This window comes from Dermacentor andersoni, chromosome 3, assembly GCF_023375885.2.
Source record: "Dermacentor andersoni chromosome 3, qqDerAnde1_hic_scaffold, whole genome shotgun sequence".
NCBI classification, from domain to species: domain Eukaryota; kingdom Metazoa; phylum Arthropoda; class Arachnida; order Ixodida; family Ixodidae; genus Dermacentor; species Dermacentor andersoni.
In genome coordinates, this window is record NC_092816.1 from 171,564,536 (window position 1) to 171,689,171 (window position 124,636).

General features: G+C 48.6%; 2 protein-coding genes across 5 annotated transcripts; both read left to right on the forward strand.

Annotated features, from left to right (window-relative positions):
• The first annotated feature begins 6,854 nt into the window (after positions 1-6,854).
• LOC129382842 (uncharacterized) lies at positions 6,855-39,174 on the forward strand. 3 transcript variants are annotated; one of them, XM_055067050.2, is made up of 5 exons: positions 6,855-7,413; positions 17,412-17,553; positions 33,032-33,064; positions 37,179-37,288; positions 38,423-39,174. In XM_055067050.2, exons 1-5 carry the CDS (start codon positions 7,328-7,330, stop codon positions 38,448-38,450), a joined length of 399 nt encoding a protein of 132 aa, XP_054923025.2. In that variant the 5' UTR covers positions 6,855-7,327; the 3' UTR covers positions 38,451-39,174. The 3 variants fall into 3 exon arrangements, with proteins under 3 accessions (XP_054923025.2, XP_054923026.2, XP_054923024.2); XM_055067049.2 differs by having other exon boundaries at positions 6,856-7,413; positions 39,009-39,174; XM_055067051.2 differs by lacking the exon at positions 37,179-37,288 and having other exon boundaries at positions 39,009-39,174.
• An 18,784-nt stretch (positions 39,175-57,958) lies between these two features.
• Positions 57,959-97,098, forward strand: LOC126524049 (uncharacterized). Of its 2 annotated transcripts, none has more exons than XM_055067048.2 (5): positions 57,959-58,406; positions 77,814-77,955; positions 84,587-84,619; positions 95,116-95,225; positions 96,958-97,098. In XM_055067048.2, coding segments are annotated over exons 2-5 (246 nt in total). In that variant the 5' UTR covers positions 57,959-58,406; positions 77,814-77,854; the 3' UTR covers positions 96,960-97,098. The 2 variants fall into 2 exon arrangements, with proteins under 2 accessions (XP_054923023.2, XP_072142904.1); XM_072286803.1 differs by lacking the exon at positions 96,958-97,098 and adding an exon at positions 96,369-96,949.
• The last annotated feature ends 27,538 nt before the right edge of the window (positions 97,099-124,636 follow it).

Sequence of the window (124,636 nt, forward strand, 5' to 3'; positions counted from 1 at the left end):
ACAGAAGAAAATCCAACGTCGTATGGACAGGATGGAGGAACAACGGTGCTTCGAAGACGTTCTGCGAATCACTTGACCCCCACAAGCCACTGTCTATCATATGGAGGACGGTGCGCGGCCTTGGCTTGTCTCCACAGCAACGACACCCATTCTCAGCCCTATAGCCCTCCATCAAGGCCGCTCACAGGTCGATATAGCCGAAGATTTCTGTGTGAAGATTGCGGGCAGTGTGGTCACCATCAATAGTGAAATTCTGGGTGAGGTTCCTTCGACACGCTTCCCAGAATTGAATGTGTCCTTCTCACTTGAGGAATTGGACGCTGCTCTGGTCTCATGCAGGCGCTCATCGTCACCAGGACCAGATGGCGTGACCTAAGCTGCTTTATGCCACCTAGGTGAAGATGGCCGAAGCAGACTGATGGAATGTTATAACCAGTCATGGAATGATGGCGTCGTTCCTGAGCGGTGGAAGTCCAGCCGCTTGATACCACTCCTGAAGCCTGGAAAGTCGCCACTTGACCTAGCGTCCTACCGACCCATTGCGCTGTCCAGCTGTGTTGGGAAGGTCATGGAAAGAATGATTCTCACCGGCCTAGAATGGTACCTTGAGCGCCACAACGTATACCCCGATGCCATGGCTGGTTTTAGAAGAGGCCGTTCCTCTATTGACAACGTCATCGACCTAGTCTCGTCTGTACAACAGGAAAAACACCACAAGCGTATATCGGTTGCACTATTCCTCGACGTGAAAAGCGCCTATGATAATGTAACGCATGAAGCCATCCTTGATGCCCTGGAAAATAGTGGAATAGGTGGACGCATGTTTCGGTGGATTCGGAGCTATCTATCGGAGCTATCTATTCAAAAGATCCTTCTTTGTGCACAGTGCAGATGGCCGAACTGCTGACCATTACACTTACCGTGGCGTCCCTCAGGGTGGGGTTCTTAGCCCCACTTTGTTCAACCTTGCAATCCTTGGCCTTGCCGACGTTCTACCACATACAGTAAACCTTTCCATATATGCTGACGACATATGCATATGGGCCTCGGCAGTTACACGTCTCCAGGTGCGTGCACGGCTCCAAAAAGCAGTGACCCTAACATCATCGTATCTGCGTGCGCAAGGCCTCAGCATTTCGACCGAGAAGTGCGCCTTAGTCGCCTTTACCCACAAGCCCATGACCTGGTACCCCATTTCTATTGACCACCAACCAATTTCCTACGCAAAAACTCACCGATCCCTAGGCGTTATTATAGACAGAGACCTTTCATGGAGCCCCCACATCACATATTTGAAGAAGAGGCTTACTTCTATCTCCCATATACTAAGGTTTCTTGCCGGTAAAACGTGGGGCACATCCGTGGCACCTATGCTTCAACTGTACAGGACGCTCTTCCTAGGATACTTGCGATACAGCACACCAGTGCTGTCCAATGCTAACAAAACTAACATACATGTCCTACAGAGCATTCAAGGCCAAGCCCTTCGAACATGTCTGGGGCTACCTCGAAATGCTTCAACCGTGGCAACAATTGCCACCGCGAGAGACCACCCAATAAGGACCTATATAGATATCGACGCACTCCGGGTGCATGTTCGCCATATATCCAGAGTCCCTGACCACCATCTCGCTCGCTTGCCTGAGAAAAGACCCAGGGCAGCGTTCTCCAGATCAATTGCGGCTAACCGGCACTCTTTGTCTTTGAGGCACTCACCCGCAACAAGAACGCCATCCCCTATGTGGTGCTTGAAGAAGCCTCCTGTGTACCTTGCTGTTCCAGGAATAGTGAAGAAAGCTAGCCTGACCACCGCGGCTCTCAAGCAGATCACATTGGAACTTCTGCATTGTTCATACGCTAACCGAATTCATGTTTACACGGATGGTTCCGTTTCGGAAAATTCTACGGGCGCCATTGTTCTACCATCTCAATCGGTCGTCATCAAGTTTAAGACATCACACGTAACGACATCCACAGGCTCTGAACTGGCCGCTCTTCGCGCTGCTGTCGAATACATTGAAAAAGAACCGCCCAACAAATGGGCAATATTTTGCGACTCGAAAGCAGCCCTCCAGAGCTTGCGAAGTTTACGACGTGGCAATTATGAACAGCTGGTGTCACAAATCAACGACACCTGCCATTGCGCTTCTGAAAGAGGACATGATATCATATTTCAGTGGCTGCCGGGACATTGTGGCATCGTTGGTAATCACCTCGCCGATGACGCTGCCCGACGTGCCCAGGCTGGCTCACCGACACTCCTTATACCTTTATCCAGAGTCGACGCTGCAAGAGAGCTTCGCAGTCTCGCTCGTACAATGACGTTAGGTTGCTGGCATACACCACAGAACTCTAAGTGTCGTTTACACAGCCTCGACCCATCACTGAAACTTACATTACCAGCGAACCTTCCACGACGTGACGCAACACTGCTGTGTCGGCTGTGTGTAGGAGTAGCATTCACCAACTCCTACAGCTATCGTATTGGGATGGCGGATTCACCAATGTGCGCTAAGTGCAAGTGTGAAGAGACCATCAGTCTCCTTCTGTGCCACTGTTCTCGCTTCGATAATCAACGCGAGAATCTCCAGTGTGCCTTAAATAGACTGGATGACAGGCCATTTACGGAAGCAAAGATCTTGGGAGCCTGGCCTCACAGTTCATTGGCCCAGAAACCAGTTCGAGCGCTTTTTCGCTACCTGAGGGTAACAGACTTCAGTGCCCGACTATAGACATCCTACACCTAAGTTCTCTCTCTCCCTCTTTCACTCCCCATTCCCCTCCCCACGTGTAGGGTAGCAAACTGGACTCAGTCTGGTTAACCTCCCTGCCTTTCCGTCTTCCCTTCTCTCTCTCTCTCACGTCGCAATGTAATGAACCACATGTCAGGAATTCCCGATTTTACTCCCTTGATCCGACATTAAGCCTTCAAGTCCCATCAAAGCTTTGCCGCGGACACGTCACGCTTTTGTGTCGACTGTGGTTGGGTGTTGCTTTTACCAAAGCCTATGCCGTCCGCATAGGGTGTCCGACACCGCAACCCGTGACCACTGCGGCCATGAAGAACCGGTTGGCCATATTTTGTGCGACTGCACGCAGTACAGTCCGCGGAGGGAATCCCTTCGCCGCGAACTCGACCAGCTGGACGACCGACCACTATCGGAAGAAGGAATCCTACACCATCGGCAGGACCTAACGTCACAGAAGAAAGCCGTGCAAGTGCTACTGCGCTTCTTGCGATCTACCGGCCTTTGTGAGAGTCTCTAACGAGAACGGCCTTTTGTGTGTGTCTCTGTGTGTGCATTTTTTTATATTTTTAACCCTTGCATCTCTGTCCTCTTTCTAACCCCTAGCTCCCAACCCCAGTGTAGGATAGCAAACCGGAGACTAATATCTGGTTAACCTCTCTGCCTTTCCTCTTCATCTCTCTCTCTCTCTGCTCTTCCTCTTTACCTAAAACGGGGACAGCTTATCGTACATCTACGGGGTTGCGTCCACGCATCCCGTTTCCATAGAGACGTTGATGCTCTGCTGGTCATGTGCCGCTGTTTCACGCCCACCCCGCCGCGCTTTTCCACGCGCCGCCTCGCTGGTGTGGCAGGGTGTTTCCTTTTCTCTGCAGAGGTAGTTTTGCTATTTCTTGCGTTAAGAACATTTCTAGCAAGACGTATGTTATGCTGGGTGAGAGTATTTTTGATGTGTCACAGATTATCGGAGCCGTGGCACTCTTTTACCGCGCAGCCACCCGTTTGTTTTTGCACCCATCTTTCGCGGGAAAGCATTTGCATTACTTCCAACGTGTAATTTTCCAAACTTCACTCCCAAGACGTTCGGTTTAAAGCACAGAACTCCTTATACTGGCTCACCCATACCATCCCACAGACGTTTCATGTGGCGCGGCTCGAGCAGTGTAATGCGCATTTGGGATGGTTTTGTGAAGGATGTCTACCTCACTTCCCGCCGCATGCGTCTGGTCCAGTTCGCAAGCGCCACTTTTACTTGACGCGTTGCTTGTCATTGCTAAAACATTCTTCTTGTAGTTGGCGTATTTATCAAGTGTGTGATTGAGTATTCTTTCTGTCTAATTCCCTATGCAAAGAATAAAAAAATATAACTTTTTTTTTTCGTTTGGAACCACTGCTTCCTATTGTGTGCAAATGAGAAAGAGCGGCTCAGCAACGGTAAAAGAATTTCAATAAAGATAGCCATGATCACATTATTTTTCAAATCTGCACGAGCTGATTCAACCTTGCACCTTCTTCTAGGAGCTTGGCGGCTTTGACAGTAATATGCTTGCGATCCGCGAGTTTATTAAACGTCCATTTGTACGACATGCTTAAAACTGAAATAAACCTCTTGCGCTCCACTAGATACGACGTATCGAACGTTTTTGCAGCCAAAGGTAAACCGGAATGGAAAGCATTGTTATCGAAACCAGACCCGAAACACTGCGGAAGCACGTGTCTAAAATCTCGGAAGACTAATTGAGCGGTCTGACCAGCCCCTCAGTGCGCTGGCGGCCGTGCAGTTCGTCGGCCGCAGGGCCCTACGGAAGTGTCCGCTCTTTACCAATATGTGTCTTTATAGTCTTCGACTGGCAGCCTGTCAAGGCAGAAATGTTGCGCTGCGCGTAACCTTTCTTTGACAATTCGACGACTTCTTCCCACTTATGCAAAGGCACTCGCGACATCGTTAGGCGCCGAAGCACAGATGACTACTAGGCCCGGACAGCCGTGGTCTATTTTATAGGCATATTCCCCGAAAACAAGAAACAAACAGGCGCACCATTGCTCAGCCAGCACCACCTAGATATAAGCAGAGTACTCTGATATAAGCAAATCCTGTATACCACGGCAGGCTACGTCGCGGCCGATCTCTCAGTAGTTACGCAGCCTGATGGGTCACTCTCTCAGTAGTTACGTAGCGTGATGGAGTTTTCCGGGAGGCAACGTACCTTGCACTGTTTTTTTTTTCTTTGAAAACACCACCAAATGCCGCTTATCAGGAATCGAGCTTTTCGGCTAAGCGCTGAAGCCACCGCACACGCAGTGCAAAACATCGTACACGAATTGAAATGAGTTGATTGGCCACAACAGGCAAGCGAAACGACGAGGAAGAGCGGGTCACAAGTGCATGGCAGAAGTGCTCTGGCCAACTTGCAGATCGGAATGATTTTTCTCATATACGGACTAAGTCAATATTTCACATAGGCGACGTCACATGCGCGATGCTGTTGGTCTCCCGACGAGGTATTCAGCTCGGCGCTAACTCCAACATTTCCCCATTCAAACATGTAAAATGCAGAAATGCTTTTAGTAAACAATCCTTACCCTGGTTGTAATGAAATCTGCTGAATTTAATAGAATTCAATGCTTACCAGTAAATGGATCCGTTCTCTTTTAATCCCAGCGCTTCTGGAGGGTGGACGTTCTCTACGGTTTTTGCTGGATGAATATACAGGGTGATCACGTTGAAGTTTAATGCGATTTTTAAATATAGGCTGTCGCAGATAACATAGTTACGCTCATTCAGCAGGAATATTCTGAGTGGCGGACATTGTTTTCACGAGAAATCGAAACACATATTCAACTAATTAGCAAAATACACTAATTATCTTCTGAATTAATTAATTTACGGCGCACATTGCAACTTACCCATTATAGTCGGTGAGTTTGCGAGGCCTACCCACTTGTAATGAATTTCCAGAATAACGCCAGTTTGGAGATATGCGCCATTAAACTTGCCCTAAAAATGTACTTTATTCAATTTTTTAAAACAGTTTTTGTGCATTGAAGCACGAAAATAACTGGAACTAGAACTTTGGGAAATGATATCTAAAAACTGGTATAATCCTGGAAATTCATTTCAAATGAATACTTCTTGCAAGCTCACCGGCTACAATTCGTAAACTGCATGAATTGCCGTAAACTAATTAATTAAAAGTATAGTTAATGTATTCTTGTTAATTAACTGGATGTGGGTTTCGAGTTCTCGAGCCAGTAATGCGCGCCTCTCTGAATAATTCAGCTCATGGGCAAGAATTGTGGTATCTGCCCACAGGCGATTTTTAAGAAATTCCGTAAAACTTAAAAAATGTCACCCTGTGTATGAATTCCACCCCCATGTGCTGAGCAGATACAGGCACCCTCACTTGGTGAGGTGAGGATCGGCTTCGGAATATTGGTGATGGTGAAGGAGGGTGAACGTTGTGAGGTGAGGGAGGCTGATGGTCACGATGGGAGGCTAAATCAGGAAGACGTGATACACATTGTTGTAGTGCAGAGTATTTAAAAATACTGTTTTGAAAGAAAAGGACGGTTTCATCGGAGACATCCCGTCAGTGCTGGTGACCTTGGAGTGACGGGTGATAAGTCGTTGATTGACTGAGTGGTGAGTGACTAACTATCATCAATTAATTCATTAAACTTTAAACCTTTAATTTCAGCGGGCTCATCGTAATCGGGAAATCGAAGCGAGCTCTCCGTAGAAGCCATACCAACTTCTGGATCTGGAAAACTGGGAGGACGCTTGACCTTCACCTTTTAAGATAGGAGCGCGACAGCGTTCAAAGATCCCTGTCCGCGTCTCACGCTTCCCGGCAACAACAGCTTATGTAAGGTTCCGTAATGTTTACTGGGAAACGCTGGCGGCAAATGCTGTGCACAAAGGCGAGCTTTCTGGTAGAAACGCGGCCTCTTGCGTGGGCCAATCCCGCAGGTAGGGCACAGCCGCCCCCCCCCCCCCCCCCCAAATACATCATTTTCAGCTTTCTTTTATTGTTTCACACTTTCAATAGTTAAGTCCGAGAATATTTAACATAAAAGGCATACGATGTCGGTGTTTTGTTTCTTGAAATTTGTTTGCGGGTTTTCGTTTTTAAAATCCCGAGAATAACTTTGTCAAGAATGTAAGCCAAGGTATGAGAAACCTTCGGTATTTCCGGTATTGCCGATTCCCGGTATTGAGTTTAGCCATATGCCACAAGGCAACAAGCTAAACCAAACCAAATCAACGTCCACTGCGAGAACCCGCCGATGTCGCACTAAAATAGGACAGCCTGCTTATTTTTACGCAACATGCAAGGGCTTCGAGTAAACAAAGGGCATCATTGAATTAAGTTACCGGGCGGCAGCGTATTGTGCAGATATTCGCGTGATTTTAATTACGCACTTATAGGTTCATTAAGTCACTTGTAAAAAAAAAAAATAACAGCCACGCGCTCTCTTGCAGTGAGCAAAGACGCAGAAGAAGAAGGCCGTTTGCGCGCCCAGCACGTATCACGGGCCACGGTCTGCGCCGCCCTGCATTCGAACCTCGGGAAGCACCGATGTGCGGCCTGGCTGCCCCGGGTACCGCACTGCTGGACAAAAGATCAGCGGCGCCAGAAGACTGTCTCGTGAGCCGTTGCCACAGGTAGGCTCACGCATCGCTGAGCCGTCAGCCATGCAGTGCCGCCCCTCTGCATAGCATCATCTTTGAATGAGCTCGTTAATGACCTAGTAGAAAGCGTACACAGCTAGTGATGGAGTGATGACGTGCCAAGTCAGCAGCTAGGTCAGCTTTTAAGGTTACTATTACGTAAGGTAATGTCAGCAAGCGCAGAACAATACGAGAAAAAACTGTTAGGGAGACAATGGTGCTAGAAGAGTGTCGGGACTAACAGACAAGTTCGTGGACACTGCGTCCCGCAAGACGACATGGAGCACGCGTGACAGCACTGCAAGATAAAAATTGACGCGTTTAGCTAGGTTGATTACCTTGAAATCAGTTGCAGTGCTGTCACCCGTTCTCGGTGTTGTCTTGCGGGACGTCGTCTCAAAGGAAGTCTGTTGCTGGTCGAGCATTGTTCCTGTTCTTTCGTGCGTCTCTTGGTCACGGTTTTCTTTCTGGTTGTCCTTTCTGCTTGCTGGCGTTCCCTTACGTGTACCATGTACCAGCACGCCCAACAAGCCACTCGCACGAGCTTGTAAGACGAATAACTTGTTGGAGGTACACTCTGGTGGATGGCAATTAAGCTGGTAGAATTGCCGAATTATTTTCATTTGTATCTGTAGTTAATCATTTTTATTAGGTGTAAATAAAGTGATCAGGAAAGTGAAGGCTCATTTTCGCTAGTGCGCTACTTCATTTTACACTTTGACATAGCGTATATGGAACCCCTAAATCTCTATATATGTGTATATGTTTAGGTTCACTAGATGTATTTATATTTCAACTGTATTCTTCCGTTGACTAGCATCCTACACCGCCTTCCTCTCTCAATGCTACACGCGTCAAGACCGCGCTTACTCAAATATTATTTAGATGACAACATTGCCTTGTATGTGCGAGTATTTTTTTTTTTTTTTTGAGAGTAGGTTGACAGGAGGACACGAGTAAGGTCATTGTAAATTGCTAAATATTTGGCGCTAATGTAGTTAAAAAGTTAAGCATTTCACCGCGAGTGCGTCTCACGGTCTAATTTTCGGAAATTACTCGCCGCAAGAACTGCCGTACCGGATTGTCCCTCTCCGACCGCAGTAATGCAGGCAGCCCTATTCTAGCAACGTGGTCTTTTGTAATAGTAATATGATAAGGCCATTTGTAAATATTTACTGCATAGAGCACCGGAAGCATTGTCACGAGGGGGTGTACTTTTTCACTAAAACATTTTTACAATAGCCCCCATGTGGCATGCATTCTTCTTTCTCTACAAGCGTGTGCTGAATTTCACGGGTTCCTCATTACAGCCTACAGTTGCACGTGTTTATCGTTGCATAGAGACGCGCTGTCTGATTTCTTTTATCTGGCAAATAATGCTAGATGAATCAGAAAAGTGTTTAGTTCAAGTGTTGAATCTTCGGTGTTCTAGCTTTATACTACAGCAACTCCTATGCAGGGTAAAAGATACGTGAGTCAGGCGATATCCCTTAGATTTAGGTTAACTTGTTTTGAGTTGGTGTTAGAAATGTCAGCAGCCAGTTTTAGCTGATGGCACGAATGCCTACGAAGCATGTGAGAAAGAGGAGAGAATCCACCGGCGTTTGGTATTCAAATGCTGCGGTCGTATCCTACTTGAGAGGGCACCACCGAGAGCAATTATGCCGCATTCAACTAAGCAATAATTGATTTTGAAATTACGCTCCGCCATCGCTTTGAGCGTTATCAAAATCGCTGAGCCAGTTTTCGGATGCTTCCGCATGGCACTTTTAGCCGAACAATGTTGCAGCTAGATTTTTATTTGCTAACTATTCTTCGAGTCTAAAAGAGAACGCGTTTCCGAGACTGGTACTTGGGATCGCTGGTTGATCTTCTGTTGAGCAATCCGCCTCTTTCACGTTCCTGTGCTGCCCTCTGACGCATGCCGCTGGAAACGTTTTGGAAGGGTGCTGGGGATTTCGCCGGTTGATTTGTGTACCTGCGCCCATGTTGAGTGCGCGTCGATTGTGCGTTTCGTGGATCGCGATTAATTATTAATGGTTTCTCCGGGGCAGCATGTCGTTCACCCATCGACTATAGTGGGTGAATAGGCCCGAGTGCGCTGTCGTGGTAACGGCGCGGCCGATAAAGGCGCGCCGAGTTCCGTCTGCCGACGCGGCTGCCTTAGAGTTGGTTGTCGCTGATGTCTGCGATTGCACATCGCTTTTTGTATTCCTTTTACACATTCACTAAACATTTCGCATATTCAAGAAGCGTTCGAGCGCAGCCTTTACGTGGGATTTGCCAAAGCGGTGGATTTGTTTACATCTATAGCTTCAGATCACTGTTAGCTTCGGACATTGTAGAAACGGCGCATCGCTGATGTGAAATAATCTCAAAACGCAGCAAAACATAGATATCTGCGCATATGAGCCGCGTTGTTCCTCCCTGGGACAAGTCAATATGAGCGGCTGAGTCACTTTAACAGCTGCAACTGTGATCCAGACATATATATATTGCGGGCTGTTACTACTTACTGATTCTCGCTCTTGTTTAACTTCATCATACTTACGGTTTGGGCGTGCCATAAAGAATTATTAGAGACAACTGTGCTCGGCATAAGCCCCCACTTACAGGCCGTGTAATTCTGTCACGAAAACGCGTTTGCCATCGCTGACACCGTTGGCAACTGAGCGAGTTTATGCTGCTGTACCGAATGCAGTGTCTCTTCTTTCCCGTTTGACGCACGGGTAAACAGTGCTACTGTGGAATTAAGAAATGTGTCAGCATAACAACACACACAGGCCCACCATCTACGGGATTGCGACCGGCGGCGTTCGGGACGGTGACCAAAGTACAAGATGCTGGCACAGCGCTGTGCCGCCGCTTGCCGCTTATTGTGTACGTGCCGTGCGAAGTGAGGAGTAGTTATCAAATCGCTGTAGCGCCACAACCTAACTATGAGAGCGGTTTCCTTCGTCCCCCTGACAGCTTATTTTTTCAAGTTCAGCTCCATCGGTAACGGGTGCACGAACTCGACGGGCTCAAGCCTAACCCAACTCTCGCTGAACAGGATAAACATTGACTCAAACTTCACGTGCACAGCTTGAGAGGACTGAAGCTCGTGCATTTCAACTTCGTAGGCATGGCGACGCATTTTGAGCGCGAATAATTATATTTTCAAGTGAATGAGCTGCAGCTATCACGTTGTCGGTTTGACGGCTGATCACGTAGTGTTCGGTCTAGCTATCACGGTCGGCAGACTGATTTTGTTGGTGCCGTCAACACGAAAGCCCGTCGCGCTATATGACAACGCGGACCCGTCGGTTGCGTCACTGTCGGCCTATTATGATCAAATGACCTCAGTGACAGATTGCTGAATTGTCGGCCAATCGTCGGCGTCAGCATCTTGTCAGTCTCATATCGACGCAGTGTTACCACGCCTTAAAATGGTTCATGAAGTCAGGCACGCGCTGCCGCCTCCAGCAGCAGTGGGCCGACGCTGCAAGAAGACTGCGTCAGCAGCGTGTTTTTGAAGTGTCGCTCAAGTGTAACGCAGAGGTTTATCGATAAATTTGACAGCCGTCAATGCAAGGCGGCTACTACGAAGCCCTGGCCCTTTTCTGTTTTAAAGTGGAGTTGGTCTTACGCACGTTTTCGGCACCGCACTGACGTTGAGCTACCAGTATAGTTTCAACGCGGTACACGGCACGAGTGTTCGCTGCTGTGAGCGTCCGCGCGCATTATTTTCCGGGGTAGCTTTCCCCAACATCTGTACGCGTAGCTGCGCTCGCCTCCCTTCCAAAACGTTTCGCGACTAATCCGCTAGGGCAGGGCGCATGCGCCGTCACGCCGTGAAAAAAAAAGGCGGATTGCAACCAGCCTCATACAGTAACAGCTATTAACTCGTAGGCAAATGTTCATAATGAAACGCTCGGCGTCTAACAGACGCGCGGAATCCGATTCGGCGGAAAGGTAACTACGCACCAACCAGACGTACGCGCTGGTACGCGGCCGCACGCGCTGCGCCGCGTCTGAACGCGTACGGCGCCAGGCGCGGAGGCTGCATCGCATGTTGACGCGCGGCGGCGTGGAAACCTTCCACTGCTAGGTTTCTTGCGCCCGCGCCGGAAGCTGCCGCTCGCGTCACCCGCCCGACGCGCCTCACGTGATGGCGGCGAACCAACGTGACTTCCGGAACGATTCTTCGTGGGGTGTGCAGGCAAGCCCGGGAAGCTGCCTGCGTTGTGATCGGAGCTCCGCGCGGGTTTTGGTATTTTTTGATGGCAGCCGCTGAAGTCTTCAGCCGCAAAGGGTGCATTATTAACGAAATGTTCATCGCCGACGTTCGGGACCTGACACAGCGTGCAGAACACGTTAAGGCACAAAGGCACAGAGCACGCGAGTGATGCTATGCCGACGCTGCAGCAGCTTTCACCGAGTTCACAATACTGACAGTTGAGCTGACTAACCCACTAGGAGTCCTGCAACATCATTTTTTTTAAATATAAAAACAAGTTTTAAGTTAAAACTTATCGCGTGCTAATGCCATCTTTAGCACATTGCTTAACTTGACCGTTAAGCATAGGCTGGGCTGCCTTTGAATCGCCGCGACGGAGCGCGTGGCGACGAGCGCGCGGCAATTCCTGCATCGTTTGGGTGCGCGCCCAAACCAGAGTTTGCAGAGTTTGCAAATCTTCCTGGCTATCTGCTAACAGTAAAATATTGTCCGCATGCATTAATCCCAGTAGTCGTTGCTCAACAACCTTTTCCCCTAATCTGTACGACAGATTATACCCTAGATTGCTTCGTTGTAACCTTCTTTCCATGCTTATCATACAAAGCATGAACAGCAGCGGTGATAACGGACAACCTTGCCTTAATCCTTTGTGTACCTCGACAGTTGTCGTGCTCTTAATTCCTTCCCATGTATTTCAACATTATTTTCTCGATATATTTCCTGTAGAAAATCAATTACCTCATGACCGATACCTTCATCCTTTAATGTGGTCCACAGGAGTTCCCTGTTCATGTTGTCGTATGCACCACTTATGTCCAGGAAGGCTAAATACTGAGGTCTATTTTCCGCCTTAGCTATTTCTATGCACTGGGTAAGCACGAACAGGCTATCATCTAAGCGCCTACCACTTCTCAACCCGTTCTGAAGTTCTCTGAGTATTGTATTACTTTCTACCCATGATTGCATTTTTAATTTCACCGCCTGCATCGCCAGCCCATATATAATTGATGTTATCGTAATTGGTCGGAAGGATATGTTCTTATCACCTTTCCCTTTATAAATCAAATTCATATAACTCTGTTTCCAGCTGTGCGGAATTTGCTTATTTGTTATGACTGCCTCCAGTGATTTTATCAGCGTTTCCTTGCTTCTAGGGCTAAGTTCATTAACTTGAATGGAATTTCGTCTATCCCCGCGGAGGTGCATTTTGGAACTTTTTCTTCCGCCTTTTTCCAGTTAAGATTGGTCAGTTCTAAGCTGTTTTCTATTATGCTATCCTGTATTTCTCCCTCATTTGGAGCGATTACCCTATCGTCTTTCCTAAATGACTCAGCTATAACTGAACCAATGTAGTTCACAGCGTCATCTCCCTCTAAACAATTTCCTTCAGCATCGTGAATCTGTTCCTGCTTTCAGTGATTCGCTTTACCCAGCCAGCTTATATGGTTCAAGAATTTTCTTGGCCCCCCTTTAGTTGCATCGCGAACTTCAGCCAGCCAGCGATCAGATGACTGCTTTATTTTAGCTTGGACGAGAACCTGCACTTGTTGTTTTTGTCGATAATATTCCCATTTTTGGTCTATTTACTTTTCAGATAACTGCGTCCTCTTTGCTTCTCTGTGTTCCATGATGCCCACCGTCGTTGTTCGATGGCCTCCCTAATTTCCTTATTCCACCAACTTCGTGGCTTCTTCTTTCCTCTCCAGCGGTTTATTCCTTTTACTTCTTTTATTTTTGTACTAATGAGTAGTTCTAACTGATTATAATCCCGCCTTTCCATGGGATGTTTCTCTACTGCTTCCTCTATGCCGGCCGCTGTTTGTGCTATTTGTCCGACATTTAATTTTGCGTACTCTTTTTGACTTCCCTGCATTTCTCTTTTGAGCAGGGCTTCCAATTGTAGACTAATACGCTTATGATCACTTCCGTGGCTGTACTTCCCCTCTTCGTCTATTTCCATTATTGCGAGCTTGCTATACAATCTCTGCGACATTAAGCAATAGTCAATGGTCGTTTGTCTGTTAGGGGACTCCCACATGATTTGTCCCTCACGCTTAGTTTCTCTATTTACTACAAATAGGTTGTGTCGCTCACAGAATTCTAGCATCAACTTCCCATTACAGTCTGCGTATCAATCCAGATCATCGATGTGGCCATTCATGTCACCCAGCAGACAAATATCGGCACCTTCTCCAAACTGCTTTATATCGTCATCGAGACACTTCACTAGATCCTTGTTCTCTTGCCTGCATTTGTCCGCTTTCCCTAAATAAACTACTCCTAGCCATGTAATTTTACCGGCAATTGTACCTAATACCCAGACATGTTCTTTGCAAGTTAACTTTATTCTTTGCCAATTTGTTCCTTGATGTATCAGCATACCTACTCCTCCTCTCATCCTCTCCGTTGTTGTTCTATTGCTCCCTTCCCAGACGTAGCCTTCAATAAACGGTGGGTCTTCTAGATCCCTGAGATTGTTTCCTCATAGCGGGTATACACCTACTTCTTCGTCCTTTACCTGCTGCTCTATTTCTAACCATTTCGCTCTCTTTCTAACGCCTTGCATGTTTATGTACCTGATCCTGGTGTTAAATTTCTTTGTAGTTACTTCCTTGACCTCCTAGTGTCCATTTTATTGGCGTCAGCCTCTATTGTTACTTTCTACACTGTTTCTACCTACCCCTACGCCCTGAGGCGCAGTGGACACCCTAAAAAAGCTACTGCCCGACCTGCCAGGCGCCAGCCGATCTCGGCTCCTAGCCTTCCATAAAAGTGTATGCCATCTTGTCTAAAGCCTCCGACGACCGCTTGCTCTGGCTCCCTGCCTCCCACTTCGCCTGTAGGGTCTACCCTACTTTCTGTGCTTTTGCCACCGGCTTGGTGCCCCGACCCATCATTCTCCGCTGCCCGCGTCTCAAGCGCATCGAGCCGCCTATCCAGTTCTGCTCTCCTTTCTCTCTCTTCTCCAAGCTCGGCCACGGTCCTTAATAATTGCGCGGCCTGGACCGCTTCCAGCTTCACCAACTCGGCGACTTTCGCCTGCAGTGCTACCCGCTTCTCCGACTCCTCCTTCAGGTCTGCTTTCAGGCCTTCGAACTTGGCTGCCCAATTTCCTTCCAGTTTTTGGACTGCTTCACTGCCCCCTTCGCACAGCCTGCACGTAAAGCTGGACCCCTTCGCGTCTGCTAAGCTCTGGAAACTGGTCTCGTCGAGGGAGCACTAGCGCAGGCACTCGTCGCACTGCACTTGCTCCGCGTCCCCCGCGGCCTTCCCTTTCTTTGGTTTCATCGCTAGGCCTACACCCTTAGGCTCAATGAGCAAGTCCGCCAAATCACTTCGAAGAGCTAGCTGAGATAGTTAAATAAGTCTATCAAATAGGCCTAGCACCTAGGCCTAACGAGGCAAACCGCCAGACCTAGACAAAGCCGGTACGTTGATCACGCTTACCACGAATTCAACATTTGCGCTCCTGCTCCATGCAAAAGAAACCACTTCAAAAACATCAGCAAACAAAAAGAAAAAACAGTACTTAGCTACGAACGAAGTCGCTGAAGCCTCGACACAGGAGCGTCCGCGGCATCCACCCAGCACACTTTTACTACTCTTCTCCGGTAGCGAATTGTGACCACCTGGGGTTCTTTACTGGGCACCAATATCTTAGTACACGGTTGTTTTTGCATTTCGACCCCATCTAGACGAGGTAGCAGTGGCAGAGATCTGATACCGGGATACCCCAATAAGAAACGTGCTCTGTGACAATGCCCAGACGCTCACCACATAAAGACACAATATATAAACGAGACACCCGCAACGATGCAGCCAAATTCATGAGGAGTGGATCGCTTCCAGACAAATTTCGTGCCACAGCTGTGAAAATCCTTGGTGGATTTCATCTTGGCAATTCTGAAGAATAAGAACCGAATGCTGAAGACCAAAATATTTGGCACCAATACTAAACGTGTATTTTCTCTCTCTTCACGGGTTCCGAACTGGCCGACGGGAAAGTGACATAGCGGAGAGTGGGTGTAGGCCAGTTGGTGATTCATGACTTGGGAAGCTACAGGAGGGAACGCACGAGACGATAAAAGGGACAACACGAAGTGGCGCTAGAAAATACTACTTGGCTCTCGCGTATGAGTACGCCATAGTTGTAAGAGGGGCGCCAGCACAATGCATACGGAAAACATAGTTCCGCAAGGAACCCCCTTCCGCAAGTATGCACGGCAAACCCATTCTTGGATAGTAACTGGGCTTAATTGGTCATATGTTTTTTGCTGAGCGTTCACGGTTTGTGCCGCTCATTTGGTGTACGTGACACTCTCTCTCACTATTTCTCTCACACACACAGCCGCTCAGCGCTAGCGCTGGCGAACGTGCGCACAGTGCTCACACCAGCAAAGCAACGCTGGCAACGCTCCACTACGATGCGGATTGAGTGGAAGCGTAAAGCTGCCTCAAATAACAAGCGGAGACATGCTTGCGCGACCTGAGGGACGCGGTGCTTCACTGCGCAACACCCGCACCGACCGGTACTACCACTGCTACTACGTGCGGGCATACGATGACACAAGCAGGCACGGTCTGCATAGCAGAAACTCCCGGTACGTCTTTCTGTTGCTCAACACGTGCTGCATAAAAGGATTTCTTTTTTTCGTGCGTGAAAGGAACCCGCAAACACACGCAAAGTTTCTCCAGCGTCCAGTTACGCGGCAATTTTTCGTGTATTCGCGGCCTTCTTTTACTCTCCGAAAAACACTTATGTAGCGCGCATTGAGCAACAGAAGGCAACGCAAAGGAGTTTTTCATGTTGCTCTAAAATTTTTTCGTGGACACTATTAATCTAAATGTATTAATTAAAAAGTTGATTCATTAAGGAAGACTATGTGATGAGGGCGAACGCAAAAAATAATCGGAGTACGCCATAGTTGTAAGAGGGGCGCCAGCACAATGCATACGGAAAACATAGTTCCGCAAGGAACCCCCTTCCGCAAGTATGCACGGCAAACCCATTCTTGGATAGTAACTGGGCTTAATTGGTCATATGTTTTTTGCTGAGCGTTCACGGTTTGTGCCGCTCATTTGGTGTACGTGTGCTTGCCGCCAAGGGGCGGCAAGCAACATTTCATTGGTTCGGTTCAGCTACGTGGGATTTGCTTATTTTTAACGTTTTACTGAAGTTACATGAGACACCCTGTATACACGCACAGTCCAACTGACGAAGGTCTGCTACGGACCAGCTTCCGTTCCCCTTCGCCCTCCTGGAAAAGGCAGATGTGTGTCGAGGGAGCTCCTGAACAGCACTTTGCAACTTTATGAACGTGGTTTAAATCATGCATCCGGGACCTCAAAGAGGTGCGACGTAACGCTAACGCATTTATCTCGCTTTTACCGTTTAATTCCTACTGAAGGTTTTTTTGTCGTTTCACGGTCAAAAGGCGAGATCGACGTTCAGCTAGAGCACCTATCCAGCGCACCTCAGCGAAAGTGACTTAGCTTTACTACTATACGACAATAGTCGTTTCGCGGATGATATCGTTAGCGTTGACTTTGCAGGTTTCTGTTTTTCATGTTATTATTTTTGCTGTGGCATTCTTGCACGATAGGGAGACGCTTGCATTTACAAAATGCGCGGCTTTCATCATTCGAAAGCCGTGGCCTTGTGCTACGACGTTACGGTTACGTAGCATATCAGTACCTACAGTAATATTCTCGCTCAGCTGCAAGCGACAATTTACCGCTCTCGTCCATGTCGCCTGGCTCTTCACTTGCGCAGGGGAGCCCTGACTGGGAAGGAAAGATTGCAAGATTCTCACCATGGCCGACTCGCCAGCGACCGCGGCGCCCGCCGCACCGACGGTCAGGTTCCCCATGTTGTCGACTTCCTCCAACGAAACCGTCAGCCGCAGCGCATACATGTGAGTGCCCTCCAGAGCCTTGCCGCTTCGGCTTCCGTTTGTCTTTGGTCGTGTATGCCCGCGCACTGTGAACACCTGTCACACGCGGCGTTAACTCGAGAAGGGTGAACTGGCTGAGATAAGTAAAGTATCCGTGTCGTTTTGTGCGCGAGAACTTAGCGCATGAGCTTGCGAACTGCGGCCTTTAAAACAAAACTCGAAGGTTCAACTTTATCTTTTCGCCTTCCCTTTTCAAGTTTAGTGGGTGCTCGTGCTGTTCCTCCTTTATTATAATTTTTTTCGCGTATGTTTCGTACTTCGAAAGAGCGTGACGTAGATTTAGTGTAATGCGAAACGCGGCTACCCGGACGTTGTAAACCGGAAAGTGAAGAAACACGAAACTAGGCTAGAACATCACCGTACGTGGACGGTGATGTCAAAACTATAAGTACCACTGCATCGGCGAAAGTTTCAAATTTGTTATGAAAGATATTTTGTTGGAACGCCCCCGCTTGGCTGTACCACTTTATTTCAGGCCTAATACGTAGGCATGGGAGATTTTATTACGGTAGGAATAATACCTATGCTCGAGGCAGATTTGCGCCGTCGCCGTAGGTTCCCCCGTCGTGCTGTCGCGATATCGACGCATATGCGCGTGACCCACACGTGGGGGCTTCGAAGGATCTCCATAGCTTCAGTACCTGCCGCGGCAAAAACGAGCAACCCAAGTGGAAGTACCCTCATGCTCCACTCAGTGGATTCTGCTGCGAAGCCAGCGGGCGGGGTGATATTCTGTAAGCATCCAGCTAGTGGACTGTTCATGTCGGCCACCGCCGATTGGTTGGAGCTGTACGAGCATGTAGGAGACAGTCTGTGCACGCTTGGCTCCTTCTCGCTCGTGCAGCTCCAGCCAATCAGCGTTTCAGTAGCATTCGAAATGAACAGTCCGCGAGGTCGACCCTTGGAGAATATCTCTCCGAGCCCACAGGCCAGCGTTATGCCTCTCACTGCTGTCATGAGTGTTGTGCGCAGAAGTTCTGCATTGCTGCTCAGATCTGTGCATAACACACCGTGGTGAATACACTGCTCCGAGCGGAACGCACAGCACGGAGTCGCGTCTGAGCTGCGTTCGGAGAAGGTCACGTTGCTCCTCGCTCTGACGACTTCGCCTCGATTGCCACCACGTGTTTCGGCGTCGCACATGTTTGCGCCCGCTTAGGAGCACGTTGCCGCGCTTTTCGCTGCTTTCGGCTTTCTTCCCGCACGCGAGAAGAGGCCTCGGCAGCACAATATGGAGTTTCGGCCACCCGGCGAGCCGCCGCCACGCGTCCGCCATCGACGCCATGCCAGCTTGAGCCGGTTGACACTCGGCCCCGCGACCCTCGATGAGCTCCGGGCAAGGGAGGACCTCGAGCGTCGCGCCACTCGCATGCTGGGCGAGTGGCTACGTGTACGGGCCCCCTCGTTGAAGATCCCTGCAGTTCCCCCCGTGCCTACGACCGCACCGGCAGCCCCAGCGGCAACTTCGGCGCCATCCGAGAACGGCCCTTGCGTGCAGGAAACCCACGCTGAGGCGCCGCTTCCCCTCTCGGAAGACGAAGAAATGGACTTGACCAGTTCTCGGAAACGCGCCCGCGAGAGCGAGGATGACGAACCTGCCGGGCCACGCAAGCAGCCGCCGAGCGTTCCCCCCTGCACCGTCTCCGAGCTCCAACTTCCATCCGACCCTGCCACCCGTGTAACAGCCGTCGTCTCTAATGCACCACTCCCCGTCGTTGCACCCCAACTGTCACAGACGCCAGCTGCCGCAGACGAAAACGCCGCCGCAGTGCTCTCTGAGCGTTCAGCCCCTACTAAGCCCGGCCGAAAAAGGAAGCGACGCTTCCGCCAGTTTGCCGAGCTCATCACGGATGCGTCGCAAAACGCACATGCCTCCCCTGACAATGCCGCCGACACTGTGCTCTTCCGTCCCATCGGCCGCAAAAACAACTTTTTGAAGCTGTCTAGTGACCTTATCGCCGCCCAACTTTGCCGCATTGATGGCGTCAAACGCGTGCGAGTCAACTTTCGCCGTAACGTGGTTGCGGCAGACTCTGTGCCCGGTGCGGACCTGTCCCGCTTGCTGGATGTACGGGCCATCGCGGACATACCAGTGAAGGCGAAAGCTCTTGGCAAGCACTCTTGCGTCGGCGTCCTTTTCGGCGTTGACAGCTCCTTTGACAACGACACACTGAGGGACAACATAGAGGCTCTCGTTCCCGTTCTCTCCTGTTCCCGCAACGGCGCAAACGTGAGCGTCACCTTTGCCGGCAACGTCGTCCCCACGGACGTACTTCTCTTCAAGCAACGACGGCTCGTTCGACCTCGTCTGCCACGCCCACTCCAGTGCGACCGCTGCGGTGTGTACGGCCATGCCGGCGCCACTTGCTCCTACGACGCCCGTTGCCTCCGCTGCGGAGGTGGTCAAGCGACTGCGCCGCGCAGCACCCCGCGTGCGTAAACTGCAAAGGCCGCCATGCAGCAACCGAGCCGCGCTGCCCACACTGGCTGCTCGAAAGGAAAGCAGCCATCCTGCTAGCCTCCTCCGAGCAGCCCATGACTCGGAAGAAGGCGCTCGAGCTGGCCAAAGCTCGCGTCGCGCAACCTGAGCATCGTCAGCATCAGCAGAACGTGCCCCGCCCTTCAGCGACGGTACAAGCTGGCGTGTCGTTCAGCGATGCTTTACGTGGCCGCAGCGTCAATCCCGCCGCGCCGGAAACCACGCCGCCTCCCGCAGTTGCCCCTGTTGGCGACCCGAGGGACGCCCTGATCGCGGCGCTCGCCGCAGCTCTGTGGGCGCTCATGGAGACCGCCCCGCACATGGACGACACGGTGCGACAGATGTGCACCGCGGCCCTGGCCGCACAGCAGTCCCTGCCTCGTCATGGCTAGCCGAGCAGCGAAACGTCGGCCGCGCATACTGCAGTGGAATGTCCGCTCGATGCGCCGTCGGCACCCGGAGCTTTGCCAGCTTCTTCTCCTGCACGAGTACGATGTGCTCGCGTTGCAGGAGACACACGTACGCGACGGGGAGTGCAACCTTCCGGGCTTCGTCGCCTACCACAGTGCCGTCACGTGCGAACTTCAGTCTTGTGCCGACGTTCCGTGCCGCGATCCACTCCACCCACCCGGCCGCTCTCGAGCGTCTGTTTATGTGCGTGCGCGCCTTGGTCAAGCCGCCGTCTCTGTGTCCGACATCGTTCCCACCTCCGTGGAGTGCGTGGCTGTGACTGTGCGCGTTGGGGGGGTCGACACTTGTGTCGCCAGCGTGTACGTCCAGCCCGTGCAGCGATGGGATACCTCTTTCGTGGAGAGCCTCGCCGCGCGCATCGACGGTGACTGTGTTGTGTGCGGCGACTTTAACTCTCACCACACGGCATGGGGCAGCAGCTGCTGTGAGCCTAACGGCAGGAACCTGCTGAACTCTATCAACTCCTCTGGTCTGCTGATCATCAACTCCGGCAGTCCCACTTTCGTGCGTCGGAATGTGCGCGGGAGTGTGATAGACTTATCGCCGGTGAGCGAACGGTGCCATTACGAGTGGGTACGCAGCCCTGACACGCAAGGATCGGATCATTATCCGATCTCGCTTGACCCTCTCGGCCTCTGCCGCGACCGGATCCGCACCTACCGCATCACGGACTGGTCTCTCTTCAGGACGCTGTGTGCCACGCCTCCTCCTGTCAACACTGACTTCCTTTCGCACATCTCAAGCTGCGTTGCCGCCGCGACCAAGTCATGTACGGTGCCCGCTGGAACGCCGGCGCCCGACATGAAACTTTTGAACTTACGCGCGGTACGTCGACGCGCCGAACGCCGCGCCATCAAAAGCGACAAGGTGGAGCACTGGACTCTTTACAACCGCCTTGACGCCGCGTGCCGTCGTCATGCCAGGCAGCGCCGCAATCAGAGCTGGCAAAGTCTCTGCCTCTCATTGGAGGACACTCGCGATAAAGCCCGCCCCTGGCGCATCCTCGCCGCCCTGCTCAGTCCCAAGATCTCCCGCCGCCCTGCACTCTCCATCGCAGTGGCTCAGGGCTTGAGTGCCGAGCAGTTGGCCGAACTGTTCGCGGATACGTTCGCCCCGCCGTCTGTGTGCCCTGTCGCAGCCGCCGTCGAACTTCCGCCGCACAACATGGTTGAACGCCTCGCTCCTATGCGCTACTTCCCAACGAGCGCAATTATGGAGCATGTAGAAGTGTTGTGTTCTGCTGAGTTCACGATCAGCGAGTTGCGCATCGTCTTGAACAAGCACAAACACCGCTCCGCTCCCGGTTCCGACGGCGTTACTCATCAAGTGCTCAGGAACATCGACGCAGCTCAACTTCCCTCACTTCTCGAGGTTTTCAACTCCGTCTGGCGCAGCGGCATCATCCCCGCCAACTGGAAAGAGGCGATCGTCGTTCCCATTCTCAAGCGCGGCAAACCAGCCTCGAACATCAGCTCCTATCGCCCAGTATCGCTGACCTCGGTACCCGGCAAAACGATGGAGTCGATGGCTTTGAACCGACTCGAATGGATCGCCTCCGCCCTCGACGCTCTTGCCCCGGAACAGAGTGGCTTCCGCCGACTCCGCTCGACAGCTGATTCCATCGCGGACGTTGTCGCCACTCTCGAGCACGCTGCAAGCCGCCACGAAGCCGCATACCTGGTGCTGCTCGATGTCGAACGCGCGTTTGACGGCCTCCCGCACGGCACCATCATCCAAGCGCTTCGCGAGCTGCGCATCACCGGCCGCCTACTGGACTATGTGTCGGCCTTTCTTAGCGACCGAACACTCAGAGTGCGTGTTGGCGACGCGCTTAGCACCCCCCGCAGCGTGACCGCTGGTGTTCCTCAGGGCAGTGTTCTTAGCCCCTTTCTATTCAACTTGGCGCTTGCAAGGCTCCCCGATTTCATCCCGAAGCTGACAGCCTTCGAAGTCCGCGTGGCGATTTACGCCGACGACATCGCTCTTTTCGCTTCCGGGCCCACGGACTATGGCTACCAAGTGCGGCAATCACTGCAGTCTGCTATCAACGCCGTGGACGAATACCTCACCAGCGTGGGGCTTCAGCTCTCGGCGTCTAAAACCGAGGCGCTAATGATCCACCCCCGTGCTAGCCGTGCTCGCTCCGAAGTGCCCACGCTCTCGCTGCGCGGAAGCCCCCTCCCGTGGCAGAGAAAAGTTCGCTACCTGGGCCTTCACATCGACTGCCGCCTGAACTTTAATGCGGCAACCACACAGCTCTGCAGGGACGCCAGGAAAGTTGCAGGCGCCGCACGCTCCCTGCTCGCCCGTGGCCGCGGCTGCACACCGCATCTTGCGCTCCGAGTTTATAACTCGATCGCTACTTCGCGAGCGCTCTACGCACTCCCGCTCACCAACGCCAGTGCAGCCAACTGGAGGGCCGTTGACGTCGAACACCGCACTGCAGTTCGCCAGATGTACGCGCTTCCCCGCTTCTCGCAAGTGGGGGCAACTCTCGCCGAAGCGGGAAACTGGCCGCCCTCACTTCGTGCGAGGAAACAGGCGCTTCACCACATCGAGCGCCTGCAACGGTCGCCACAGGGCCAGTCTCTCGTGTGCCGCCTCCACACCCTCGAGGGCTCGGGCATGGGTCAGCATGCCACCGACTTCAGCGCCCGCATCGCGTCTCTGCCGCAACTGCTCCCCTTGCCGCCATCGCCGCACGCCTCCCCGCTCCTTGACGTTAACACCAGCGTCCCGGGCGTCACGAGCAAGCGCCGAACAGCACTGTGTGCCATGCAACAGGAGACGGCTGCATTGCTTCACGAACACCTACGTGATCGCCTCCTGGTCTTCACTGACGGCTCTGTCTCCAGTGATGGTTCCGCTGCTGCCGCGTGCACGGCACCGGACATCCCTGCGTCGCGTCAGTGCCGCCTCCGTTTCCCTGCCTCATCAACAGTCGCCGAACTCGCGGCTATTGACCTCGCGGCTGACCTTCTTTAGGAGTGCGGTGCTTCGTCTGCTGCGATCCTCACGGACTCGCGCGCGGCTCTGTACATGCTGCGGAAAGGCTATGCCGGTCTCCCACTTGTGCAGCGCGTGGGATCGAAACTGCGCCATGTCGTTAATCAGGGCTGCGACTTGGTTTTGCAGTGGGTCCCCGCGCACATTGGCCTGCCCGGAAATGAAGCAGCTGACGCCCTCGCGAAGGAAGCTCTCGCAGCTCGCTTCCCCCTCGCCACCTCTGTCTCCCGCTTCGACGTGGCCAGGACGACTATCACGCGCACCCTCCGCGCGCATCACCCTGACCCACGTGTTGCGGCGGGGACACCCCCTCGCCTCCTCCCCCGCGCCGGCCTCTCCCGCTGGGACCGCTCCTTTCTTCTCCGTCTCCGCGTCGGCTGCTACAACACCGCCGCCCGAGCGCACAGACTGCGCGGAACTGGCAGCCCCGCATGTGCGGAATGCGGCGAGGATGAGACTCTCGCACATCTCCTGCTGCGATGCCCATCGTTCGACGCTGAGCGCACCGCGCTCTGTACATCCTATCGTCGTGTGGGTCTACCCTGCAACACGGAGACAGAACTACTATTTCCCGCAGCCCACGCCTCCATCGCCAAGAGAGCGTTTGCTGCCCTTCTCGACTTTTTTGTCGAAACTCAACTGAGAGCGCGGCTATAAGCCCCGCATTGCTTCTTCTTTTTCAACCCTCTTGCCTTTTTTTTTTCTTTTTTTTTCTCCGCTCTTTCATTCTCTCTTAATCTTTTCCTTCCCACTTCCCCTACCCTGTGCAGTGCTGTTGAGGTGTCCTCCTTTGAGAGACAGTTACGGCACTGCACTTCTCTCTTCCCTTCACCCTTATAATCACTACACACACACGCACAGCACGCTTTTAGCTGCAAACGCTCAAGGTTTCCTTTCGCTCTGATGTCTTGCCCCTTGGAGGTGCGACGCCGGCAACGCTGGTGGTACCACCGCTCATGTTGCCAGCCTCGCGAAAAGCCTAATTGCAGCCAGAACCCTTTTACTGCTGCGTCGCAGTCACCTTGCGTTCTGTGTCGCGTAAGCGCGTCGTCGCCGCGCATTCGTAGAGCCCCGACCGTGGAGCGTCAACGAAACGCTGAGCCTTCGTTTCAGTGCTCCTTAATTCGCGCGAAACTTCCCGGTCTTTATTTATTTATCGCATCATCTGTAGTCTCCTGGCTTTTGGTCGTGACCGCTTGAGAAAATGGAGTGTACTAGCATAGCGTTACTGCTACTGATACCGGCTGCCACGAATGCGCACGTGGTGAGTTTAGCGTGCTCTCTGGGTATTTGGCATCAGAGTTACGCATAGAATTACCGTCCTGCTCTCTACTCCTGCGCATGCGAAGAATTAACTGGACTTCGCTACGTTTCTCGAACTTGTAGCCCGACAAACGCTTCGGCAAACGCTTTCGGCTACGGTCCGACAAGTGATTGTTACTTGTGTATAATAATCTGGGAAAAGTATAAACATCTTTCTTTCTTTGTTTCTTACCGGGCGGCTCCCGCTATTTAGCGGGGCTGCTCGCATGACAGTCTCCAGGCATTCCGATCTAATTTTAATTCGCCCATGTACTTTGATCTTCACCGCCGCAGCAAGAAATGAATGGTAGAATCAGCCATACTTTATCCTGATCTCGCGCTGAGGAAAGGCACAAGTGCTGCTTTGTCGTTATTGTTGAGATCATACCGCTATTTCTTTTGACGCTTCTTGACCTAAAGGGACAGAATTGAGGTAAAGAAAATGTCGATTTTCACAAAGTAGGTGGCGCTAAAGCAGCCTGCCAGCTTGAAGTCCTGAGATAAATAGTTGAAATGTAGTGTCATTTTCGAGCAATAGCTTTTATTTTGCTAATTTCTCGACTTTGTCGTTTGCTATTATGTTGCCATTTCCCACCGACTTGGTATGCCAGATCTCACTAGTTGCTCTAGAAATAAATTGAGTAAATAATAATAATAAAAAGAGAATCCAGATCCAACGTACATCTTGGAATCGATATGAAGCGAAGTTTTCGTCAATTGTATAATGTATAGGAATTCTATAATTATATAATGAATTCTGTAATATATAATCAAACTACGTAAAGGAAATAGGCGTACGTACATGTGCTCTCGCGCAGCCCCCCTTGCCACGCAATGGGACACACGGGGCGATCATCTCACAGAGCTGGTTTGCGTTGGCACGTTGGAAGTGGGGATGCTGTGTTTAGGAGGTTGCTCTTACCTAGTGGTTAGAGCATCGGGCTCCTGCGCTGGGGGAACGGGGGGGGGGGCGAAGTTCCATCCCACCGTCGGGTATGTTATTCAGATTTTTTATAATGTGTAAGTTATAGGGCAAAACAGCAGCAGCATAGAGCAGCCATGGTCAGGAAAGTCCTGGACGATTAGCAAAGCCAGATGCGCTCTGGAATGTCCGATGGTCGGTTTGGAACCGTCGCCCCCAGCACAGAAACACCGCAGATCTCCCTGTGTGTGTTTGTCGTCTACACTGTGCGGCGTCGCTGCAGTCGCCGTCTGTACTGGGGGCAGGTTGACAAAAAATTGGAGGGCGCTTAAGCTTAGCCTTCAAGAGTGGAACGCGAGAGCGTTTCCGTCGACCCGCCAAGGGGTGTAAGACAATGCGCTACGGCGTAGCGATCGCTTACGAGGCGCCCCGCGTCGGACTTTGCACCCACCGATCAGGCGGTGAGCGCCGAGCAACGCTGCGTTCGGCGCGGCAACGAAACGTGCGCCTGAGCAAGCGGAACGAACCAAAGAACTCGGTGTCTCAGAGGGAGAAACGATCTACGCGAGCCAAACGTCGTGATCGGCACGGACAGCCGGGCCGCGACGCTCTTTGAAGGCGGACGCGATGATGGGGCTGACGCCTCGATGGGATCGTCCTCTATCTTGCTTGGGACCACCACGCAGACGCATGACTCCTCGCGAGAAGCACGGACACATCGCAGGGGACGCTTTCCCACCAGACACGCTACAGCGCAGCGATCACGTGAGAGGCGTCCCGCATCGGACGCTGTACCTAGGAATCGCGCTGTGAGTGGAAAGAGGAGCCGCGTCGCCTAAACACGAGGGTTCGAGTGACGCACGCTGGAAGTTGGAAGGCGAGAGAGCGAGAAAACTTATTAAACGCAAGGGTATTGGGGCATCCTTGCACCGGTACCCGCACTGCCCCAATGCTCTCAAACGAGACGAGGCGGAGAGGCTGGCGAGTGGCGCGCAACCAGTCGGGGCAGCGCCGCAAATTGCGAGGAGGGGGTCTTCTGTGTTTGCCGTAGGATGGCTCTGCGTGTGCGCCAAGCGCAGAAGAAATGTAGCGGAAACGAACTTCGCTACTCGTTGAACTGGGACTTCTGTAATTTGTGCTCATAATTACCGATATACACCGTAGTATAACTTTCTAGTGCACGTTTCTAAGGCAACACCGCATTCACTAAAGGCGCTCTGTCCCGCTTTGAACCCTCGACCTGATGGCTGGGTGGTAGCATCTTCATCTCACATTCCGGAGACCCTGGTTCGATTCCTACCCAGCCCATCTTGCAAGTTGTTTTTATTTATGAATTGCCTTCCGGGATTTTTCACTCACGGCCAACGCTGCCGATGACACCGGCTTTTCTGCGACACGAGCTCCTTAGCGCTGTCGCGTCAATACGCGGCCAGGCTAGGGGAGGAGGACACGCGCTTCTCCTCTGGGCAGGGTAGGGTCACGCGGGCTCTGCGACTTAACCTCTAAAATTGGGTGCGGCGGAAAACGGTGCGCATCGAGCCAATGTCCTTCCTTCTCGCCCTCGCCTGCCTCCCTTCGCACCCGCACGATGCCACGTGTCACCACTTCGGACTGTTCTTTGAGAGCCGTGGAGTAACCGCACGAATGTCGCTGACCGATCAAGCTCTGTAGCGCGAGCTACAAATCCGCTCAAGCCCACATGCTCTCTTGCTTGACGCGCGATAGACGAGTTCCAATAGTTGCTACAGCATTCCCAAACACTTCACAATGCGTCGTGGGTTTAGGGAATCGTTTGTCGCGATAAGCTAAAGTATTGCTTTCTTCGGCCTTGAGGATAGGTGATCAGCGGTTACCGAAATTTGTGACGAGAGCCGTGGCTGTTTTCGCAGCGTAGCTTTTAGTGCTGAAGGAAAATTTCGGTCATTGTGCCTGATGTGAAATAGGTGACAGACCTTCATTACCATAAGTATGTCAGAAATGCTTCGTTACTTAGGAGTAGATGTCAAAGGCACGCAGGCAGTGTTAATGAGAAGCATAGTAACATATCTTGTTGCAGCGCAAGAATGATTACGACGAAGGCGAGAAACACAGGACCAGCGCTGAATTTCAGCTGATTTTATTGGAAAACAACGTATATAGAAATAATTGGGAAACAACGTATATATATCGACGATTGAAAAACACCGCTACAAAAATTAATGGAACCCGCGACCAGCAATAATCAAGGCGGACAAAGCAAAAAGGCAGCAACAAAAAAGATACAACAAAGCCTCAACTGCAAAGAAACCTTCATGGGACGCAGGATGCGCCCACGGGCTACGTAAACACTCATATCCCTTGTCCGAAAGACAACACTCGTCCTGCGTTTGTCGTCTTCATCTGCGTGTTTTCTTTTTCACTTTCTTTCTTTTTGCGTTGCAGCATATATCACAGTTACCAAATCAACTCTGCCAACTCGTTCCTACCAACATTGATTGACCCCCAAAATGGCGTCAGCAGCTATCTTACTGAGCGAAAGTCATGTCTGCGCCGATTGTTGGCCTGTAAGAATTTATTGGTGCAGTAACGTTGATCGGCCCACGGATCTCTACTATGTTGTGCTGGGTACAGCATCCCCGCTCACCAAGCCGTGCGCAGAGAAGTCAGCGGAAGTGTGGTGTGGGGCAGCAGCTTGTCCCGGAAGTTGGGTGCATGCGGTCGGATAATATGGCGGCTGTAAAAGCACGTTCACATTAAAGGCGGAGTGGCCAAAGCGGCCAAGGTGAGAGCGGGTAAACCTCCTCGCCAGGTGGCTAAAAGCGGGCGGAAAAGGAGGCGGTGAGCCCAATCGCGTGCGGGCAGATTTCTTTCCGCGCGCCAGACCTCTCCGCTTTGCCGCAGCCAATCGCAACGCCAGAAGACGGTGGTGCGGTGACGACGCTGGCACGTGCGCGGTGAGGACGGTCGACGGGTGCCACGAGATGGCGACACATGCGCTACGAAAAGGCTAGATGCTCCGCCTCCTCGGTGGCGCGGCCAGCCAGGTAATCCGTCCGGTCTGAACAGGCCCGCGCGCTCACCGCCTCCCCGCGTTGAAAATCCGGTTGGCTGTTTAGACACTCGCTTTCGGAGTGAATGGGCCTTAACAGCCTTTTATTCGTGGTTTGCTGTAATTTTGGGGCTGTTGTCTCTTTCTGTCTGGTAAGAGCCTCTAGGATAATCAGAACCCGTACGTAATAGTTCTTTTCTTATTATTATTGCGTTTTCGCAATCACGTGTGTTTCCAGCGCGCATCGCTCATGTTAGCGACGCTGCATGCGCGTCGATTGCAAATCCTGGACGTTTCCCCAAAACACTTCACCGGCCGGCTTTGGCAGTTTAAGGCGCAACAGGCAGGTAATATAGGGGAAGAAAAGGAGAAAGGCTGAACTCTCGTGCATGCGAAGTGCTACTGCAAAATTGAGAAGCACTGACTTTCAGGATAACTAGCTTATGCTTCAGGTGCCTTCGTTAAAAGGCACTCAATGCGCTATCCAGCGGCAACATTGTACAGATCAGTGGGTCGGTTGCACCAATAAACGAGTCAGAAAAAAAAAAAACAGCACTCATGTAACGCCTCCGAGAAGAAAAAGCTTGCGGCTTTGACGTCGTTAAATTGAGCTGATGCTAGCACTGAAAACCAAAGCCTGAAGAAAAAAATATTGTGTATACGCACTGTTTACTGATTGTCGGTTTCCCGCTTTCATTTAAAATATACTGAACAAGGAAGTCTGTTTCCCCCGAAGGACGAAGCATCTCTTCCAATAACTAATTAGTAGACCGCCAAAGTAAGTAAAGACAGTAGTTTTATTTACCGTATAAACTTGTAAACACTCGCTTACTAAATGATTTAACGTGCATGGTATCAGCGCGCACAGTCAAAGAACACACTCGATGACCGCGGACTGTCGCTGTCGAAACGCCGGCGTGAGAAACGCGCAGCTACATCAGCGAGCGACGTGACCATCGGGCTGTCTATTGCGTTAACGCAAACTCAGCGGCGAGAACGCAGCACGCGCAAAGTTACGAGCCATCGGCCCACCTAGACTCTGCCTCTAAAGCAGATCGCTTTGAAAATAAAGCCCGCGTGGCCGCGCCATACATGTTGCTGCCCAAGTACAAGCCTTCCCCCATTGCGTCCCCTCCACCCGGTTCTTTGTGCGGGATTGAAGACGGCGCGCTTCCTGTCCACTTTCCTCCCATGAGCGTGCGAGATTCAGTTGCGATCGTGGGTTCACCATCGTACGCTTTCACTCGCACATGCAGCCTACGGCGTGCGACGATGGTGTATCGCCGTTGGACTTTATATAGTACATCACGGCGATGGCAACGACGGCAAAAATGCGCCTTGAGTGTAAATATAATTGTTATCGCAATATTAACTGAACTGACCGCTAGGTTAGTTCGCCGTGATTCATCAGTCAATCCGCTTCTTTCATGTTCCTGTGCTGCCCTCTGACGCACGCCGCTGGAAACGTTTTGGATGGGTGTCGGGGATTTGGACGGTTGATTTGTGTACCTGCGCCCATGTTGAGTGTACGTCGGTTGTGCGGTCCGTGGATCGCGATTAATTATTAATTGTTGCTCCGGGGCAGGATGTCGTTCACCCATCGAGTATAGTGGGTGAACAGGTCCCAGTGCGCTGTCGTGGTAACAGCGCGGCCGATAAAGGCACGCTGAGTTCCGTCTCCCGACGCGGCTGCCTTGAGTTCGTTGTCGCTTATGTCTGCGATTCCACATCGCTTTTTGTATTCCTTTTACACATTCACTAAACATTTCGCACATTCAAGAAGCGTTTGAACGCAGCCTTCCACGTGGGATTTGCCAAAGCGGAGCATTGGTTTATCTCTAGAGCTTCAGATCGCTGTAAGCTTCGGTTATTGTAGAAATGGCGCATCGCTCATGTTAAATAATCTGAAAGCGTAGCAAAACATACAGACGAGTCAGTATGAGCGGCCGAGTTCCTTAAACAACTGCAACTGTTATTCAGACACATATATATTACGGGCTGCTACTACTTATTCTCGCTTTTGTTTAACTTCATCATACTTACAGTTTGCGCGTGCTATAAATTATTATTAGAGACAACTGTGCTCGGCATAAGTCCCCAGTTATATGCCGTGTAGTTCTCTCGCAAAAAGGCGGATGCCATCGCTGACACCGTTGGCAACTGAGCGACTTTATGCTGCTGTATCGAATGCACTGTCCCTCCTTTCCTGTTTGACGCGAGGTAAACAATGCTTTTTGGAATTAAGAAATGTCAGCATAACACACAGAGACCCACCATCTACGGGAATGCGACCGGCAGCGTTCGGGTACGGTGACCAGACTACAAGATGTTGGCCCAGCGCTGTGTCGCCGCTTGCCGCTTATTGTGTCAAACTTATCAAATCGCTATAGGGCCGCAATCTAAATATAAGAGCGGTTTCCTTCGTCCTGACTGCTTATTTTTTAAGTTCAGCTCCATTGGTAGTGGGTGCACGAACTCGACAGGGTCAGGCCTAACCCAAACTTCGGCAAACAGGATCAACGTTGGCTCAAACTTCACGTGCACGGCTTGAGAGGACTGAAGCTCGCGCATTTCAACTTCGAAGGCATGTCGACGCATTTTGAGCGTGAATAATTATATTTACAAGTGAATGAGCTGCAGCTATCGCGTTGTCGCTTTGACGGCTGATCACGTAAAGTTCGGTCAAGCTATCACGGTGGTCACGCTGATTTTGTCGGTGCTCTCGACACGAAAGCCCGTCGCGCTATATGACAACTCGCACCCGTCAGTTGCGTCGTTGTCGGCCTAGTACGATCAATTTGTCTGTGACACAGTGCTGAATAGTGGCCCAATCGTCGGCGTCAGCGTCATGTCGGTCTCGTATAGACCAATTGTTACCATGCCTTAAAACAGCACATGTCAGGCACGCGCTGCCACCACCAGCAACAGTGGGCCGACGCTGCAAGAAGGCTGCGTCAGCAACGTGTTTTTGAAGTGTCGCCTTAGTGTAACGCGGAGGTTTAGTGATAAATTTGACAGCCGTCAATGCAAGGCGGCGACTACGTGGTTCACGGTGCAGTCCGGATGAAGCCCTGGAACTTTTATGTTTCAAATTGGAGTTGCAGTCTTACGCACGTTTTCAGCACCGCACCGACGTCAAGGTACCAGCAGAGTTTCAACGCGGTACATGACACGAGCGTTTGCAACAGCACGCGTCCAAGAGCTTTTTTTCTTTTCGGGGTACTTTCCCCGGATATCTGGCCCCGCGGCCGGGCGCCGCGTCCCTTCCAAAACGGTTCGCGACTAATCCGCTAGGGCAGGGCGCATCGCCGTCGCGCCGTGAAAGAGGCGGGTTGACTTCGCCATTGCAAGAAAAATGCCGACGACAAAGCACACGCAGACAGCGCTGACTATCAACTGAATATTCATTGAACACGACATAAACGCGGAAGCGGGTACGCATGCGTAGTAAAAACAACGATAGCAATAAAAAGAGAAAATTACAAAAGGTAACGCAAACACGCTTTTGCGTGTTTTCGAGGAATTAGGTCTTCTTATCGCTTAAGAAAATTGGCGGCTGGGTGATTGATGCACTTCGAACTGTTTTTGCTAATGCGATTATTCTTCAGAAAAATTAAGATACGGGATTTTACGTGCCATAACCACGATCTGATTATGAGGCACGCCCTTGTGTCTTAGTACACGGGTGTTTCCACCCCCATCTAAATGTGTCCGCCGTGGCCGGGATTCGAGCCCGCGACCTCGTGCTAAGCAGCTCAACACCACAGCCATCGCGGATGATTATTCTTTTGTTCAAGTCGCTCTGTATGTATAAGATCGCCGTGTTAAGACGGTCAGTTGTATTTTATGCGTATTCACATTCGCATTTACGTCGTGTTAATTAAATATTCAGTTTAGAGTCACCGCTCTCCGTGTGTGCTTCTGTGTCTTCCGCATTGTTTGTTACGCTGGACAAGTCAATCTATAGATGAATGCTGAACAAATACGGGTTTTCATTTCAGGTTCTCGCTCTTAGAACAGAATTAAAATGAAATCGCGGGGCTGACAGGGAAGCATATTATGCGTCTGGGGAACTTACGCAGCAGAACTTTGGTATCACGTTCTGAAGTCCCTATTGCTGACGAAGTGCGTCGTAATAACGTGGCTGACTCTGTGCTGGGAAAGCTTCAAGGTATTCATCCGGTATGTTCACTAAGCCATGCAACTTCCTTCCTTTTTTTTTTCTTTCCAGGAGGAACCTCGCCATCATTACGCGAGAGACCACGTGAGTGGATGGCGCGATCGTTAGTGTACAAGCCCCTTCTTTGCGGGGTTTCTCTCATTGTGACGCCTGACTTCGCGGTAGAGTTTGCGAAGATAACTTAGAAAAACGATGAGACAAAGTTGTGTGGAGCAAAATTCCGCTCTGGCATTTTCGAGTAAACAAAACGCGCCAATAATACCGCGAATACTTTGATAAGCTAGAAAATAACGATGCTAGAGTTTGAGATGAATACCAGCTTGGGTTATTTGCTTTGTTCGAGTGACACATTTCTCGCGGGGAAATTACCTTTTGGCTCGCGTCATCGCGTCCTTCTAGCAACGGTACACGGAATTGCAAGGAACACTTATTCGACGCATACGCATCGTCAACTAGATAGTCCCGAACAATGTACCGCTGGGTCACGTTGGATATGTGCCAAAGTCTGTTGTTTGCAATATTAGCGCCGACGCCGCAAGTCGGTCGTGAGCCATTAGACAATGAATGAGACAGGTTCTAACATGTTCGCCGTGTCGTATAAGAATCAATACCTGAATCTGAGTATGAAAACGTGGAGTAAACCACGGGCATTTTCCGGAGGCGGTGTAATCACGCGGCTGTGCATTTACGTGTGTCCTCACAAGAGCTTTCTTGCGGTTCGTATCACGTAACAAACCCGAAGGCTATGAATCGAAGGCATGGTGGTGGGATCGATCCTAATCCGATGAAAAATGTGTCTTCGCGAGGATATTGCGTGACCACCTGTGCTGTACGCGCGCAAATATGTACAGTTGAAGCGAAAAAAAAAAAAAAAGATAAGCGCAAGTGACTGGTGTCCGGAGCCGCCGGGGTGGCAAAATCGCGACACGCGGCGCTGTTGTTCCCGAACGTGCCCATAGCGACAGTGTCAGGCACATGCCATTTTCCAAAGCAGGGGTGGCCGGCAGAAACGGACCCATCTTAAATACCTCATTTATACCTTTCTGCCAAGCTATGCGCCAGCGTGGCTGATCACGTGAGCCCATTTATTAGTGGCACGAGCATCGAGTGACACTCTTGTTTCTTGGCCAGCACTTCCGTTTCGCCTCCTGAAACGACCGGGGCTGAAATTCCAAATAAACCAGAATAATACAGTACAATACTCATGGGTTTCATAATAGATGTCATATCACAGCATAAGTTTGGTCACAAGTTGAGTTACTAAAGTGTCTGGAATAATTAGAATTAGATGTCACGGATTACCGCACAGAATCGTAGACCAGCCACGTGAGCGCGACTTTAGCGAAATTCCTGTAAACCCGGAAGTAGAACGCAGAAGTAATGACGTCACTAATTAGTCGCACGCAAGAAGGGGGCATGATAGTTAACTGGCTAATAAACGTAAAACAGTTGCCTCCGAGTTCGGTTGGTGCTTTGCGTTCGGCTCACGTTAACCTACAGAACACCAACGCCAAGGTGCGAGTGCCGCTGAGAATCACGCAAGTCAAAGACTAGGGTCGCCTACCATTATTTTTTCGTTTTTGCTGCGCACCAGCGTTGATGCATAGCTTAGCCGTAAAGTGAGGCATACGATAGCTTTCGAAATGCAGGCTTTAAAACGGCTCGGTTTCTGCTAGGCACCCCTGCTGTGGAAAATGGAATGTGCCTGGCACTCTCGCTGTCGCCGCGCTCGGGAGCAACCGCGCCGCGTGCTGCGATTTTTCTGCTCCGGCCACCAGTCCCTTGCGCTAATCTTTTCCCGCTGCGACTGTATACCTTTTTTGTAGCAATAAGTACCCAAATCTTAAATACGGTTTGTAACGCGCGCTTGTGCAGGATACAGTGTAACCACGTGGGTGGGCTGGTCCTTCAGAATAAATGTCTATCGACGGGTTTTAATGCGATAGCTATGTTCCGATTTAAATGGGCTTCCGTGATAGCTGGGTCAGAGTCATTGTGCGGGGAAAGGTAAGCACTATATTGCCGTTTTAGGAACATTGTCGCTAGAATTAGCGACCCTATTGTCAGTTTAGTGGCACATTTTTTTATTTCGCGACCGGCGACCTTTTAAGCTACATGGCAGAACAATTGGCGACATTTTAGCGACCTTGAATTTCGGAATGTTGCTTCGAAAATGACCCTGTGGAGGGCACTTTGTTATTCAAGTCCAACATGTACGTGGCCGAAATGGGCTGTACGAGGCGTAGGCTCCGTTAACATGATGAAAGAATGGTCGGCTTCACTTTTGTGCTATTAATATGATTCACAGCGCGCTCGCGAAATGCTATTAAAAAAGAGCATTTACGAAACCAAAATAAATGGGTCCTAACGAACTTGTTCTGCACTTTCACAAGCTACGTACGAATGGCGGACACTTGCAAGAGTTACAGCAAATAAATTTACTATAATCTGTCGCACTCAATTTTGTGATGAGATTTTGAACGCAGCAGCTGAATAACAAGACAGATCGACTGCAGAAGGAGTAGATATTCGAGCAGGTGGGTCCGTTCACACGAATCTCTTGTGTTTTGGACAAATCAATACTGCGTGGAGCTTTCAAGTAGACAAAGAGGTGAAACCATGGCATCCGATCTGCATAAGGGTCACGTACTCAACGTCGTCGCGTTAACATGCTACCAAATGTGCGTCGCAGGACGTATTATATCCGTTGATGACCGCTTAGATGTAGAAAACGTGCGGCGATAATGTGAACCACGTGGCGTTGCGGTGCTAGGAAGATAAGAATACTCGTGTACTTTTGGATCGTGCCGCCTTTGCAACTTCGCATTATGAAGGAAAACGCTTAACCTTAGCTGTCATCGGCATTGTTATGCAAGCAGATTAGAAAAATAAATCTCTACTACACACTGCTGGCAAATTCGCTGTTTATACCTTACTGAAATAGACCCTAGACAAACCTAAGGCGTTTTGTTAAATGATATACGCTGCGTTAGTCTACATCATAGTATTCCAAAGCACCTACGTTACCAAAGATTGACTAAAAAGCTTTAGCGACAATGCAATAAATTTTAGCGATAATTCAGCGATTTTTTTTGTCTCTCTCTAAAAGAATCACGACAACAGTGGTCAGCCGAGGCATAGTGGATTGGGATAGCTGGTTGACATTCATTTTGTTGACCGCACAATTGTACCCAGTCTTGATCACGTCATGTCACGAGACGTACAGAGGCACATGAGAGGAGATACGGCATGTGTCTGGGTGTCCGGCAGGGAGGAACTGCATTCTGCTGTGCTTTGCATGGAAGTACATAATAGAAGGGGGCAAAAAACTAAACGTACATGCTAAATAACGTTTGGTGAGATAGTAGGAAAGAGAGAGGAATAACTACATGCCAAGAGAATCTAATTGTAAAAAAATAACTAGAAGTTACAGATTTTAGTGTCGGTGCTATGCAGACTTCGGCGTACACTTATCGCATAAATAGAAGGCATTAGCGATAATGTATTACAGTCGCTATTGTGTAGGATGAGCACCTGTCAGTCTTCGTTCTTCCGCGTAGCTTTTCTTTGTCTCCAAGACGCAGAGTCAGTGTCATTCTCTATATGATAAATCACTTCACTTGAGAAGCGATTTCTGGAATGGAATATGAACGCGTGTAAATAAAACGTTCTCCTAAGTCACTCGTGACTAATGGACCGCGGTGCATCTGTTTATGTACACTATGCTCCTTCTAGCTTATTATATACACCAGAAGTTTCTACGTGCCTCTTATTCTCCGTTACTTGAAGCTGCTAAGTGTATTCGCTGCGCAATCAAAACATGATAAGGAGAGTAAACATTGAAGTGGCTTACGCTGATCAATTATGATTTCAAAAGATAATTTCCGTTAATTTCACGGTAATACAGTGAATCTTAAACGAAAAATAACAGCCAAATTTCAGTTTGAATTTCCCACCGTCACCGGAGCATCGGTACGTCAGTGTGACGTCATGAATTTCTAATTACTCGTATTTGCTAGTATTTGTTCCACTGCGGCTCAGAAAAAGTGCTTTAAGCTTGCTAGGTTCACTCATTGGCTCTCTTGAAGTACAACATAGTCCACCATAGAAAATTGGCTAGGCTCAGGCAGATGCCGTTATTACGCGGCAGCGGTTCGCCGACTGGAGCCAAGCGTGCTTGTACTAATTTCTTTCGCAGCGTGATCGACCGGACCCGGGAGCGCTTCATTTTGCTCGCGATGACCACCATGCTCCTGCTCGTCAGTGTCACAATGTTCGGCATACTCGTCAGGCTGCTCACGCAGGACTGTGAGTGAAATATCTGCGTAGGTGTGCGTGTAGTGTAGCGTAGTGTATCATTCCGAGGGAGGGAGGGGGGGGGGCATCGGCATCGCTTAGGGTGACGCTGATGTAGCTAGAAAGAATGCTGATTAATACTTGCGAATTTGAATTTCTCGGGAGGACAGTGAACAATAGCGCGTCGCTCCAGCTTTATTTTCAATACTTCGTACACTTTCGCTGAAAAGCCTTGGAAGACAACGTGCACAACTGGCAAAATTGCATAACCAACAATACTACCTAAATTTTAGTTATATGGTTTGGACATATGCATATCAAGTTATTCTTTTTTACAGACCTCATGACCGACTTCCCTTGAAGTCGTAGATCATTATCACGTGCTTTGTTTTGACGCTTTCCACTCATTAAGTGACGTTTCTGAAGCTTTGTCATGGCAAACGTTACTTTGAATGTACGATTTGGCTACCTTCCCGCTTAGAGTTTCAATAGTATGACTTAGGGCCGGTATTTCATGACGAACTGGTAGATGTTCACCATAATGAACTCCATCACCAGTTATCCAGAACTAACTCGCGAACATACACTGACATCCATTTGGCCTCTAATATTTCTTCAAGGACTCCTGCTGTGCAGGCTTATCCGATCCCATCTTAGAGTTCTGGGAGGGCAGTAAAAGCGGGATAAAAATAGACTCACTCCACTCCGCGGAAGAGACTGCAGCCTGTGCCACGCTGTCAGAGCTATAATGCATTTCGAGTTCAGAAATCACTGCCGTATCTCGAATTGCTTAAATCGCCAAGTGAGGTCGCAAAAAGATAAAGAAAGCTACGCCCATGCGCCAAGTGCCTCAGAATTCACTACGACTGAACGCATTCGAGGAACTGCATAGCGTGTTGTTATATGTTGGTGTAACGGCAGTTAAAGATCGCGAGAACTAGCACAGGCGAACGCCACGGACGCCGAAGTTGTTCGCGTAGCGGTTGTTGAGCTGCGATTCATAAGGTCAAATGCAGTGTATCCTACACGCTTGACAGTTGTTTCGATAAATTTCTTAGTTTTCGTTGTCTATAGTTGCTTACCTAAGCGACAAGCAATTTGTCTTTATTAAGTGTCTCACACCATGTTCTTCTCTCTACCCAACAGTCGCGTCTTTCACGATGGTAGTAAGTAAGCGCACACATGGTTTCTTGTACTCGTTCAGTACACTACCTTGTGTGTGGTATCTTCCGTTTGTGCGTGAGTTACGCTTTTTTTTTTCTCGCGCCGTGAATGCAACTACGGAGGGCGTCGCTTAGTCGCAAGAACAGCAGCAGGGGTTCGGTACGAGCGCTTGCCGTGTTCTTGCCGTGGCGCCGGCTGAATACGTTCGGCAGATGCCCAGGAAATATTCGATTAGGTAGAGCGTCTCTACGTATTCCGCGCGTTTCGCCACCCTTTCTTTCTTTGGCGAAAGCGTCTGGTTGTGTGACGTCGCACATTAACCATGTACTGATCATTTTCCAGAAGCACGCGGCCCACCCAACACCCTGCGTGAGTGGACTCCAGGACGTTTAGCGAGGTTTACATGGCATTACCCAGCGCCCCGAAGCTCTGGAGAACGATCGCAAAGCTTACATTCCAGAGTTTTGGAACTGGGAGGACGCTCATTTCACGTCCTGGAGCCACACTTTGCCGCGCGCTGAGTAGGCCGCATATTTCTGACAAAAGGGTTGCTCGGCTCTCGTTCCAGGAATCTTCGCAGACGGATTCCAGGCAACAGTCCTGGGTGCCGGGCCTTAATTGTCTCTGCCAAGGGCTGTGAAGACAATCAGTCTTTCGACATAATTAGCAAATAAATACAAAAATTAACTAAAAGAAATGGCTGTAGAACAAACTGCGTATGAATAAACGCACAATGTAATCAAACAATGTTCTTATTGCTTTCTTTCTTTTTCGGTCCCTCTGCGTGCCGTTATGGTGTGGCCGTTGGGCCGCTCACAATTCATGGCAGACACACTGCTGAATTTAAACAGGCGTTCGATAAACCATGCGTCTTATCGAGGCTATAACGCGCTTTCCTTGCGTAAGACTCATTGGAACTCCGTTTCACAGCTTAGACAAATCTTTGAACAAGGCGACCCTTTTCTACTGCAACTGCTGAAATTCCCGTGCCACGACCGAGTGGGAGACACAAGGATTTCTCGCTGGCACGCTGCTTAGTAGGCACGCTGCTTATGGTGAAAGTGTTCTTCGCATTAGGGCAAACACATTGTGACCGAACGACACAAAAAAGGCCAACAGAAGCAACATTGTTCGTATCTCCCAGCAGTAGTAAGAGATTATGCTTCCGACGACTGGACGAGCTGACAGGAATCTGTTTGGTTTGGTTTGGTGCCAGTAGCTATAGCGCAACCCACTACGGGAGATCGGCCATGAATCGGGCGGCAGTGGGTCGAAAAAGAATAAATACCTAAATAGGATTTCCTTTTGCTGAAAATGAGATAATAAATTAATTCTAATCTGTAATAATTTTCATGCTATAGTATAGCAGACCAACCTGGATTTACTTACCAACGGCCGCCTCTGCCGCCAGTCTCCTAGGACGACCGGGTCGATACCCGCACGAGCGTCGCGCCTGATGCCATACAAATCTACCCCGGTCCCTATGTAATGCTCACGGGTGCCGCGCCGCTTAGTCACTGCTCCCTTGCGCCTCACCTTGTGCGCAACGATGCCGGCGTGCGTATGTGGGAACTAATTATGGAAAGTGAATCGGGATCGTCATCGTAAATGTCTAAGGGATTCATCGCGCGAAGCGCCGTGAAGAGCGAGCTCGGCGAGAGAAGCAGCGGGAGTCTACCGACGAAGGTGTGGACAAGCGATTGGGATTGCAGCAACGACGTAGACAGTTCGTGGCGTTGAAACATGCCAGCGAAACCGCTGAAGAACGACATAACGCACAAGCGTGCCAAGCAAGCTGCTGTAACAGATGAACAGCTGCGGACATTTCATACCAACGTCCCAGAGAAAAATGTGCTTTGAACGATACTCCGTTGTTGGCGCAATCAGTCTGTTCTTTCATTCTGTTAGCTTGAATGATAACGCGTAGAAACTGATTGGTATGACGCTTTAGAACGAGGCATTCTTCGTAGAGCGAGCTACAGCAACACACTTGACAGTGATTAGCAGCATATGCCCATTATGGCCGCGATGCACATTGCCCTCATGCTCGTGCAAGCGATCGTTTTGAAAGCTCCCTGTCTGTTCTATATACTGTCTGAAGCATGTCAGAGGAATAGAGTAGACCACGACACTGCAAAAGTTCACAAAACATTTCCTATGCTTGGTGGCGTTCACCTTTGACCTCAGTGTATTTACAAGCATTGGCTGCAGTTTCTAGAGGGTTACTCTAGAAACTGCAGCCAATGCTTGTAAATAGGTCAGGTGTGTGGCACATACACAACAGCTTTGATATTGATGCGATTAGCATTCTTTGCCTACTTCAGCCACTTTCAATCTATCTATCTATCTATCTATCTATCTATCTATCTATCTATCTATCTATCTATCTATCTATCTATCTATCTATCTATCTATCTATCTGTCTATCTATCTATCTATCTATCTATCTATCTATCTATCTATCTATCTATCTATCTATCTATCTATCTATCTATCTATCTATCTATCTATCTATCTATCTATCTATCTATCTATCTATCTATCTATCTATCTATCTATCTATCTATCTATCTAATTGTCTGTCTGTCTGTCTGTCTACTTATAACTTATTTACTTACTTGCCACCGACCTAGTGTCCCAAGTTGTCTCCCAGCTGGGGCCACTAGGTATGTGCTCGTGGTCGTGAAGACATCGTGGTCGTTCCATGTTCCATCGTCTTCTTTCCATCTTCGTGATCTGAGTCTCGTCAGGCCGTCGTCGTCACGCCTTCTAGGCAAACCCAGTGACAAAGCTAATTGCTTAGGTATGTATTCGTGGTGGTGATGCCGTCGCAGTCGTTGCATCATCATCATTCCGGTTTTATCATCTTTCATCATGCCATCGTCGTCGCGCTATCCGCGTCATACCGTCGTTATGCATTCGTCAGACCGACGTCATGAAGCCATCGTGGTCAATTCATCGTCGTCACTTCAGTTTCGTCATTCCACTCTGGTCAGGCCGTCGTATTCGCAACATCGTCGTCAAAACAGCTTCGCAAACAGTGGTTGTCCCTCCATTGTGGTCATATAATCTCCATCATCTTTTTGTCCTCATACCGTTGTCCAGGCATCGTCGTCATTGTGTCGTCATCATACAGTCTTCGTCATGGATTCGTTCCCATAACATTGTTATGATGCCTTCGCGGTCGTTTCATCATTGTCATTCTAACTTTCTTATCTAACTTTGGTGAAGCTGACGTCACCACTCTATTGTATTCCCGCAGTTATCATATCATTATCGTCATGCCATTGTCGTCACTTCGCCGTGTTACCATCGTTAAATTATGGGGTTTAACGGGCCAGAACCACTTTCTGATTATGAGGCACGCCGTAGTGGAGGACTCCGGAAATTTAGACCACCTGGGGTTCTGTAACGTGCACCTAAAGCTAAACACGAGTGTTTTCGCATTCCGCCCACATCTCTTACCATCGTAAATGCCTCAGTCGGGTCATCCCATTGTCGTTATGCATGCCTTCATCGTCATACCGCATTCGTCGCTCCATCGACGTCAATCCTTTGTCATTCCTTCGTGCTTATGCTATCGTCATTCGAACTTCATTATGCGGCCGTCATCACGCCATTATCGTCATTCCGCTGTCATGCATAGAATCGTTATAGCACATCCGTTTCCATGTCGTCGTCGTTATGCCATGGTGAAGTGCTATTGCTGTCATTCCAGCTACGTCATTCGACTCTCGTCATGCTGTCGTCGTCACGCCATCGTTGTCCCACAGGCTTTGTGGTGCAGCCATTGTCATGCCACTGTCGTCATAGACTCATCGTCAATTGATTATTCTCTACGGCTGTGATGCCATCGACGTCATTGTGTCGCCGCCATACAGTCGTCGTCATGCATTCTTTTTCTTACCATCATCATGATGCCATTAAGTTCGTACCATCGTCGTCACTCTAAATTCGACATCCGACTCCCGTCGTGTCGTTTTCGTCATGTCACGGTCGTTACACAGTCGCGTGATACGAATGTCATGTTGTCGTCCTCATACCACCGTTTCAGCATCGTGATCACTTCAGTAACGTCATCCATTTGTCGTCATATAACCTTCGTTTATCCATTGACGTCATTCCTTCTTCGTCCTTTTATCGTAATTGGGCCGTCCGCATCATTCCAGCTTCGTCAACCGATTTTCGTCATGCGGTCGTCTTCCCGCCATTATTGTCATGCACTCGTTGACATCGTATTGTTCTCATGTTCTCTGTGTCACGATGACACCGTTATAATACCGTCATAATGTAAGTATTGTTCTCATTGCACGGCAAGCCTTGAGAAGCTTGAGAAGCCTTTTGAGAAGCCTTGAGCATGGAGTCAAGTTAGAGGCGAGCACTGTGTGTCCTATAAACGGCCTCCGGTTTTCTCTTCCACTCATTCATTCATTGCAATTTGCTTTACCTTCAGAATCAGTATGTTATTTCTGTTGAAAATCAAGTTTGCCTTACAAGGTTGTCCGTAATGTAGAACAACGATGTTGGCGATGCCCGCAGCACAAAGGTTACAAAAATTTGTATCCACAATTTCTAACGCTCTTTGTGTCAGTGCATTCGACTTAAATCTATGCTGGCAAACTCGCTGCGGAAGTAACAATGCATCCACTCGGTTTCGTACATTAAATCCAGCGTTTTCTCTTCTTTCAGGAGACAGCTCGGTGTGATTACGTGATATACCACGTGACTAGATGGGATGATTCTCATTCTAAGCCTATTCTTTGCAGGATTTCTTTGGCAGAGGCACCAGACGTGGAATTAAAGCATAGGACGATATCTGGTAGAGACTTCAGGGTGGAAAGCTATGCGCAGATCAATGAATGCTCACAATTTAGAATAATAAAGCGCCACTGTTTCCGATACCAAAGAAATTGAGGCATCGACGCCTCCCTCAAGGCATCAATGCACTTCTTGATGAAGGCAGACTTATTGCGTTGTTCGAGCGACATATACTCCGCAGCAGGAAACTTCATTTTTTTTCTCGCATCACGACGTTCCTATGGAAAATAAATTGCGAAACACAAGGAAGAAACTTCACACACATCTTTGGCATGGGGGTCACCAAGAACCGTGCGACGTGTGCTCACATTGGTTGGGCGCAGGAGTCAATAATTGGCCAATATTTATGCTGATGCCGGGAGGGGCTTCCGAAGGGCGAGACAATGATTGCTGAGATGTTCTAATGGCACAAAAGTCTTTTCGGTGACAAAGCACAATCACTGTGGCTGTGCCAGTCATGAGGAATTTCCTTGGAAGAGATTTAACGTGGTTCTTATCGCAGGCCGATACCCGCAGTTATGCAAAGGCATGGCTCGATCGATCCTGATAAGGTGAACCTTGTGTGCTCGCATGGTTATTAATACAGTTTGTAACGTGGGCGCGATGGCAGCGCTATAGTGAAATCCACGCGCTTGAGCCGTTCCTGATAAACGTGTAGCGTAAATGTCACCGCGAGGGATTAGGGACATACAATTATAGAGAAATAAATGGTCTTAAGTTAAATGGTAATGCCAGCAAGCAGGCGTGGAATAACGTAGAATGGGACGTAATGAAACACGTAGAGGGCTATGGTAGCCAGTTGACGTAGATTTGAGGGGCGCGCGCTGAATTATGCGGTGTTCTAAAGCACGCTGCTCAGTATAGAAGTACATAGTAGAACGTTTTCGACCGACAAAAACACCCGGGAACTGAAAGTATCAGAAGAATGAAAGACCTTACGCTAGGGTTCATTATGAAGTGGAATAATTCCACGTTTGTCGTACAGTTTTGCATCGAAGCTGTCAATGGCTAGGATCTGGCGGATCACGTCCGGCGTAAACTGTTACGGCAAGTAGGTCATGGACTGTTAAGGCAAGGAGGCTATGATGACAAATATAGATCCCTGCAGGACAAAGAAGAAACCACGGATTGTGCCTTGGAACCACTGTTTACGTTTACGGCTCATTCATGCGTCGTGCCGGTGCAAACAAACACTAGCTTCAAATTCCTACGCTTACAGAAGCTGAGGAGTTTACGTGCATCCTTTTATCGGTACCTTGCGTCGCACAATCCCTTCAGGAGTAAAGCTGTCTTGGTAAAGTTGTAGGCTAAGACAGTTGTGCTCGACCCGTCATTGTTGCTTATGGCCTATTGATGCATGCTGTTCATATGCATCCTGTCTTGTCAGCATTCGGCAGCCGTAATTTTTTCGACACATGTCTGAGATCATCGAAATTCGCCAGGAGAAAGTTCATGAGCGCGCTGTCTTTCGATAAGCTATCGCGCTTTCTCTTGAAATCGTAAATAATAGTTGCCAAGACGTGTCTTCAACGGAACAAGTTGTGTAGATAATTCTGAGTATGCTCCACAAATTTTCTGTTGCATCATTTGAATATAATGGGATCATTATGAAGTTAGGCTGAAGTATAGTTCTTGTGGATGAGAACACTGAACGCTACTTTGCTGTCTACATTCGCGCATTGCGCACCTTCGTCTTGAAGGCATTGCACAAATTAACTGAATCAGCTTATACGGCAACCGGAACAGCTGTGTAAACGAACTGAACAAATGCGCCTAAATGTCTGTTTACCTTTAGCATGCAGATTTCCTTGTTTTGCCAGCGTTACTATAAACTATGTGTGGAATCCTACATCGCTGATGCCTTATGCTTTCCATCGCTGGCTGGTGATAGCTCACTTAGCACTTTCAACCACTCGTGCGTCCACGTTGACTAACTAATTGTTCTGCCTCTTTGGCTTTATCGTAGTGCATTCTGTTCGACAATGCATGATGACCTAGTAAATCTTCCCTGCTATGCAGTTATGAATCGGTAATCATTCTGAGCAAATTCGCGGTCGCGAACGCTTCTGCGCTCGAACCAATCACTACATTTTCGTCGACATTCTATATTTTAGGAAGAGGCCCGTTTTTGTAAGTGGGGTCTCGCCCTTTGCGCAGGCTTGCGCACCCTCATTCTACTTCTGCAGGCACGTGCACACCTGTATTTAGACATTATGAGACTAGTGAAGGTGTAGACGAAAATTGGCTGGATCCGTGCCACAGATCGAAGCTTGCGTTACGTGCCCAGAGCTACGAAGCTTTTTTTTTGGTTTCCAAGATCACCGCCGAAGGCAAAATCGTTTAGGTGGGCCGAGTACCCAACCCACACGGAGCTCTGTCCCCGTTCTCAGTGCGAACAATCATCCACGAGGGAACATGTTCTTGTTTAGAATGGCATAACGCAAGATAAGAGGCACGATAAGTAACGCAGTCAAACTTCGGTGACGGCGACGTTTTCTGTGTTGTGTTTGTCCTATTACAATTCATAAGCTCATATGCTGCCCCGCCTGTGACCATGGCATATATTTTGTAAATTCATTATTCGTTGACCCCACTATACGCAATCGAATTGAAAGTAAATCGCGTTTGTATTGAATGTTTCATAGTGTGTTGTTCTCTCCACCCAACAGTTGCGCTGTTCGCTATGGTAAGTAAGTATATTCGCGGTTTTTTCTCTTTGTTCAGTGTCCGCTGTTGATGCGCTGATTGTGCTTTCTCTCGGGCATAAAACTCAACTATGGACTGCGTCATTTAGTCGAAAGAAACGCCGCAATGGTTCGGTATGAGCTCTTGCCGTGTTCTTGCTGTGACGCCTGCCGAAGATGTTGGGCAGACGCCCAAGGTTTATTTTTTATTGATAGCGTCTCTACTCATCCTGCGTGTTCTGCATCTCCTTTGGATAGTGTGTCTACTTGTATGTCGCCGCAGTGAACCCCATTTTCTCACCCGTTCCAATTAATACGCGGCCCACTGGGCGTCTGGCGAGAGCTGACTCCAGGACGTCTAGCGTGGGTTTGTAAGGCATTACACAATTCTCCGAAGCTCTCGAGAATGATGAGAACGCTTCTTAGAGCTTCCCGAGTTTTGGATCTCTGAGGTAGCTTATTTCACGTCCTGGAGCCATGCTTAGTCACACGCTCGGTGGACCCCATGTTTCTGGCAAAGCGTCGCTGGGCTCTCGTTCCAGGAGTGCTCATGGGCGGATTCCAGGCAACAGCGTGGAACAGGGGTAGGCGCTGGGCCTCGTCTCTCAAAGGCTGTGAAGATAATCGCTGGCACTTGAAGCGAGCTCCATCGCATGAATATATATTAAAGAATATGGATAAACGTAGTTGCCAGGAAACGTGGATCACATCGGACGGTTGAATGCATATCATATTATTCGTGTTGCCGGTTCGTGTAATGACTCGAAGCGTATGCGTGTGCGTCGACCCTGGTAGGATCAATTAAGTGGGAGAAGTCAGAGGATAACATAGAAGCATTTCGATCTAAGCGGACAGAAACCAGGAAGTTTAGGGACTTACACCGCAAATTTAGGTGTCTGCGTATCCGTTTCCAGAGATCACGAAGGAATTTTCAGCTCACATGTTTCGGGCATTTCCTTTCAAGTGCACATGGTCTATGGATACGCCCGACCCTCCGCCAAGCCATTTCCGAAAGAATAAAATGTGAATCGATTGTACAAAAACAACTGTGTTGTCGTCGTCTTAGATCTTTATCGTTTATCTTTATTGTTCTGCACCATATACGTTCTCGCGTATAGACATGGCTTTCGTACTTTGCGCGCAAGTAGCCGCGGCGTCGGCCATCGCGTGCTGACAAATTGACGCAGTTTATGCTGCATGATTACGCTGCGATGACTCATACGGTGGGGAAAGAATGACAAAGAACTGAACGAGGAAGGGCGAACGCTTTGTCCATCTTAGTTTCTTTCTTGGTTATCATTTTGGCCAGCGTAAACTCTCTGGCGACACAGTCATGAACGTGCAACAACTAGCTCATTTCATTGCTTTACGGGTTACCGGTTTATCCCGACTACAAGCTAGTATTACCCGTTCCAAATAATAATTGGGCGTACAGTTTCCTGACGACAGGCGACAATGTCATTTACCATAGTGCAAACAACGGCGCCTATATTGAAATAAGCGCTGGCGTGTCGGCGGTACCTAGCCTATTATTCCATTTTAATCTAGTTGCGCAATTCTTACTATTTTATTCAGCGCGGGGAAATTAATATTGCGCTGTGCTGCTAGTGGCTGCTACCTCTATCTGTATAGCAAGCATTTGCATAGGAGCTGTCAGATATTTAGCCATATTAAGGTAGAGATGGGGTTGGCTTAGGACGATGATTTTACAAGCAGCAACGTTACTAATGTGGTTTGTCTCGCTTCTAATCGCGACGCTGGTATCATCGAGATACTTTATTTCTGCACGTTGCGTGTTTCGGCAATGTTACGCGTCTGCCACATGTTCTGTGTGTGCCACTTCATCTGTCATTGCATTCACCTGGAGTAACATTCTAGGTGCACCACCAGGCAGACCTCCCGAGTTTCCATTAAAATACAACTGCAACGAAATTACAGTTTGGCGAAATTGGCGGTAAATTACTAGTACATACCGCCGATGCAACTTTGGCAAAGCCTGCAGGGCAGGTAACTAATTTTCTTGTTGCCCGCCCTTCCTAAATAACTAAACAGACGACGCTTTAAGTGGATTGTTGGCGGATATGAGGTAAATATAAGCCCGTCGCCAAAGATACTTTTGAGCGCGCCGCGGGAGCAGCCGTGGCCGGTGCCTAATCTTGCGAGGTCCGGCCATGGAGCACCGTGTTTTGAATCGGGCGCTACTTGCTATAAGTGATGAAGGCGGCGTAGTATTTTCGTTCCGGTTTCAATACGCTGCACGTATGTGAACTTTTCGCTACGCGACCACTCGTATATAAAACTTTAGAGATTTGCCTGGACGCCGCTCTATACCCTGTGGGGTTACTAGGCTTTTTTACGGAGTTCAAGATTTCTCGTCCTTTTCCCTGCCGCTTCAACGAGTTTTCTTGCACACTTTAATTCCAGCACTAGATGAAATAATTTGAACGTCATGTGAACAATTTGAGTGCCAGAATATTTTTTCAAAGTGCCAAACATTTATTCGTAGCACCAACGTTTTCTAATCCCAGCGCCTGCGCACAAGGGCCGTGCGCTAGCGAATATAATCGAAGCACCAATATGTTTAATACAAGCTCCCGCAGCTTTAATCACAGTGTCAATCACTTTATTACAGGAGAGAAAAACAGCATGAGTGCGAGTGAAAGCGGTTGAAATTCACTTACCGAAAGATGACAGCGTTAGTTTTTTTGTCGCTGCTGGCATTCATCAAATAAATAACTGCTCTATCTTGAATCGAGAATAATGTCAGTTAGTAAAAGAACTTTGTGTTAGGATGCCCACATCAAAAAATTGTTATACGCCACGAGCCGGACTCCAAGAGATCACTGAACGCTTTCGACGTTCCAAGACACTGAGCAGTCATTCTCAAAACAAGAACGTAAAATGGTAATCGTGATTTGATGAACGTGGAGGGAGAAATCTTCTTCAAAACTAAAAAAATGCTCTAAGAATGTGTAAACTGGAATTGAAATCAGGCAGTGATTAAACTGCAGTTTTATGCGCCTTGCAGATTGTTGCGAAGTACAATCAACTAGGTGCTTTATGCTGACTGCGAAGCTTTTCTTAGGGAATAACTGATTTTTGGCTGGCGTTGCAGAATTTTTTGCGAAGCGCGTGCGCGTGCGGCGGGGGCACAGAAACAAGACGACAAGAGGACAAGTGCTTTCCTAGAGCTTCTACCTACGTTTTCTTAAAGGGCTCCAAACAGGATTCCATTCTATTTTTGGGATGTGAGCTGCCGCCACCATTTAATCACCAAATGAAATATATGTTGGAGCCGATTGTCAGGACTCGTAACGCAGCAAAAGTTTCAAGGAAACTACGAAAGACAGTGGAAAGACAGGCCAAGTTATCGTTTGCTGTATTTTCCTTGCTGCGCTAATTTAGAGGGTCCCTTCAGCTCCAGTAAGTTGTGCACTAGCACAAAGATGATCTTCAATGTCATCGATAGGCTTCTTGTGTGACCGACTGCACATCCATAGGCTTTGCCTGCATTAGCAGACGCACGAAGTGGCAATGGGACTGCGAAAGCGCGATGGCAGACTATACCACGACAAATTATAACTTGCAGCATCCTAGTTGAAACACGGCATTGTTGTAACGGTGGTGACCGTGTGGGGGCGGGTGATACGACGTAATTACTGGGTAATTGACGAAACTTCAATAAACATCTTTTAAACTTTAGGTTTCAGCTGACTCATTGTCATCGGGAAATGAAAGCGAGCACTCCGTACAAGCCATATTACATTTTGGATGAGGAAAAAATACGATTACCCGCGCTATTGTGGCTCGACGAGTTTCGCCGATCACAGTGCGCAGACGCGAAACATGGATGCTGCAGCGTGCGCGTAGCCCCGCCTCTCGAAGCAACGCTTTGCTTACGTCACCAAGCGGCAGGCAGCCCGCGCACTGGGTCAACGGGAAGTAAAAGGCCCCAACGCCCGGGCTGCCGCAAGTTATTGCGGAGACGAGCGCAAGTCGAGAACAGTATTCTAGATCGGCGTCAGTCATTTTAGAGGATTCAGTGGCTCAAAGAAAGGTTTCCAGTGATGTTGCTGCAATTTGTCCAGACGGCGCCGTATTTCCTTCTGTGGACGCCATGCCATTCTCAGGTCACCAAGTGCCTCTGTGCGCCTTTTTCTGTGTCCTGCATGTCGTCGAAGTGGAAGTGGCGTCTGCAATTCAACGTTGCAATCTGTGCGGTTTGCTCTCAGAGTGAGGGAGCAGTACTCATTGCCTCTTCGGTTTTATCTTTCAGGTTGTGGTCAAAGTTTTCCCGACATGCATCCTTCACATGTAGCCTAAATTTGGACCAGGGATTCGACGCAACCCAGTCGAAGAGATAGAACTGTTGTATCTATTGATCATTAAAGCCTGGGAACGTGCTCAATCCCATTCATCTCTACGTACGAAACCTACTACGCTTGCGAACTGAAGCATGGTGACACTGACTTAGGTCTAAGCAAACGCCATACGGAACGCTCTGCAGATACGTAGGGCTGACATCGTTCATAAAACAAAGATCGTGATCAGAGCTAAATAACACCATATTCTTGCCTCTGCAGTTTATCTTTCAAAGTAAAGGAGGCGTGTTGAAATCTGTAGTAATAATCTTTGGAACAGTGATTTCTAGTCACGTAACACTCAAGATGTCATGGTAAAGTTGCCCTGATGGGTATATATGCACGCCAATGAGTGAAAAATAATCAGATAATTGAGAACTCCGCAGAGTGTAACCAACCTCTCTATATAGCTCTGATATATTATGAAAATACATTTAATTCTGTATAGATACGAGCGGTCATGGAGACCTTGCGTAATCAAGGAGTACAGGAGCCACACGTGAATATTTTGGGGAATATTTAGACAGATTCAACAGCTACCTTGGTTCTCCACAAGAAAAGTTGAAAAAATACCTATCAAGAAAGGGGTCAGGCAAGGAGCCACAATATGTCAAATGCTATTTTCTGTATGCTTAGACGAACTACTCGATCTATTAGACTGGGAAGTCCTAAAAGTCAGGTGTAACAGCTAATATCTAAGCACTCTTCGGGTTTCAGATCACATTGTCCTGTTCAGCCTCACTGGAGGTAAACTGCACCAAGTGATTAACGACCTTAACCGAGAAAGTGCAATAGTGGGCTTGAGCATCAATATGCGGAAGACAAAATGAATGTTCAATAACCTGGCAAGGGTACAAGAGTTCAAAGTCGCCGTTCTGCCGCTAGAGTCTGTGGAGATGCATGTTCACGTAGGTCAATTACTCAAAGGGGACCCGGACTATGAGAAGGACATTCCAAGAAGAATAAAAATTCGTTGGGGTGTATAGAGCATGCATTACCAAATTCTGACTGGGCGTGTACGGTCATTGCATTCTACCGGTGCTTAAATATGAGGCGGAAACTTGGAGGTTAACAAAGAAGCCCTAGAAGAAGATAAAGACCACGCAAAGAGCGATGAAACGAAAAATGTCTGGAGTAACGTTAAGAGACAGGAAGAGAGTGGTGTGGAACACAGGGCAAACGGGGAAAGCTGATAGCGTAGTTGACATTAAGAGAAAAAAATGGAGCTATGTAGGCCATGTAATGCGTAGAGTAGATAACCGGTTCGCCATTAGAGTTACATTATAAGTGCTGAGGGAAGGGATGCGCAGTCGAGGACGGCAGCAAATTAGGTGGGATAATGAAGTGAGGAAATTTACAGGCGAGAGTTGGAATCAGCTAGGGCAAGGCATGGTAATTGGAGATCGCTAGCCGAATCCTTCGTTTTTCAGTGGGCATAAATAGGCTGGTGATGTTGATGATGATGATGATGATGAGCGTAAATAATACATTTTTATTCATGCACGCAGGCAGACATTAAGGATATTTAAAAAGAAAAAACTTCTTCGCAGGCATACTCATTCTGTTGATGTGGTTGTACTTCGTGGTTGTCATATGTAAAGTCCACGCGAATGTAAGCGCCAACTTTGGCGTGCTCTTCGCACGTGGATAATAGAAATTGTTCTTATCCTGACGCTTTGGTAGGAGTTGGTCTGTTCAGTTTGTGAATAACAAGTATGGTAATCCGACTTGTAAAGGTATTGGCGGAAGCACGAGATGCACGACTTCGGTCCTCTAGCATTGAAATGTAGAATTGAAGCATGCTTGACGTCAGTGCGACATGACGGTGTTGGGCGAGCCACGGAGTCTACTGAAGACTGGAGAAGCGTTCAGAACCTGTTGCATGCAGAACCTTTAATGTGCTGCGGTGTCTGTAGCTTGCCGGTTAGCATGCGAATGGCGTACATCAGCGATCGAAGCGCTGTATCACGTGCTCGTAAGCGGCTTATCGGCATTATGCTTAGCAATCGAGGTTGCCGATGTGTACTGTGAACTTACATGTGGATGTGGTTTGGCGACATTGGTTAAGCTGCAGCAGCATTGCTTTTTGCGGCGTCCTAGTTCATATGAGCAATGACCGGTCTGGGCTGCAGAGTTGGTCTGAAAGCAGGGTACATGACGCACGATGTAGAGGCACTGAGGTTTCTGCGATGAAGGAAGGTGGCAACATCGTCAGTTTCTCACAGTTTCTGCAGCCTTTCGATCAGGCAAGTTCTATCTCTCCGCTCGTTCGAACACAGGCCGGTGATTTTTGATGTTAGGGCAGTCCATCGAGAAAGCTTCATGGCATCCAGAACAATTTGAACATTTGAAAAGAGTGGCCGAACACTGGTAGCGTTAAGTGCGCTTCAGCGCTGCGGGAACACTCGAATTCTCACACACATTGCTCACGTGACCCAGTTTCGTACAGTTGAGACATTTTAGTGACTTCGGTACGAAAGTTTACACAGGGTTTCGAACATGGCCCACCTTTACATACAAAGGTAGACGGTCGCCTTGGAACGCAATCTTTAAGCAACGTGAATTGTCCAAACGGGCAACATTCGCGATGATGGCAGCTTCGCTGGCTCATTTGACAACAACTGCCTAATCGGCTCTAGACATGGCCTCGTCTATTCGCAAAAGACACCAGTAGTGATGTTCAAGACGAGTGGTATATATGGAATTGTTTTCATTCCATTCAGATTTGTGACGTTTTGCAGTGTGCTCAGCGAGGCAGCATGCGCAACATCAATCGCCCGGGTGTTGTTAGGAGTGTTTGCTCTGGTATCGATAATTTGTTTTGTCATGAAATCATCGACCAGTACTGAAACGAATTGCCGATTTAAGCATACTGTGTTGGCGTTGGCAACTGCTTTCTATTCCTGCATTTCTGTTGGTAGGGCGATTTGCAAGAATTTAATGTGTTAGTGCTGCTGCACTCTATTCTTTGTCATTATACAGAGTATACACAGCAACCGTACACTAGCTGTACGCAGGCAAATAAACCATCTCACATTCCTGCGGAAAATAATGAATGGTAAGCTTAATATGACCGCACCCCCATTCCTAAAGTTCATCAGCAGATAAACAACTGGCGAAACTTGTAAACACTCTTTACAACCAAGTATTGCGCAAATAGACGTATACATACAATTTTTTTCCACATACAGTTTTGAACTCGAACTGTCTGCCCGAATTTGTGTGCGAGGTTGCAAATTTTGATAAAGCTCCTGAACTGCATGTCGTGCTAACTTGTTTTTGTTAGCCAGGTTTTGTTTCAGAAACTGCTGTACGTTATGTCATACGAATAATGTTGCCAGCTATTTTTGCCTTTTCTCGCATTGCCTTTGTTTGTTGAAACTATGCTGTGTATTGCTATATGTTCTATGTCGCAACCCTACCTTGTATGTACCACATATTCAAAATCCAGGGAGCAGCCAGCGCCGTATTTGTGTGTGAACAACTTCTCATATCACGTTTACAAAAAAGTTTGCGGCACATTAATATTTTCATCTTTTTTCGGTATAATGCACTTTTTAAGCATTAGAAGGAGAATCCGCAGTAATGCTATTTAATCTGGGCTGTAGCCAATGTTTATTTCTTATGTGTTCCTTGGACAAATGTTCTGGTAAAATGGCCCGTTATGTGACCTTGGAATCTCGTGCACTAACAATGTATACAATGTAGGAGAGTCTGCTTGGGTAATCTGAGGTTAAATTTGTCTGGTATGCTTTCTTTGTGCCTTTGTTCTTTCTTTTGTTTTCCATCTGGTTTGGCCTTGACATTACTTAGTCGCTAGGATATAAGGCAGTCCATCGGTAATCTGCCTTGCCAGGAGCTTATTCTTTAACAAACAACTACGAGAACACTACAATGACGACAGCGACACTACGGAGACGGCCACAACAATAACGCTGCTAAATAGCGAAGACGACAGGATCATCACGCCTACAACGACATGGTGACAACTGTAGCATGATCATGACGACGGTGGCGGTGGATGACGGCATGGCAACTGGAATGGTGTGACTAAAGATGGCATAATAACGATGGCAACAGTATTGGCAATGATGCCACGTTGACTTCGACGACAATGACGGCGTAGCAATAGGGACACGACAATGATGCTACATGCTATTTCAATGGGGAATCACGCGTTCGTCGTCAATAAAGGAGCGTTCTTAAACGTTGATTATCATATTGCCATGGCCTGCATTTCTGTTAATCAGACTCACAATGCAGGCTTGCTGTATATTGTCGGGATCTACTGAGGTCGTATTCTCTGTCGATAGCGTTCGGGGATAGCTTCATTTTTGCACTGCGTAACGCCCAACTTGATGCCTCTCTACACCGGTGAACATGCAACCTTTCAATGTACGCAAAGATTGAGCTACATGGCAACTTAACGCTTACGAGAGAAGCGTCATTTATATCATCCCACCCGCTCCAATAAAAGATAAAGATATCGTGGCAACTGAGTGATCAAAAATACGGATCTGGCTTTGAAGCAGGCGGCGGGGTGGTGTCCCTTGCCTCAGAGCACACTGTCTCCACAAACTTGCTTTTTCGATAGTACTTCGTTGACACCGGATCAGTGAAGCCGATTTGTATCCTGGTATTGTGACACCACCTGACGGTGCACATAAATGCATCTTTTCGTCTCGCTGGCGGGTCTGAAACTGGTTTGCACGAAAAACGCAGCTGTCACATAACGTTCCTGCGTAACCGTGCGTATGATTTCCAACGAGATCCCAGATTCTCGGCTGGAAGCATTACGAGCACAGAGGAAATGGAGCTGCGCGCTTAATCTAAGAGACAGCAGCGCGTCCTCAGTTTCTACACGTAGCATTACGCCCCATACCACTTGCTTACGAGATTGCCCAATCTCGTGAGCAAGTGGTACAGTGCAATGAGCTCTCAGGAACAGAATGTTTCCGATGGGGTTCGGGATATACGGAAACATTTCCTTGCCATAAACAGCAATGACTCACCATGGTAGTTCCATCCGCTGAAAAACTCAATGCATAGTCACTAGCACCGTCGTAGAATCGACGTAGAACCGCCCAGCAATCGCTTATTAGTTAGTTGATGTGCACGGTCCACTACATACTTTTTTACCGGGTTTTACAGGTCGAAACCACTTTCTGATTATGAGGCGCGCCGTAGTGGAGAACTCCGGAAATATCGACCATAATGGGGTTCTTTAACGTGCATCTATATCTAAGTACACGGGCGTTGTCGCATTTCGCCTGCATCGAATCTCGGCCACCGTGGCCGAGATTCGATCCCGTGACCTCGTGCGCAGCAGCCCAACCCCAAAGCCACTGAGAAACCACGGTGGGTCACTAAATACTAGACTGAGATGATTGCGTAACTTGAAAATCTTAGTGGTAACACTGGCTTGCGGGCATTTACGGAGACGACTCCATAGAGAAATAGCTTATGTTTGTCTTCACAGGTCACGGGTGAACTGACGTGGTTAACAGGAAATGTTAAATCTCTGCATAACTCGAACAAGATCATGACGATCATTCAGTCGTATTGGGTAAGAAGCCAAGAAAGCCTTTGTTATAGTCGAGGAATGTTACCCATTTTAGTTGTATCAGCCATTCGCCGTCGCCGGTTGCTGAGTCATTTATGAACGAATGATACACTCATTTAAGCAGAGATATGACGGTGGCATTTATTTGGAACTGCTCCTACGGCACACTTCGCGAACCAGACAAGGGATGGACTACGATGGAACATTCACAGGTTGAATGAGGATGCTGGTCTGTGATAACGTCTAGGGTCTGGCAGCGTGAGAAACAGCCCGATTTAGAAAGCGGGCCTTAGGAGCCTTTGTATGAAGAACGTCCAAGCAGTGCTTTCTCCGCTGCATAGATGCTGACTAGAAGGCCTCGGTGGAGCCAACGCGGTCGTTGCCCCTGTCGAAGATGGTGTGGTAGCGGCCTATGAACATGTCTCCCAGTATCCAGAGTGGCCCCCTCTCCGGTGGGAAGTCCATGGGAATGAAGCCGCTCAGGCAAAAGGTGGTTCTTTCCTGCGTCACCTGCGTTAGTACAAAAGGCTATCGAAACTGTGGCTCCGGTCATGCATGTGTGCGCTGCAATTCGGATTATCTGTGACGGCTCCCATTATGTAATTATCCACTCAGTCAAAAGCACGAGTACGGAACAGCTCTGAAGATGCGCCGAACATCGATGGAGAGCAAGCCATGCTCCGGTCGGCCACCAACATGCCCAAATGATCAGGTCATTGCCGAAGTGAACGCTGTGGTGGTGCGGGACCGGCGTGTGACTATCCGAGAAATTGCGCAAGAGGTGGGCATCAGTACTTTTTCTGCACATTCCATTATGACCAAAGATTTGGCCATGGAGAGAGTTGCGGCGAAATTCGTGCCGAAGCTGCTCACGGTGGGAGCAAAAGCAACTTCGTGTTGAAGCCTCACAGGACTTGCTGGATTCCACAAACAGTGACCCCGACTTCATGAACACCACAATCACTCGTGACGAGTTTTGGGTGTACGGGTACGACCCAGAAACCAAATTCCAGTCATCACAGCGGAAGCATTTCACGTCACCAAGACCGAAGAAGGCCCGCCAAGTGCGCAGCAACGTCAAAGTGATGCTGACTGCTTTCTTTGACTCCCCGTGGTCTCACGAGTGCGCACCACAGGGTCAGACAATCACCAAAGAGTTCTACAGGGATGTCCTCCGTCACCTACGTGATGCTGTGCGGCGCAAGAGACCGGAGTTGTGGTCAACAGAAAATTGGCGCATCCATCATAACAATGCTCCTGGACATTCCTCGCACTTGATTAAGACTTCCTTGGCGAAAAACCAAACTCCTGTAGTTCATCAAGCTCCTTAAGCTCCTGATATGGTCCCCTGCGACATCTGGCGGTTTCCCAAAATCAAGAGGCCATTGAAAGGAGCGCGATTTCAGACGAGAGAGGACATTATGGCTGCAACGACAGCTGAGCTAAATTCCATTCCCAAATAGGTCTTCTCGGAATGTTTCCAACAACGGCAGCACCGGTGGGAGAAGTGTGTGGAGCCCCAATGAAACTACTTTAAGGGTGACTAGGATTCCAACGCTTTCTTAGCGTCTGTAGTCTGTAGCAGCGTCTGTAGTCTAACGGCGTCTGTAGTCTGTAGCAGCGCAACTGAACCCAAAATCCCATTGGCTGCGACACCACGTCACGAGGGCGCCTCGACGGAGCAGTGCGGGCGAAAGGGGACTGCTGTCGCAATAGCACGCCAGCTGTTGCGTGAGAGGAAAAGGAATGGCCGCGACGCCACGTCACCGTCACTCTAGCTCTCGGAAGTAGGCGCGCGGTGCCGGAGCCATCACCGCAGGCGGCTGCTGCTTGCCGGCTAGGACAGCACGTACCGCTGTGGTACATTACTAGCAGTGCAAAATTTGAAGGATCGCTCTGCCGCGTTCAAATGGAGACTAATGCTTTCGCACGCACAACTTCACAAATGCTTTTGCGTCCGCGGATGTTCTTTCTCCATTCAACATATTGTTAATTTGCGAATTTGATCTGTCAAAGGTCCCCCGTTTTTTTTTTTGTGCTATCGCCCAAATCATTGCCGATTCCTGGTATTGAGTTGAGCCATACGCCAAAAGGCAACAAGCTAAACCAAACCAAATCAACGTCGACTGCGAGAACACGCCGATGTCGCACTAAAAGAGTGCAGCCAGCTTATTTTTATCGTTCTACGCAACATGCAAGCGCGTCGAGATGTCCTCAGTAAACAAAGGCTTTCATTGAATTAAGTTGCCAAGTGGCAGCGTACTGTGTAGATATTCGCATGATTTTAAATACGCCCGTATAGGTTCACTAAGTATCTCCAGAAAAAAAAAAAAGAACAGCCACGCGCTATCTCGCCGTGCGCAAATGCGCAGAAGAAGAAGGCCGTGCGCGCGCACTGCACGTATCACGGGCCACGGTCTCCGCGGCCCTGCATTCGAACCTCCGGAAGCACCGATGTGCGGCCAGTCTGCCCCGGTTACCGCACTGCTGGACGAAGGATCAGCGGCGCCAGAAGACTGTCTCGTGAGCCGTTGCCACAGGTAGGCTCACGCATCGCTGAGCCGTCAGCCATGCAGTGCCGCCGCTCTGTATAGCATCCTCTTTGAATGAGCTCGTTAATGACCTAGTAGAAAGCGTACACAGCTAGTGATGGAGTGAAGACGTGCCAAGTCAGCAGCTAGGTCAGCTTTTAAGGCTACTATTACGTAAGGTAATGTCAGCAAGCGCAGAACAATACGAGCAAAAACTGTTAGGGAGACAATGGTGCTAGGAGAGTGTCGGGACTAACAGACAAGTTCGTGGAGACTGCGTCCCGCAAGACGACATGAAGCACGCGTGACAGCACTGCAAGATAAAAATTGACGCGTTTTGCTAGGTTGATTACCTTGAAATCAGTTGCAGTGCTGTCACCCGTGCTCGGTGTTGTCTTGCGGGACGTCGTTTCAAAGGAAGTCTGTTGCTGGTCGAGCATTATTCCTGTTCTTTCGTGCGTGTCTTGGTTACGGTTTTCTTTCTGGTTGTCCTTTCCGTCTGCTGGCGTTCCCTTCCGTGTACCATGTACCAGCACGCCCTACAAGCCACTTGCACGAACTTGTAAGATGGATAAGCTGTTGGAGCTACCCTCTGGTGGATGGAAATTAAGCTTGTGGAATCGCCGCGCTATACTTATTTGTATCTGTAGCTAATCATTTTTGGTAGGGGTAAATAAAGTGATCAGTAAAGTGAAAGTTCATTTTCACTAGTGCGCTACTTCATTTTAGACTGTGAAAGAGAGACTGTGAGAGAGAGAGAGAGAGAGAGAGAGAGAGAGAGAGATTTAGGTTCACAGGATGTGTTTATATATGGACTGTATTCCTCCGTTGACTAGCATCCTACACCGCCTTCCTCCTCGTGACAGAGCTCAATGCTACACGCGCCAAGACTGTGCGCGTGTCATTCGCTACCGCCGCTACCGCGCTTACTCAAATATGATTTAGATTGCAACATTGCCTTGTATCTGCGAGTTTTTTTCTGCAAAATAGGTTGACTGGAGCACACGAGTACGGTCATGTTAAATTCTTAAATGTTTGCTGCTAAAGTAGTTAAAGATTACGCATTTCACCGCGAGCGCGTCTCACGGTCTAATTTTCCGAAATTATTCGCCGCAAGAACTGCCGTACCGGGTCGTCCCTCTCCGACTGCATTAATTAAGGCAGCCCTATTCTAGTAACGTCGTCTTTTGTAATAGTAATATGATAAGGCCATTTGTAAATATTTACTGCGTAGAGTACTGGAACCTTTGTAACGAGGAGGTGTACTCTTTCACTAAAACATTTTTACAATAGCCCCCATGTGGCATGCATTCTTCCTTTTCTACAAGCGTGTGCTGAATTTCATGGGTTCCTTATTACAACCTACAGTTGCACGTGTTTATCGTTGCATAGAGACGCGCCGTCTGATTTCTTTTATCTGGCAAATAATGCTAGATGAATGAGAAAAGTGCTTAGTTCAAGTGTTGAAACTTCGGTGTTCTAGCTTTATACTACAGCGACTCCTATGCAGGGTAAAACCTATGTGAGCCTATGTGAGTCAGGCGATATCCCTTAGATTTAGGTTAACTCTTTTTGAGTTGGTGTTAGAAATGTCAGCAGCCAGTTTTAGCTGATGGCCGAATGCCTACGAAGCATGTGAGAAAGAGGAGAGAACCCATCGGCGTTTGGTATTCAAATGCTGCGGTCGTATCCTACTTGAGAGGGCACCACCGAGAGCAATTTCGCCGCATTCCACTAAGCTATTATTCGAATCCGAGTCGGCGGAAAGGTAACTACGCCTAAAAGGCCCTCTCCGCGCAGATATTCGCCGACCGACCGAAGTCTGTCGGTATTGCCTCCGAAATCCCTTACCGCGAACAAATCAGAACGCGATCTGGCAACTAAATCGTCTTCCACGGCACCCCGTAAAAGACGCCGACCGCATTCGAGCTCGGCATCTTGCACTCGTCACAAAAGGCTCGGTCGGCTGCCGCGACAAAGATAAGGCTGTCGGAAATCAACCAGTTCTGTACGACCACGACAATGTTGCATTTCGATGAAGCGGTCGCGGTATAACTAGCGACACTCGAAGCACGAGTATATGTTAAAGCGTTTAGCGTTCATTCGGAACGGGCGATGTACTTGTGACTGCCTAGCTGTTTTTGTGGGCCAGTCGCGAAGACAGTGCTCTCTAAGATAGCTGTAAGAACGCCATGGTGATGCGGTACCGTTAGCGTGCTTCAATAGTCTTGCTGAGGTCACGAAATTCCCTGGTAATGTGACAAAGAAAGACGCGCACCGACCAAGGAACACTTTTTTTTTTTATCTGATTGGTGTACGTGTTTCTTTGTCATGTTTCATCCCGACCAGACGGGCATCCGTCGAACTCTCGATTACATCCCTTGTAACGCTATAGGCAGTGTCCAAAATCAGGCCTCTTATGGCGTGGGGACCTCTGGATTTGAAATGCGTGTTTTAAAGCTATGCTTTCGCCGGCCGAAGGCGCGAGACGCAATTTTAGGAGCCAAAAACACGCCATAGAGGTCGGGCCTTGAGACACCACCCATTGGTGCGCTTCACATAGCGCCCACAGTGGACGCACCGCGGCGCATGCGCGAGTAGAAGGGCGTCGAAGCGGTCGCCCGAGGGACGCACCAGGCCTTGTGTGTGTGTGCACCCACTTTTGCGCAACGGTCGACTGCCATTATCAGCCTGGAAATATTTCCTGCACAACGTGCAAACCACTACCCTGTTTCTATACAATGTTCGAAATTTTATATGCGAAAAATGTGGGAACAATTTCCGGGCTCATTCGCAATTGTACTAGTGGCCGTATTCATAGTTGAAAAGGCACACGTGGGACAACTCCATCGTTCTAAAGCTGCTTCTGAGCGACTGCGCATGGCATTTTTGTGTAATTAGGCAGATAAAACTGCGTCACTGCTTTTAGCCACTCGTGTGTAGTTTTGGCACCGTACATCTCTCTCCGTGTAGTGGCAGCGCGCTTCGTCATAGCGACAAAGCCTAACATTTGTTGTGTGCTTGCGTGTCGGTTAAGTTCCGTGGATTCCTAACCAACCTTACATAGTGTACTAATTAAAAGGCTAAACTTACTAATTACGTAAAGAAATTTCATAATAACGCACCAAACTACCCAAAAAATCAACTAAACTCAATAACACGGAACTTACCTAGCTGAACTGAATAACTAAATTCGCCAATCCCTTACTTAACTAAACAATAACTAACCGATGTAACGAAATCTACCCATAAATTTACCCAGCTAAGCTTGTGAGTTAACCTAAGAAATAAGTAATTACTAAATTATCAAACTAATAAGTAACTAAATAAACTAAAACTGACTGATATAAGAACTATACGAAATAACTATACTTATTGTATAAATAAACTAATTACATATCTAATAACTGAGGTATAGCTTGAACAGCTAATTATCTAACTAAGCTCAATAATAAATAACAAAACAAACTTGAGGAACACAACTAATTTAAGTAACAAAACATAACCAACACATTACGTAACTTATCTAAACCAACTAACAAAATTATTCACTGAATTATAAGATGCCCAGCTACAATGACTAATCATATATAATTAACTTACTAACTAATCAACTAATAAGTAACTGAATGAACTAGCTAACCAAATATAGCTTATCTGATAACTAAACAAAATGCAAGCGTAAGACAGCGGACCGAAACAGTTGTTACTAGTGGGGAGTGGGGCCACGTCAATCTTATAACGGTGCCGTGTATAATTTAAGCACAAACACATCGCACCTTAAATCTATAGCCAAACGTTCCCGCTGCATGCTCACTCTTCGAACACCGAGAAATAAATGCTGGCAGAAGTGCCTTTCCTCGTGAATTATTTGCATGATAGCGCAGACGGCCTTCTGGAGCGGCAGGCTGCTCCCCTTCCACTTAGGCCAGCGCCTCTGGTGCCACCTTCTGGCTCTATGTGAAACTTTCGGAGAAGTTTCGCGACAATAAGCAACCCTAGAAGAACCCTGGTACCGTCGTGCGGTTGTACCGGTGGCACTGCGTGGTACCACGGTAGTAAGGGGAGCGTTCTCGGGTTGTTCCCTCGTGACTGCTAGCGTTTCCAGACGCTGTCATTGAGACGCTGCACCTGTGGTCGAAGACGCGGACGCTGCGCGGGGTTCCGGAACCTCCCGCCGATTCCTGAACAGCGCTTGCGTGGTTGGCACTTCCGAGAATATCTACGCTACTGATACCGAAGAACACGAATCCTGAAACGCAGAATACAGCAATATAAGACGCTTCTGTAGGAACTAAGAGGCCACACCACCCTCGCGAGTGCATCCGGAACACCAGCCAGACGCGTAGGAGTAATCATAGGAAAGCGTAAAGCGGCACATTTTTCGCAGTGAACAATAAACTCCATATTCACAGACTACAAGGTGAACCGAAAACCTGAAAATGCGAAGCACACAAAATTAAGAAAATTGAAACTACATTCTGAGGCTTTGCGTGTCAAATCCACGATCTGATTATGAGGCACGCCGTAGTGGGGACTCCGGATTAATTGTGACCGCCTGGGGTTCATTACCGAGCACCAACATCTCAGTACACGGTTGTTTTTGCATTTCGACCCCATCGAAATGCGGCCGCCGTGGCAGGGATCCGATCCCGCGACACCCCAATAACAAACACACTATGTGAGAATACCGAGCCACTCAACAGATAAAGACCCAATATGTAAACGAGAGACCCGCAACGATCCAGCCAAATTTATGAGGAGTGGATCGTTTCGTTCGAATGAACCCTCGTTTGAATGAACGAGAAATAAAATTCAATTCCTGACGACATTTCGAGCTGCAGCTGTGAAAATCCTTGGTGGATTTCATACTGGGAATTCTGAATAAGAGTGAATGGTGAAGGCCAAAATATTTGGCACCGATACTAAACGTGTATTCTCTGTTTCTACAAGGGTTCAGAACTGGCCGATGGGAAAGTGACATAGCGGAGAGTTGGTGTAGGCCAGTTGGTTATTCCTGACTTGGGAAGCTACCGGAGGGAACACGCGAGACGATAAAAGGGACAACAACACGAAGTGGCACTAGAAAGTACCACTTGGCTCTCGCGTATGAGTACGCCATAGTTGTAAAGAGGGGTACCAGTCACATTGCATATTGAAAACATAGTTGCACAAAGAACTCCCTTCCGCAAGCATGCATGGCAAACACATTATTGGATAACAACTGGGCTTAATTGTTCATGTTTTTTTGCTGGGCGTTTACGGTGTGTGCCGCTCACTTGGTGTACGTGACGCGCGCACGCACGCACGCACGCACGCACGCACGCACACACACACACACACACACACACTGTTGCTCAATACGTGCTGCATAAGTGTTTTTTTCTCTCAGCGTGAAAGGAGCCCGGAAATACGCGCAAAGTTCCTCGAGCGTCCAGTCGCGCGGCAATTTTTCGCGTATTCGGGGTCTTCGTTCACGCTCCGAAACACACTTTTTAACGCGACAGCGTTAAGGAGCTCGTGTCGCAGAAACGCCGGTGTCGTCGGTGTCGGCGGTGTGGGCAGTGAGCGATAAATACCGGGAGGCACATCATAAATAAAAAACAACTTGCAAGATGGGCTGGGTGGCAATCAAACCAGGGTCTCCGTAGTGTGAAACGGAGACGCTACCACTCAGTCACGCGTTCGATGCTTCAAAGCGGTACAAAAGCGCCTCTAGTGAATGCGGTGTTGCCTTAGAAACGCGCCGTAGAAAGTTATACTGCGGTGTATATCGGTAATTACGAGCATGTAACTTACAGAAGTCGCAGTTACGCGAGTAGCGAAGTACGTTTCTGCTACATTTCTTCTGCTGCGCTATGCGCACACGCAGAGCCATCTTGCGGCAAACACAGAAGACGCCTCCTCGCAGTGTGCGGCGCTGCCCCGACGCGTGGCGCGCCACTCGCCCGCGTCTCCCCTTCGGACCGTGCGGGGACCGGTACGAGGATGCCCCCCTACCCTTGCGTTCAATAAGTTTTCTCGCTGTCTCCCCTTCCAACTTCCAGCGTGCATCACTCAAACCCTCGTGTTTAGGCGACGCGGCTCCTCTTTCCGCTCACTGTGCGTCCCAAGATCCCCCGCCGCCCTGCACTCTCCATCGCAGTGGCTCAGGGCTTGAGTGCCGAGTAGTTGGCCGAACTGTTCGCGGATACGTTCGCCCCGCCGTCTGTGTGCCCTGTCACAGCCGCCGTCGAACTTCCGCCGCACAACATGGTTGAACGCCTCGCTCCTATGTGCTATTTCCCAACGAGCGCAATTATGGAGCATGTAGAAGTGTTGTGTTCTGCTGAGTTCACGATCAGCGAGTTGCGCATCGTCTTGAACAAGCACAAACGCCGCTCCGCTCCCGGTTCCGACGGCGTTACTCATCAAGTGCTCAGGAACATCGACGCAGCTCAACTTCCCTCACTTCTCGAGGTTTTCAACTCCGTCTGGCGCAGCGGCATCATCCCCGCCAACTAGAAAGAGGCCATCGTCGTTCCCATTCTGAAGCGCGGCAAACCAGCCTCGAACATCAGCTCCTATCGCCCAGTATCGCTGACCTGGGTACCCGGCAAAACGATGGAGTCGATGGCTTTGAACCGACTCGAATGGATCGCCTCCGCCCTCGACGCTCTTGCCCCGGAACAGAGTGGCTTCCGCCGACTCCGCTCGACAGCCCATTGGACCACAAATCTCCAGTGAATGTCCAAAGGACGTCCTACGAAGGATATTTTGATGTCCGTCGGACATCCCTAGAAGTCCCGATGATGTACTACGGATGTCCATAGGATCGTCCGACGCAAGAGAATTGCACATCCCACGAACGTCCATCGTACATCAAAATCAAATATCCGGACGTCCGCAGGACCTTTGAAGATAATCCCATTGGAGCACCAGCGTCCTACAGATGTTCAGCGGAGATCAAAAACGGGACATTCGGACGTCCCTGGGATTGACGTTCATAGAAACGTCCCCCAAACGTCATAATGGGATATTCGGACGTCCAAGCGATGTCTAAATACGGATTATTCTTATTGCATAACCCCGAGTACATCCTAAGGACATTTTTGTCAGGATATAGGACGCTTCTGGGACATTTTACCAATCGTCCTAAGGAAGTTTGTGGGACATTTGGTTGGGGATTGAGGATATCCACAGGGCGTCCATATTGATTATAAATTACCATAACTGGGACGTTCCTCAGTATGGACCCTACAGTGCAGCAAGCCTGATGCAATTTACATACCATTAACAAAGTAAGCTGGTTTTGTGATGACTTGTGGGCAATGATGAAAAGGAACTGCACAGCTCTTGGAAATCCATCCCAGCGGTCCAATAAGGCGACCAAATATTTTCGTCATGCAAAAGCTGAAGTACCAGGAGACAAGCCAGGAATGCAGCCCACCACATCTCAAAGCACGTTAAATGAAGACTGCAGTGCAACTAAGCATTGTGCACATGGTTCCCTGCTACGCTAAGCAAATACATTACATACAACTTGATAAAAATGCATTAATTCACAACATATACACATGCAACCTATACTTTCTTGTGCTAACAGGGAAGAAGCTACAGAACGAAGTTCTGCAGACTGCTGAATCGTTTGACAATCTCATCAAAAATACAGCATTTATTTCAATAAAACAGTTGCAGGAAGATCACTCGTTGAACTCTAAAATGCACTCAGCAGTTTTCAGTAAAACCCAGCAATGCAAACAAATAAAAGTCGATAATTTCTTCATACAAGCTCAGCTATTGCAGATATTTATACCGCACCATGGTTAGTAAAAGTACACATTAATCAAACTCTTTACAAATGCACTTTGGGTAGCAAGAAAATTTCAGAATTCGCAGTGGGCCCACTATGGAACTTATCACGAGGCTTGCAGTGGGCTCACTTCCGTGGTAGCAGGCACATCAATGCAAAATTTGCTGAAAAGTTTAGATATGTTAGCCACTTTAAGTTGCCACAGCCTTTCCCTAGGCCATATTCAGTAGTTACATACACGAACCCGAGTTATGCTAAATTAAGATGTCACAACTACATTAGGCATTAACAATATTACTCGAGGCTAGTTCAGTGGTCATATATAGACAAACAGCTGCTGTATAATCATCCATTTACACTCTAAAAATAGTTGCACCCTTTGGGGTGCATATTTGCCACAGAACAATAATTGTCATCCGTCTTGCCCACATTTCCTTTAACGCTGCAAGCCTGGTACTTCCATGTCACGAATGGCATGCGCATTATCAGCATGACAGAGCATTCTCGACAGGAAAGTAACGAGCGCAGGGTTTTCAAGAAAAAAAAACACAAGCAAGACAGATGACGATTATCGTTCTGTGGCAAAATTACACCCCAAAGGGTGCAACTGTTCTTAGAGTGTAGAGCAAATGCACTGTGCATCCATAACAAGTTCTGGCAAGTCACCAGAGCAAACATCGACACTTTCGTGTGTAGTGATAAGACCATTTCAGTTGAGCTAATAATACGCAGATGCACCTCGGCCAGTAAAAGAACTTTAAAAGCCCTATGCAAGGGTGGGGGGGGGGGGGGGGTGTAGGGGGGTACAAAGGTAGTAGAAGGGCTACTGTGGGCTGGCTCACTTCAACGGTCGCGGGCACATAAATGCAATATTTGCTGGAAAGTTCAGAGGTGTCTTAGCCATGACGGAAGCTACTCCACTTTCTGCAGGCCTCCTTCAGCGTTTGCACACAGTAAAAGTACTAAATATTTTATAGACACACTGGGCATAAAAAAATTACTAAAGGATCACTTAAGTAGTTGCAAACACGAACATTACTGGAGAGTTCAAATACAAAGGCAGTTACAAGACACTTGCTTCAACACAATACCAAACTGATGTCACAAGTACTAGAGTTACAAGACACTCGCTGCACTTGAGTGGTCACAAACACAAATTCACCATAAGTGTTCACAGGCTTGAAGGCCTCTAAGCAAGTCAACAGAAGCAGAATGCGACCTTTCCGTGGTCACAGCCAAATATTGCTGAACCGTCACAGGTACCTTGGCGACTACACAATTAACTAAAAGCTTGCAGCATGCTCACTTCAGCAGTCATAGACAGAAAAATGCATTATATGAGTTCACCCATATGAAAAGCTAATAGAGGATTTGTGTGGGCTTGCTTCAGCAGCCACACATAAACACAATTTCATCCTAAAAATTCACGGGAATCAGACAGCCTCGATGGAAGTTACCAGAGGCAGAGCATGACTGTTCTTCAATGGCAGCAGTTACAAATACTTCTGAAAATATCACAGGTATCTTGGCGACCAAACATTTCACTAAGGCTCACTGCAGGCTGGCTCAGCGGTCGAAGACGACTACAATTGCAGTTCACGTGTACTACGAAATTTAGTGGGGCATTTCTGTGGACTTGCTTGAACAGTCCCAGAGACCAAAATTAACCGAGTTCACAGGTACATCGGCCCATAAGGAAGTCGCCACACGCTGGGTGAAGCCTTTCGTCCATAGTTTCAGATGCAGAACAGAAGAGGTCACGGGTACGCTACACAATTTACTAGTCATCCTGAAGGATCGGTTCCAGTGGTCGCAGACACGAAATACACTGTTGAGATCAGAGGTACTAAGAAAGCAGATTTTCGCGGGCTTGTTTCTGTGCTGATCCTCAACAAAGAAGGATGTCGACCCAAAGTGACACCAGGCTGATGGCAGGAACACAGCATGACTGTAAAGTATGCAATAAAAATGTGTTAGAAATGTTTATGAAAATTGCTGTCGTAACAACGTGCACATTTAACAGCAATCTGCAGGTTCTGACAGGAACTTTGCTTCTTTGTGGCTTAATATAAACTCGTTGAGCGAACAGTTATCAGAAAAGAGTTAAAAGGAATTCTCCTAGTCACTATGTCAGCATAGCATAGTTTCGTCCGAAAAGCGAAGCAGCGATTGGGAGAGCAAATTATCAAACGGCTATATTTAAGCAGCTGTACGTGTTATCGCCACTTTAAATTACAGTAAACCTTCGCTTCCTTGTTAAATTAACAAACAGTGTCATGCGCAAAGCCAAACATGAACACACCTCCCTGACGGTAAATATGCTACGCTGGCGTGAAGCGGGGCAGCAGCGACACGCGATCGCTTCTTGTTGCTTCCAGCCACAATGCCTTTCAAGAGCCAAATTTACGCGAACTTCGACACTAAGCTGCGCGGGAACAGCGCCCACGAAGCCACTACCCACCGCGGCGCACGTCCGCGTCAGCGGAAATTCATCAGGAGTGTCCGTACAATTTCTATCGCAATATATTACAAAAGTTAGGCGATTGTCGACTATATAACTCCAGTAAATATACAATGACAATATGGGGATGCAACAGTCGCGTAAGTTTGTCCAGCGCGTCGCGCACACATGTCAGTACATGCGCTGGCCCAAATGATAGCAAATGTGAGAAAACTGAAGCAGCACGGTTGGTCAACCGCCCTGTGTGCGAGGTGCTGCCATTGAAATACAAATGCCCACAATATAGTTCCGTTATTTGGAACTTCCGCGATTGTATTGGTCTTGCAAATGCGATTACGCAAAGAAAACTCAAAGGGTAGACAAAACTTAGGCGACACGGTAAATCACCTGACAGAGTGAGTGAGTGAATAAACGTTTATTGGGTCCAGCAAAACGCGATAAAACGCGCACCCGACAGAAATTTAGTTAACAGTCAAATTTACGTGCCAAAACCACTTTCTGATTATGAGGCACGCAGTAGTGGAGGACTCCGGAAATTTCGACCACCTGGGGTTCTTTAACGTGCACCTAAATCTAAATACACGGATGTTTCAGCATTTCGCCCCCATCGAAATGCGACCGCCGTGGCCGGGACTCGATCCCGCGACGTCGTGCTCAGCAGCCCAACACCATAGCCACTGAGCTACCACGGCGGGTAATTAACGGTCAAGAGAGACAAACGTTCACCATTACTAAAAAAATAAATTATTGGGTTTTTAAGTGCCAAAACCACGATCTGATTATGAAGCACGCCATAGTGGGGGACTCTGGAATAATTTGGACCCCTTGGGGTTCTTAACATGCACTTAAATCTAAGTACACGGGTGTTTTCGCGTATCGCCCTCATCAAAATGCGGGCGCCGTGGCCGGGACTCTATTACTAAAGATACGACAACGTGCGAATTCGGAGCGATAGTCTAATAGGCGCAAACGATTCGATCGTTACAGACATCTGAGACGTAAGCTTGACCTCACCAACATACTAGCATGCACCTGAGAACGTGTAAATGAGCAGCAATTCACAAGATGTCGCCCGAAATTTCGTTATTCCCAGAAACGAACGTGTAGGGCATTGTATGACAGAAACGCGTGGGAAAATTCCGCAGCGCGGCAGGCCAACCATCACGTGCAACAAGTGCTGCGATCGCGGTACAAATGCCCACAAATGTTTAGTTATTTCAACCGCATGCCATTTTACGATCGCTCTCGCAGTCGCGGTTACGCAAAGAAAACTCAAACGGCAGACGAAGCTCAATTGGCAACACGGTTAATCATGAGGGCGGGAGCGTGACGCAAATTTAGCAGTCAACGAAGATCGACAAACGTTCCCCATTATTAATACGAAACAATACGACCACGTGCGAGCGAGCTATAGTATAAGTAGCGTAAATGTGTCGATCGTTACAGGAAGCTGAGGCCTAAGCTTGATCTTATTACCCTCATAAGAGCATGCATCCGCCCACATGCAAACAGGCAGCAGCCTAACAAGTCGTCCAAACGTTTCGTTATTTCGAAAAATATGCATGTCACTGTTTGGCACATATATGTATGCTGTACGTAATGGTTAAGGGGCCGGCCGCACTGCTGAACTTTACCACGCTTGTCTTCACGGCTGGTATACCAGCCGTAAGGACAAGCGTGGTAAAGTTCAGCAGTACGGCCGACCAATTAGCCATCACGCGCAGCAAGTGCTCCGATCGTGATACAGATGCCTACATCTGTATTCTACGTCCCAAGTTCACGTACAAACGTGCACGGTCATTCCTTGTTCTAAGGTCAGCGACAACCTGTCCCATCATACTTCAAAACCCCGATTTCCACTTATTGTACAGAATCCCACCCTCCTTGTAACGCTCTGCGTGACATTAAGAGTATTGAAATGAGTAAATTCAGTTAATCCATCCTTACGCAGTTTTTACGATTGCTATCGCGATTGTTAAGCAAACAAAACAGCAATGGCAGACGAAGCTTAAGCGACACGGTTACTCACTACGAGCGTGTGATGGAGTCAACCCTCACAAACTCTTATAATAAAAGATTGCTACCACGTGCGAACGAGCTCATCAGCGCGCACGTTTCGTCGTTACAGAGCTGAGACGTGAATTTGACCTTAACACCATACTAGCATGCATCCGTTCACGTGTAAATATGCAGAAACCTAACAAGTCGCCCAGATGTCTCGTTATTACGACAACGTGCACGGCACTGTTAGCCAAAAACAATACCAGCCGTAAATACACGATCTGTTTAATTCAGCAGCGCGACCGGCCATCACGGGCAGCAAATTCTCAAATCGCGATACAAACGCTAACAAAGTTCTACTATTCCGAACGTACGCAGTTTTACGATTACTTTGGCAATCGCTGATACGCAAACAAAACGCCAACTGCACACGTAGCGAAGTTTAAGCGACACGGTTATCAGAAGAGCGTTGGTTATCAGTACGAGCACGCGAAAGAATCAGTCAAGTGAGAAAACGTTTCATCTTACGTACTAAAAAATACGACCACGTGCGAACGGGCAATTAAGAAGGCGCAAACGTTTCGTTCGTCACAGGGAGCCGAGTAGTAAATTTGTCTTGAAGTCTAACAAGTCGCCCTAAATTTCAGTTATTCCAAGAAACGTGCATGCACTGTTAGTAAGAATATATCAGCCCTAAAGACAGGTGTACTAAAGTTCAGCAGCGTTGCCGGCCATAACGTGCAGCAAGTGCCCCGACCGCGATACAAATACACACAAACTTTCAGCTATTTCAACCTTACAGTTGTACGATTGATTGCTATCGCAATCACGGTTACGCAAAGAAAACGCAAACGAAGCTGAAGCAAGGCTATGCTGGACAGTGTTTGTCGGGTAGCTATTATAATCAATATTCATTTTCTTATTATTCGCCACTGTTCAGTAAAGACAACGATAACCTTGCGGACTCATCCTGTGGGCAACATGCGAGTTAACGGTTCTAAAGTTACGAATTCAGATATTTTTTTTTTTGCGGATCTCAGCGCTGCGCAGAGATATAGGACAGAATAAGCTCAGAAGTTTGCAGAATAGTAGTACGATGCGACCAAACGCAACACAACGCATGGTCAATCGCCGATTGATGTTGCCGTCGCTGCAAAAGATGGGGATGTACTACAATGCCCGTCATTCGATTATGCGCAGACACGACACTTGCAGGGCTGCTAATAGAAAAACATTGATTTCATGAACTGTCACTTACCTCTTGATAGGCGTAAGACGTACAGGTGCCGCAGAAATGGAGCTCCAAAGCGCATGACAAAATCGTTCACCTGGAGCTGACCAACGCTCACCCTGGAACTCATGAGCACATGGCACAACGATTCAACCACCACGTTCAGAGAAAGCGCGCGAACTGAGCGTGTGAGAGTGCAGAGCACACCAACCCAGCAACCTTCAGGCGTTGGCATTCCGAGCTTACACAGAAGGGCGAAGAGATCCAATAAGACGGCGTCGTTACGTCATGTGACTGACTACGCGCAAATCAGCGCAAAGCGTGCGTGTGAATGCAAGAGCCAGTGCTGATTCGACTGGGTAAAGGCAGTCACTGCTCTGTACAACGGCAGGGGTTGCAGGTGTTGTAGAGGTTGCCGTACTCTTCTTTCTCGACATGTTCGGAGAGCGTAGGAGCATAGAGCACGATTGATTCGGTTACGCCTTGCAGTAGCTGGTAATGCGCAGTTGTTCCGGCGTTCTGCCTGTTTCTTTGTGACGTTTCCTCCCAATATGCTTGTGCAGTTTCGGTCGTTCATTTCAACTTCTCCGTTTATCGTCTGCATTGGAAGTTTGATTATGAGTGCAGCAACTTCACATTGCTGGCTGACATGTCTTTACGGAGGAGCGTGCGCTGAAGGCAGCCGTGGTAGAGATTTAATATGCCGCGATATGATCACGTAGTACGTGTAGGATGTGTGTGTTGGTCCCACATATGGCCGGTATGGGACATCCCGTTGAAAACATCCTTCGGACATCCATAGGATTAAAGTTTTGGGATTTTGTTTAGATCCCAGAAGTTCAATCGTGTGGATGTCTGAAGGATGTCTTAAATAGGACATCCCGAATTTAACGTCCACATGGTACCCTCTGGTCGTCCTGAGCGGGACTTGGACGTTCGGATCTAATCGGGATGTCCAGAGGATATTCGTGGTCCAATGGGAGCTGATTCCATCGCGGACGTTGTCGCCACTCTCGAGCACGCTGCAAGCCGCCGCGAAGCCGCATACCTGGTGCTGCTCGATGTCGAACGCGCGTTTGACGGCCTCCCGCACGGCACCATCATCCAAGCGCTTCGCGAGCTGCGCATCACCGGCCGCCTACTGGACTATGTGTCGGCCTTTCTTAGCGACCGAACACTCAGAGTGCGTGTTGGCGACGCGCTTAGCGCCGCCCGCAGCGTGACCGCTGGTGTTCCTCAGGGCAGTGTTCTTAGCCCCTTTCTATTCAACTTGGCGCTTGCAAGGCTCCCCGATTTCATCCCGAAGCTGACAGCCTTCGAAGTCCGCGTGGCGATTTACGCCGACGACATCGCTCTTTTCGCTTCGGGGCCCACGGACTATGGCTACCAAATGCGGCAATCACTGCAGTCTGCTATCAACGCCGTGGACGAATACCTCACCAGCGTGGGGCTTCAGCTCTCGGCGTCTAAACCCGAGGCGCTAATGATTCACCCCCGTGGTAGCCGTGCTCGCTCCGCAGTGCCCACGCTCTCGCTGCGCGGAAGCCCCCTCCCGTGGCAGAGAAAAGTTCGCTACCTGCGCCTTCACATCGACTGCCGCCTGAATTTTAATGCGGCAACCACACAGCTCTGCAGGGACGCCAGGAAAGTTGCAGGCGCCGCACGCTCCCTGCTCGCCCGTGGCCGCGGCTGCACACCGCATCTTGCGCTCCGAGTTTATAACTCGATCGCTACTTCGCGAGCGCTCTACGCACTCCCGCTCACCAACGCCAGTGCAGCCAACTGGAGGGCCGTTGACGTCAAACACCACACTGCAGTTCGCCAGATGTACGCGCTTCCCCGCTTCTCGCAAGTGGGGGCAACTCTCGCCGAAGTGGGAAACTGGCCGCCCTCACTTCGTGCGAGGAAACAGGCGCTTCACCACATCGAGCGCCTGCAACGGTCGCCACAGGGCCAGTCTCTCCTGTGCCGCCTCCACACCCTCGAGGGCTCGGGCATGGGTCAGCATGCATCCGACTTCAGCGCCCGCATCGCGTCTCTGCCGCAACTCCTTCCCTTGCCGCCATCGCCGCACGCTTCCCCGCTGCTTGACGTTAACATCTGCGTCCCGGGCGTCACGAGCAAGCGCCGAACAGCACTATGTGCCATGCAGCAGGAGACGGCTGCACTGCTTCACGAACACCTACGCGACCGCCTCCTAATCTACACTGACGGCTCTGTCTCCAGTGACGGCTCCGCTGCTGCTGCGTGCACGGCACCGGACATTTCTGTGTCCCGGCAGTGCCGTCTCCGTTTCCCTGCCTCATCGACAGTCGCCGAACTCGCGGCCATCGACCTTGCGGCTGACCTTCTTCACCAGTGCGGTGTCTCGTCTGCTGCGATCCTGAGTGACTCGCGCGCGGCTCTGTGCGTGCTGCGGAAAGACTATGCCGGTGTCCCACTTGTGCAGCGCGTGGGATCGAAACTGCGCCACGTCGTAAATCAGGGCTGCGACTTGGTTTTGCAGTGGGTCCCCGCGCACATTGGCCTGCCCGGAAACGAAGGCAGCCGACGCCCTTGCGAAGCAAGCTCTCGCGGCTCGCTTCCCCCTCGCCATCTCCGTCACTCGCTTCGACGTGGCCAAGACGGCCATACTGCGCACCCTCCGCGCGCATCATCCTGACTCACGTGTTGCTGCGGGGACGCCCCCTCGCCTCCTCCCCCGCACCGGCCTCTCCCGCTGGGATCGCTCCTTTCTCCTGCGGCTGCGCGTCGGCTGCTACAGCACGGCCGCCCGATTGCACAGACTGCACGGAACAGGCAGCCCCGCGTGTACGGAATGCGGCGAGGATGAGACACTGGAACACCTTCTCCTGCGTTGCCCATCCTTCGACGTTGAGCGCACCGCGCTCCAACGTTACTAGACTAGCTTCAGTTGTAAAACTCCCCGCCCGCGCGCTTACAGCCGCTGTCGCCACTTCTGTGACAGCCGCCAGAGGGCAACGCTGTTCCATCGGGCTCCACTGCAGACGCCTCGTCACAGCCTTGAGCTCGTGCGGACGGGCAGTTTACGCGTGTTTCACGCTCGCTGGCGTTCTCCCTAGTCCGAATTAGTGATATCACGAGAAAGCGGTATCCACCTACAGCAATAAGATTTATCGCGCCAGTTCGTTAATACTGAAAGAAGGGTAAACTGCACGAAAGGAAGAAACGCATACAGCGAAGCGCAGAAGCTGCGTTTCTAAATGTCGTGTATTTCTTCCTGTCGTCTTAACATTTCGCGCAGTTTAGGCTCACGAGCCTGAATATCTGGCCAAAGTGCGTGATTGTAGGATGATCTTCATCCCCACCGAAGCTTCTCGCCACGCCAAAGAAGCGCTACAAAAAGAAAGATGGCGTCGGTCTTTGTACACACAAGCCACACACACACAAAAAAAGAGAGAAATAAAGAAGTCGGATTTTTCGTTCCGTGAAGATGCTTAATCAGCGAAGCTGAAACGTGCAACCCCTGTGTTTATCACTGGGTTAATCCCGAGGGTTCATTAAAGTATTCCTTTGTTATGAGGTTACACACAATCGGCTGCGACGGAGAGAACGACGTCTGACGGTATGCCCGCAGTCCGCAGTTGTCGCTTGCTTTCGATGTCTCGAGTTTGCTCGGCGGCGTGGTTAGCAGCCTTCGCCTGCGATTTGCCGCTTGTGATTCTTCGAAATTAAATTTCTTCAAAATTAGATCTTTCCGTTACGTAAGACCATGAGTGGCTCATACTCCCTTAAGCAATGGCTCCTACCCCCGTAAACGCGGCCTCCCCATTACGACGACAGAAGTGAAGTGAAATTCTACGCTGGAAAAATGAACGGCCACGCAGCCAGCTGTGGAAGACGACGACGAACGCGGGAGCAGTGGCACGAGCGCGTGCCGTTGATTTCGCAGTAAGTGCCCAGTCGGCACGAGGAATCGCTCTGTTTCACGTCGAGCGAAGCGTCGCATTGCTAAGAGCACAAAAAAGGTGGTGCGCCGAACTGTTGACATCGTTCCGATAGCGGCCTACGCAGCCAGGTACGCAGCACGTCGGCATCGTATGCTGATATCCTTAAGAAACTAGGCGAAGGCTACAGTTCCACGGATGACATGCTTGCTGAAATTCGCTGTCAACAACGAAGTACAGAATACACCACGTTGCACCGCGTGCTTTGTCCGGCCCGCCCGCGTAGCCGGCTAGTGAGGAAGTGAAGCCGGGCGCGACTGCGGCGCCACGAAGACGCGGGCGGGTGGCGGTTCCGCGCAACGGCGCCGAGTTTTAAAACTGAAGCTAGTCTAGTAACGTTGCCGCGCTCTGTGCTTCATATCGCCGAGTCGGACTACCGTGCAGCACGGAGGGTGATCTCCTATTTCCCGCAGCCCCCGCCTCCATCGCCAAGAGAGCGCTTGCTGCCCTCCTTGGCTTTTGTGACGAGACTCTGCTGAGAGCGCGGCTGTAAGCCCCGCTTTGCTTCTTCTTTAACCTTCTTGTTTTTTTGTTTTTTTTTTCGCTCTCTTTCATTCTCTCTCTAATCTTTTTCTCCCCACTCCCCTTACCCCGTGCAGTGCTGTTGAGGTGCCCTCCCTTGAGAGACAGTTACGGCACTGCACTTTTCTCTTCCTTTCATCTTAAAATCACTACTACTTCCGCTCACAGTGCGATTCCTATGGGCAGCGTCCGATGCGGGACGCCTCTGACTTGATCGCTGCGCCGTAGCGCGTCTGGTGAAAAAGCGTCCCCTGCGATGTGTGCCGAGCTGCTTCGGAGGAGTCATGCGTCTGCGTGGTGCTCCCAAGCGAGATAGAGGACGATCCCATCGAGGCGTCAGGCCCATCGTTTGGCTTGCGTAGATCGTTTCTCCCTCAGAGACACCGAGTTCTTTGGTTCGTTCCGCTTGCTCAGGCACACGTTTCGTTGCCGCGCCGAACGCTGCGTTGCTCGGCGCTCACCGCGTGATTGTTGGGTGCAAAGTCCAATGCGGGGCGCCTCATAAGTGATCGCTGCGCCGTAGCGCATTGTCTTACACCCCTTGGCGGGTCGAAGGGAACGCTGTCGCGTTCCACTCTTGAAGGCGAAGCTTAAGCGTCCTCCAATTTTTTATACCACGCGTTGAGCAACAGAAAGCAACACAAACGTGTTTCTCAAGTTACTCTAAAAATTTTTCGTGGACACTCTCCCTCTAAATATATTAATTGAGAAGTTTACCCATTCGTCAAGACTATGTTACGAGGTCCGACGCAAAAAATAATCCCAGCATCTCCAAGCGACGGCCGAAATTACATTGGTTCGGTTCAGCTACGCGGCATTTCCTTATTTTTAACGCTTGACTGAAGTTACGTGAAACAACCTGTATATACGCCGAGTGCAACTGACGATGGTCTGCTCCGGACCACCGTCCGTTGCACTTCGTCCTCCCGGAACAGGCAGGACGTGTGTTGAGGGAGCTCCTGAAGAGCACTTAGCAATTTTGCGAACGTGGTTTCAATCATGCGTCCGGGACCTGAAAGTGGTGCGACGTAATGCTAACGCGTTTCGCTCGCATTTGCCATTAAATTGCTTCACAACTTTTTTCTTCGTATTACGGTCAAAAGGCGAGATTGACGTTTACCTAGAACATTTATCCCGCGCACCTCAGCGACAATGACTTAGCTTTACTACATTATGACATTAGACGTTTCGCGGATGATTTCATTGGCGTTGACTTTGCAGTCTTTTTCTTTTTCATGTTATTATTTTGCTGTAGCATTCTTGCACGATAGGGAGACGCTTGCCTTTACAAAATGCGCGGATTTCATCATTCGAAAGCCCTGGCCTTGCGCTACGACGTTACGGTTACGTAGCATATCAGTATCTACAGTAATATTCTCGCTCAGCTGCAAGCGACAATTTACCGCTCTCGTCTATCTCGCCTGGCTCTTCACTTGCGCAGGGGAGCCCTGACTGGGAAGGAAAGACTGCAAGATCGTCACCATGGCCGACTTGCCAGCGACCGCGGCGGCCGTCGCACCGACGATCAGGTTCCCCATGTCGCTGACTTCCACCAGCGAAACCGTCAGCCCCAGCGCATACACGTGGGTGCCCTCCAGAGCCTTGCCGCTTCGGCTTCCGTTTGTCTTTGGTCGTGTATGCCCGCGCACTTTGAACACCTGTCACACGCGGCGTTAACTCGAGAAGGGTGAACTGGCTGAGATAAGTAAAGTATCCGTGTCGTGTTGTGCGCGAGAACTTCGCGCATGAGCTTGCGAATTGCTGCCTTTAAAACAAAACTCGGAGGTTCAACTTTATATTTGCGGCTTCCCGTTTCAATTTTAATGGGTGCTCGCGCTGTTCTCTTTTCTTCTTAATTTTTTTCGCGTATGTTCCCTACTGCGTAATAGCGTCACGTAGATTCGGTGCACTGTGAAACGCGGCTACCCGGACGACGTAAACTGGAAAGTGAAGGAACACAAAACGAGGCTGGAACATGACCGTACGTGCACTTTCACTCTTTACAGCCAAAAATATAAATACCACGGCATCGGCGAACGTTTGAAATTTCTTATGAAAGATATTTTGTTGGAACGCGCTGGCTAGGGTGTGCCACTTGATTGCAGGCCTAATACGAAGGCCTGGGAGATTTTATTGCGATAGGAATCACACGGACTCTCGAGGCACATTTGCGCCGTCGCCGTTGGCGCTCCCGTCGTGCTGTCGCGATATCGACGCATATGCGCGCAGCCCGCACATGGAGGTTTGGAAGGTCTCCATACAGGCGCAATGCCTGCAGAAGCAAAAACTTGCAACCCAAGCGGAATTACCCTCATGCTCCACTCAGTCGGTTCTGCAGCGATGACACGTGGCGGGGTGACATTCTGCAAGTGTCCAGCTAGTGGACTGTTCATTTCGGCCGCCGCCGATTGGTTGGAGCTGTACGAGCATGTAGGAGAGAGTCTGGGCACGCTTGGCTCCTTCTCTCGCGTGCAGCTCCAGCCAATCAGCATTTCAGTAGCACTCGAAATGAACAGTCCGCGAGGTTGACCCTTACCGAATACCACTCCGACCCCAAAGGCCAGCGTTACGCCTCTCACTGCTGTCATGAGTGTTGTGCGCACATGTTCTCCGTTGCAGCTGAGATCTGTGCATAACACACCGTGGTGCATACTGTGCTCTAAGCGGAACGCACAGCACGCTTGTAGCTGCAAGCGCTCGCGGTTTCCTTTCGCTCTGACGTCTTGCCCCTTGGAGGTGCGACGCCGGCAACGCTGGTGGTACCACCGCTCATGTTGCCAGCCTCGCAACAAGCCTTATTGCAGCCGGAGCCCTTTTACTGCTGCGTCGCCGTCATCTTGCGTTCTGTGTCGCGTAAGCGCGTCGTCGCCGCGTAGTCGTAGAGCCCCGACCGTGGAGCGTCAACGAAACGCTGAGCCTTCGTTTCAGTACTCCTTAATTCGGACTAAACTGCCCAGTTTTTATTTCTTTATCGCAGCTTCAGTAGTTTGCTGGCTTTTCGTCGCCACCGCATGAGAAAATTGCGTGTATTATCATAACGTTACCGGTACTCGTACTGGCTGCCACGAACGTGCACGTCGTGAGTTTAGCGTGCTCTGAGTATTTGGCATAAGAGTTACACATAGAATTACCGTCTTACATTCTTCTCATGCGCATGGGAAGGATTCACTGGACTTCGGTACGTTTACCGAACGGCACCTGCGGCATAGAGAAAGAAAAAAAAGTTTATGCCTGCGGCTTACTGAGGCGGCCCGCATGACAGTACCCAGGCGTTCCGATTTAATTTTTATTCACCCATGTTCTTTGCTCTTCGCCGCCGCAGCAAGAAATGAACGGTAGAATCGGCCATCCTTCATCCTGATCTCGAGCTGAGGAAAGGTACAAGTGCTGTCTTGTCGTTATTGATGACCTCATGCAGCTATTTCTTTTGACGCTTCTTGACCTAAAGGGACAGAATTCAGGCGAAAATCTCTTGTCGATTTTCACAAAGTAGGTGGCGCTAAATCAGCCTGCCAGTTTGGAAGTCCCGAGATAAATAGTTGAAATTTAGTGTCATTTTCGAGCAATAGCTTATTTTTGCTGACTTCTCGACTTTGTCGTTTGTTAGTAGGTTGCCATTTCCCGCCTACATTGTATGCTAGATCAAACTGGTTGCCCTAGAAATGAATTAAGTAAATAATCATAACAAAAAAGTGAATCCAGATCCATAGCACATCCTGGAATGTATGTGAAGAGCTTTCGTGAATTCTATAATGAATTCTGTGATACATAATCAAACTCTACAATTTTGTCCCTTTTATTCCACTTTTTTTTTGACGTAGAGGAAATCGGCGTACGTACATGTGCTCTCGCGCATCCCCCCTTGCCACGCAATGGGACACACGGGGCGATTATCTCACAGAGCTGGTTTGCGTTGGCACGATGGAAGTGCGGGTGCTGTGGTTAGAAGGCGGCTCCAACCTGGGGGTTAGAGCATAGGGCTCATTTGCTTGGGGGGAGGGGGAGGGGAGGCGAGGTTCCATCCCAGCGTCGGGCATGTTGTTCAGATTTTTTTTATGTGTAAGCTACTGGGCAATACAGCAGCAGCATACAGCAGGCATGGTCAGGAAAGTCCTGGATGGTTGCAAAGCCAGCTTCGCTCTAGAACGTCCGATGGTCGGTTTGGAACCGTGGCCCCACATAGAAACACCGGATATCTCCCTCTATGTGTTTTTTGTCTCTACCGTGCGAAGGTCCTGCAGTCACCGTCTGATCTGGGCGGAGCTTGACAAATGCACGGCTGGGCTAGAGGAGGAGGACACACGCTTCTCCTGTGGGCAGGGTAGGGTGACGCGGGCTCTGCGACTTGGCCTCCAAAATTGGGTGCGGCAGAAAACGGCGGGCATTGAGCCAATGCCCTTTCTTGTCGACCTCACCTGCCTCCCTTCGCACCCGCAGGATGCAACCTGACACCAATTCGGACTGTCGTTTGAGAGCCGTGGAGTAACCGTACGAATGTCACTCACCGATCAAGCTGCGTAGCGCGAGCATACAAATCCGATCAAGCGCTCATGCAAATCCGCTCAAGCGCACATGCCCACCTGCTTGACCGCGAGAAGAGGAATTCCAATAGCTGCTGCAGCATTCCCACAACACTTCACAATGCGTCGTAGGTTTAGGGCATTGTTTGCCGCAATAAACTAAAGTAGTCATTTCGTCGGCCTTGAGAACACGTGATCAGCGCTTACCGAACTTAGTGAGGATAGCTGCGGCTGTTTTCGCAGCGTAGCTTTTAGCGCTGAAGGAAATTTTCGGTCATTGATCTTCATGTGAAATAGGTGGGAGCCCTTCATTACCACAATTATGTCAGAATTGCTTCGTTACTTGGCAATAGATGTCAAAAGGCGCGCAGACAGTAATAATGAGGAGCATAGTAACATATCTTGTTGCAGTTCAAGAATGATTCAGACGAAGACGAGGAACACAGGACGAGCGCTCAATTTCAACTGAAGATTTTATTGGAAAACAACGTATATATAGACGATTTCGAAACAACGTATATATAGACAATTGGAAAACACCACAACAAAAATTCATGGAACCCGCGAACAGCAATAAGAATGGTGGACAAAGCAAAGAGGCAGCAAAAAAGAAAGCAAAACAATAGCCTCAAATACAAGGAAACCTTCATGGCAAGCAGGATGACCGCCCCCCCCCCCCCATGGGCTAAATAAATATTCATATCCCTTGTCTGAAAGAGAACACTCGTCCTGTGTTTCTCGTCTTCATCTGCGTGTTTTCTTTTGCTCTTTATTTTTTCGCGTTGCAGCATATATCACAGTTACCAAATCAACTCTGTCAACTCGTTCCTGCCCACATTGATTGACCCCCACAATGTCGTCAGCAGCTATCTTACTGAGCGAACTTCGTGTCTGCGCCGAATGTTGACCTGTAAGAATTTATTGGTGCAGTTAGATTTATCGGCCCACTGATCTCTACTATGTTGTGCTGGGTACAGCATCCCCGCTCGCCAAGCCGTGCGTAGGTCAAGTAAGCGCAAGTGTGGGGTGGGGCAGCAGCTTGTCCCGCAAGTAGGGTACGTGCGGTCGGATAATATGGCGGCTGTAAGAGGACCTTCTAGCCTCTATATTCACACCAAAGGCGGAGCGGCCAAGCGGGCAAGCTGAAAGCGGGCAAACCTCCTCGCCAGGCGGCTAAAAGCGAGCGGAAAACGAGGCGGTGAGCGCAATCGCTCACTGGCAGATTTTTTTTACGCTCGCCAGAGCTCTCCGCTTTGCCGCAGGCATTCGCAACGGCAGACGACGGTGGCGTGCTGACGACGCTGGCATGCGCGCGGTCAGGACATTCAACCCTTGCCTCGATATGGCGACACATGGGGTGGGAAAACGCTAGGTGCTCCGCCTCCTCAGCGGCGCGGGCAGCCAGGTTATTTCTCTGGTCTGAACAGACCCGCGCGCTCACCTCCTCCTCGCGTTGAAAATCCGCTTGGCCGTTTAGACACTCCGCTTTCGGCGTGAATGTGCCTTAACAGCCTTTTATTCGTGGTTTGCCGAGTTATAGGGGCTGTTGTCTCTTTCGGTCTGGTAAGAGCGCACATCGCTCATGTAAGCGACGCTGTAGGCGCGTCGATGGCGAATTCTGGACGTTACCACAAAACACTTCACCACTGGCTTTATCAGACTAAGGTGCAACAGGCAGGTAATTTAGGGGAAGAAAAGGAGAAAGGCTGAACTTTCGTGCACGCGAAGTGCCACTGCAAAGTTGAGAAGCACTGACTTCCAGGATAACTAGCCTATGCTTCAGGTGCCTTCGTTAAAAGGCACTCAATGCGCTATCCAGCCGCATCATAGTACAGATCAATGGGTCGGTTGCACCAATGAACGAGTCAGAAAAAACAACAACACACATGTAACGCCTGCGAGAAGAAAAGCTTGTGGCTTTGACGTCGTCAAATTAAGCTGACGCTAGCACTGAAAACCAAAGCCTGAAGAAAAAATCTTGTGTATACCCACTGTATACTGAATGCCGGTTTCCCGCCTAGATTTAAAATATACTGAACAAAGAAGTATCAGTTTCCCCCGAAGGACGAAGCATCGCTTCCAATAACGAATTAGTAGACAGCCAAAGTAAAGTAAAGCCAAGTAAGTAAAGAGAGTAGTTTTCTTTACCGTATAAACTTGTAAACACTCGCTTACTAAATGATTTAACATGCGTGGTGTTAGCGCGCACAGTCAAAGATCACACTCCATGAACGTGGACACTCCCTGTGAAAACGCGGGCGTGAGAAGCGCGCGGCTACAGCAGCGAGCGACGTGACCTTCGTGCGGTCTATTGCTTAACGCAAACTGAGCGGTGAGAACACAGCACGCGCAAAGTTACGAGCCATCGGCCCACCTAGACTCTGCCTCTAAAGCAGTTCGCTTTGCAAATAAAGCCCGCGCGACCGCGCGTGGCCGCGCCATACATGTTGTTGCCCAAGTACAAGCCCTCCCCCATGCGTCCCCTCCACCCGGTTCTTTGGGCGGGACGGAAGACGGCGCGCTTGCTGTCCACTTTCCTCCCATGAGCGTGCGAGATTCAGTTGCGATCGTGGGCTCATCATCGTACGCTTTCACTTGCACATACAGCGTACGGTGCGCGACGACGGTGTTATCGCCCTTGGGCTTTATACAGTACATCACGTCGGCGACGGCGGCAAAAATGCGCCTTGAGTGTCGATATAATTCTTATCGTAATATTAACTGAACTGACCGCCAGGCTAGTCGGCCTTGCTTCATCTTTCAATTGACTTGGCCACTGCAAGAAAAACGCGGACGACAAAGCAGACAGCGCTGACTATCAACTGAATATTCATTGAACACGACGTAAACGCGAAATCGAGTACGCATGCGCAGTAAAAACCATGGTAACAACAAAAAGCACGAAAGGTAAAGCAATCTGTTGCTTTTGCGTGTGTTTTGAAGAATTAGCTCTCCTTATCGCTTAAGGAAATAGACGGCTGGCTGATGCGCTTCGAACTGTTTTTACTAATGCGATTAGTGTCAAGGATCATTCCTCGAAAAAAATTAAAATACGGCATTTTACGAGCCATTACCACGATCTGATTATGAGGCGCGCCGTAGTGGGAGACTCCAGAAATTTCAAGCATACTTGGGGTTCATTACCGTGCACTTAAGTGAGTACACGGGTGTTTTCACCCCCATCGAAATATATCCGCCGTGGCCGGGATTCGAGCCCGCCAGCAAGTGCTTAGACGCTCAACACCACAGCTCATGGCGGATGATTATTCTTTTGTTCAAGTCGCTACGTATGTATAAGATTGCCGTGTTATTAAGACCGCCAGTTCTTGTGTTGTATGCGTATTCACATTCGCGTTTACGTCGTGTTCAATAAATATTCAGTTTAGAGTCACCGTTGTCCGTGTGTGCATCTGTGTCTTCCGTGTTGTTTCTTGCGCTGGACAAGTCAATCTAGAGATTAGGTCCTTTTATAAAGCAGAACTGAAATGAAATCGCGGTGCTGACAGGGTAATGTAATATGCGTCTGGTGAACATACGAAGCACAACTTTTGTTATCACATTCTGAAGTCAATATTGCTGAGGAAGTGCGTCGTAATAACTGGGCTGATTCTCTGCTGGGGAAAAAGCTACAAGGTATTCATCCGGTATGTTCACTAAGCCATGCAATTTCCTTCATTTTTTTTTTTCTTTCCAGGAGGATCCTCGCCGTCATTTCGCGAGAGACCACGTGAGTGGATGGCGCGATCGTTAGTGTACAAGGCTCTTCTTTGCGGGCTTTCTCTCATTGTGACGCCTGACTTCGCGGTGAAGTTTGCGAAGATAACTCAGAAAAACGATGAGACAAAGTTCTGTATAGCAAAATTGTGCTCTGGCATTTTGGAGTAAACAAACGCGTCAATAATACCGTGAATACTTAGATAAGCTAGAAAATAACGATGCTATAAAGTTTGACATGAATACCAGCTTGGGTTATTTGCTTTGTTCGTGTGACACATTTCTCGCGGGGAAATTAAATTTTGGCTCGCGTCATCGCGTCCTTCTAGCAACGGTACACGGAATTGCAAGGAACACTTATTCGACGCATACGCATCGTCAACTAGATAGTCCCGAACAATGTACCGCTGGGTGACGTTGCATGTGTGCCGAAGTCTGTTCGGTTGCAATATTAGCGCCGACGCCGCAAGTCGGTCGTGAACCATTAGGCAATGAATGAGACAGGTTCTAACATGTTCGCCGTGTCGTGTAAGATTAAATATCTTAATCTGAGTATGAAAATGTGGTTTAAAGCACACACATTTTACGGAAGCAGTGTAATCACGTGGCTGTGCAGTTATCTGTGTCCTGACAAGAGCTTTCTCGCGGTTCGTATCACGGGCCAAACCCGAAGGCTATCAATCGAAGGCATGGCGGGATCGATCCTAATCCGATGAAGAATGAATGTTCGCGAGGATATTGCGCGCACACCTGTGCTGTACGCGCGCAAATACGTACATTCCCAGCGGAAGAAAACCTTAGCTCAAATGACCTGGTTGGAGGGCCGGCGCAGCACAATCGCCACAGGTGGCGCTGTTATTCCTGAGCCCGCCGATAGCGACGGTGTCAGGCACATTCCATTTTCGAAAGCAGGAGTAGCTGGCAGAAAGCGACCCATCTTGAACCTGTCATTTCGAAAGCTATCATATGCCTCACTTTTCTGCCAAGCTATGCGCCAACGTAGGTGCGCACGTAAGCCCATTTATTAGTGGCACGAGCATCGAGTGACACTCTTGTTTCTTGGCCAGCACTTCCGGTTCGCCTCCTGAAACGACCGGGGCCGAAATTCAAAATAAATCAGAAAAAAAAAATAGCAAAGCAATAGTACAGTACAGAATTCGCGGGTTTCATAATATATATCATATCGGAGCATAAATTTAGCTACAAGTTGAGTTACTGAAGTGTCTGGAATAATTAGAATTAATTAGAAATCACGGATTACCGCACACAAAAGCACAGAATCGTGGACTTTAGGGACCCGCCACATGAGCACGACTTTGGCGAAATTCATATAAACCCGGAAGTAGAAAGCGGAAGTAATGACGTCATTAATGAGTCATACACAAGATGGGGGCATGCTATTTAACTGGCAAATTAACGGAAAACAGTTGTCTTTGAGTGCGGCTTTGCGTTCGCCTCAAGTTAAACTAAAGAACACCAACGCCGAGGTGCGAGTGCCGCTGAGAGACACGCAAGTCAAAGACTAGGGTCGCCTACCATTATATTTTGTTTTTTTATACGCGGCCGTTATTATTGATCGTAGTTCCTTTATCGCAGCCACGCTGATGCATAACTTAGCCGGAAACTGAGGCATACGATAGCTTTCGAAATGCAGGCTTTAAAACGGGTCGGTTACTGCTAGGCACCCCTGCTTTGAAAAATAGAATGTTCCTGGCACTCTCGCTGTCACCGCGCTCGCGAACAACTAGATCCGCGTGCCGCAATTTTTTCCGCTCCGGCCACCAGTCCCTTGCGCTAATCTTTTTCCGCTGCGACTGTATACCTTTATTGTAGCAATAAGTACCGAAATCTTAAATACGGTTTGTAACGCGCGCTTGTCCAGGATACAGTGTAACCACGTGGGTGGGCTGGTCCTTCAGAATAAATGTCTATCTACGGGTTTTAATGCGATAGCTATGATCCGATTTAAATGGTCTTCCGTGATAGCTGGGTCAGAGTCATTGAGCTGGGAAAGGTAAGCACTATATTGCCGTTTTAGGAACATTGCCGCTAGAATTAGCGACCTTATTGTAAGTTTAGTGACACATTTTTTTTTATTTCGCGACCGGCGACCTTTTAAGCTACATGGCAGAACAATTGGCGACATTCTAGCGACTTTGAATTCAGAATGTTGCTTCGAAAATGACCCTGTGGAGGGCACTTTCTTATTCAAGTCCAACATGTACGTGGCCGAAATGGGTTGTATGAGGCGTAGGCTCTGTGAGCATGATGAAAGAATGGTCGCCTTCACATTTGTGGCATTAATATGATTCACAGCACGCTCGCAAAATGCTATTAAAGAAGAGCATTTACTAAACCAAAATAAATTGGTCCTAACGAACTTGTTCTGCACTTTCACAAGCTACGTTCGAGTGGCGGACACTTGCAAGAGTTACAGCAAATAAATTTACTATAATCGTTGCACTCAATTTTGTGACAAGATTTTGAACGGAGCAGCTGAATAACAAGACAGATCAACTGCAGAAGGAGTAGATATTCGAGCAGGTGGGTCCGTTCACACGAATCTCTTGTTCTTTGGACAAATCAATACTGCGTGGAGCTTTCAAGTTGACAAAGAGGTGAAACCATGGCATTCGATCTGCATAAGGGTCACGTACTCAACGTCGTCGCGTTAACATGCTACCAAATGTGCATCGCAGGACGTATTACATCCGTTCATGACCGCTGAGATGTAGAAAACGTGCGGCGATAATGTGAACCACGTGGCGTTGCGGTGCTAGGAAGATCAGATTACTCGTGTACTTTTGGATCGTGCCGCCTTTGCAACTTCGCATTATGAAGGAAAACGTTGAACCTTAGCTGTCATCGGCATTGTTAGGCAATCAGATTAGCAAAATAAATATCTACTAAACACTGCTGGCAAATTCGCTGTTTATACCATACTGAAATAGACCCTAGACAAACCTAAGGCGTTTTGTTAAATGACATACGCTACGTTAGCCTACATCATAGTGTTCCAAAGCACCTACGTTACCTAAGATCGACTAAAAAGCGTTAGGGACACTGCAATAAATTTTAGTGATAATTTAGCGATTTTTTTTCTCACTCTAAAAGAATCACGACAACAGTGGCCAGCCGAGGCATAGTGGATTGGGATAGCTGGTTCACATTCATTTTGTTGACCGCACAATTGTGCCCTGTCTTGATCACGTCATGTCACGAGACGTACAGAGGCACATGAGAGAAGAGAGACGGCGTGTGTCTTGGCGTCCGGCAGGGAGGCACTGGATTCTGCTATGCTTTACGTAGAAGTACATAGTAGAAGGGGGCAGATAAATAAACGTACATGATAAATAATATTTGGTGAGATAGGAGGATAGAGATAGGAAGAACTACATGCCAAGAAAAACTAATTGAAAAAAAATCACTAGAAGTTACAGATTGTAGAGTCGGTGGTATGCAGACTTCGCCGTACACTTATCGGATAATTATGAGGCATTAGCGATAATAAATTACAGTCGCTATTGTGTAGGATGAGCACCTGTCAGTCTTCGGTTTTCCGCGTAGCTTTTCTTTGTCTCCAAGGCGCTAAGTCAGTGTCATCCTCGATATGATCAAATCACTTCACTCGAGAAGCGATTTCTGGAGTGGAATATGAACGGGTGTAAACAAAACGTTCTAAGTCACTCGTGACTAATGGAACGCAGTGCATCTGTTTATGTACAATACGCTTCTTCTAGCTTATTATATACACCAGAAGTTTCTACCTGCCTCTTATGCTCCGTTACTTGAAGCGGCTAAGTGTATTCGCTGCGCAATCAAATTATTATAAGGACAGTAAACATTGAAGTGGCTTGCGCTGATCAATTATGATTTCAAAAGATTATTTCCGTTAATTTCACGGTAATATAGTGAATCTCAAACGAAAAAGAACAGGCAAATTTCAGTTTGAATTTCCTACTGTCACCGGAGCGTCGGTACGTCAGTGTGACATCATGAATTTCGAATTACTTGTATTTGCCAGTATTTGTTCCACTGGGGCTCAGAAAAAGTGCTTTAAACTTGCTAGGTTCATTCATTGGCTCTCTTGAAGTACAACGTAGTCCATCATAGAAAATTGACTAGGCTCAGGCAGATGCCGTCAGTCTATTATGTCGTTGCACGGTGGTGCCGGAAACTCAAGGCAGTGGCGTGGCGCGGCTTTCGTTTTTGCATCTTTTCTGGCTCTCCGGACCTCTTGCCATGGCGGAATTTCGGCCTTGTTGAGGGCTGATTCGCTAACACAATGGAGATTTTTCTTATCTTTAGCGTCTTTTTAACACGTTGCAGTCTCCATGTCGCTGATCTAATCACGCCATCGCCATAAATAGAGGCGGACATGCTAGTCGATGAACTGAAGGAACATGAGGAAGAGGAAATAACTTTATTTCGTGTCCTGCGAGTTGGTGGGGGGGGGGGGGGGGGCAAAGGCGCCGCCTAGGTGACGGCCAGAAGTTCGTGGGTCCTGGAGGCATCCTCGGCCTGCTGGACGGCCCATAGTTAATCCTCGAGGGCGGGGCTGAGCAGCGCGGCTTCCCAGCGCGTGCAAAGGCTGTTGCTAGAGGCCGCGTTCTCATTTTTATGTATCCCTCGGCATTCCCATAATATATGCTCCAGAGTGGCTCTGGATTCGCATGTGTTGCATTCGTCCGTTTGATATATATCCGGATATATGATGTGCAAGAGCGCAGGGTTCGGATACGTCCTAGTTTGTAACTGCCGCCATGCGACAGACTGCTTTTTTGTCAATATTGGGTGAGGTCGTGGGAATATGCCCCTCTGTAACCTATAGTGTTTCGTAATTTCATTCTATGTTGTCATTCTGTCCTCCCACTCATTTACTGCACCGTCACTTCCGGAGGGTGTCGGGGCGTCACTTGCGACTGCGGCTCGGTCCGTAAGCCCTCGAGCCGCGTCGTGTGCCGCCTCGTTGTTGCCGTCCTCCGCGAGGGTGTGAGCGGGTGTCCATGTGATGTACACCTTTGACCAAATTTTGACCTCCTGCAAGAAGAATGTGTAGTGCCTCCAGGGAGATTCGGTTGTTGGCAAAGTTTCCTATTGCCGTTTGAGAGTCGCTGACTATCACGGTTGCGTTAGTCTGAGCTACTGCGAGCGCTATGGCTACTTCTTCCGCTGTCTCGTTACTTGTGGTGCGTATTGTCGCGCACGTCTTACACTGTTTCTCGCTATCGAATACGGCTGCCGTAAAACCTCGTCTGCGACTGTATCGAGCTGCGTCTACGAAGACTGCGTCTTTGTCTCTGTCGAATTTCTTTGGTATCTGCTTCGCTCTGTTCTCTCGTCTGTCCTTATTGTGTTCTGGGTGCATGTTCTTTGCTATTGGGGGTATTACCATTGTTTCCTTCGTCTCTCTCGGGATGTCCACCTTGACACCGTGTTGTGTGTGGTAACCTATGTCTGGTCTCTCTAGGATGTGTCTGCCGGTTCTAGTCTTAGAGAGGCATTGATATTGTGCCGTACATTGCGCTTCAATGAGATCGTCTATCGTGTTGTGGAGGCCTAATTGTAGCAACTTGTCCGTGCTGGTACTGATCGGTAGCCCTATGGCTAGTTTGTATATTTTCCGAATGAGGCATTCTAGTTTGATCTTTTCCGCGACCTGCCATTTTAAGTACGGCGCTGCGTATACTATTCTGCTTATTACGAAGGCCTCTATTAACCTGATCGTGTTTTCCTCTCTCATCCCGCTATGCTTGTTTGCTATCCTTCTGATTAGCCTCATGATTTGCGCTACAGTTCCTTCCAGTCTTCTGAGGGTTTCTCCGTTGTTTCCCTTGGCTTTTATGAGGAGCCCCAATACCCTGATCCTGTCTACCTTGGGTATGGGTTTCCCATCGACCGTCTTTAATTGTATCTCGTCTCTATGGGTGAGATCTTCCCTGTAGTTGTCTGTATTTAACTGTATCTCGTCTCTATGGGTGAGATCTTCTCTGTAGTTGCCTGGTTTGTGACTTCTGCGAGTCGGTCTGTACAGTAACAGCTCCGATTTTTCTGCTGAGCATGTTAGCCCTGTCCCCTCCAGATATCGTTCGATTGTTTCAACCGCTGCTTGAAGCGTTTGTTCTATTTTCCCGTCACTTCTGTTTCTCACCCATAAGGTGATATCGCCAGCGTATAAGGTATGGTTGAGTCCCTCGATTTCTTGTAGCTTGGCTGGCAGCCCGATTAGTGCCAGCTTGAACAGCATCGGTGATAAGACCGAGCCCTGTGGCGTACCTGCACTGCCTATCTCGATCTCCTCCGAAAATAGGTCCACTATTGTGATCTTTGCCTTTCTGTCCATTGGGAAATTGCGTACATAATCGTATGTCCGTTTTCCCAGTCCTAGTTCTCCTACTCTATCTAGTATTGTTGCATGTGTTACGTTATCGAAGGCCTTTTTTAGGTCCAACCCGAGAATCGCCTTTGTCGATCTTCCCGAATCTTCTATGATCTGATGTTTTAGTTGTAACAGAGCGTTCTGGGCTGAAAGATTTCTCCTGAATCCTATCATCATGGGTGGGAGCGCGTCCTTGTCCTTGAGGTAGGTGGTTATCCTCGCTAGGACCACGTGCTCCATGAGTTTCCCCACGCAAGAGGTGAGAGATATGGGTCTCAAATTCTCAATCTGCAGTCGCTTGCCCGGTTTAGGTACTAACACGATTTGTGCCGTCTTCCATTGCTGCGGAATCTGCCCGGCCTCCCAGCATTCATTAATATATTCTGTTAACTTAGTTATAGGCTCATCGTCCAAGTTCCTTAGCGTTTTATTCGTTACCCCGTCTAGGCCGGGTGCCGACTTGGTATTGAGTTTCTGTAGGGCTGCCCTGACTTCTGTCTCGCCGATTTTGCTGTCTAATTTGTCATTTACCTGCCCTGTGTAGTCAGGGTGTATGACGGGCATCGCTTGCAAGATGTATCTTTTCTCGATTTCCTTGAGGAAGTCCTGCTCTGTCCTTGGGTACGCTTGTATTAGCCGACTTATATTTTGATTTGTATCTTGTTAGACCTGGACGGGACTTGGTCCCGTCCGGGTCTAACAAATATCGAAGGATGTTGCACGTTTTTGCCATTCCTATCTGACTGTCCATGTCGTTGCATTTTTCTTCCCACTGTTGTCTGCATAGCTGCTGGGCGTACTGTTCTATGTCGCTGTCAATTTGGCTATCTTTCTACGAAGCGTCCGGTCGTGTTTTTGTTTTTTCCATCTCCGTTGAAACCCTGCCTTAGCTTCCCACATGTGTAGAAGCTTATTCTCTACGTAATCTAAATGCACCTCCGCCGGGACCGTTTTCGTAGCTGCCGCCACATCTCCGTTTAGTTTTTCGGTCCATTCCTCAATACCTTGTGTCATGTCGTCGGCCTCCTCCCTTATTTTCCTGAATTGGTCCCAGTCGACAATCTTAAGTTGTCTGCCCTTTGTCTTGCACGGTCCTGCCCTTACTGTTATTTCTAGTATATTGTGATCGCTCCCAAAGTCGTGTTGCGTATTTGTCCACTGTGTGTCCCTATGTTCTTGATGAATGTTTAATCTGGCGTAGTATCCGCGCGAACGCTGTTACCTATTCTTGTGGGAACCGATGGGTCGGTCACGAGGGTCAGGCCTTCCTATTGCGCGTCTAGCCAGAGATTCCTGCCTTTTTGAGTTTCGATTTTGTATCCCCATGCCGCGTGTTGGGCATTAAAATCGCCTCCGATCACTACCGCTCGGTTGTCCGCTATGGCTAGGGCTTTTTTAAAGAGCGTTCGAAATTTATGCTGTCTGCATTTCGGACTGCTATAAATATTTAATATGAAGAGACTGTCCTTCGTTTCCCGCATGGGTATGAGTTCGAGAAGAATGTGATCGATTGACTTAACATCCGTGTCGTGTTGCACGATCGAGTGATTTCGCTTTACCAACGTCGTTAGCGCCTTCGTTTCCCCTTTGGCAGTGCCAAAGGACTTGTATCCCGACAATTTTGCCAGCCCGTGCGTTTCTTGCATCATTATAATATCCGGGTTGTCTTTGTCTTTAGGGTGTTGTTGCAGAATGTAACGTTTTAGATCGTATCCTCTACAATTCCATTTCCAAATCGGGTATCTATTTGGTCTGTCCATGGCGGCGTTACAGGTTTCCCAATCCCTCGGAGGGCACCGGGGGCCTAGTGTACGGCTTGATCGATGTCTGAACCGGTCCTCCCCTACTTGTTTGCGGTGCGCATATTGCTAGTTTCGCTTCGAAGTCAGCCGTCATTTGTTGCACTTGCTGTAGTATCGCCTTTCCTAGCGCCTCCATCTTTGCCTCTATCTTTGGCTCAAGCCTCATTTCCAGTTGTTCTAGTTTAGTTTCAAATTTATTTTCGTTCTGTTTGATGCTGGCTTTGATTTTCTGTTCAAATTCCTCCTGTTTTTCTTGGAGCGTCGTGGCTGGCTTGGGTTTCTTTACTCCGGTTTCAATCGGAGCGTTCTCGGTTTTACGTTTAATGTGGATGAGTGCTACGTCTTCTTCCATTGCTGTGTCTTTTTGCTCCCTTATAACTCGCGAGGTTTCCTCGTTGCGTGGCACTTTCCCGCTCCTCAAACGGTCGTTCTCTTCCCTGAGTTTTCTAATTTCATCCATAAACGCAACATTGCTCTGCCTGATCTGCGCCAGATCTATCTCTAGCGTCTTAACTCTATCTTGAAAAGCAGCCTCTGCCTCCGCACGCACCCCGGAAGCCGCGTCCACCCAGCTCACCTGTAGTGGTCCCGCGGTGCCGATGACGTTGCTCTTTCCTTTTGTGATTTGAGATCCTCCTCCCCCCTGTGATCCGGGAGATCCGGTATTGCTGGTCTTGGGTCTGGATCTCGATCTGGACCGCGATCTCGATCTGGTTCTGTTGTTGGACGTCGAGCGGCCCCATTCCCTTGCCTGGAGCTTGGGGAAGTCTTCCAGTCCGGATCCATCCCTCGTTCGATGTTCCGACCGTTGTCTCCAGTCTTCCCGTCCTGGCCTGTACAGTCTCTCACCTTCCCTTTAGTAGTACATCGCTTCTTCTGCCTTTCGTCTGGCTTGCTCCCAGCGGTGCCTCTTTACGAAGTACGGTAACTTGTATCTGGCATTACATCGGCGATCCGCCGTAGGGTGGTCTTTGCCGCAGAGCTGGCACTTCGCTTCGCAATCGTGGTCCTGCGGCGGGTTCTCCATCCCGCAGCCTCTACATATCCTGGTGTTCGGGTTCCGGCAGACATCGGCTCTGTGACCGAGGCGTCCGCACTGGTAGCACACGTCTATTTGCTTCCGGTATAGTGAGCACTTGACCAGTGCCCTTCCGTATCTCACGTAGTTTGGGACGTGATGCGCGTCGAAAAGGATGATGACGTTCGTGGTGTTCCCCATCCTTTTGGCCATGAGGACCGTCGGATTGCTTGGTGTTACTAGCATCTCCACTATTTCTCTAGGAGACACCTCGTGCGTTACACCTCTTATCACTCCCTTAGATGTATCCTCCGGAGCCGACTCGTACGCGTTGGCTCCGAACTCCTTGTCTCCCATCCTCAGTCGAGTGATGGTCCTGTATTTTTCGTCGCGCTCCTACGATGGCGTGCTGATCACCAGAATGTTCTGTTTGTAGTTGGCACACACCGTGTCATCTTCCGATTCCTTCCTGGGGATTCCCGCGGCGTTGTCGACGCAGCATTCTAGGCGATTGATCCCATAGTCGGTGACCTTGAAGCCGTCGCGTGGGTGCACTATTATCTTGTACTCTGCCTTCGGCAAACTGGGCATCCTGCTTGCCACCATGATTTGTTTAGCTTTGTGTCCCCCTATTGTTGAACGCGTTCTCGCTTGAGAAGCGCGCTGCCTGATCCTTGGTTAAGTGAAATTTTGTCTGCTCATTTGCACATCCTCCTCTCTTCACAACACGCCAACGTGCTTCCTCCTCATACTGTTCTCTCGTCATATCATCTCCTTCCACGCTCACCGCTGTCATCTTGCAGCTCTAACTCGAAAAGAGGCGACCTCGCGGGGCTGAAGCCACCAACTTTGTAGGGTCAGGCTTAGCGGCCGTGTCGGCGTGGCGTTATATAAAAGTGGTCGATGGGCCGAAAATAAACGGTCCACCTAATTGAGAATGATATCACAGTGGTCCGTGGGACTTCCACTTCCTTCTCGATAATAAGGCGTCGGTGAATCCTTCGAATGTACGCCGAGAATAATAAGGCACATGAGGTAATCAGATAAATGTGACCACTTTGCCCCGTGCTTCCAATCGTAATCTCTAGGCTCACTGGAAACCGTGCCACTGTTTTTGTGAATACCACTCATGAATTAGTCGCTGTTTGAGCAACCTCTTTTATAAAATAAGGCCTTTTTGAACTTTGTGCGACAAAGAGCGCACCTATGAATCTGTCGCTTACTGCACGCTCAAATAGATCCCGTAGAGCTGCGAGCGATAGCGGTTCGCTGACTGGAGCCATGCGTGCTTGTACTCATTTCTTTCGCAGCTTAATCGACCAGACCCGGGAGCGCTTCATTCTGCTCGTGATGACCACCCTGCTGCTGCTCATCAGTGTCACAATGTTCGGCATACTCTTCACGCTGCTCTCGCAGGACTGTGAGTGAAACATCTTCGTAGGTGTGCGTGTAGTGTAGCGTAGTCTAGTGTAGTGTATCATTCTGAGGGAAGTGGGAGGGGGCATTGCCATCTGCATCGCTGCGAGTGACGCTGATGTAGCTAGAAAGAATGCTGATTAATATTTGCGAAATTGAACTTCTCGGGAGAACAGTGAACAATAATGCGTAGCAGTAGCTTTATTTTCAATACTTCGTACAGTGTGGCTGAAAAGTTCTGGAAGACAACGTGCAGAAGTGGCAAGATTGCACAAACAACAATACTACATAAATTTTAGTTACATGGTTTGGACATATGCACATCAAGTTATTCTTTTTTGCCTTCCTCACGACCAACTTCCTTTGAAGTCGTGGATCGTTATGACATGCCTTGTTTTGACGCTCGCCACTCATTAAGTGCCCTTTCTGCAGCCTTTTCATGGTCAACATAACATTGTATGTATGAGTATGCTACCTGCCCGCTTACATTTTCTATACTATGACTTGCGCCAGGTAATTCACGACGAACTAGTAGATGTTCACCATAATGAACACATCATCAGTTATTCAGAACTCGCGAACATACACTGACATCCATTTGGCCTCCAATATTTCTTTAAAGACTCCTGCTGTGCAGGCTTATCCGACCCCATCTTAGAGTTCTGGGAGTGCAGTAAAAGCGGGATAAAAATAGACTCACTCCACTCCGCGGAACAAACTGCGGCCTGTGCCACTCTATCAGAGCTATAATGCATTTCGAGTTCCGAAATCACTGCCGATTCTCGAATTGCTTAATTTGCCAAGTGAGGTCGCAAAAAAATTAAGAAAGCTACGCCCATGCGCCAAGTGCCTCAGAATTCACTACGACTGAACGCAGTGTAGGAACTGCACAGCGTGTTGTTCTATAGTGGTGTAACGCCAGTTGAAGATCGCGAGAACTAGCACAGGCGAACGCCACGGACGCCGAATTCGTTCGCGTAGTGGTTGTTGAGCTGCGATTCATGTGGTAAAATGCACTCTATCCTACGCATCGGACAGTTGTTTCTATAAATTTCTTAGTTTTCCTTGTCTGTATTAGCTGACCTAAGCGAGATGCAATTTGCCTTTATTAAGTGTCTCACACCATGCTCTTCTCTCTACCCAACAGTCGCTCCTTTCACGACGGTAAAAAGTAAGCGGCCGCATGATTTCTTGTCCTCGTTGAGTACTCTACCTTGTGTGTCGTATATTCCGTTTGTGCGTGAATCGTGCTTCTTTTTTTTTTCTCGCGCATCGAATGCAACTACGGAGTGCGCCGCTTAGTCGCAAGAACAGCAGCAGGGGTTCGGTACGAGCGCTTGCCGTGTTCTTGTCGTGGCGCCTGCTGAATACGTTCGGCACATGCCCAGGAAATATTCGACTAGGTAGAGCGTCTCTCCACATTCCACGTGTTTCGCCACCCTTTCTTTCTTAGGGGAAAGCATCTGGTTGTGTGACGTCGCACTTACCCATGTACTAAAAATTTTCCAGAAGCACGCGGCCCACCCAACGCCCAGCGAGAGTGGACCCCAGGACGTTTAGCGAGGCTTTACACGGCATTACCCAGCGCTCCGAAGCTCTGGAGAATGATCGCAAAGCTTACATTCCGGGGTTTTGGAACTGGGAGGACGCTCATTTCACGTCCTGGAGCCACACTTCGCCGCGCGCTGAGTAGGCCGCATATTTCTGACAAAAGGTTTGCTCGGCTCTCGTTCCAGGAATCATCGCAGACGGATTCCAGGCAACAGTCCTGGTTGCCGGGCCTTGTCTCAACGTAAATCGAGATATATTTCGCAAATAAATGCACGAATCAACTGAAAGCAATGGCTGTAGAGCCAACTACGTATGATTAAACGTACAATGTAAACAAACAATATTCTTATTGTCTTCTTTTTTGTCGGTGCCTTTACGGGCCGTTATAGTGCGGCCGTTGTGCTGCTCACAATTCACGGCAGTCACATTAGTGAAATTAAACGAGCGTTTGATCAAGGCTATAACGCGCATTTCTTGTGCAAGACTCGTTGGAAGTCCGCTTCACAGCTTAGAGAAATCATTGAACAAGTCGGCCTTTTTTCTATTACTACTGCTGAAATTCTCGTGCGATGACCGATTCGGAGAGACTTGGATTTCTCGCTGCGTTCTTGTAGGCACGCTGATTATGGTGAAAGGGTTCTTGGCATTAGGGCAAACACATTGCGACCGAACAGCACAAGAATTGTCGACAGAAGAAACATTGTTGGCATCGCCCAGCAGAAGCGCGAGATGTTTCCGACGACTGCACGAGCTCACAAATCTTGCGTCCTGCGCGTTGTCCTCGCTATATACTGGCCAGGCGAACTTGTCATTGCGCAAGGAAGATCGAGTGCTTGACTTCAGTGAATATGAACATGGTCGTTTCAGCAGCGTAGAACACTAAAGGAGGTAAGTATCGAGCCTAGGAAAGTGGACACATGAGGCGAGAATGAAAGTTGGAATGTCCATTGTAACCCAGTCGCAAGCAACATCAGAGCCTGGTGGGCAGAGTGGTATTCAGCTCGATCACATTGCACCTTCTGGCAGAGGTGAAAGATACGCTCAAGCGAAGAGGCCGCATATGCTAATGTGTAGAAATTCTGACCGTTAACATCAATCCAGAAGGGTAGTTGGACGACAAGGGGCTTATATGGCTAAATATCCTAGCTTTCTTACACGATCATCTCGCATACTGAGAAGCCGCTTGCGAACCACTCTTGAGAAAGGTGCAGTGTAACTAGTAAGTTCTAGTTACTCTATATGCTAAAAAGAAGCATCGATGGCGTACTAAAACTATTGTGGATCGCAGTTTTAAAGAGACGGTCTGGTTCAAGACAACAGAGGCGCTAACTTCAAACGGAGTTTATTTACTGGTATTCAGCATATAGTGCAAATTGTTTAAAACAACTGTAGAGAAAAAAAGAGAAAAATCTCGGTGTTAACAGCGCAAGACGTAGACGCGGACACGAAAAGAGGAGGACACCACGAGCGCCAGGAGGGAAAACCAACAAGCCCATTTCTTGGCCAATTCCCCAACGTGGGTAGGACCCACACTTGTGAAAGGCAACAACAACAGCCCAGGGTGCTGTTCCAGCGAGAAGAAAATCCGCTAACCTCTAGCCACGGGTGCAGACAAGAAACGAAGCTTCTTGTCAGGTCAATAGAAGCACTACGGACTAAATCGCTGCTCAATTTTTAGTGTCAAAGCACTACTAGCTTACCAGCCTGGATTTACTTACCAACGGCCGCCTCCGCTTCCAGTCTCCTAGGACGACCGGGTCGACACCCGCACGAGCGTCGCGTTTGACGTCATACAAATCTACCCCGTTCCCTATATAATGCGCACGGGTGCCGCGCCGCTTAGTCACTCCTCCCTCGCGCCTCACCTTGTGCGCAACGATGCCCGCGTGCGTATGTGGGAAATAATTATGGAAAGTGAATCGGGATCGTTGTCGCAAATGTCTAAGGGATTCGTCGCGCCAAGCGCCGTGAACAGCGAGCTCGTCGAGAGACGCAGCGGGAGTCTACCGACGAAGGTGTGGCCAAGCGATTGCGCTTGCAGCAACGACATAGACAGTTCATGGCGTTGAAACGTGCCAGCGAAACTGCTGAAGAACGGCATAACGCACAAGCGTGCCAAGCAAGCTGCTGTAACGGATGAACAGCTGCGGACATTTCATACCAACGTCCCAGAGAAAAATGTGCTTTGGAGGATACTCCGTTGTTGGCGCAATCAAACAGTCTGTTCTTTCATTCTTTTAGCTTGAATGATAACGCGTGCAAGCTGATTGGGATGGCGCTTTAGAACGAGGCATTCTTCGTAGAGAGAGCTACAGCAGCACACGTGACAGTGATTAGCTGCAGATGCCCATTATGGCCGCGATGCACATTGCCCTCATGCTCGTGCAAGCGATCGTTTAGAAAGCTGCCTGTCTGTTCTTTATACTGTCTGCTGCATGTCAGAGGAATAGAGTAGACCACGGCACTGCAAAAGTTCGCAAAACATTTCCTATGCTTGGTCGTGTTAACCTTTGACCTCAGTGAATTTACAAGCATTACAAGCATAGGACCTAGCAGCCAATGCTTCTAAATATGTCAGGTATGTGGCACGTATACAACAGCTTTGATATTGATGCGATTAGCATTCTTTGCCTACTTCAGCCATTTTGAATCTATCTATCTATCTATCTATCTATCTATCTATCTATCTATCTATCTATCTATCTATCTATCTATCTATCTATCTATCTATCTATCTATCTATCTATCTATCTATCTATCTATCTATCTATCTATCTATCTATCTATCTATCTATCTATCTATCTATCTATCTATCTATCTATCTATCTATCTATCTATCTATCTATCTATCTATCTATCTATCTATCTATCTATCTATCTATCTATCTATCTATCTATCTATCTATCTATCTATCTATCTATCTATCTATCTATCTATCTATCTATCTATCTATCTATCTATCTATCTATCTATCTATCTATCTATCTATCTATCTATCTATCTATCTATCTATCTATCTATCTATCTATCTATCTATCTATCTATCTATCTATCTATCTATCTATCTATCTATCTATCTATCTATCTATCTATCTATCTATCTATCTATCTATCTATCTATCTATCTATCTATCTATCTATCTATCTATCTATCTATCTATCTATCTACTTGCTTGCTTGCTTGCTTGCTTACTTACTTACTCACCTACCACACTGAGTCTGCATTACCACACTGAGCTCAACGGTTTAAGAAATGGAATCGGGCAACGATTTCACACTTGCCATGGGTCGCCGTTTGAAGAGAAAACTCAGGAGGACATCAACAGACAGTGAATCGTTGCCCAGGCAGGACACTGGTAAGCAATCATTCACTGTTGCTTACATCCCTACCACAGCTACCGACGATCTGAATACCATGAACAGGCAGAGCTTAACGGAGTACTTTGAGCGAATTGCGCCAGGCCCAGTCAGCGAGATCAGAATTAACGCACGGAGGAACATCCTCTCGGTTGACGTGAACAGCAAGTCAATTCTGGATACGCTAAAGGCTGCCACACTGCTAGGAAACATCCCAGTGCGCTCCTTCTTTGCGTATGGAAAAGGAACCTCGACTGGCGTTATCTCTGACGTGGACAAAGAAATCGCTGACACTGACCTCAAGAGGCTCTTGAATTCCACCGCACCAATAGTGCGGATTCACCGCTTCGGTCAATACCGGTGGATTAAAATAGTCTTTGACTCTGAAACATTACCTGACTACGTAAAAGTAGGGTACGTAAGACACCGTGTGCACTCTTACGTGCCAAAACTGGTGCAGTGTCGGAAGTGTTTCAAGATAGGACACGTAAGCGCAGCTTGCAAGGGCGGCGTAACATGTCAACGGTGGGGAGGGGCCCATCAAAATGATAGCTGCGATGCTACTGCCCTAAAATGTGCTAATTGCGCCGGTCCACGTGAAGCGACATCAAAAGAGTGCCAGAAAGCCAAGGACGAAATGTCAGTGCTTCGAAAGATGGTGCGGGACAACTCCACTCACAGACAGGCTGCTACATCGATACGCCGCCGCAGACGCCGATCGCGACACAGACGACAGCGAGACAAGAGTACTTCTCGTACAGATGGACCATCGTCCACATGGCAAACTCCTCGCTTGCCAAGTTTGCTCCTGCGATCAAGATGCGGGTCCGACGTACCTTCTTCGGCAGCAGCTCGTGGAATACATGTGCAGCATAAAACGACGATTCCGCCGACCGACTCTGACATTGACTGGCCGTCGCTCCCATCCAAACAAACAGGCTTGAATGCGTCGGGTGATGCGTCTGCAAAGGTGACTGAGAATGATAAGACAGAAAATGAAAATGTACGAAGTATGCTGAAGCACCTGATAACTACGATGCGTTCACTTCTCTGCGGACTACAGACGCCGGTTGCTAAGACTGCGCTACATGTTCTAGATGCTTTGGAACCGCTCCTCGCGGCTCTACAATAAGACATCATGGCGCTATCTTTTGAAAGCCAATTACGAAGATCTGCAATAATGCAGTGGAATGCAAAAGGCCTACGAGGCCGCCTCGCAGACTTTCGGCAATGGATGTTCAAATACCAGTTTCCCGTGGCTGTAATATGTGAACCAAACATGCCGTACTTACTACGCGTATCTGGATATATGCCCCTGTGGTCAAGTAATTACTACAATTTAAGCAAAGTGCTCACTTTTGTTCGTCGGAATTTAACGTGCCTTCGTAAAGACATCCCTGCACACGCTTCGATCGAGTACGTTTGCATAACGCTGAAGTACAAGCGGCGCACATTCTCAGTAATTGGCGGATATATACCTCCAACATCGAGCACAGACTGTTCATATTTGCTGTCCATACTGAAAACTTGTCCGGGTCCCCACATAGTCATCGGCGACTTTAATGCCCACCATCCCATGTGGGGCTCTGCTTCGACGAACACCCGCGGTAGAGACTTGGCTGACTTCATGCTTAGTCAAGGCTTGATGGTGATCAATGATGGCTCGCCAACATACCTTCGAGGCTCTTACTACAGCAGTTGTCTTGACATTGCGTTTGTTTCAAAAAGCCTGTTGTCTGCTACACGATGGTGCACTGATCCCGACACCCATGGAAGTGACCATTTAGCAACATATATACAGTTGAAATGGTTACATCCCCCAGCTCAGCACACTGTGCGTTCTATCGATTGGTCAACATTTCGAGAATCTGTGAACACCGCATGTAAAGCCATCCAAGCACCATCCAATATTGAAGATGTCATCGCGACAACATTACGCGACACAACAAAACACATCAGCGCACCTTCACCCAGATCCCCTATAGATGACCAGTACGAGCAACTCCCCGCGATACGGCGTCGAGCAGAACGGAAATACAGAAGGACCAAATCACCATTAGACGTCACTGCATCACGCCGGGCGCAGCGTCATGTCCTGCGCCACCTTGACAAACTTGACAAACAACGCTGGAGATCATTCTGTGGCTCTCTGTATCCGAGAAAACCTCTCTCTAGAATTTGAAAAATTGTACGAAGCCTTCGCTCACCTCCACAGCAGCTTCACCCGTTCAGCGCTGTGGCCATGCGGCAAGGCCGGCGTGAAGTTGAGGTCGCGGATGACTTCTGCAAATTACTTGTGAGCTTCTCTAACGATATACCGACGCAATCACGGCTGACTTTCCCACCATCTAGTGATCACCGTCTAGACGCGCCTTTTACTATGCACGAGCTCGACGCTGCAATATCTACATCCCGCCGGTCAACTTGTTCAGGACCAGACCGAATTACATACTCCGCGATTTGTCATCTTGGAGTAGAAGTTCGAGAAATTCTCCTGACGCTCTACAACTCTACGTGGGACACAGCAACTGTGCCTAATCACTGGAAGTGCAGTCGTCTTGTGGCTTTGCTAAAACCTGGGAAATGCCCACATGATCTCTCGCATTATCGGCCAATAGCCTTGGCAAGCTGTGTCGGTAAAGTGATGGAGCGGATGGTACTGTGCAGACTGGAATGGCAACTCGAGAAAAGTGGCGGGCTTCCTGATTTTATCAATGGATTCAGAAGAGGCCGATCATCCATTGACGGTGTGATCGACCTAGTATCTTCTGTTCAACAGGAGAAGAGACGCCGTCGTCTGGTATGCGCAATATTTATGGATATCAAAGGTGCCTACGACAACGTTTTCTACCATTCAATACTTCGGGCGCTTGAGGACATTGGAGTTGGTGGCCGGATGTATGCATGGCTGCAGAGTTACCTCAGTGGCCGCACTATCTTCATATCCACTTCGGATGGCGAAACTGACAGACATGACGTTCGCAGGGGTGTTCCGCAGGGTGGTGTCCTTAGCCCAATATTATTCTTTATCATACTGGTGGGCCTTGCAGACGAGCTACCTGAAACAGCGCGTATCAGTACGTACGCGGATGATATCTGTATTTGGTCATCTGGGGTCACACGCCCACAAGTGCGTGCAAGGCTTCAACGTGCGGTTACCATAACGGCGAAGTACTTGCGCCGTAGAGGCCTGCAACTCTCAGCAACTAAGTGTGCAGTCATGGCATTCACGCGCAAATCAATTTCAAATTATCCAATCGTTATCGACGGAACGGCGCTCCCGTTAGTCACCCACCAAAGATTTCTTGGCGTGATAATAGACCGCAGTCTTTCTTGGACCAAACATGTTACTGCGCTTAGGGCTAAACTTACCAACTTCATACACGTTCTTCGTGTAATATCAGGACTGAGATGGGGTCCCTCGGAGCGAAGTTTGCTCCAAGTGTACCAGGCACTTTTTGTGGGCTACATTCGCTACAGCATACCTGTGTTATCTAACATGGGGTCATCTTGTATACGCACGCTGGAGAGCCTTTAGGCACAAGCACTACGGATATGTCTTGGCTTGCCACGCTGCACGTCAACCAAGGGCACAATAGCGGAAGCACGGGCTTGTCCAATCGACATATACAGGTCTTGTGAAACTGTGCGAACCTATCTTCGCCTGCTAACCAGACACTCACACCATCCACTGTCAACACTTCCAAGCACCAACCTTGACTGTGGTTTTTCTAAAGCTATTGCATGTCACGCAAGTATTATACCTGCAAGATTCCAGGCCACCGATATCCCCGCAACACCTCCGTGGACATTGCCAAGACCACTAGTGAGGCTTCAGATACCCGGAATCATGAAGAAATCTCACGTTTCCTCCATTGGCTTGAAACAGCTGACCCTGTCCCATATATTTACATTATATAGTGGGACTTTACAAGTATATACCGATGGTTCGGTCACGCCATCTGCCACAACGGCCGCATTTGTCATCCCATAACTTGGAATTACTCAACGATTTAGATTAGACCACAAATCGACATCTACGGCTGCGGAACTTGTGGGAATACGGGAGGCTGTCCGTTTTATGAGAACGCAGACACCTCATAAATGGACGATATTGTGCGATGCCAAATCAGTGCTACAGGCGCTAAAATGTTTTTAAAGAAAGGACCATACTACCTGCTCGTGCTGGAAATCGTCGAACTTCATCACAGTGCCGAGTTAAGTGGCCACGTGACCACCTTTCAATGGGTGTCTAGTCATTGTGGTGTTTTTGGCAATGAACTCGCTGACAGTGAGGCAAGATCGGCGTCCTCTTCCTCTGATGAAGTACGGATTGCCTACTCGCGACCTGACACCAACTCCATGATTAAGGCACTCATCCAGGACCTTACAAAAGCTTACAGAGCCCACTATGACAACATTCACATACGCCTACACATGATTGACCCAGACGGTAAATTCTGTTTGCCCCCGAAGCTTACACGGAGCAAAACACCATTGCTACACAGGATTCGGCTCGGCGTTGCTTTCACCCATCGCTACGCGCACCTTATCGGCCAATCGAACAGCCCTGATTGTGATCACTGCCACACGCCTGAAACACTGCAACACCTACTGTGCGACTGCCCAACATATATGCTGGAGCGAAGGACGTTAGAAAGTTTCTTAGCCAGCGTTGGCAGGTAACCACTGTCGGAGGAAGCTATCCTCGGCCCATGGCCTGACACTGCAATTTCAATACGTGCAACAAAAGTATTGTTGAAGTTTCTGCAGGACACCAAGCTCGACGAGCGGCTCTAGCAAGACAACTGTCTCATGTACATAAGCACTCACCACTTCCCTTATCATCATCATCCATCCCAATACTTTCACTCCCCTTCCCTCTTCCCCAGTGCAGAGTAGCAGACTAGAGCGCACTAGCTCATGTCGACCTCTCTGTCTTTCCTATCAATAAACCCAATTCAATTCAAATTCACTTACCACAGACCTAGTGTCCCAAGTTGTCTCCCAGCTTCGGCCACTAGGTATGTGCTCGTGGTCGTGATGGCATCGTGGTCGTTCCAGTTCCATCGTCTTCTTTTCAGCTTCGTGATTTGAGTCTCGTCACGCCTTCTACGCAGACCCAGTGACAAAGCGAATTGCTTAGGTATGTATTCGTGACGGTGATGTCGTCGCAGTCGTTGCAGCATCGTCATTTTGGTTTTATCATCTTACTCTCATCATGCTATCGTTGTCACGCTATCCGCGTCATACCGCCGTTAGGAATTCGTCAGACTGCCGTCGTGAAGCCATCATGGTCACTTCACCGTCGTCACTTCAGCTTCGTCCTTCCACTCTCGTCAGGCCGTCGTATTCCCAATAACCTCGTCAAAAAGGCTTCGGAATACAGTGGTTGTCCCTCCATTGTGGTCATATACTCTCCATCATCCTATTGTCCTCATACCGTTGTCCAGGCATCGTCGTCATTATATCGTCATCATACAGCCGTCGTCATCAATTCGTTTCCATAACATTGTCATGATGCCTTCGCGGTCGCTTCGTCATCGTCATTCTGACTTCCTTATTTAACTTTGTTGATGCTGTCGTCTCCACTCCATGGTCGTCCCGCCGTTGTCGTCATATCATTATCCTCATGCCATTGTCGTCACTTTACCGTCTTACCATCGTAAATGCCTCAGTCAGGTCATCCGATTGCCGTTATGCATGCCGTCATCGTCATACCGCATTCGTCGCTCCGTTGACGTCAATCCTTTGTCATTCCTTCGTAATTATGCTATCGTCATTCAAACTCAATTATGCGGCCGTTATCACGCCATTATGATCATTCCGTCGTCGTCACAGAATCGTTATAGTACATCTGTTTTCATGGCATCGTCGTTATGCCATCGTGGTGTGCCATTATTGTCACTCCAGCTACGTTATTCGACTCTCGTCATGCTGTCGTCGTCACGCCATCATTGCCACACAGGCTATGTGTTGCAGTCATTGTCGTGCCACTATCGTCATAGACTCATTGTCATGCTATTGTTCTCTACAACTGTGATGCCATCGACGTCATTGAGTCGTCGCCATGCAGTCGTCGTCATGCATCGTTTGTCTTACGATCATCATGATGCCATTAAGGTCGTACCATCATCGTTATTCCAAATTCGGTCGTTACACAGTTACGTTATATCAATGTCATGTTGTCGTCCTCATACTCTCGTTTCAGCATCGTCATCACTTCAGTGACATTATCCATTAGTCGTCATATCTCCTTCGTTTATCCATTGACGTCATTCCTTCTTCGTCAATATATCGTAATTGTGCCGTCGGCATCATTCCAGCTTCGTCAACCGATTTTCGTCATGCCGTCATCGTCACGCCATCGTTGTCATGCAGTCGTCGTCAACGCAATATCCTCACGTTCTCTGTGTCACGATGACGCCATTATAATATGGTCACCATTTAAGTATAGTTATCTCATTGCAGTCATGACTTTTGAGAAGCCTTGAGCACGGAGTCAAGTTGTCAAGTTAGAGGCGAGTACTGTGTGTCCTATACACGGCGTCCGGTTTTCTCTTCCACTCATTCATTCATTGCAATTTGCTTTACCTTCAGAATCAGTATGCTATTTCTGTTGAAAATCAAGTTTGCCTTACAAGGTTGTCCGTAATTTAGAACAACAATTTTGGCGATGCTCGCAGCAAAAAGGTTACGAAAATTCGTATCCGCAATTTCTAACGCTCTTTGTTACAGTGCATTCGACTTAAATCTATGCTGGCAAACTCGCTGCTTAAGTAACAATGCATCAACTCGGTTTCCTCCACTAATTCCAGCGTTTTCTCTTCTTTCAGGGGACAGCTCGGTGTGATCACGCGAGATAACACGCGTGTAGATGGCATAATTCTCATTCTAAGCCAATTCTTCGCACAATTTTTTTGGTAGAGGCACCAGACGTGGAATTAAAGCATAGGACGATATCTGGTAGACACATCAGGGTGAAAAACTATGCGCAACTGAATTAGTGCTCACAATTCAGCAAAATAAAAGCGCCACTGTTTCCGATAACAAGGATGTTCAGGCATCGACGCTTCAAGGCATCAATGCACTTCTTGATGAATGCAGACTTATTGCTTTGTTCGCGCGACGTATACTCCGCAGAAGGAAACTTTATTTTTTTCTCGTATCATGACGTTCTTATGGAAACTAAGTTGTAAAACACAAGAAACTTAACACACGTCTTCGGCATGGGGGTCATTAAGGGCAGTGCGACGTGTGCTCACATAACTTGGGCGCAGGGGCAGTCATTGGCCGATATTTGTGCTGATGCCGGAAGGAACTTCCGTAGCGCGAGACAATGGCACAAGAGCCTTTTCGGTGACAAAGCACAATGACTGTGACTCTGCCAGCTATGGCGCATTTGCTTGGAATACATTTAACGCGCTTCTTTTAGCAGGCCGATACCCGCGGTTATTCGAAGGTATGGCTCGATCGATCCTGATACGCTGAACCTTGTGTGCTCGCGTGGTTATTAATACGGTCTGTAACGCGGGCGTGATGGCGGCGCTTGTGCAATCCACGTGGTTGAGCCGTTCCTGATAAAGGTGTAGCGTAAATCTCCCTGCAAGGGATTTAGTGAGATACAATCATAGAGAAATAAATGTTCTTAAATGAAATCGTCATGCCTGCAACCAGGCGTGGAATCGCGTAGCAATGAGACGTAATGAAAAAAGTAGAGGGCTGTGCTACCTAGTCCACATGGATTTGAGGGACGCACTCTGAATTATGCAGCGCTCTAAAGCATGCTGCTTAGTATGGAAGTACATCGCAGAACGTTTTCGACTGACAAAAACACCCGGGAACAGAAACTATCAGAAGAACGAAAGACCATACGGTAGCGTTCTTCATGATGTGGAATAATTCCACGTTTGTCGTACAGTTCTACAGCGAAGTTGTCAATGGCTAGGATCTGGTGGATCACGTCCGCGCGTAAACTGTTACGGTAAGTAGGTTATGGACTGTTAAGGCAAGGAGGCTATGATGGCAAATAGAGATCCCTGCAAGAGAAAGAACAAACCCCTGATTGTGCCTTGGAACCACTGTTTACGTTTACGGCTCATTCATGCGTCGTGCCGGTGCAAACACACACTAGCTTCAAATTCCTACGCTTACAGAAGCTGAGGAGTTTACGTGTGTTCTTTTATGGGTACCTTGCGTCGCACCATTCCTTCAGTAGTAAAGCTGTCTTGGCAAAGTTGTAGGCTAAGACAGTTTTGCTCGATGCGTCATTGTTGCTTATGGCCTATTGATGCATGCTGTTCATATGCATCCTGTCTTGTCAGCATTCGGCAGCCATAATTTGTTCGACACATGTCTCAGGTCACCAAAATTCGCTGCGAGAAAGTTCATGAGCACGCTGTCCTTCGATAAGCTAGCGCGCTTTTTCTTGAAATCGTAAATATTAGTTGCCAAGACGTGTCTTCAACGGAACAAGTTGTGTAGATATTTCTGAGTATGCTCTACAAATTTTCTGTTGTATCATTTGAATATAGTTGGATCGTTATGAAGTTAGGCTGAAGTATAGTTCTTGTGGATGAGAACACTGAACGCTACTTTGCTGTCTACATTCGTGCATTGCGCACCTTCTTCTTGAAGGCATTGCACAAATTAACTGAATCAGCTTATACAGTGCCTAATCAAATGCGCTGTATAAGCAAATGCGCCTAAATGTCTGTTTGCTTTTAGCATGCACATTTACTTGTTTTGCCAGCGTTACCAAAAACTGTGTGTGGAATCCTACATCGCTTATGCCCTCTGCTTTTCATCGCTGGCTCTTAATAATCCACTTAGCGCTTTCAACCACTATGCCGTAGTAAACTGAACTTCGTGCGTGGGCGTGCCTCTTTGGCTTTGTCGTGGTGGATGCTGTTCGACAACGCATGATGACCTGGTAAGTGTTCCCCTCATGCAGTCATCAATCGGTAATCATCCTGAGCATATTTGCGGTCGCGAAGGTTTCTGCTCTCGAACCAATCATTGCATTTTCGTCGACATCCTATATTTTAGGAAGAGGCCCGTTTTTGTAAGGGGGCCTTGGCCTTTGCGCAGACTTGCGCAGGCTCGTTCAACTTCCACAGGGTCGTGCACACCTGTATTTAGACATTCTGAGACTAGTGAAGGCGTAGACGAAAATCGGCTGGATCCGTGCCACCGATCGAAGCTTGCGCCATGTGCCCAGAGCTACGAAGCTTTTCTTTTTTCGGGTTCCAAAATCCCCACCGAAGGCAAAATCGTTTAGGTGGGCCGAGTGCACAACCCACACGAAGCTCTGTACCCGTTCTCAGTGCGAACAGCCATCCACGAGTGAACATGCTCTTGGTTAGGATGGCATAACACAATATAAGAGGCACGATAAATAACGCCGTTAGGCTTCGGTGACGGCGACGTTTTCTGTGTTATGTCTGTTCTGTTACAATCCATAAGCGCATATGCTGCACCACCTGTGACTATAGCAGACATTTTGTAAATTCAGTATTCGTTGACCACACTATAGGATATCGAATTGAAAGTAATTCGCGTCTTTAATGAATGTTTCATACCGTGTTATTTTCACCCACCCAAGAGTTGCGCTGTTCACGATGGTAGTAAGGAAGGTTTTTTCTCTTTGTTCAGTGTCCTCCATTTTGTAGGGTGTCCGCTGTTTATACACGGATTGTGCTTCCTCTCGGGCATAAAACGCAACTACGGACTGCGTCATTTAGTCGAAAGAGATGCCGCAATGGTTCGGAATGAGCGCTTGCCGTGTTCTTGCTGTGCCGCCGGCCGAAGATGTTCGGAAGACGTGCAAGGTATATATTTTATGTATAGCGGCTCTACTCATCCGGCGTGTTTTGCATCACCTTTGGATAGTGTGTCTGCTTGCATGTCGCCATAGTTAACCACATTTCCTCACCCCTTCCAATTACTATGCGGTTTGCTGGGCGCCTGGCGAGAGCTGACTCCAGGACGTTTAGCATGGATTTTTAAGGCGTTACACAACTCTCCGAAGCTCTGGAGAGTGATCAGAAAGCTGCTTAGAGCTTCCCCAGTTCTCGATCTCCGAGGTAGCCTATTTCTCGCCCTGGAGCCACACTTCGCCGTACGCTCGGTGGGCCCCATGTTTCTGACAAAGAGTTGCTAGGCCCTCTCGTTCCAGGAGTGCTCATGGGCGCATTCCAGGCAACAGCGTGGAACGGGTGATGGGTGCTGGGCCTCGTCTCTCAACGGCTGCGAAGATAATCGCTGGCTCTTGAAGCTAGTTCCAGTGCATAAATATTTATTCACGAATGCGGACAAATGCAGTTGCCAGGAAACGTGGATCACATCGGACGAATAAATGCATGTCATATTATTCTTGTTGCCATTTCTTGTAATGTCTTGATGCGTATGCGTGTGCCTCAATTCCGGTAGGATCAATTACGCGGGAGAAGTCAGAGTGAAGTATTTCGATGCAGGCTGATTAAAAGAGGGAAGTTAACGGTATTCTGAGACCGCAAATTAAGGTGTGGTCCCGGTATCCGCTTCTAGAGGTCACGAGTGAATTCTCGGCTCACATGTTTCCGGCATTTCCTTCCAAGTGCACATGGTCTAATAGATACGCCCTACCCTTCGCCAAGCCATCTCGGAAAAATAAAGTGTGAATCAATTCTACGAAAACCACTGCGTTGTCATCGTCTTAGATCTTTATCGTTATTGGCCTTCTGTGATTTCAGATCGGTCCTGCCGCTATTGTTCGGCACTACGGTACACTACGGTACACGTTGGTGCGTATAGACGCTTTTTGTGCTTTGCGCGCGAGTAGCAGCGGCGTCGGCCACCGCGGGCTGGCAAATTGACGCAGATTACCCTTCATGGTTACGCTGCGCTGAGTTCTACGCTTGCGAAAAAATGACAAAGAACGGAACAAGGAAGCGGACGCGTTGTCCGTCCTGGTTCCTTTGTTCGTTGCTTTTTTGCCAGCTTAAAAACTCTGGCAACGTAGTGATGAGCGTGCACCAACTAGCTCTTTTCATTCCTTTACGGGTTACCCGTTTATCTCGACGCCAAGCCGGTATTACCCGTCGCAAAAAATAAATGGCCGCATGTTTTCCTCAGGACAGGCGACATTACCATTTACCCTTATGCAAACAACGGCGCCTATACAGAAATAAACGCAGGGGTGTAGGTGGCGCTTAACCTGTTATCCTATTATACACTAATTGCGCAATTCTTGCTATATTATGAAGCACAGGAAAATTAAGATTGCGCTCTGCTCCTAGTCGCTCTGCTACAAATATAGCAATCATTTGGATAGGGGTTGTCAGATATTTAGCTAGATTAAGGTATAGACGCGGGTGGCTTAGAACTATGATTTTACCAGCAGTGCCGTTATTAATGTGGCTTGTCTCACTTCTAGTTTGGACGCTTATATCATCGAGGCACTTAATTTCTGTACGATGCGTGTTTCGGCAATGTTACCCGTTTGCCACATGTTCTGTGTGTGCCACTACATCTGTTATCGCATTCACCTGGAGTAACACGCTAGCTGCAACACCAGGCCGTCCTCCCGAGTTTCCATTAAAAGCCAACTGCAACGAAAATACAGTTTGGCTAAATTTTTGGTGAATGACTAGTACATACCGCCGATACAACATTGGCAGATCCTGCAGAGCCGGTAACATTTTCTTATTGTCAGCCCTTCTTAAATGCCTTAACAGACGACACTTGATTGAAGTTGATTGGTTGCGGTTATCAAGTAAATCTAAGCGCGCCGCTAACGATACCTTTCAGCACGCCGCGGGAGCAGCCGTGGCCGGTGCCTAATCTTGCGACGTCTGCAGTGGAGCAGCGTTTTAAATCGGGTGCACTCTAAAAAAAAATGTACACCCTTTGGGTTGTATTTTGTCCCCAAACAATATTCGTCATCTGTCCTGCCTGCATTTCCTTTCTTTAACGCTGCGAGCCCGGTACCTCCTGGTCACGAACAGCTCGCGCGTTATTAGCTTGGCACAGCATTCTCTACTGGAAAGTTGCGAGCGCCGAGTTTTCAAGAGAGGAAACGCAAGCAAGGCAGATGACAATTATTGTTTGGGGACAAGCTCCAAAGGGGGTAAACTTTTTTTAGAGTGCAACTTCCTGCAAGCGGTGAAGGCGGTGCATTTCTTTCGTTCCAGTTTCGAAACGCTGTACGTATGTGAACTTTTCACTGCGCGGCCAACTTCCATTTTATTAACCAGCACTACAAGAACACTTAGATAACATTGTGAACTGTAAACATTGTGAACACTTACATAACTTATAAACAATCTTAAGTTATCTAATTCTTGTGGCGTCGATGAGATTAATTCCAAAGTACTAAAGAACACCGTTATGACTTCTAGCAAAATACTATATCACATTCTCAAACAGTCACTGACTTCAGGAGCGCTCCCGCCAGATTGGAAGATTGCAAAAGTAGTTCCCATATTCAAAAACGGTGACAGATACTCACCAGATAACTACCCGCCAATTTCGCTCACGTGTATTTGTTGTAAAATTCTCGAGCATATAATAGCTTCTCGCATATACAACCATCTGGAATCAAACGACTTTTTTTTCACTAATCAGCACGAGTTCAGGAAGGGTTTTTCATGTGAGACACAGCTTTTAGAATTCACGACTGACCTGCATTGAGACATGGACCATAATGTACAGATTGATAGCATATTCCTTGACTTTTCCAAGGCGTTTGATCGCGTAGCCCATTGCCGCCTAATTTCAAAGTTAAACGCACTAAGATTGGATTCACTGACACTAACTTGGCTCCGGAACTTTCTTGTAAATCGCCGACAATTTTAACAATCTTTCTTCGCCCCTTTCCTATGTCACTTCCGGCATGCCACAAGGTAGCGTTCTTGGGCCGCTACTATTCTTAATATACATTAACGATCTTCCTAATAACTTAATATCCCGAGTGCGAATATTCGCAGATGACTGCATTATTTACCGCCCTATAACCAGCCCCAATGACCACCTCAGTCTTCAGAACGACCTTCATCTCATATTCGATTGGTCTAACACTTGGTTAATGAATCTTAATTTGTCTAACTGCAAAGTAATGTCTTTCACCCGTAAACACGTAATCTCTTCTTTCCAATATAACGTAAAGAATAAGCCAATTTTTGTAGCTACTTCCTACAAATACTTAGGCATTAATCTCGCACCAAGCCATTCTTGGGCCCATCACATTACTACTATATGTGCTAAGGCTTCAAAATCACTGGGGTACTTACGCCGAAACCTACGTAATTCGCCCTCTAACATGAGTAAGCTAGCTTATCAGACGTTTGTTCATCCCCAGCTGGAATTTGCCTCCCCAATCTGGTCACCCCTTTATAACAACCTAATCAACTTATTAGAATCAATTCAAAATAGGGCCGCCAGGTCTATCTCGCGTAACTACACCGACAATTCAAGCATCTCACAAATAAAACATGATATTTCACTTCAGCCACTAAGTACTCGACGCGATTTTGCACTCATATCATTATTTCACAAGTACGTTCATCCGGATAGGAAATATTCTTTACGGCTTGAAGTCGCGCCTTTCACATCTCGCAGATTACATAATCACCTCAGCTTCACACGCATCTACGGGAACACACATGCATTCAACTGGTCGGCGCTTCCTCGTGCCATTCGATTGTGGAACGCTCTTCCTGATTTAATCGTCTCCGAACCTAATCCCGATAAATTCCGCCAGCTTATCAATTCATATTCCACCGCCTAACTTCAATAAAGTGCACGATGCTATTTTTTTACAGTTATGTGCTCTCTTGTTTGTGAGCTCATTTCGCTTATTATTCTTGTATTTTTTAGTATTGTTTAGTATTTGTACAGGAGAGGCAACAATATTTTCTATTGTTTATTAAAGGAACTGTATCGTTTGTCTTTTTCTAATATGTACATTCCGGACCCTGCTATTTTGTACAACGCTTTAATACTTATATAATATGTGTGTACATTTTTCCACTGTCAGTTAAGAATGTACGTCTATTGCGTTTTGTTATATGATCTATATACTCTTTTAATCCTATTGTAACACCACCCCTTACCCAATGCCTCATACGGGGCCTGTAAGGACATTGTTAAATAAATGAATAAAAATAACCGAGAGTCATCTATTTCTGTACTACTAAAGTTTTTGCTGCGCTGTACTTTTTTTCTGTATTTAATGTAACCACTGCCATCTTTAATGCTCGTGGCCCTGAATGTACACGAAGTAAATAAATAAATAAATAAATAAATAGATAAATAAATAAATAGGTTTTTTTGTATGACCTGCTACACATCCTCAGGCTTTGCCTGCATTAGCAGACACACGAAGTGGCAACCGCACTGCCAAAGCGCGATTCCAGACGATACCACGACATAATATATCTTGCAGCTTCCTAGCTGAAATTCCGTAACGTTGAAAGGGTGGTGACCATCTGGAGGCTGGTGAAACGACGTAATTAGTCGCTAACTGACAAATCTACAATAAACATCTTTTAAACTTTTAAGTTTCAGTGGACTCATAGTCATCGGGAAATGGAAGCGAGCACTCCGAACAAGTCATATTACACTTTGTATCGGAAAAAAAATTCGATTACCCTCGTTATTGTGGCCCGACGAATTTCGCCGATCAGAGGGCGCGGAAACGAAACATGGATGCTGCAGCGTGCACGTAGCCCCGCCTCTCGAAGCAACGTTTTGCTTACGTTACCCAGCGGCAGGCAGCCAGTGCACTGGGTCAGCGGGGAGTAAAAAGCCGCAACGCCCTGGCTGCCGCAAGTGGTTGCGGAGACTAGCGCAAGCCAAGAACAGTATACTCTAGATAGCCGTCAATGGTTTTAGAGGATTCAGTGGCTCAAAGAAAGGTATACAATGCTGTTCCTGTAATTTGTACAAACGGCGACGTATTTACTTCCGTGGGCGCCATGCCGTGCTCAGGTCACCAAGTGCCTCTGTGCACCTTTTTCTGCTTTCTGCTCGTCTTCGAAGCGCAAGTAGCCTCTGCAGCACAACTTCGCAATCTGTATGGTTTGCTGTCAAAGTAAGGGAGCAGTACTCATTGCCTCTGCGGTGGTATCTTTCAGGTTGTTGCCAAAGTTTTCCCCACATGCATCGTTCACGTGTAGCCTAATTCTGGACGAGGGATTCGACGCAACGCAGTCGAAGAGATGGAACTGCTGTGTCCATTGATCATTAAAAGCGTGGGAACATGTTCACTTCTATTCGTCTCTACGTACGAAATCAACTACGCTTGCGAACTGAGCCACGGTGGCACTGACCTGGGTCTACGCAATTGCTCTACGTAACGCCACGCAGATACGTAGGACTGATATCGTTCATAAAACAAGATGGGCATCAGAGCTTAATCACACCATATTCCTGCCTCTGCAGTGTATCGATAAGAGTGAAGTATGTGCGTTGAAATATATAGTAATGATCCTTGGAACATTGGTTTCTAGCCATGTAGCACTCAGTATGTCATGGTAAAATTGCCCTGACTGGTATGTATCCACACTAATGAGTGGAAAATAATGAGATATTTGAGAACCCTGCGGAGTTCAATCAACCTCTCTATATAGCTCTCATATATTATGAAAATGCATTTAATTGTGTTGAGATACCAGTGGTCATGGAGCCCTTGCGTAATCTAGGAGTACAGGAGGCATAAGTGAATATCTCGGGAAATATTTACGAAGATTCATAGCTACCATGGTTCCACAAGAAAAGTAGAAATAAATACCTATCAAGAAAGGGGTCAGGCAAAGAGCCACAATCTGTCCAATGCTATTTCCTGTGTGCTTAGAACTATTCAAGCTATTATACTGGGAAGGCTTAAAAGCCGGGAATAACGGTTAATATCTAAGCAACCATCGGTTCGTACATGACATTGTCCTGTTCAGCAACACTGGAGGTAAACTGCAACAAGTGATTGAGGACCTTAACCGAGAAAGGGCAACAGTGGGGTTGAATATTAATATGCAGGCGACAAAAGGAAAGTTCAACAAGGTGGCAAGGGTGCAAGCGTTGAAGATTGCCAGTCGGTCTCTAGTGTCTGTGAAGGAGTACATTTACCTAGGTCAATTACTTAAAGTGGACCCGGACTATGAGAAGGATATTCAGAGAAGAATAAAAATTGGTTGGAGCGGATACAATAGGCATTAACAAATCCTGACAGGGAGTGTACGATCATTGTATTCTACCGGTGCTTATATATGAGGCGGGAACTTGGAGGTTAACAATGAAGCTCTAGAACAAGTTAAGAACCACACAAAGAGCAATGTAACTAAAAATCTTAGGAGTAACGTTAAGAGACAGAAAGATAGTAGTGTGGAACATAGAGCAAACGCGGATAGCTGATATTCTAGTTGACATTAGGAGAAAAAAAATGGAGCTACGTAGGCCATGTAATGCCTAGGAGGGATAACCGGTGGACCTTTAGAGTTACGTAATAAGTGCCAAGAGAAGAAAAGCGCAGTCGAGGACGGTAGAAATTTAGGCGGGGCAATGAAATTAAGAAATTTACCCAAGACATCGGTAATTGGAGATCACTGGGACAGGCTTTCGTCCTACAGTGCACATAAATAGGCTGATGATGATGATGAGTGCAAATGGTACATTTTATTCATGTACGCAGGCAGACATCAAGGAAGTTTTAAAAACTTTTTTGGCAGGCATACTGATTGTATTCATGTGGTTGTATTCCATGGTGGTCATATGTAAAGTCCACGCGAATGTAACCGAGAACCTTGCTGTGCTCCTCGCACATCGATAATTGAAATGGTTCGTATCCTCACGGTTTGGTAGGAATTGGTCTGTTCGGTTTGTGAATAATGAGTATGGGAATCCGATTTGTAAAGGTATTGACGGAAGCACGAGATGCACAACTTCGGTCCTCTAGCACTGAAATGTAAAATTGGACCATGCCTGACCTCAGTGCGACATGACGTTGTTGGGTGAGCCACGGAGTCTACTGAAGACTTGAGAATGCTGTAGAACCTGTAGCATGCAGAACGTGTAATGTGCTGCGGTGTCTGAAGCTTGCGGAAGAGCATGCAAATGGCGTTTATCAGCGATCGGAGCGTTAGTATCACGTGCTCTCAAGCGGCTTATCGGCAGCATGCTTAGCAATCGAGGTTGCCGATGTGTACTGTGCACTCACATGTGGATGTGGCTTGGTGACATAGGCTCAGCTATGTCACCTATGTCACGGTGATCTAGTTAATATCAGTGGGCTGCAGAATTGTTGTAAAAGCAGGGCACGTGATGCACGCTGTAGAGGCACTGAGCTTTCTGCGACGAACAAAGGTGGCAATATCGTCGCTTTATGACAGCTTCTGACGTCTTCCGATCAGCTGAGTTGTATCTCGCCGTTTGTTCGAACACAGGCAGCTCATTTTTTATGTTGGGGCAGTCCTCTCAGAAAAATTCATTACATCCACAAGAGTTAGAACATTTGAAAACAGTGGCCTAGCACTGGTAGCGTAAAGTGAGCTTCAGAACTGCGGGAACACTCGCATTTCACACACATTGCTCACGTGGCCCAGTTTCGTACAGTTGGGACACTGTAGTGACTTCAGTACGAAAGTTCAGAGAGGGCTTTGAACATGGCCCACCTTTACATACAAAGGTAGACAGTCGCCTTGGAACACAATCTTTAAGGAACGTGAATCGTCCAAACGGGCAACATTCGTGATGATGGCAGCTTCGCTGGCTTATCTGAAAAGAACTGCCTGATCGGCTCTAGACGTGGCCTCATCTATTCGCAAAAGACACCCGTCTAGTGGTATATATGGAATTGCCTTCATTCTATCCAGATTTGCGACGTTTTGCAGTGTGCTCAGCGAGGCAGCATGCGCAACATCACTCACCCGGGCGTTCTTAGGAGTGTTCGCTCTGGTATCGATAATTTGTTTTGACATGAAATCATCGACCAGTACTGAAATGAATTGCTGATTTAAGCATACTGTGTTGGCGTTGGCAACTGCTTTCTATTCCTGCACTTCTGTTGGCAGGGCGATTTGCAAGAATTTAATGTGTTAGTGCTGCTGCACTCTATTCTTTGTCATTCTACAGAGTATTGGCGGCGAGGAGTTACGGAGTCACCATCTATCGGTAACGCCTGGCTGGCGTAGTATGAGGGATCACGTGGCGCGCGCCTCATAGGTTTTGCTCTCAACGCTCACTGAAAACACCACGCACGAGCTCTCCCAGACATTTCTGTAAGTACTTTCGAACCGAGAGAAGTTTGTTACTGTCTAAATAATAATCATGGGCAAACTGAAAGCACAGAATCGTTTACAGACGCTATCTCTTTACCGAATACGTACAGTGAACGCCACTGCGCGCGGTCGCCGCCATGGAGTCTCCCGAACAGGCTTTTGCGTGAAAGGTAGGTAAACGCCGGGAGCAAACTATGCGAAATATGTTCTTATAGTGTTTGTATAATTGAATGGAGCGTAATAGAATGAAGCCTGAATGCAGATATCGCACAGATCCGCAGCGAATGACTGCGCGTCTGCATGTTTGTCCGCGCACTGTTTCGCTTTCGCCGCGTGCGCGCTTTCGCACCGTGTCATGAGCTTTAGGCCACAGAATATGAGCATTTGACAGTGTACAAGCAACCATTGTTGCGTGAGCGCTATCACACTTGTTCAAAAATAATTTCATTGTAGAGACTTCGACGGGGACTGTGATGTGCCGTCGCGACGATTCAATCTTTTTTTTTCTTCTTCTAAATTCTAGAACGTTTCAATATATTATTTCTCGAGTTGCGTCGCACTGTATGTTTATCGGTGTTATCAGCGTGCGATTTCCCGCTGCTTCTTTATTGTAATCCAGTGCATTAATTCATAACACAAACATGACCATATGCCATGTTTTTTATTTATTGTGCTTCTTACCGCTCCCTTTCCACTCCAGTGAACTTGCCAGTATCTATAACATCGACAAATTCATAGACCAAACCGTCATGACATTAGTCGGGCAGCGGACGTCTCAGTGCGCGTTTTCCGAACATCACAGACCCGACGCCGTAGCAGAAATCTTCCTCGCGTCTGTGCTTGCTACATACCCCAGTTGTAGCCGATGGCTGTTTGCCGGTTTTATGTTTCGCGAGCCAAGCTTCACGCAGCTTCTTGTCCTGCGGCTACGTGTGAATAAGGCTGACACCGAGCTCCGTTGCGTACGTCCGGCATTGCGGCAACGAGCAGTAGCCTACCATGTTGCGCGCCTACAAAGGCAGCCACTATCTAGTGTGGTGCTTTCAAGCGTTGTAAAGGAGGCACTCGCAGCGGGAGAATCTCGCCACTAAATGAGGACCGCAGCGTACGAGGGTATTTAAACTCTCGTTTTCAGCTCGCTTCGGGGCGCCCGAAGCAGCCGATGCGGCCGCTATGTCCACGTGATCCCTCCTAGCACGTCATGCCGACGGTGGCGCTAGCTTTTCCAGTGGTGGAGCTCGAGGCCAATACACAGCAACCCTACAGTAGCTGTACGCAGGCAAATAAACCGTCTAAAATTCTTGCGGAAAATAATGAATGGTAAGCTTAATATAGCCGCACCCCCATATCTAAAGTCCATCAGCAGATGAACAACACGCCACACTCGTAAACACTCCCTACAACTAATTGTTGCGAGAACAGAAGTATGCCACAAAGTTTTTTCCACGCACATTTTTGAACTAGAACTGTCTACCCGAACTTGTGTGCGAGGTTGCAAATTTTGATGAAGCTCCTGAACTGCATCTTCCTTGGTAACTTGTTTTTTTAGCTAGGTTTGTTTCAGAAACTGCTGTAGCTTATGTCAAACGAATATTCTTGCCAGCTATTTTTGCTTTTCTAGTGTTTCGCCAAAAATGTGCAAGCTGTGTGTTTTCCTTATCTCTCTCGCATGCTATTGAAATCACAGTACTGCTTAGGCCAGAATGACCTGTAGCTCTATGAAATAAATAAATAAATAAATAACCTGGAACGATCGTGTCTTTATACTGTCACGTGGAGTGACGTATGCAGAACACAGTAGCAATACTGTGAAAGACGAAACTAACTTTTATTGGGCGAACCTGTGCCCACAAAAACAGGCCACACTTAAAGAACGGCGACAACGACGATCGTCAAAATCTGATCAGCGGGTCAAGCGCGTCGGCTTTTATACATCAGCCGTCGAATGTTCCAGAGTTATCGCTGGGTCCCGCGTGTCTTCCACAAAGCTCTAGGAGACATTGCTCGCGTCGCGCGCACATGCAATCACATTACACTACGTTCGGTCACAGACAGCGGATGGAACCATCGATAATATTCCAGACACTTCCGATACAAGCAGGCGCGTCCTGCACTGTGCGATAACATTTGTTAGGCGGTGAACCGTGCTCGCCTGACAAAGATAGGCAAGTACACGTGTCACTACCCTGCTCTTAAAAAGCATCGACCCGATGCTGCAAACAAACGAAATTAATAAAGAAAAGCACCCGTAGCAAAGAAACAACAAAATAAGGAAGTTCGTCAGCGTGCGTAAAAGGGTTTAAGGCGCACTACGTGGGCCACTTCAGATCGTGCGCGGCGCCGCGGTGACTGCAAAATGCCCTATGGCATGACCTCATAGTCCAGTGCGCCAATACGTCGGATAACCTTGTAGGGTCCTAAATAGCGTCGCAATAGTTTCTCACTGAGTCCTCGTCGGCGTATCGGGGTTCGAACCCAACCACGGTCGCCGGGCTGGTACTGGACGAAGCGTCGTCGAAGGTTGTAGTGTCGGCGGTCGGTACGCTGCTGGTTCTTGATACGTAGGCGGGCGAGCTGTTGGGCTTCTTCGGCGCACTGGAGAGAGACAGCGACGTCAAGATTCTCTACGTCAGTGACGTGCGGCAGCATGGCGTCGAGCGTCCCGTCGTCGGATTTCTTCCGTAAACCAGCTTAAATGGCGCGATCTGTGTTGTTTCTAAGGCCGCCATGTTGTAAGCGAAGGTTACGTACGGCAGAACAGCATGCCAAGTCTTGCGTTCGACGTCGACGTACATTGCTAGCACGTCGGCCAGGGTTTTGTTCAGGCGCTCCGTAAGGCCATTCGTCTGTGGGTGGTAGGCAGTTGTCCTCCTGTGGCTTGTCTGGTTGTATCGCAGAATGGCTTGGGTGAGCTCAGCTGTAAAGGCCGTTCCTCGGTCGGTTATGAGGACTTCTGGGGCACCATGTCGCAGCAGGATGTTCTCAACGAGAAATTTCGCCACTTCGGCTACGCTGCCTTTTGCTAGAGCTGTAGTTTCAGCGAAGCGGGTGAGATAGTCCGTCGCCACGATGATACACTTATTTCCGGATGTTGACGTCGGAAACGGTCCCAACAAATCCATCCGGATCTGTTGAAATGGTTGGCAAGAAGGTTCGATCGGCTGTAGTAATGCTGCTGGCCTTGTCGGTGGTGTCTTGCGTCACTGACAGTCTCTGCATGTCTTGACGTACCGGGCGACGTCGGCGGTCAGACGCGGCCAGTAATACCTTTCCTGTATCCTCGACAGCGTCCGAGAGAATTCGAAGTGCCCAGCGGTTGAATCGTCATGTAGGGCGTGCAGTACTTCTCGACGCAGCGCTAATGGAACAACAACAAGGTAGTTGGCGCAGACTGTTGAGAAGTTCTTCACGAGCAGGTTTTTGTAGCGTGAACGAAGACAATCCACGCTTAAATGCCCTATGGACAACGTCGGTGTTCCCTTCCAAATACTCGACGAGGCCTTTTAGCTCCGGGTCTGCTCGTTGCTGTTTAGTGAAATCTTCCGAGCTTATTATTCCAAGGAAGGCGTCGTCGTCCTCGTCGTCTTGCGGAGGGGGATCGATGGGGGCGCGTGATAAGCAGTCGGCGTCAGAGTGTTTTCGTCCGGACTTGTATATTACCGTGACGTCGTATTCTTGCAGTCTGAGGCTCCACCGCACCAGCCGTCCTGAAGGGTCCTTTACGTTAGCTAGCCAGCACAACCGATGATGGTCGCTGACCACTTTGAATGGCCTGCCATAGAGGTAAGGGCGGAATTTAGCTATAGCCCAAATGATGGCGAGGCATTCCTTTTCAGTCGTAGAATAATTGCCTTCCGCTTTTGACAGCGACCGGTTAGCATAAGATACCACCCGTTCAAGTCGTTCTTTCCTCTGGACTGGGACGGCACCGAGGCCTATGCTACTGGCGTCAATGTGGATTTCGGTATCGGCGTCCTCGTCGAAGTGTGCAAGTTTCGGCGGCGACTGCATGCGTCGTTTCAGTTCTTGAAATGCGTCGGCCTGCGGCGTTTCCCACTTGAACTCGACATCACATTTGGTTAGATGTGTTAGCGGTTCCGCGATGCGTGAAAAGTCCTTGACAAAGCGCCTATAGTAGGCACACGTGCCAAGGAATCTACGCACTGCCTTCTTGTCGATGGGCTGCGGCAACTTTGCGATGGCAGCTGTCTTCTGAGGGTCGGGGTGGACTCCAGATTTGCTGATGACGTGGCCTAGAAAAAGAAGCTCATCGTAAGCAAAGCGGCACTTTTCGTGCTTCAGAGTAAGCCCTGATGACTTGATGGCCTTTAGTACTATCGCAAGCCGCCTAAGGTGATCGTCGAAATTCCCGGCGAAGACGACGACGTCATCGAAGTAAACAAGACAGGTCTGCCTCTTCAATCCCGCTTAATCCATGCCTGTCCAATACTCGCTGGAACGTTGCAGGCGCCGAGCGCAGTCCAAATGGCATAACATTGCTCTCAAAGAGGCCGTCTGGCGTGATGAAGGCGGTCTTTTCGCGATCACTGTCATCGACTTCTATTTCCCAGTAGCCAGAAATGAGGTCCACCGACGAGAAGTATTTAGCGTTGCAGAGCCGGTCCAATGCCTCGTTTATCCATGGCAGGGGGTATACGTCCTTCTTCGTGATCTTGTTCAGTCGACGATAATCGACGCAGAAACGTAGGGTTCCGTCCTTTGTCTGCACTAAGGCAACAGGAGACGCCCACGGGCTTTTCGACGGCTGGATGATGTCGTCGTGCAGCATTTCGTCGACTTGTTGTCTTATAGCTTCGCGTTCTCGCGTCGAAACTAGGTAAGGGCTCTGGCGGAGTGGTCGAGCGCACTCTTCGGTTATTATGCGATGCCTTGTGACTGGTGTTTGTCGAATTCTTGATGACGTCGAAAAGCAGTCTTTGTATCGTCGAAGCAGACATCTGAGCTGTTGCTGCTTAATCGCGGGGACTTGGATTTATGTCAAAGTCTGGCTCGGGAACTACGGTCGTTGCTGTTGATGCGGCAGAATCCGAGAGGACAAACGCATTGCTGGTCTCCAGAATTTCCTCGATGTATGCGATCATCGTGCCCTTGTTGATGTGCTTGAACTCCTGGCTGAAGTTTGTCAGCAACACTTTCGTGGTTCCTCCGCGCAGTCGAGCGATCGCTCTTGCGACGCGAATTTCACGGTCGAGGAATAGACGTTGGTCGCCTTCGATGGCGCCTTCTACGTGAGTGGGTGTTCCGGTGCCGACCTAAATAACAATGCTGGAGCCAGGCGGAATGCTCACTTGATCTTCGAGCACACCGAAGGCGTGGTGACTACGAGGGCGCTCCGGCGGTATAGCTTGATCTTCCGACGGCGTTATTGACTTCGACTTCAGGTCGATAATTGCGCCGTGTTGGTTCAGAAAGTCCATGCCAAGAATGACGTCTCGTGAAAACTATTGGAGGATAACGAAGGTGGCAGTGTAAGTGCGATCATTAATGGAAATTCTTGCCGTGCAGAATTCCAGTCGGCGTTATGAGGTGTCCTCCAGCGCTCCGAATTGACGGGCCTTCCGATGCAGTCTTAACTTTCTTCAACTGGGCGGCGATGGGTCCACTCATTACGGAGTAATCGGCTCCTGTGTATACTAAGGCGGGGACTGCATGGCCGTCGAGAAGCACGTCGAGGTAGGTGGTTCTTTGTCTTGCGTTACAGTTAGGCCTGGGCGTCAGATCACGGCTGCCTCGCGTGGACCTGTCGCTGGTACGTGGCGTCGTCAGGAGGTCTTTCAACTGTATTATTCATACCCCGCACCTCCACCAGATGTGACGTGGAGTGACGTATGAAAAACACAGTAGCAATACTGTGAAAGACAAAACTAACTTTTATTGGGCGAACCTGTGCCCACAAAAACAGGCTACACTTAAAGAACGGCGACAACGGCGAACACAGTCGGCGATCGTCCAATATGATCAGTGGGTCAAGCTCGTCGGCTTTTACACATCAGTTGTCGAAGGTTCCAGAGTAATCGCTGGGACACACGTGCCTTCCACAAAGTTCTAGTAGACATTATTCGCGTCGCGCACACACGGGATAAGATTACACAACGTTCGGTCACAGACAGCGGATGGAACCATCGATAACATTCCAGAAACTTCCGATACATACAACCGCGTCCTGCGCTGTGAGATAACATTTGTTAGGCGGTGAGCCGTGGTCTCCTGATAAAGATAGGCAAGTACACGTG

What these genes read in the sequence shown, in the direction of transcription:
- LOC126524049 (XM_072286803.1), top strand. Translation starts at nt 58,231, where the DNA reads ATGCGCAGAAGAAGAAGGCCGTGCGCGCGCACTGCACGTATCACGGGC. An exon ending in CTCGTGAGCCGTTGCCACAG is followed by an intron (nt 58,407 to 77,813) that starts GTAGGCTCACGC and finishes TCACTTGCGCAG; the next exon opens with GGGAGCCCTGACTGGGAAGG. An exon ending in GTCATTTCGCGAGAGACCAC is followed by an intron (nt 84,620 to 95,115) that starts GTGAGTGGATGG and finishes TTTCTTTCGCAG; the next exon opens with CTTAATCGACCAGACCCGGG.
- LOC129382842 (XM_055067049.2), top strand. Translation starts at nt 7,328, where the DNA reads ATGTGCGGCCTGGCTGCCCCGGGTACCGCACTGCTGGACAAAAGATCA. An exon ending in GTCAGCCGCAGCGCATACAT is followed by an intron (nt 17,554 to 33,031) that starts GTGAGTGCCCTC and finishes TTTTCTTTCCAG; the next exon opens with GAGGAACCTCGCCATCATTA. An exon ending in CAGGCTGCTCACGCAGGACT is followed by an intron (nt 37,289 to 39,008) that starts GTGAGTGAAATA and finishes CTCTCGTTCCAG; the next exon opens with GAATCTTCGCAGACGGATTC.